This window comes from Pinus tabuliformis, chromosome 4_2 (genome assembly GCF_031772625.1).
Source record: "Pinus tabuliformis cultivar Carrire ecotype Pingquan chromosome 4_2, CPIR1, whole genome shotgun sequence".
NCBI lineage: Eukaryota > Viridiplantae > Streptophyta > Pinopsida > Pinales > Pinaceae > Pinus > Pinus tabuliformis.
In genome coordinates, this window is record NC_142304.1 from 346661940 (window position 1) to 346806118 (window position 144179).

The 144179-nt window shown below is 40.0% G+C and overlaps 2 protein-coding genes across 4 annotated transcripts; both read left to right on the forward strand.

Moving 5' to 3' along the window:
- Nucleotides 1-10633: 10633 nt before the first annotated feature.
- Nucleotides 10634-109103, forward strand: LOC149169338 (Ribosomal protein L9/RNase H1). 3 transcript variants are annotated; one of them, XM_089428661.1, is made up of 6 exons: nt 10634-11053; nt 11167-11301; nt 33234-33344; nt 47710-47784; nt 58510-58666; nt 58768-58898. In XM_089428661.1, the coding sequence occupies exons 1-6, from the start codon at nt 10898-10900 to the stop codon at nt 58878-58880; spliced, it is 747 nt and encodes a 248-aa protein (XP_089284787.1). In that variant the 5' UTR covers nt 10634-10897; the 3' UTR covers nt 58881-58898. The 3 variants fall into 3 exon arrangements, with proteins under 3 accessions (XP_089284787.1, XP_089284788.1, XP_089284790.1); XM_089428662.1 differs by having other exon boundaries at nt 10635-11053; nt 58763-58836; XM_089428664.1 differs by lacking the exons at nt 58510-58666; nt 58768-58898 and adding an exon at nt 108652-109103 and having other exon boundaries at nt 10640-11053.
- Nucleotides 33811-34261, forward strand: LOC149169339 (protein STICHEL-like 1). The gene is made up of 2 exons (XM_089428665.1): nt 33811-33859; nt 33967-34261. Exons 1-2 carry the CDS (start codon nt 33821-33823, stop codon nt 34195-34197), a joined length of 270 nt encoding a protein of 89 aa, XP_089284791.1. The 5' UTR covers nt 33811-33820; the 3' UTR covers nt 34198-34261.
- Nucleotides 109104-144179: the final 35076 nt, after the last annotated feature.

Sequence of the window (144179 nt, forward strand, 5' to 3'; positions counted from 1 at the left end):
GGTTACTCTAACAATGTATGTAGTTGTAACTTACGCATGTATGTATGGATTATTCCGTATATGTTTTTATGAATCTTATTGAAGCATGTTGTTGGTTTAACTCATCACTTTGGATTGTGGACTATTCTGTTTTCCATCTTGTGATGTCTTCCAGCTCGTGTGTTCCCTTTCAAGCGACATACTATTACAGGCTTCTAAGTGGCGCACTCCTCTTCCCTTCTGTGCGTTAGAGCATTTCCATGCATCTTCCCTGACTTGCTCCAAGGTCACACCCTTGCTTCCAACAAAGACATATTGCTTACCTCTGTGCAAGATTGCAGTCAAGGCGATACCGTACTACCCACTACTGGGACTCCTACTCCAAACGATCTGAGGTCTAGTTGGGACTTCTTATCGGGGAGATCCCCTGACATGTTGGCGGGTCCAAGACCATCAACATTTCTGGCGCTAGAAGGAGGGCCAGATGACAAGTTGAGTCCTCACAATTTGTTTTAAATCTTCACACATCTATCATGGAGTTCGTTGCAATTCACCCTCCAAAATGTTTGTCCAACGAATATATCTTTGAAATCGAGAGGGAGTCCTAGGATGACTTGTCACAACTCATGTATGATGGTGAAGGTGAAACAACGTGGCCTCAACACTTAGATGCCCTTCATGCACTCGTGGAGAGTTTGGAGGATCCTAATGAAAATATGGCCTGTACGTTGCTCACACACACACTTCATGACTACCATTGCTATGGTGTAGCTCACTACCTCATGGTTCTGTGCACTCATTCAAACAGTTCAGTGAAAAAATAGAATTTGTTTTTCACCATTTTGATCATGAAGCACTTGATAAGAAAATATTACAATAATAGAAGGCCCTACATGAATCTATAATGGAATTTTGGGATCACTTCCGTCCTCTTTTGTTTGAAGCTCCGAAAAGTAAGATGAAGTTCCAATATCTTATTAAAAGATTTGAGTATGTCTATATCAAATCAGTCAATCCAAAAGCGAAAAAAAAGCTCAAACCTCTCTCAGCATACTTCGGTGATGGAGTTGCGCAATCTCAAGTGGACACAGTCGCTGTCACAAGTGATTGGCCGCCATCCTCTCATCAAATAGTTCCACCTCCATAGTGTGATGTGGGAGAGCGTGTACACAAGTCTGCTGAATTGTCACCTCCCCCCATCCCCACTGCTCTCAACTTCTGCTCGGATTTGGTTGGGAAACCCATGGGTTATCATATGCACTTGTTACCTCAACCTCCGTCCTTGTGTTCTGTTGATCCTCTGGATTGTACTGTCTTTTGATCTTCCGTTCCGGACTCCACACTTGTTGTGAACGAGGATCAAGCTATCGACGGAGTTGATGTTTCACAACCAACATGCATTGTCATTTACGATGAGTATGACTGGGAATCTGAACATGAACCCGCAGTGAAGGATGACCTCCTTTTGTCTGTGCTTCCTCCGCTGTTCCTTGACATCTTTGGTGATTCTGCTATCTTTGATTTTCTTTGTGAAAATTCATCCTCGGATGCATCTACTTCCGATCATTCATAGAACACACCCGATGTTAGTCCATCATTTGACAATGGAGAGGACAAATATTTCATTGAGAATCCACTCAATTTTGCATCTACTTTTTTCGGAAACGTAGAGGGTGAACATTCTTGCTTCTCATCTACCCCTCTGTATGATTCATTAGATCATGAGGATGCCGATGAACTCATTGATTTTTCTGATCGTAGCTGTTGTGATCTCTTTGCTCTTATATTCAATCACAACGTCAATTCAATTGTTATTGATCTTTCCAAACCACCCGTTTATGATGATCTATCTGTTGATGAAGTTGAAACCCCGCAAGCTGTCAAGGCACTTCAGCCTGAGCTGATGGTTATGTCAGGCCCTCGTTGTCTTAAGGTTAGTTTCACTTTCATTCAGAAAATTGTTGAAACACCCAAGGCTTCTCATCACTCATGTGTATGCATTGAAGATCAATCCAATACACAGATTTCACTTCCTCCACCTGAATCACATGATCCCATCGATCATGCATTGGAGGAATCATACATAGTGAGCACACTTGCAAAGCGTAATTTGTCTCTCTTTCTCATGTTTGCTTGTCTATCATAGTCAAAAGAGTGCACATGCTTATCATCTGCATATAGTGCGTCACAACACCGTGTTAAGTTTGCAGAATGCTTGTCTTGTGCTTTTATTCTTTTTTTTTCTTTGGACACGTTTAAACTCGGAGTGTGTTTGTCTTCATTGTTATATTTTTCATGTTTTCTGGTTCACATGACTATCCATTTCGCAGACCATTCCTTCACCAACATGGATCAACCAATGCGTCGATGGCTGCATTGGAAATATCACTTCACGTGATCAGGCCCATGCATCGTTAGCTTAGGAGTAGGAGTAGTGTTTGCTTTGTGTCTTGTTTGCTTGCATGCATGTTTGCCTTCTTACTTTGTTTGTTTGTTTGCTTGCTTGCTTGCTTTGCTTACTTTCTTTGCTTTCACATTTGCTTCTGCTCTTTGCTTTATTGTTTTGTTTGCTTGTTTACGTCCATAGGTTAGTTCGCATGAAACCATGTGCGACTCTTAAGGCACGCAGGGTAAAGTACAAGAGGATTTGTACAACTATCAACACTTGGTTATATGTTGCCCTCTCTCTTTATGCAGAACTTGCTATCTCCAGTCAATGATACACAAATGGAAAATACGTTTTGTTCAAGTGAATCTTGGTGAAAACATAACACTTGTGCTCTAACTAGTACCACCTACTCTAGTCGGTTGTTTTTGGGTTAACCATTGTCAGCTCAGTCAAGTACAGTAAGGTGAGGGGGGAACATTAACAAGTATATCAGAGGTATATATAACATACTTCTCTAAAGGAACAACCTCTTTTTCTCTTGATAATTTGGGATTCCTCTTCCGCCTTTGAAATAAATAAGTGCCTATGCATAGTTCTTTGAAAATGAAAAAATAAAAAAATGAAAAATGAAAAATGTATAAGGTGAAGGAAGAGAAAGGCTTCTTGCGCAGAGAGGTGATGCAAGTAACTCCGCTAGGGTACTGACCAGGCTCGCTAGCAGCGGAGCGATACTTGTGTCTCTGTGTGACTTCGCCATGGTACTGTCCAGGTCTACTAGCAGGGAGCAACACCAGAGATGAAACTTAAACTCTGACAACTATATTACTTGTACACCAATATGCCCCTCATCCCCATTCGAAACAACTAAGTTGACTTAGCTTGGAATGTGTGTTGACCGATCAAGAGAATGGAAGGTGCTACATCTTTCACTCAAGCTAGTGTAGAAACCATAATGATCAAAGAATCAAACAATACATCCGGAGGAGTTAGACTTGCTTTTCATGAAACAAGGTCCATTCAGAGAGCTAGAGTTCTACCAGTGTGTCGCCAATGTTGTAGCGAGTACAACCACCCTCCAATTTTTTTCCTTAGCTTTGTTTTGGAGCCTCCCTACCAACCATCCTTAGTAGCATGTCTTGCAATGCCCAGGCACTTATGCTTTCAGTTGAGTTTCTTTGGCTTAATAGCTTGTGTTCGCTAACTTGTTTGTCTTTCGCCTGCACGCTGACCTCCCCATGAATTGGTCTCAAACCGGTTCTTGTGCTGACTTGGAAAACTGCGTAGCACTAGAGGGCAACCAGCCTTGCTCTTCGGAATTGCGTAGTGCATCCTGGTAGCTAGCACTGCTCTCCAGAATTGCATACAGAAGGCCGACTGTCTTCCCCAAGAAAAATGTGCAAAGCAGTCCATCACCGGGCTTGGTCTCAGAATTTGCCCAGTTTTGGCTGGCAGCCTTGGCTTTAGTTTAGAAACTGCACAGAGCTTGAGGGGCAGCCAGAGCCACTCGACCCAGAAACTACGTAGAAGTCATCCCATGGATTGCTGACCATTGCATGTGCTCATAGGTTGACCAGTTCCTTCCAGGACTGTGCAATCTTGCCTTGCATGCATGGGATGTTTTTCCCGAAAAAGAAAAAAAGCATCCCTATATTTTAGGGATCTATTTTTAGCAGCTGGGGGTTACATGCAAAATCTGTTTTAGAAACCTCCAACCAAGTGTCATTTTTTCCTAGATTTGTGGCATGTGCGTCATAAACCTCGATCTTGTCAAAACTATTTATTCGACACCTCAGATCTCATTCTTCACTTTCAATCTTGGAGCTCTGGCATTCCCAACGCATCTAGGAACCTTTGGCACACTCATCACAACTTTTTTCGGGTAAGTCCACTTTTCATGTCTTTTGCTGCTTTTCTGTCACTTTTTACATTTTGGTTTGTGTGAATGTTGTTTTCTTGGTTTTATTGAATGCTTGTTGTCGTTTCAATGCATGTTAGCTTGTAAAAGAATTGTTTTGAGTTTTGCATTACATTTCCTTGTTGTCGCATGCATGACATTGTTTCTGCACTAACGGTCACCGTTGCGGCGACTCGCTTCACACACTTCATTGTTTTCCCTTTTTACTGAATCCTGCACTGACTGTAATCACATGCATGTTCATTCACTCATGTCTGCACCATATTTGCACATGATTTCAGTCCTTGCTGGTTTCTAGTCGCCCGTCGGCAGGTCTGAGCTACCTTATCCCGGACCTTGCCTTGCCTAGCTTGTACTACACATTTCTGGGATGGAAGGCCTTACCTTGCTCCCATAAATTATACAAATCCTGCCTCACACTAGCCTCCCAGGCTGTACTCTGCGCAATTTTGAGAGACAGTTCCTCAGTTGGCCCCCAAGATTGCGTAGTGCAATTTCCTGGGTAACAGTCATGCTAACTAAAACTGCGCATTGCGCAGTTCCAGTCCTTCGCAGGCCAAGTTGGATTGTGCTTTGCGCATTTTCAGCAGTCATCCAGCTCACCGGTAGCCTAGATTGTGCTCTGCGTAGTTCCAATAGTCAGTCTCCCAGCCTCTCCCAGAGAAAACTACACAATTTTCCCAAGCAGTTACCCAGGTGTGTTGCATGTCAGTCCTGGAGTTACTTTTGGTTTTCAATTGACATTTTTCTTTCCATGAGCATTGCTCTGTCTTCAGGTATCACAGGTGTTCATCAGTATCTCAGCAATATAGGTACAATGGCTTCCAAGAGAGTAGGGTTAAAGGACACCATTGAGAGCACAACTGGATGAAGATACTAAGTTGTTCATAGACAAGGAGATCAAGATCACATGGCAAGACATCAATGATATCTTTTCAAGCACCTTTGAGGAGAATCTGGAGGACCACAAAGTCTATGATACACAAGTCTAGTTTGTACCGGGTTGCATGCAGGTATCTCGCATTTCCATGCATGGACATGATCCACTAGATTGTCTCACATACTGATACAGAGGCAATGGTACTGAGCAGTGTCAGTGGAACAAAACTTGTCACCTTAAGGGCAGAAAACTTTCAGGAGATGTATCACTTACCGCAGTTGGTGAACAAAATGGATGCACTCCTCACCAATCCCAGCAGCAGTGCGAACTTAAGAGACATCTTGAAGAGTTGGGTAAGAGATCCATCTAAGTTCAGGATGACACCCAACCAGGTATACAAGACAAAGACACTGTGGAAGGCTTATCAATTCTTGGTCATCTTTGCATGCCGCTTGTATGGCCAAGAGAGTATAGAAACCTTCCCGTAGAGTTAGGTGATTCTGTTGGATCAGTTGACAAATGAAGGAAGACATTTTAATTGGTCTGACATGTTGCCTCTCCAGCTGAAGGGGCAAGTAACAAATGCACGACATCCGCCCAAGTATTAGCAAGAAAAACTCTTCATGTCCTCCTACATTCTTGATGCAATCTGTGCTTGTCAATAGTTCCCTGGCTTGGGTTGGGCATGGACACCTTCAGAAACCTCTACGCACATCTATTGCATGTTGTTCTTTGAGTGCAACTTTTGTGGAGTTATACTACAGGTATCAGACCAGTTCACCACCCTGGTGTACAAGACGGTCTTTGAGCAAGATCCTCCTTGCATGTCATAGGCAACGATGGAGGCATTAGTTAACATAACATATTGGTATGCCTCACCCCTTGGCACCTTCATCCGGATGTACAACGTAGAGAAGGCTTCGCATGTGTTACCGAAGTTTTCCATGGACAAGCTAGTCATGCAAGAGGTTGCATACCACATCTTGACAGGGTTGTCAGCGAGATTGCACAGGAAGAAGAAGGCACCTTGGCCCGCTCTTCCTTTGTGGATTGGGTTGTATGAGATCCAGAGTCTCAAACATGTTGAGGCTGAGACGGAGAAATTCAAGAGAGTCACCTTTGGCACAAGAAGTTTCAATCCATATGACCCACATTGCTTAGTGAAGGAACACTGTGCGAGAGCGTATCATCCTTGGATCCACGGGGTATGTAATTGGCCTAAGGAAGACCCATGGAGATACTGCTATAACTACTCAAGGCTCAATGAACTAGTTAGAGTGGCTGTAGAATGGTTAGCAGTGCACAAGGCAACAACGCTTGACAGAGCAATAACAACAACAACATACCTGCGCCAAACAAAGACAAAAGAAAGATTGTTGACAGCGCAAAGGTGGAGCAAAGCTACAAGTTCAAGGAAGATCCACTTGTAGAAAAAGCAGCTTTGGAGATTGAAGCAAAGAAGCGACATCGCAATAGAAGGATTGCGCAAAGACAGAGGGAGAAGCAGAGACTAGAGGAGGCAGAGAAGAAGTTGTAGGAGGTGAAGCAACAACTAAGGGAAGAACAAGAGTTGCGTAGAAGGGAGAAGGAAGCGCAGTAGGAACATGAATAGCAGGAAGCGCAGTGTGGACACATTGAGGAGACTATGCAAATACAGGTTAATGAATCAGAACAACTAGCAAATAGCAAACAAGGTGAGCAGTAGCAGGAGCAGGACTTTGCCCAGGAGCTTGAATAGATACTGGAACAAATGGACACGGATGTGGTTCAACCAAATCAGGATCAAGACATAGACCTCATGCCCAAGGATCTAGAGGTCACTCCACAGGCTTGACCAGATCTGGGAGCAGAGCAAGTACCAAGTGATCAAGGAGACATTGAAATCCTTGAGGACAATTTGGAAGCAGATGCACACAACATATCCTTTGAAGGGTCACAGCACAGGGTTGTGCAATCGCATAGAGTGTCCACTCCGGATGTCCATGCGTCTCCTATGTATTTTCAGGAACGATGCTACAAAGGCATATACCAAAGCCACCAACTTAAGTGTGAGGTTCTTGATAACTGAGAATGAGCGCATGGCTAAGGAATTGCAAGCGGCCAAGCAAAGAGAAGAGAAAGCTACAACATCCGCTACAGTAGAGTGGAGGAAAGCGTTACTTGATGAAGTATCGTCTCTCGAAACAATCATGTAGAAGTTGTACATCAGGTTCGTCATCGTGCATAAGTCAGTTGTCCATTTTAATGGTTGGCAGAAACGCCGTGCTAGGAGAGCACGCATCTTGACAGACATACACACTGCTATCGATCACATGTAGATATGGACAATGAGGTACAAGGGAGCCCTGTTGTACTTGCCAAAGATGATGAAGCCAAAGGCAGTGGAGTTGAAAGCACACATTCAGATTCAGATCCGGAACTATGAGGAACTCCCACAACTCATCAGCAAATTACATGCTTCACATGCACGAGTGTTCAGGAGCATGGATGTCATTGTGCGCATGCATGCGATCTCGTCCATTGGCACACTCACTGAGGCGAATGTAAAGAACCAAGTCCGACTGGAGCTAGACATGTACTTCGAGTAGTTGATGCACATAGCCACCAACACAGATTTGTAGATGGGCGCATACACTATGCATAAGTATGTCGTTGGTCTAGCTACACTCAAGACCATGATGTGCATGCTACACGACGAGTTGGACAGAGGTGCTAGATCAGTGCACCCGGATGCTACGAAGGCAAGAGTTCGCTTTCGGAAGGATGTCGCCACGGAGCACGCAGACACAATAACAGACTACTAAGCTTGGCATCAGTTGGCCACCAATGATCACCAAGAGGATGTCGACGAGTTAGTCTTCCCACGACTGTCTGAGTCTTAGTGATGTGTTGTATGGCTTACTCAAGCCCATTTTTGTCTCACACGGGTACATGTGTAGAATGTATTGTAAACATGTTGTAAAGTGAAAGACCAAGTGTCAATAGTGGAATGTAAACAGTCATGTGTAAGTTTAAGAGTCGTGAGGGTAGTTGAAGAGTGACAAAGGGGAATGCCAAGGGTCACCCCACCCTTTGGTATATATAGAACCTCATAAATCATTGTACAATATTTTGGGAGCCAAGCTTCTGATATGTATAACTTACATAAATCTTGGAGTGTATTGTAATGAGCCTTGGCTTTCCCACAGTGCAGAGCGAGTACATCTCTTTGGAGGAGTAGGTGACAGTCACTGTAACGTTCCACTATTAGGGCTCGTGGCTGTCATGGTTATATGCATGATTGGATCTTTTACTCTTTTAATATAACAAAGCCAACATGTTTCATGCATGTATTGTTATTGTAGTTCGACTATTCTGGTTACTCTAATAATTTATGTAGTTGTAACTTATGCATGTATGTATGGACTATTTTGTATATGTTTGTATGAATCTTATCGAAGTGTGTTGTTGGTTTAACTCATCACTTTGGATTTTCGACTATTCTGCTTTCCATCTTGTGATGTCTTCCAACTTGTGTGTTCCCTTTCAAGCTGCATACTATTACAGGCTTCTAAGGGGCGCACTCCTCTCCCCTTCCATGTGTTAGAGCCTTTCCATGCATCTTCCCTAACTTGCTGCAAGGTCACACCCTTGCTTCCAACAAAGACATCTTGCTTACCTCTGCGCGTGATCATAGTCAAGGCGATACCGTACTACCCACTGCTGGGACTCCTACTCCAAATGGTCTGAGGTCTAGTTGGGACTTCTTACTGGGGAGATCCCTGACATGTTGGTGGGTCCAACACCGTCGACAGTCTCATATTGTTTAATTGTTATGTTCACTATAAAAATAACAATAATAACCAAAATGGCCACAATAGAAACACATTGTTATATAGTGGGAAACCTAATTACTCAGAGCAAAAGAATCCTCTCTCAAACAATATGTCATCATTGTCCCTGATTATGGTATAATAGGGCACATCCCTTCCTAATGTCCCAGTGATGTCCTTAATGGAACCAAAGTGTCACATACTAGTGATAACAATCACCAACTTGCATGTCCATCTAATGTCTGCATATATAATTGGACAAACTTTAACTGCTAGCTATTCTTATCCAAAGTCCATCAATGAGCCAACTTTATAATAAATGTCCATTTACATTAAGATTAAGTCAACAATTGATCATTGGGCTAAAAATCCACACAATATGCATTGTGGCTTGCACTTATATCTTATCATGTAACTCACTCGCCACAATGCAATCATGTATAATTTATTCATGTAATCAAGATGCACCCTAGGGAACATAATCGCGGCATAGTAAATCGATGATACATCTAGCACAAAAAGTTACAACTCATAATACATTACTTGATTCAATTGACATACCAAGTGATCATCCTATATGATTTAATTATTGGTATTACTATTATGATATAATTCTTGTGATATTAGCAAGGAAATGAAGAAACCAAAATGTGAAGTGAATTATTTCCCTTTCCATTCACCATTGATGTTATTTATTCTATTATACATTGGTGAAAACATTGAATTTGAAATTAATCTCCTTGTATTGTACATAAACCTTACTAATAAAACTCTAACTATTTGCTACCCCAAGTTGAATCATACTCTAATGTGCTAGATGTATAACTTAAACCAGACTTGTTAAATAAGCTTTATTGTTAAATTTCAATGTGTATTGTTAATTTTAGTTTTGGAAATTTAGTCTTTAAATTTATATTCCATGCATACTTTTAAAAAATCATTTTCACATATCATTTTTTTCTTCTTCAATAAACTTATAAAACATTATAGATATTCCCATCTTTTCTTATAAATTTCTCATTATGACCTTTTGACATTACCTCTCAATCCAAATGTACCCTAATAAAAAATGTATAATTAGGTTATCATTATTATCCTAATAATAAGTTATAATTAGGTTATCATTATAAGTCTAATAACTCTATATTCAAGATTATTAATAATAAGATCAATATCACATAAAACACTAAATTGATATAAAATTAAAACAGAAGAAAGAAGAAAGAAAAAAATTGGGGTCATCTACTAAGGCGGAGGAATTGCCCGGACAGCTAAAAGTAGTCGGAATCTAGCCAAAAAATCTCAAAAAATCTTGTAGAGGCAGTGTTTGAATCGTGTTTTTGATGGTGTAAATGGATTCAACACCATCAAAAACATAAAGGACACCTAAAATTTTGCAGTTTAACAACTATAACTTGGATTTACAAAAACTCTTGTCGGATTTCTCTAAATATAACCAAAATTTCCATAACTTTCCAAGCAATTCCTCTGACTAGTTAGACTACGGCAAAAAAATTATTTTTAAGTCCAAAAGGGCTAAAAATAATTTATTGTAAAAAAACCTTATTATTAATCCTTTATGATTTAATAGAAACAATCAGAAAATACACATACTCTTATTATTAAGCGTGAAACAATCATTAATTGGATGAAAATATTTTGTGTATATGGTAGAGAAGTGAATGAAATGCTCATCCAGGCCCTAGGTGGGTAAAAACCTTTTTCGGCAGAGCGGGTATAAACATTAAGAGACTAAAGGCAGAGAAGGCACAGACAACGGTCGAACCTGTAACAATTACAATATTGAACACAATAAAACAGAGGAAGAGAGGAGCAGCATACCTTGCAAATTTTTTTTGGACGATGAATGAAATATTCAGGTTGGATTGACCTAGTCAGTACTCGGGAGACACTGGTGGAAAATGGGGCGTTTGCAGTTTGGGCGAACAGTGTTGCAGCAACTCACAAAGTTGTCCAGCAGCGCCGCAAGAGTAGGCTCAGGGCACACAGAGCTTCCATGGACCTCCATAGTGAGGGGCATCAGATTTCGGAAACAGCTCGAATGCATTCTTACAACGGTAACTGATAATGAAATGCCGATTGGTTTTAATGTTCTTCCCAATTGAGCTCTGCAAGATCAAATGGACTGTTTCTTGCTGCTCTTCTCATAAATACCCCCTGCTATCTGCAGGATATTAATAAGCTGGGGAAAGCAGGGGAGACTGTGAAAGTCACTCCTGGTTATTTCCGGAATCATTTGATGCCCAAACTGCTGGCTGTGCCGAATCGTGACCAGTATGCGTATCTCATCAGAGAACAACAGAAGGTATATTCTATATCCTTTACTCTCTCTCCTCCTCTGTGGTTGATTTCGTTCGAAGAATAATATCAGTGTAGTCATGGCTTCTTTTTCCCAAACACGAAATTTCTTAAAGTGCTAATGTTCTGCTGCACTTCATTGGCTGGTATGTTGCGATATTCTAATTCATTTCTTAAATTCAATTTTGCGTTCACAAGTCATATTCTTTTCCATTCAATGGTTTGTTGGCATATTTAGTTTTGCTTCGCATTGTGGGTCTGAAGCTGATTTCATGGATGGCATTACCGAACTGACCTTTCGTATTCATTTCAATATCAACACAACATTAGCACAACGAATCATAGAGTTTGTTCCAACCTAGGTAGATCGACGCTTTACAATGGCAACACAGAAAATTTATTTAAATGATCAACGAACCATATCAGTTTTTACCTACTACCAACATAGAATTGGGATGGTGAAAAACAACCAAACTTGTATTCTCCCTCAAAGTCCTCTCATGTAACTTTTATGTTTTAAAGATCTATCATATCATGTGGCATGGTTAATGGTGTTTGGTTAATTGCTATAATAGCCAAATCGATTTCTTTGATTTCTTTGATACCAGTTTTTAATAACTTGAATCAACTCTTCTAATATCACTTTTAATAACCTTATCTTCTACTTTGTAATAATGTGAATTTTTGTTGTGATATCACTTATAACCTCGATATGGCATACCCGGGCACCTCCCAGAGACAATGGGGCACTAAATCCTTCGATCAGTCAACCGAGCTCATGTGTTTGCATACAAAATAAACATTGATTTTAACTACAGAAGCCTTAGATCAGAAATACTTATATGTAATTAAACCTAAAATGTTGCCAAGGGTGTAAAAATTTCTGTTTTCCCACCCCGGTTTTCAGTTTCTCCTTATTTCTCCCATGTAGTTAAATGCCCATTCCCATAACCATACATTTAACAGACTGGAAAAAATAAATATTGCTGAAAACACAAATTCTGGAAATTTTTTAGAATGCTGGAAATTGCAGAATTAAAAATCAGCAATCAAAAACAGCCATTAAAACACATTAAAACACTGATATTTTTGGTCAACTTGACCCTGGAAAAACCCCCTACAACTCTTGGGGAAAACCAGTTTGAGAGCTCTTCTTTATTTCTGAAAATTGCCTTTTTACAGTGAGAATTATTCAGCAAAAAATCAGCAAGCAAATTTACAACTTATCTCCTTTCCCGTGCCTCACAGCAATCTGGAAATTACAGCAAACAGGACAGCAATAAATGCTGTACGACCTCCGTTTTGTGTGCAGAAAAATCAGCAAACCGCTCCTCGATGTTTGTGCAAAAATCTGCCTTTCACTATGTGCTGAATCAGCTGTACAAATCTGCTCAACTGCTGCCTTGGAATGTGTGTCAAGCTGCTGTCTCCTTCTCCTTCTTGCTCAGAAATCTCTCTTGCTCTCCTTCTCCCAATCTGCTCATGAAAGAATGAATGACCTTTTCCTCCTTTTCCTCCTTTAATATAACTCCAAGTGACTTTTGGGTGATCCAAGTGACTTTTGGGTGATCTCTAAATCCAATGGCTGAAATAGATTTAGATCAATGGTTGAGATTAAATGCTCATTTAAATCTCACTTTCTATTTTTTAATTCACCCCACTTTAATAAAGACCCACTTAGTCATTTATTTCCAAAGTCACTTTTCCTTTCTAATTTTTCATTGACTTTATAAAAGTCACTTTAAAATTAGACTTAATAACTTTATCACTTAAAGTCACTTTTAAATTAGATTTAACTTTATAAAATTATAAAGTCACTTTAGGAGAAAAATTAAATTCTTTTGGACACTTTTCCCTAGGCCAAAGATCAAAGCCTAAGGTAACCACCTGTCCTCCGGTACCAAATTTCAACACTCCCTCTTACCGAGGAAGGTGTTCCTCACCACACCCATCTTGTCTCTGAAGTAGACATGCTTGCCCCGTGGTAAGGCTTTGGTAAGGATATCTGCAACCTGCTCATCAGTGGAAATATACTCAAGCTTCACAGCTCCCTTCTGAACATAGTCTCTGATGAAATGATATCTGATCCCGATATGCTTTGACCTGTCATGAAATACTGGATTCTCCGTGAGTTTAATGCAACTCTGATTATCACAGTAAATCACTGAAGGTCTCAACGGCTGACCAAATAAGCCAAACAACATCTTGCGAAGCCAGATAGCCTCACAACTAGCTAGACTGGCTGCCATATACTCTGCTTCCGCTGAACTCAGTGCTACTGACTGCTGCTTCCGGCTGAACCATGACACTACTGCTGAACCCAACCCAAAACAACACCCTGAAGTGCTCTTCCTATCAGAAGCACAACCTGCCCAATCAGAATCAGTGTATCCTGCCAATCTCACTCCATCTCCCTGCCTGTAGTCCAGACCATAATCCACTGTCCCCTGCAAGTACCGCAAAATGTGTTTTGCAGCCACCCAGTGAACCTTCCTAGGCTCACACATAAACTGACTCATCGTGTTGACTGCAAAACAGATATCTGGTCTAGTGTTGACCAAATACATCAAGGAACCAATCAGCTGCCTGTACAATGTGGGATCCACCAACTCGGAATCCGAAGCATGAAGCTTCTTCCAGTTGGTGATCATCGGTGTCGACATGGGTCTACAATCCTCCATGTGGAATCTGCTAAGGATGTCCACAATATACTTCCCCTGCCCCAGGAAGAAATGCCCCTCCTCCTGCCACACCTCCAAACCCAAAAAGTAATGCATCAAGCCGATGTCCTTCATCTCAAACTCCGCCGCAAGATCTCTCTTGCAGTGCTCTATGAGTCTCTCTGCACCTGTAATGATCAAGTCATCCACATACAGCACCAGAATGAGAGGCTCCTCACCAATCACAATAAAGTAAAGGTTCGGATCTGCCTCACTCTTTGTGAAACCCATCCCCTGCAAGTATGCATCTATCCTGGAGTACCAAGCTCTGGGAGCTTGCTTCAGGCCATAAAGGGCCTTCTTCAATCTGCACACATGGGACTCCTTCCCATGCACCTCAAAGCCCTGTGGCTGCTCAATGTACACCTCCTCCTGTATGAAGCCATTGAGAAATGCGGTCTTCACATCCATCTGGTGGATCTTCCAACCCATCTCTGCTGCTATCGATATAATGGAGCGGATCGAAGTATATCGAGTCACGGGAGCGAAGGTCTCCTCATAATCAACTCCCTCTACCTGGGAGAACCCTCTAGCCACAAACCTCGCTTTGAATTTCTCAATGCTGCCATTTGCAGCATGCTTTACCTTGTAAAGCCATCTGGAAGTAACCACGGATTTGCCCTCAGGCCTCGGCACCACCTCCCAAACATCATTCTTCATGATAGAAGAATACTCCTCCTGCATGGCCTCTCTCCAGACCTGCTGGCTAGCTGCCTCCTCATAGCTAGAAGGCTCAGAGTCAAGGATGCTGGTAACCATCGCCATATAGCTACAGAACCTCTCAGGTGGTCTACTCTCTCTGACCGGCCTCTTCGGCTCAGCAACAGATGTGGCATCTCTCAAGGTGTCCTGAAGCCACTTGGGCTTCCTCTTCCCTGAGCATGCTTCTCCCATAGGAGAATGAAACTCCTCCTCCTCATCACCATCAGTAGCCTGAACTCCTGACTGTCTGTCTGCTGTCCTCCTGCCTGCACCTGAACCTGTAGAAGCTGAGGTACCGTGTGAACTGTCCATCAGTGGACTCCCTAGTGAACTGCTCTGTGAACTGCTCTGCATGCTGCCCGAAGCACCACCCCTCTGGCTCGATGAGCCACTGCTCACTGACGGACCTGACATCCTCATAGATGTACCTCCGGATCCTCCTGATCCCTGCCCACTGGATCCCTGCGACTGACTCAACTGCTGCTGAGGGTCTGGCTGATCCAGATACTCTTCACTCCCGTGACCTCCTAAAGGCCCTGTCCTCCTCGAACTTCACATCCCGTCTGACAACAACTCTCCTCTGTGCAGGAATGTAAATCCGAAAAGCCTTTGAGGTCTCACTGTAGCCCACAAAGATACCCTTCTCTGCGGTGGGCTCTAGTTTGGTCCTCTTCTCCTTGGGTATATAGGAGTATGTAATGCATCCAAAGATATGAAGATGACCAAGATCAGGCTTCTTCCCAGAGAAAGCCTCCTCCGGAGTCATGTGCCGCAAGGCACGATGCGGACTCCTGTTCTGCAAGTAAACAACTGTGTTGCAGGCCTCTGCCCACAAGAACAATGGCAACCCCTGATCATGTATCATGGCTTTGGCAGCCTCTATGATGGATCTGTTCTTCCTCTCCGCAACCCCGTTCTGCTGGGGGTTGTAAGGAACAGTGAACTCCCTCCTAATGCCTGCCTCCGCACAATAGTCAACAAACTCTCCAAGGGTGTACTCTCCTCCATTGTCCGACCTCAAGGACTTGATCTTTCGACCTGTCTGAGTCTCCACAAGAGCTCTGAACTCCTGAAACCGCTTGAAGACCTCACTCTTGGTCTTCAAAAAATAAATCCAGGTCCTCCTGGAGTGATCATCAATGAATAAAACATAGTACTCATATCCACTCAAGGAAACATGAGACATCCGACCGCTCACATCGGAATGAATCAAATCAAGTATCCCCGTCGCTCTGCTGTCACTGCTGGGAAAAGGGGATTTGGCAAACTTGCCCATCGCACAACCTCTGCAAGTATCAAAGTGATCAGTACTGAAATCTGTCACACCTGTAGTGATCTCCCGCAATGTCCTCAAGGCTCCATGATACATATGTCCCATCCTGCGGTGCCAAATCTCACACAGCTCAGAACTGCTAACTCTGCTGTCGGTACTACTGCTCAATGCCAAAAGGGGTTGGAATGCAAACTTGTACACCTTTGCATGGCGTACACCTATCACTCTAGCTGAATCAGCTGGAGTGTCCCTGGGATACATCAACACCTGTCCTCCCCTGAACAGTACCTCATATCCTCTGTCCTCCAAAGCTGAGACGGATATGAGGTTCTTCCTCATCCCTGGCACATAAAGAACCTCTGACACCTTCAAGGGAGGTTTGGACTCCCTCTGAAATGTCACTGTCCCCACCCCGACTGCTCTAACAACTCTGTCATCACCGAGTACTACCTCAATATCAGTGCCACTTTCTGAAAGCTCTGAGAAGTACTCACGGACTCCTGTCATGTGACGTGAAGCCCCACTGTCCACATACCAAATACCTGTAGATGCTCCGCTAATCGAGGGAAAAGCATGCTCCCTCTGAACCTGTGTGGCAGGTGATCCTGCACTAGAGGACTCACACATAGTGAACGCAAACTCCCGGTCAAAACGACCTACAAAGTCCTCAATCTCTGCTGAAGCTGCCACGTCCTGGTTCTTCCCCTTCTTCTTCTTCTTCTCCGGACACACAACTGCATAGTGTCCCATCTTTTGACAATTCCAACGCTTCACCTTGGAATAGTCCTTCTGTGAGTTACCCTGTTTACCTTTACCTTTGCCTTTACCCCCACCACTGCTTGTGGAAGCCTGCTTCTTCCCTTTGCCTTTCTTGCCTCCTGCCACCAGTGCTACGTCCTCATCCTGCTCAACTGGCTTGGCTGCCCCAAGCTGTCCTTTCTTGATCTCTGTCTGAATATAATCATCCCAAAACCTCTCCCATGTGGGAAGGGTTTCACGTGCACAAACCCCATCAGCAAAGTTCAACCATGAACGGGGGAGGCCATTCACTGCAATACGCACCAACTCAGTGGATGGAATGGCCTCTCCAATCGCTGCCAACTCATCTCTCACATTGGTAATCTTTGTGAGATATCCAGCTGCACTATCATTCCCCATCTTAATGTTCTTCAGCTTCTCCTTCAGGACCATCTTCCGGTTCTCATTGGTACTCTGGTAGAGATTGGACAATGCTGTCCACATCTCATGGGCATTGCTCTTTCCTCTCACATGAGGAATGCAATGGTCTTTGATTCCGTCTAGAATCAACCTCTTACCCTTATTGTTCTTCTTTTTATACTCAGCCAACTGAGTAACATCAGTGGACACAACAACAGGGTTCTGTGCGGTATGCACCATGATATCCCAGACTTCTGCCTCCTCAAAGATACTCTGCATTCTCTCCTTCCAAACGCTGTAATTTATATGCCCATCCAGCCTATCCTCCACCCTCAATCCCAATGACATCCTGCTGTCCTAAAACTGAAAAATAGCACTGCTGTAGTAAAGATAAAACTGCTGTTTATGAAAAAATCAGCTTGCTGGAATTTTCTGAGTGAAAAATCAGCAACTGTAATTTTTCCTTTTGCTGTCCCAAACTGCCCTTCAGCACTCAAGCTCTGATACCATGTAAAAATTTCTGTTTTCCCACCCCGGTTTTCAGTTTCTCCTTATTTCTCCCATGTAGTTAAATGCCCATTCCCATAACCATACATTTAACAGACTGGAAAAAATAAATATTGCTGAAAACACAAATTCTGGAAATTTTTCAGAATGCTGGAAATTGCAGAATTAAAAATTAGCAATCAAAAACAGCCATTAAAACACATTAAAACACTGATATTTTTGGTCAACTTGACCCTGGAAAAACCCCCTACAACTCTTGGGGAAAACCAGTTTGAGAGCTCTTCTTTATTTCTGAAAATTGCCTTTTTACAGTGAGAATTATTCAGCAAAAAATCAGCAAGCAAATTTACAACTTATCTCCTTTCCCGTGCCTCACAGCAATCTGGAAATTACAGCAAACAGGACAACAATAAATGCTGTACGACCTCCGTTTTATGTGCAGAAAAATCAGCAAACTGCTCCTCGATGTTTGTGCAAAAATCTGCCTTTCACTATGTGCTGAATCAGCTGTACAAATCTGCTCAACTGCTGCCTTGGAATGTGTGCCAAGCTGCTGTCTCCTTCTCCTTCCTGCTCAGAAATCTCTCTTGCTCTCCTTCTCCCAATCTGCTCATGAAAGAATGAATGACCTTTTCCTCCTTTAATATAACTCCAAGTGACTTTTGGGTGATCCAAGTGACTTTTGGGTGATCTCTAAATCCAATGGCTGAAATAGATTTAGATCAATGGTTGAGATTAAATGCTCATTTAAATCTCACTTTCTATTTTTTAATTCACCCCACTTTAATAAAGACCCACTTAGTCATTTATTTCCAAAGTCACTTTTCCTTTCTAATTTTTCATTGACTTTATAAAAGTCACTTTAAAATTAGACTTAATAACTTTATCACTTAAAGTCACTTTTAAATTAGATTTAACTTTATAAAATTATAAAGTCACTTTAGGAGAAAAATTAAATTCTTTTGGACACTTTTCCCTAGGCCAAAGATCAAAGCCTAAGGTAACCACCTGTCCTCCGGTACCAAATTTCAACAAAGGGATGATTTTCCACCCATCCATAGGCATTTTCTATGAATTTGACCTCCAAGCTTAGGCTATGAACTGAGAAGGACAAGGGCACCTCTCTATCAGGCTCATTCTCAGAGGTATCTCTCCATAGATGTACACAGCAACCCACTACTAAACACCGAAGAACTAAAGCAGCCCATGCATCCACAGATAGCAACATTGCAACAATTAGTTGGGTAGCTTTGCTAGCCTATACGGTAGCTCAAAGCATCCCTTGTCAGCCTTCACTCTGGAGAAGGGCCCATATCCCTGCCGACCTACCAGCCAGGGCGAGGATACCATTAAACTACTAATGCAACCAGCTTCTGTCTAAGGCCATCAATGCTAGTCCTTTCATGGAAGCAGGAAAATAAGCTGAACAAATAATTACAGGTTTATCTCAAAAGCTGTGTGTCATAGACAGGACCTTGTACACATTGGTCATGGGTGTTCATCCTTTAGCCATTACACAGAGGTCAGCAACAAAATACAAACCCTATTTCAATGGTGCTAGCAGCTCAAGCGTGAAGGGACAACAAAAAAACAAGAATAAAACGAATGCCTAGAGAGATGCATATCTAGATTGAGGACGTAGGTGTGCATGTATATCAGGTGTTGATTTTATTCTCAAAGCTCATATGGTCAAGCCACCTATCAAATCATGAAGGAAGAATTAGGTGAATGCCACTTGTTTTCTCTCTATCCCCTTTTCACCTTTGCCACTTGTCAAGTCATAGGCATCCATATGTGCACTCTATATTAATTCACTTTTGAGTGATTACATCTTGCAGCCTTGCTCACCTAATCGCGTTTTGGTTCAACTTAGGAAAAACAAAGAAATCCTAGATAGCTATATATTCACCAGTGGTAGTAGATAGTGGAATATTGAGTGCGCGAGAAGGAAAAGATGAAGGAAAACCCCAAGATCACGTGCCTAATCGCACCTTGGGCGAATTGAGTGAAGGGAGCATAGATCAAAGAAGGAAAGTGCATGAAAATGTAAGGCCATAGCTTGTTGATTTTTATAGCAAAAAATTACATGGGAAGGTTAAAGGTGCCATACTTAAGCATTTTATGAATGTGAGAATATTGTAATCTATTAAAATTTTAGTTTATTAGATGGTAGGCTAACATAGCAACAATAGCAATGAGAGGGGTTTAAAGCTCACATCACTCTATCCAAAGGCAACATAATTCATTCCAAAGCATCCATAACATGCGACAAGGGTTTCCTAATGCGAAAATAGGCATGTGGAAATAAGTGCACAAAGAAAGCATCACATAAAAATGATATTATATGTCTAATCCTCCATCCAAGGTCCAAGCATATGATGTACAAATAGTCCAAGGAGAGAGCTCTTCAATCCCCAAAGTCTTAACAACCATTATAATGAAGAGAGAGCTCCTCTTTGTACTGAATCTCTTCTATTAGACAATAAAATATTACTTTCCTTCTAACTAACTCCATGATAAGTCAAACAAATAGTAACATATTGGAGTAGTTAGGTCTCTCTTCAATCCATGGCTGACAAATCAAGGCATGTGGACACAAAATCTCCAAACTACTCGTCCTCATCCAAAAATAGTAGTAAAAGAACAAGATGATGCTCATGAGGGGTTTGGGGGTGTACCACTAAAAATAGGCACTATACTAAGTGCCCACATGGAATGTGCCCTTCAAGACAATCACCAAAAATAGCAAGAAGAAACTTTCACTGTTCAAAAATAGAAATGAGACAAAGCAAAGGCATGCAAAAGCCACATGCATGCCCTCCATGTATGCCATATGCCTCTCAATAAATGCCCTCCATAACCACCTTAAATTAAATAGTATATGTGCCAAGACGAAAGGTAAGGGCAGGTGACGACACTCTCCAAGTAGGTCAAAAGATGCCAAGTGTAGTTGAAATATCCATGAATAAAGATTGGATAGCGCCTAGGAGAGGTGCACCCTAGAAAAGTGTGTCATCATGTCATGCAACTACCTCAACCACCCAACAAATAATATCTCCATCTGAAGTGCGCCCTAGGAAAATGTGCCAAGAGTGATTAGACCTCATCAATAAACCAATAAAAAAACTCCTCCAAATGCCATGTCATAAATATGTCTAACCAACCCAAGAGAGTGTGCCCTAGAGAAGTGTGCCAACCTCTACAAGAAACAATAAAATAATCCATGCCTTGAAAACTATACCCAAGAAGGTGGCGCTCCACAAGAAAGCCTCAACAAACTCCAAGTAACCATAATGAGTGTGAAAAGCAAGCCATTTGAGTAGGGTGCCCAAGCAATTAACCTTAATCTAACAAAGTACACTAACTTAACCATTGAACAATTTAATTAACCTCAACATGTGTGCACAAATATTAATGCTAAAATATAACCATAGTCCCTCTCTAATAGTTGTTAATATATTAACTCACCATGAACATCTGTGCCAATGAGGTGTGCATGTTATGCCATGTAAATAAAAGACATTCTCCCTAGCAAAACCCCACCATGATAACAACAAAACATAAAGCCCAACCTAAGGTGCATCATCGCCAAGGGATTATTATTTCAAAAATCAACATCCAACCTTAGGAAAAGGTTGATCACCGACAAATCATATGTAGTACCCACCCCCCACCTCCCAACCTTTTAACTAAAAATTAGGAAATAACACATCAGTGAAGGTACTAACATCATCAAACACATTCCCCTAGATAATTTGTAGCAAATGTTTCATCATTAAGTTATGTCAATTAGGAAAACCCCACAAAGGCAACATGCATCGTCCCACCATGAACAAGATGAAGTACCTCTAGGATAAACAAGTAAACCACAACCACATCATAATGATATAGCGTGCTCTAGGACACTGACTGTTGAAAATGTAGCGAGCAAGGTCTTCTAGCTTGTGCCTTAGCTAGTGAAGACATCAGTTTGTCCTTCTCTCAGTATGAGTGCGAGCTCATGAGTTAGACCTCAGTTAGGATGAGTTATTTCCAGTTTACTGGAATAATCATCAAGTTAACATGCGTAGAGTTGGAGCTTCAGTTAAGTGAAGTCTTCATCAGTTTGACTACAGAACGAAGTGGCAGTTACAAGTTCAGTTAGAGTGAGATAATCTCCAGTGTTGATTGGAGAGAGAACGAGTTAAGAACTCCAGTGTTGATTGGAGAAAGGACGAGAAAAACTCTCAGTAATCTCTCAATCAGAACTCGACTTCTAAAATAGAATTGGGCCTCCTTGCATGCTCAAATTGGGTCTATAAAGAGGAGGACGAAGGCATAGGAAATTATAAGTTTTTGTGCACAAGGTTTGTGAGGCAAGACAATTCTCGAGTTTGTGAGAGTATCTTTGATTGTGGAGAGCGCAGATCTTGTGTCCTATGAAATACGAGATCACAAGTGCGCTAGAATTTAGAATATTGATTGTGCGCAGTTTTGAGGAGATGGTGTCCTAAGAAATAGGAGGCAGGAAGTGTGCAAGGAAATAGGAGGACTTGCGCTAAGTAATAGGAGCCAAACTTGCGTTAGGAAATAGAGGATTTGCGCAATGAAATAGGGCTACCAAGTGCGCCAAGGAAGGAGGAGCAGGATGAAGCAAGAGGCAGGGCAAGTCAAGGAGGTAGTAGGGGAACAATTGCGTGCTAGAGGGCTGAGATCAAGTAGAGATCAAGGCAAGTTGAGATCAATTGTACCAACTAAGATTCGTGAGAAGCAAAACGCTTTCTCAGAGAGACAGATTGCTTTGTAATAGATCCAATTGCTCGAGAACAATCAATAAAATACAACATCAAGGAAGCAGGTTTTCCCTGTTGTGCATGTGTTTTTATCTTTCGTGTTTTATTCCGCTGCTTCTAATTTGTTAAGAGACTTTGTATCTTGGTGAAAGTAAACTAGATTTCAGTTTTCAGATATTCATTTAAGTAGTTGCAGAGTTTCATGGAATTTTAACATGGTATTAGAGCAAAGATCAATATAAAGACCAACACCAAATTAATCAGTCAGTGAGGAGCACAGATTAAGAAGGAGGCTTGCGCTAGAATTTGAAGAGAAAATCTTTGGATAACAGTATGGTGTTCCAAGGACTAAGGTCAGATCATAGTTTAGAGGGAGCCTCGAACTTCCGCTGATGGAAGGAACGAGTCTTAGTGGTGTTGGAAGATAATGGGGTGCTAGAATTTGTAAAGAGCTAGATAACTTCACCTCAAGATGCCTAATAGTTGATCCAACATTACAAGAATGACACCAAGGCGAGGAGGATTGTTCTTGAGGGGGTTAGAGATCATATTATTCCTCATCTCCATGAGAAGAAGACAACACATGAGATGTTTAAAGCCATCTTAGATTTGTATCGAGGTTCCAGTGATGCTAGGAAGTTGCTCTTAAGGACAAGCTAAGAAGTATATGAATGAGCAAAGGAGAGCCTATCATCACATATCTTTCAAAGTTCACATAGGTTTGAGATGAGCTAGCTGGAGTGGGCATGGCTGTAACAGATAGTTTCTATGATGTAGTAAGTGGTAGAGAGAATATTCCCAGTAGGGAAAGGTTATGGAGTGATTGCGTTGAAGAAGAAATCCGAAGAGGAACAAGAGCTTGTAGAGAAGCTCTAGCAGAGGATGAGGAGAACTTTGTCCTGTCAGGCAAAGGTAGCAGAGCCAAGGACAAGAAGGGACAAGGAGAGGCTGAGTCCAGTCAGAAGGGCGAGAAGAATAAGAAGGATCTATGCCACTAAGTGCCCTAATTGGAAGAAGGAGTCCAGTAAGGATCATGTGGCTGCATCAACGGAGGTATATGCGTTCTCTGCCCAATTCAAGAAAGATTTGTCATTGATAGCTTGCATGGCAAGCTCAACAGACAACAATGTATGGTATATTGATTTAGGAGCATCCTTCCACATGACTGGGAACATGAAGTATTTCAGCTACCTGAAGGCAAAGGACATGCAGTTTGATATTGAGCTAGGAGATGATGGCAAGTACTCAACTAGGCGAGTTGCTACTGTCAGTTTTGAAAGGGAGTCAGGTAGCTTTCTCCATCTAAGAGATGTCCTCTATGTTCCAGGCTTGAAGCAAAACCTTGTTCCAGTAGCTACCCTTGAGGACAAGGGTTATGATTGTTGAGAAATCTATAGGGTTGCAATTAGGATGATTTCTCTTATACTTGATAACTGCTTGTGATGTATTTTTACTTTTCTTACTTATTAGCTTCTTCTCTTATTATTATGTTGTTCTTATCATCAAACAACTACCAAAAACATGAAGATCAATAGTACACAAGAACACAAGATGTAGGCTACAAGCCAGGGCCAAAACCTCTCCACTTGAGAGGAAAACCCACAAATCTCTTCTCTTCTTATAGATTATTCAAATGACGAATTCCAAGACCTCTAGACCAAGACCAATACCCTTCCAAGGCCAAGCCAAACCTTCTTGATGATGTGCTTCTTCTATCCAAGTCAAATCCAGTCAAATATCTTCCAGCGACACAACTTCGACCCCCAACTACAAAATTTTGGCCTCCACTATAGGTTTGAAATTTCCAGCCCCTGCAATAGTAGTTGCTTCCACACGTGTGAGCGAAATTAGGGTTTCCAAGGCTTCCTTTGTCCTTTGCTTGGGTTGCTTCTCCTTTTAGGGCTTGAAGGTGACCTAAAATCCTTTCTCCGACCTTCTTTCTGCAACTTTCACAATTTCAACCTTATAGCTACAAAATCCTAGCCTTCTCTTCACACATGAGAGAGAGAGAGAGAGAACCCAAAAATTTCATCTTCCTTCCTTCTATCCTTCTTCGCTTTCCTTTCTTTACCTTTTCTTTGCTTAGATGATGAGAAGTGAGTGAGTGTCCATAGGAGGTCGAGTTCCCTCCTATATATAGGTTTCCAAGGAGGACGACATGCCCTAATGAGACCGACTTCTTAGCTGCCAGGCTGACTTGGTCTTGCAGGGGTATTTTGACACTTTAAATACAAAAATAATTCTTTTGACATGTTACAGTATGCCCAATGGGGTCTTCTTCATACGACGATGACTCTATTGACTTCTTGACACTAGGACAAACCCTAGAAGCATTCAATGGGTGCTTGACCTCTAAATAAAATGACCTTGAGCATGAAACCCATGCTTCAAAAAATAACAATAATAATTTTTCTTCCTTTTTATAATATACAAGAATCAAGAGTACATTTCATATTTATGAAGACCGAACCTAGTTACACATTTCAACACTCCCTCTTCACTAGGAAGGTATTCATAATGGTACATGGACATTCTCAAAATGAAGAGATCACTTAAGAAGAGTCGGATTGGTAAGCCATCTTATAAGCTATCATTTCAGCTTATCTCTTTGCATCTCATCATACCAACCAGCATTGTCTCGACTAACAACTCTATCTCTCCACAAGATGAGAGCACAATGCTGGTGAGACCAATGATTGATAAACACCATCATCATTGTCTCGCAAGACACATACCCCACATGGGTGTTCAAAGGGTATGTCCTTTTAGGACAATTCCTGTCTTGGAATAACACATCCTCAAGGAATTTCCTCTTCGACTACTCTTACATATTGGATGCCCTACCTCATCCTCGAAGAGTATCAGAAACCATATACTTACCCAATCCTCCATTCTTTCTTCACAAAATGGAGACAGGAACAATGTGTCTATCTCTCCCTCTCGACTAGGGAGGATTTATCAACCAATCCAAGCTTGTCTCTCAAATACAAAAGCTTCTTATTAGGAAGAGATTTTGTCAAAATGTCAGCTACCTGCTCATCAGTGGAGATATACTGTAGCTGCAACACTCCATCTTGCACCAAGTTTCATATGTAATGATACTTGTTATTTATGTGCTTTGTCTTTCCATGGAACACTGGGTCTTCAGACAACCTTATGCAACTGGTGTTATCACAAACTATAACTGTAGGGTCTATCAATCCTTCAAACAGGCCGGACAACAACTTCCTCAGCCAGACAACTTCTCTGCTTACTTAACATGCTACAATGTATTCAACTTCAGCACTACTCAAAGCAATTGACTCTTGCTTTCTACTCATCCATGATATCACTGAGGATCCTAAACTAAAACATTCTCTAGTAGTGCTTCTTCCATCTATCTCATTGCCTCCCCAATCAGAATCTGTATATCCAATCAATTGGACATCATTCTTTCTATCATACTTCAGGCAATAATGGATTGTTCCTTGCAGATATCTCAGTATATGCTTGGCTGCTATCCAATGGTCATGCTTGGGCTCTATCTAGAACTGACTGAGAATATTCACTGCAAAACAAATGTCTAGTCGAGTATTCACCAAATACATCAGAGAGCCAACCAATTGCCTATACCTTGTCGGATCCACAGGGCTTGAATCAGAACTTAGCGCCTTCAAATTTGTGATCATGGGGGTTGTCATAGGTTTGCAATCCATCATGTCAAACCTTTGCAGCATCTTAATCACATATTTTCCTTAACCTAGATATATCTCATCTGGTCCTTGCCAAACTTCCAACCCCAAGTAATAGTGCATCAACCTTAGATCCTTCATATCGAATTCTGTTGCCAATTGCTTCTTGCACTCTTGAATATGACCTTCCACATCTGTTATGAGAAGATCATCCACATACAGATGAATGATTATGCGTTCATCCTTAACTACCTTGATATGGAAATTCAGATCAACAGAACTCTTCGAGAAGCCCAATCTTTGTAGATATGTGTCCATCCTTGCATACCAAGCCCTTGGAACATGCTTAAGGCCATAAAGTGTCTTCTTCAGCTTGCAGACGTGAGTCTCTCTACCATTCGCTTCAAATACCAAGGGTTGTTCTATATAAACTTCTTCATCAATAATGCCATTCAGGAAAGCTATCTTGACTCGTGACATCCATTTAATGGATGTTCCATCCCATCAATGCTACCAAAGAGACCAACGATCATATAGTTGTGTACCTAGCTACAGGTGTAATTGTCTCTTCATAATCGATGCCTTCTTGTTGGGAGAAACCACTAGCCACAACTTTTGCTTTATATTTATCAATACTTCCATCTGCTGCATGTTTAATTTTGTAGAGCCATTTGGAAGTTACAACAGATTTGTCTTCAGGCCTAGGAACGATTTCCCAAACTCCATCTTCATTATTGATTGATATTCTTCATTCGTAACATCTTTCCATTCTTGATGATTGACAACATCTTCAAAGGTGGATGGTTCTGCTTCAATCAACTTTGTCATATAGGTTGCATACCCTGAATACCTTTTAGGCTTCTTACTTTCCCTAAATGTACCCTTGGCTGCTCCATGTCCTTTCGCATCTTGAAGAGTAGACTTCAATCAATTTGTTCTCTTTCTATTTTCAGGAATGATGACTTGCTGCACTAGTTCACTGAGACCTTCTTCTTCATGATTTGAATCCTCTTCCTCCCTAGGACATTCCTCAAATATCAGAAGTTCTTCATCATCAGAGTCAATTGGGAGATCTTTTGATTTCTTATATGCAACACTTTCATCAAAGATCACATCTAGACTTACTTCAATTCTGTGCCCTTCCTTAATGTAGATCCTATATGCCTTCGAAGTGTTACTATAGCCAACAAATATACCTTTCATGCTTGTAGGATCTAACTTCTTTCTTTTGTCTTTTGGAATGTGAATGTAGATAGGACAACCAAATATTCAGAGATGGTCTACACATGGTTTCTTCCTAGTGAATGCTTCTTCAGGAGTCATGTTGTTTAGTGATTTGTGAGGACTTACGGTTTTGAATGTAGACAACAGTTTTAGATGCTTCACCCCACAAAAATTTAGGCAAGTCTTGATCATGTAACATTGTTCTAACACTTTCTTCAATCGAGCGATTCTTTTGTTCTGCTACTCCATTTTGCTCTGGATTATATGGAACTATCAACTCCCTCTTAATTCCAACCTCCTTACAGAAAGCTATGATCTCTTTTGATGTGTATTCTCCTCCATTGTCAGATCTCAATACCTTTATCCTTCTTTTTGTAAGATTTTCTACTTCTGCTTTGAATCCTTGAAATTTTTCGAACACTTCATCCTTGGACTTTAGCAAATAGATCGAAGTTTTCCTTGAGTGGTCATCAATGGAGGTTACATAATATAGACGACCTCCAAGAGACTTTGTAAACATAGGACCACAAACATCAGAGTGAATGAGATCCAAGATTTCTTTTGATCTTGAAGCACTACTTCCAAATGGTTTCTTAACAATTTTACCTATTGCACACTCCTTCATGATCTGCCTTAAGTTCAGGGATGCCATTCACCATTGAGTTTAGATTTGGTAAGATTTTGTAGTGAAGGTGTCCAAACCTTCTATGCCAAAGCTCACATGGATTGGCTTCAATGTGAACCAAAGCTTGAGAGAGAGGTGTCAGCAACCTGTAGAGTCTTCCTTCACAAATCCCAATGACTTTTGCGTTGTTGATGCTAGAGACTTTATTCCATACCATAACATTTCCATCTATAAAAGTGACTCTATCTCCTTTATCTTCTAGACATGAAATAGAAAGTAAATTCTTTTGCAAACCTGGTATGAATAGAATGTTGTTGAGATGTATGTTTCCTCCATTCTCCAGCTCCAGCGAAGTTGATCCAATTCCTCTTATAGGATAGCTCTTCTTATCTCCAAGTTCAACAAAGTAGGAAGATTTTCCTCTAGATAGGGTCTTTAGTTGTTTGTGCTCACCTGTCATATGTCTGGATGCTCCACTGTCAATTACCCATATATTTTCATCTTCAAACATACCTGTTAGTGCTGAGAATAACCCTTTGTCTTTTGTAGGAGAAATCTTGGTCATATGATTCTTCATAGATAATAGGAGATTCAAAAATGCTTTGATGCCTTGCTTGAGGTGACTTGCCATCATAGAAAACTGCTTCAATGACTTCTTCAATGATGTAGTGATCTTCATCATGCCCTTTGTCAACCTTAGCTTTGATACCATGTTGAGAAATCTATAACGCTGTAATTAGGATGATTTCTCTTATACTTGATAACTGCTTGTGATGTATTTTTACTTTTTTCTTACTTATTAGCTTCTTCTCTTATTATTATGTTGTTCTTATCATCAAACAACTACCAAAAACATGAAGATCAATAGTACACAAGAACACAGGATGTAGGTTGCAGACTAGGGCCAAAGCCTCTCCACTTGAGAGGAAAACCCACAAATCTCTTCTCTTCTTATAGATTCTTCAAATGACGAATTCCAAGACCTCTAGACCAAGACTAATACCCTCCCAAGACCAAGCCATACCTTTTTGATGATGTGATTCTTCTATCCAAGTCAAACCTGGTCAAATCTCTTCCAGTTGCACAACTTCGACCCCCAACTACAGAATTTCAGCCTCCACTGTAGGTCTGAATTTTTCGGCCCCTGCAACAATAGCTGCTTCCACACGTGTGAGTGAAATTAGGGCTTCCGAGGCTTCCTTTGTCCTTCGCTTGGGTTGCTTCTCCTTCTAGGGCTTGAAGGTGACCTAAAAGTCCTTTCTTCATCCTTCTTTCTGCAACTTTCACAACTTTGACGTTGTACCTGCAAAACCCTAGCCTTCTCTTCGCGAGAGAGAGAGAGAGAGAGAAATAACCCATAAACTTCGTCCTCCTTCCTTCTATCCTTCTTTGCTTGCTTTTCTTCTGCCTCTTCTTCATTTAGATGATGAGAAGTGAGTGAGTGTCCATAGGAGGTCGAGTTCCCTCCTATATATAGGCTTCCACGGAGGACAACATGGCCTAATGAGGCCGACTTCTTAGCTTCCAGGCCGACATGGTCTTGGAGGGGTATTTTGACACTTTAAATACAAAAAATATTCTTTTGACATGTTACAATATGCCCAATGGGGTCTTTTGCATATGACAATGATCTATTGACTTCTTGACACTAGGACAAACCCTAGGAGCACTCAATGGGTGCATGATCTCTAAATAAAATGACCTTGAGCATGAAACCCATGCTACAAAAAATAACAATAATAATTTTTCTTCCTTTTTACAATATACAAGAATCAAGAGTACATTTCATATTTATGAAGACTGAACCTAGTTACACATTTCAACAATGATGCCATCTTCAACAAAGGTAAGGATTACCTCAAGCACTTAGGTTTTGGATGTAAGAAGCAGATAAGTGTGAGGATGGAGAATTTGTACTTGCTACAGGTTGAGATAGGCACAACGTTGAGAAACAAGGTAGGAAGTGTGCAGAGCAAAGCTCTGAGGGAGTCCTTAGAGCGAGAGCAGATTAAAGCTCCCAAGAAGGAACCTTAGCTAGTATCACAGGTTAAGTCTTGGCTAGTTGGCAAGTGGGCCGACCAACAAGATGATGAGGAGAGGAAACTAGGGCGAGTGGAGACAACCACTCAGTCAAACACTCCCAGTACAGGGAGAGTTCGAACCAAGTGGGTAGATGAGGTATTTAGGGAGGATCAAAAGAGAGTTGGACCTCCCAATACCACCTTCAGGAAGAGTAAGCAACCACCAAGATACACAGGGTACATGGTACTGACTGAGGTGATAGATTCGCAAAGCATGGTTGGAGTCTTCTAGTTCAAAGGGGGCAGCTGTACCAACAGATAACGTGGTAGTGTTGGAGATAGATCTAGGTGGAAGAGGTTCTTCGAGAAGTACCTTCCTCGCTAAGAGGGAGTGTTGAAAATGTAGCGAGCAAGGTCTTCTGGCTTGTGCTTTAGCCAATGAAGACCTCGATTTGTCCTTCTCTCAGTATGAGTGCAAGCTCTTGAGTTATATTTTAGTTAGGATGAGTTATTTCCAGTTTACTGGAATAATCGTCAAGTTAGCATGTGTAGAGTTGGAGCTTTAGTTAAGTGGAATCTTCATCAGTTTGACTACAGAACGAGATGGCAATTGCAAGTTAATCTCTAGTGTTGATTGGAGAGAAAACGAGTTAAGAACTCCAGTGTTGATTGGAGAGAGAATAAGTTAAGAACTCCAGTGTTGATTGGAGAAACGACAAGAAGAACTCTTAGTCAACTCTTAATCAGAACTCGACTTCTAAAATAGAATTGGGCCTCCTTGCATGCTTGAATTGGGCTTATAAAGAGGAGGACAAAGGCACATGAAATCATAAGTTTTTGTGCACAAGGTTTGTGAGACAAGACAGTTTATGAGTTTGTGAGAGTATCTTTGATTATGGAGAGCGCAGACCTTGCGTCCTAAGAAATAGGAGATCACAAGTGTGCTAGAATTTACGTGATAGAATGTGCGCAGTTTTGAGGAGCTGGTGTCCTAAGAAATAGGAGGCAGAAATTGCGTAAGGAAATAGGAGGACTTGCACTAAGAAATAGGAGCCAGACTTGCGCTAGGAAATAGGGCTGCCAAGTGTGCAAGGAAGGAGGAGCTGGATCAAGCAAGTGACAGGGCACGTCAAGGAGGCAGCACGGGAACAGTTGCATGCTAGAGGGCCGAGATCAATTGTATCAGCTGAGATTTGTGAGAAGAAGTAGAAAGCTTTCTTAGAGAGACAATTTGCTTTGTAATAGATCCAATTGCTCAAGAACAATCAATAAAATACCACATCAAGGAAGCAGGTTTTCCGTATTGGGTTTCTTGAGAAAAAAAGTGTGTCAATTTGTGTGCATGTGTTTTTATCTTTGGTGTTTTATTCTGCTGCTTCTAAATTGTTAGAATACTCTGTATCTTGGTGAAAGTAAACTAGATTTCAGTTTTCAGACATCTATTTAAGTAGTTGCAGAGTTTCATGGAAATTTAACACTGACAAATACAACCAAGGGGTTGAACAAAGCAATCATATGTGAGAAGAGCACCAAGCAGCAAACAGTCATCCAACCAAGGACAAATGAACTCCCCCAACGAAAGTCCTGCATCAAATGATCCAATGCAATGAAGAGAAGGGGCTCCATGAAAATGAATCCCCCCAAGTCAGTCCAAAAACTCCAAGGAACCGGCAGCAGATCTCCATCATTGTGATGCAAATCACAATGTCGAATCCCATACAACATGAGGTGTAATAGATGCCATGTTAGTGGCCCTCTGGTGGCTGGTGGCTAACATGTTGCCCCATTGGGTTATGTTAACACCTCTTTAGTGTTAGACTAGGGCTTCCTTCTATTTAGATTAGTGTTTATGGCAGAGCTGACGTAGGGTTATTTCAGAAGCTTAACACCTGTATATGTGGAGTGTCTCAACACAATTTTTATCATCATGCTATTTTATCTCTTGTACACTTCGTGAGATCATATGCAATAATAGATAATGGAGTACAATGGTTCTTTTGTATATTGTATGTTCCTGGTTTACTCTTGATTATTATTTGTGGAGCCTACATCTTCTTCCGAATCTTAACATATGAGCTTGTGACAACTTGTTTGACCATGCACAATGGCCTTATTGAACTGTTACATTGACTTATCCTGCAATTCCACCACAGCTGTTTTAACATAATTTGACTGATGGTGCCAATATGGGCCTCCAGCTTCAGTTTCCCATGCGAATCGTTGCCTCATGCTTCAATTCCTCTGCCTTGTTTTGGTGCTGTTTCCCATCTGCTACAATTCTTGGCCATGTTCGCATTATTGTATGCCCACAAAGTTTCCATCCCAATTGTGACTTCTCAACTGCCCTGGTGGTGGGTTCTTATGCTTCCAAATGCCACTTAACTTGGCTGTGCTTCCATATAAACTATAAAGTTTGCATATGCACATACGCAGAAATGTTGTAGAAGAGGAGTATTAAATTATTGATATGGAACAAAACCCCAACATAGGGATATCCCACTGTAATAAGATAGTTTGGAACATCACATAGAAAGCAAAAGGTAGAGAAGAGAAACTTGATATATTAATCAATGTGTAGGTTTGAATACATCTTGTGATGTCTTATGAAGGAGACATAAGTTGGTGGCAACCACCATATGTAACCAAAACAACATGTGACTTCAATAAAATTACTGAAGTCAGTTTTACTTAATTAAAAATTCCTATTTCAAAAGTACACTGTCACCTGTGTGTGCATGATACCTGACGGTTATTAAAACATATATTTTATCAGGTTATTGGTTTGTTGTTCATGTCATGTTAAGTGCGAATGTCATCTAAGATGGTTGACCTTGAAAGTATCGTAAGAATGGAAGTAGTGATATATAGTTCTTAACCCAATCTGGTTGATCCACTTCCTTTTCCAGTGAATTGATTGAATATTATGCTTTTGGACATGGGTTCTTGATTGGTGGCAGTATGTTCTCTTTTCCAAGTATAATGTTACTTTGATTTTTCTGTGAAAATTTTGTTACTCGATTACATTTCTGTTGTTTTGAACTTTTGTGTAATTAGTCAGGCCCATTTTCTCTGTTTCATGAATTATTTTTTGTTTCTTACAGCTAATGATGTTAGCGGCGTGGCTTTGTTTTTCAACATTTTTAAATGGGTGGGTGGGATGGATGGAAACTTTTTACCTTAAGGGCATTCTCGTGGATTCATTGTGTGAGCTCTCATTAATGGCATATGGTGCACTGACAATTTTGTGAATTTGTTCATCTTCTCAGCTCTATCAGCGTCATGAAGAAGAGGAAAAAACTGTGGTAGTTCAGAAAACAGGGGAAGAACAGATGGAAGAGTATAAATCTGCAGCAAGGCGTTTGGATCGTGGACTCGTGGTATGTTTTATGTGCTTTTATAACCTTAAGAAATAATGCTACGGTAAAACATGAAATCAATTTTCTTCAGTAGATAAATGTTAATCTTCCTTGATGATCAATGCCCTTCTCATGGATGTGATCTACTGTTTTATGTGCATGTCACCAGGTGAAATTCTTTGATGCAGAATTTGTTTGCATCATTTTGCATGTCAAAGTTAGTTTTTTCAAATAAATTCTGAGACTAGGGGCGTCATTTATATAAATATATTCTGATTTGTAAACTGCTGTTGATAATCCACTGCAATAGTTTATCACAACAGTTCTTACAATATTCTGAAATCTCTTATTATTCGGTGTATTACGTCAGATTTCAGATTTAACATTATTAGATTAGCGCACAAAATACTGAAATAAACTGAAACTGAAATGAAAGAAGCAAGCAAATGACACAGCATGCACACAATGTTAATATGATGCAGAAGGATGAGGTCTATATGATGGAGAACCCAATTCAGGAAAAACCCATTTTGAAGGTGAGGTATATGCCTTACTCTTTTCTTTTCAGTTATGAAATGCAATTACAAAGAAAGAGGCACTCACTACAGAGCTGTCATGGACACCATTACTACCATTATAACAGGAGATTGGAGTTGTTTCTGAAGACGAATTGTTAGATCTGCTGGAACTGAGCTTATCAGCCGACACAGCCAGAATGGTAAAAAGTACTAGGGAGTTGATGGATTCTGGTATTGAACCAGTGACATTGATGTCTCAGTTAGCAACTCTCATTATGGATATTCTTGCTGGTAGGTACAAGCTTGTAGATGCTAAGCACATGGGAACCTTCTTCCGCAGGCATTCTTTAACATAAAAAGAATTAGAGAGACTGCAGTGAGCCTTGAAAATTCTTTCAGAAGCAGAAAAACAGCTAGGGATTTTGAATGATCGGACATCGTTGATAGCAGCTCTTTTGCAGTTTGGTTGTGGAAGGTCTCCTCTGCTGCTCACTTCTGCTGGTATTATTGTCACGCTAAGTACTGTAGCTGTGAAAGAGAGGAATCAAAATAGACTCTTCTATTCTGATTCATCTTCCAGCCAAGTTTTGGATAAACAACAGTTTGGAGCTTGGCCTGAGCAGCTGGATTCCATTATGGTCCTAATGTCCAGTGCAGGGATTAAAAATAGCAGTTTGAAGAAAGCACAAACCATGTACTCAAATAAGGAAATAAAGGGGTACTAGTCTCTAATACTGAAGCACAGATTCGTGCAGCAGGTTACTCACCTGCGTTGGATGTGGGGGAAAGTTTCTAAGAAGCATTAATAATAACTATAGAAGAATGTTGTTTAAATACTTTGAGGCAGTTGTTACACATGCAAACAAAATTGGTGTCAGTTTTTATAGGGGAAAATTTTGCAACTTTTCAAATAGAATTCTGGCATCCTGAACTGAAAGACAGCTGAAGAGTATTGCAAATTCAATTCCTGCAGCGTGGAAGTTAGGATCAGTCTTGTTTCCTTCCCAGCTGAAGTAGAGAATATTAGGTCTAGAAAAAGCTCAACTGAGTTGCCAAACTCTTCAGCCGTTAAAACAGGAATCCTTTGATTATCACAGAAACAGGCAACAAGGTGATGAGCAAAGATTTCATCATGATGCATGTCACCATTTCACATTAAGGATGGGGGGTAGTAGATGTTGTTGATGCAATATTGACTACAGTTGCTAGGAATCATATTGCAACAAAGGGTAACCAAAAACCCATCTATATTGCAACAAAGGGTAACCAAAAACCCATCTCCAGTCTCTCTAAAAAAGTACATGCATTTCGATATTCATTTTGAAAATATCTGTCTCTAGGATAAGCCTTCTCAACTCCATAATCGATAGACAGTCAAGAGCAATCAAGCCATATGAGCTAGAGAGTGCCAATCCTTCTAGGCATGTGAAGTAACATCCCACAGATCCCCCCAAAAGAAAATGCCCGATTTGCTAAACCTGTGTGCCTGAAAGTTAGGCATCTCCGTAACATCCGAACCCCACAGCCTCTAGCTCCAAATTCATGGCATGCTAAATCCTATCCCAAACTGATGGCCTCCCAATTCCAATAGCTTACAATTTTTCTATGTTACATGGGGACCCGCCCCTACCAAAATTCATGGCGTTTCCTTCGTCCCGACAATCCAGGTATGTTGTTGGAACTCATTGGAAACGTCCCCAATTGGCCAGGGACGCCATTTGGGACGTGGGGAGTTCCAAGCTGTCCCTGGACCATCCCTAATAAAACTGGGACTTTTACTTGATGTCCCAAACATCCCTCGATAAATCAGGGACATTAGGATGTCTCCTGATATCATGCGTTTAAACTTTAAAAAAATGAAATTTAAAAAATAAAAACTAAAAGTAAAAAAATAAAAAATAAAACTAAAACTATGTTTCTAAACCCTAAATCTATCCTATCCACACACTACCACTCACCATACACTCTCACTCACAGGTGGTGGCTCACTCCACTCACATGACTCACGAGTTACAAAGGGTGAAGGTAAGAGAGTCGAGACCATCAGTATCGACAGGCGAAGGTGAGAGTCGAGACTATCAACAACAAAGGAAATGGTGTAGCAGCAATGACGAAGGGAGGAAGCGCATGTAGCAGTGGCGTGAGGAAGGGAAAGGCTGCCGCTTTAGTGAAGAGTTTGAGTCACGATTTGTTACAGGCTGCAGCGAAGGAAGGAAAGGGATTGTTAGCAACCGGTTACAGCGAAGGAAAGGAAAACAACCTGAAACAGGTAGCAAATTCAACAAATTGAGGATGCTTAGAAACATATTTTTCAGTCTAGCATGTTGATATTAAAATATTGTCTCAATTTTTTTTATTTTTTCTTAAAATTTTTAAATGCCATTTTCTTTTAGCATGTTGATATTAAAATATTGTCTCATTTTTATTTTTATTTTTATTTTTTCTTAAAATTTTTAAATGCCAGTTTTTTTTTAATTTCAGATCTCAACTCCAAAAACAAATCAAATGGACAACAATACATCAACAATTGCTCAACCTGAGGGTGAAACATTAGCAGGGGCAACAGAAATTTCTGTTTTAATCAACACAAAGAAAACCTTGCTTGAGTTTGTCAAAAAAATCACCAAGAATAAGAAGAAAAATAGTGGTGGTTTAGAGGATTGGGTATGCAACCTTTGTGGTCATAATTTTAAGGGTGTCATGTCCCTTCTCAAACACATTTGTAACAAGGTGCTGCGACACAATTTTGCACAATTTTGGCTAAGGAAGAGAACCCATAATTTTTGACTTAGGGACTTAGGAGGCAATTCGACTTAATTTGGTTGCTAGTGGAATGTGGGGGCCACCCACATGGGAATTCAAATTGGCCCATTTAAATAGCTTGGAGGGAAAGTCGAATATTTGGATGGAGGGGCCCACATGAGGCAAGGGAGGCCCAAGGAGTTATAAGGAGGGAGCAGCTCTCATTTTGGGATTCATTCTTACATTTTGCAAACAAAATCACTTGACTGTTCACTGTGCTGTTTAGCTGAGTCAACCGGCTGTTTAGCCATGAATCTCTCAAGCGGGAGATTCAACCTCTACTTCGGGGGACCATCCATGCTCGCCCTAGAGAGGAAGTTCTACAAGGATTTTAGGAGTTTTGGGGCAGTGACATAGCACCACCCACCAACGCAGAGCGAGGAGTGCCTATTTCTGGGCAGCCAGGAAACATGCAGAGGGAGATTGAGGCAAGCAGAGATCTGATTGCTTGTCTGGGAATTGGGGAGTTGAGGTAGCAGCATTAGACCAATGTTCTTGCTGGATTTTACAGCCAATTGAGCCAACATTCCAGTAATTCGAACTGTTGCGCTGGAGGACAGTGTAGGCCACACAACAGATTTTCATGGTACTTGGGCGCAACGGAGTTGGGCCAAGAGATCATTCGGGGAGTCAAGGATTGGATAGCACAGTTGAACTCAGTATTTTGGAGAAGTTTTCAGGTAGATTTACAGGCAGTTTCAAGCAAGTCGAAATTGGCAGCTAGAGCTGAGGTGAGGCTCCAAGGGGGTCGAAAATCAGAAATCTAAACCAACTAAAATCCTTTCTGGGTTTTGACAAGGATCCCAAATATAAAGTTTCATAATTTTCCGAGCATCGGAGATGGGGTTTTAAGCCATATCTTTGCAGCATACAGTGTAGAATTGTTGGGGATTGAATGCTAGCATGGCCTCCTATGAGGCAGTCTGGTTGCGAAAGCTCTTCAGGGAGCTGTTTGGATTTACATTGGATACCACCGTGATTCTATGTGACAACCAAAGCGGGATCCGTTTATCAGAAAATCCCGTATTTCATGATCGCTCCAAGCATATCGATATCAGGTACCACTATATTTGAGATATGGTGCAGCGGGGAGCTATAAGGCTCCAACATATCGGTATAGATGAATAGGTCGCCAACATTCTGACAAAGCCCCTAGGAAAGGTCAAATTTTTGACTTTTCGAGAACGACACCAAGTCGTTCAGAAAGCCTCTGATGAGGGTCCGGTATGATGTATGGAGCTCTTGGAGCTCCGGGGGGGCGCGGGGTACTTCTTGGAGCAACATATGACCACAGGGTGACTCACCATCCCCTGGTGATGTACGTGTATAGGGTGAAAGAATTAAAACTTTCCCTGTGACACCCCGTGGCGACTATGTAGCAAGATGATTAGTTCTCCTGTGAGGTCTGGATGATGTGTTCTTCATGACGATTGTGTAGCAGGATGATTAGTTCTCCTGTGAGGTCTGGATGATGTGTTCTCCATGACGATTATGTAGCAGGATGATTAGTTCTCCTGTGAGGTCTGGATGTTGTGTTCTCCATGACAATTGTGTAGCAGGATGATTAGTTCTCCTGTGAGGTCTGGATGATGTGTTCTCCATGACGATTGTGTTGCAGGATGATTAGTTCTCCTATGAGGTCTGGATGATGTGTTCTCCATGACGATTATGTAGCAGGATGATTAGTTCTCCTGTGAGGCCTGGATGATGTGTTCTCCATGGCGATTGTGGACAGGATGATTTGCTCTCCTGTGGACAGGATGATTCGCTCTCTTGTGGACAAGATGATTCACTCTCTTGTGGGACAAGATGATTCGCTCTCTTGTGGGATAGGATGATTCGCTCTCTTGTGGACAGGATTGATTAGTTCTCCTATCGAGGCATCCTACCCATGCAGTCTGGGACTCATGGGAAGTACCTCTCATCTGAACAATAAGCAGGGAAATGAGGATAGGGACCATAGTAGTACCGATGGACGCATCGCTGTATCTACCATACTCCCTATGTTAGGATGACCTTCATTGATCTGGGATCAATGATACTGGGCTGGGACCAGTGGTAGGAGTTGTACCCACTATGACACTGACTTCGGGTTGGTTGAAGACTGTTTTGGGACCAGTGGTACATACTTTGAGATTGACTTCGGGTCAGTGGAGGATTGGTTTGGGACCAGTAGTAGGAGTGGTACCTACTATGATGCTGACTTCGGGTTGGTTGACACTGGTCTGGGACCAGTGGTACGCACTCTAAGACTGACTTTGAGTCAGTGGAGGATGATACTAGTCTGGGACTAGTTGTAGTAGTTGTACCCACTATGACGCTGACTTCGGGTCGGTTGAGACTGGTCTGGGACCAGTGGTACACACTCTTTGACTGACTTTGAGTCAGTATGATACATCCTTGATCATTTCTTCTTCTTCATAATTCGGACAAAGCAGAGCAGAGCAGAACAGAGCAGATCAGAACAGGGTAGAACAAAACTGAGCAAAGCAGGCAGGATAAAGCGGAATAGAGCAGGGGTCAAGCTGTACAGGGCAGTGCATTGGATGGATGAATAGTAGCGACCGACATACATATTGCAGATGAAGTTCTCCCTAGCTGAGAGCGAGTGTTAAAATTGGCAACTAGGGCCAAACTCTATGTGGGTCATCTTATTCATGGCTGATAATATTTTTATTAGATTCCTCTTGTCGAGAGGTGTAGGATTGATTTAAAGATCATCCGATTCCGATAAGTATTTATGGAGATATGAATTTATTTTGATTATGGAATAATTATCAAGCCGACCAGCAACTCATGTAGGCTCAGAAGCCCAACAGTCGCATCTATTCAATCATCAACAATTGTGTATAAATACAGGAGGTCTTTTCCTCATTTGGACACACACATCTCATCACATCTCTCTCTCTCTCCTGCGCAGAAAAGAGGCTCTTCTCCTACTGCGTAGAAAGGGACTCTTCTCTCACACGTGTGGAAGGAAGGATGCCGGTGATGCCGATGATGCTGATGCCGGTGATGCTGATGCCGGTGATGCAGCTGATGCCGGTGATGCTGATGCCGGTGATGCAGCTGATGCCGGTGATGCAGATGATGCCGGTGATGCCGATGATGCCGGTGATGCCGATAATGTTGATGACGGTGATGCTGATGATGCTGATGCCGTTGATCTAGATGATCTGACAGATATTGACTGATGCCGTTGATGCCGCTGATCTAGATGATCTGACAGATATTGACTAATGCCGCTGATGCCGCTGATGCTGCTGATCTAGGGTTTGCTGCTGTTGATGTAAATCAGATTTATGTACTATTTCTCTCTGCTGAATTATTGAAGATAAAGGAAGATTTGATCAAAGGTTTCCCCATATTGGGGTTTGTCCCTGGCTAGCTGCCACATCTTGTGTCTCTTGTCTTGGCTTGTTTTTTGTCGATCGTTTAATGTTCTATCTGCACTTTACTTACTGTACAAGTGATTGCTAATCTGTGGATAATAATAATAAAAAGAAGTAAACTGCTCTAAGCATAGAACATATCATAACATAACAATAATTGAATCCATATTGTTGATGTTTATATGCTCATAAACATTTTTACTTGCTAAATTAATCTCCAATTTCGTTTCAAGTTATATTGTATGGTGATAGCCTTACTAACCATCTCCTACAACTTGTTATCTCTAACAAGTTTTCCTTTAGATATCTTCTTAGGGATCCCCCTCTTAGCTTAGCTAGGAGAGAGCTTAAATAGAGAGAGTTTGGAATAGGTGACAATCCCTTCTTTGAGCGTTTCGCCTTAAGGCCACACCTAGTGGGATTAGGGACTTTTCCTACATTAATCTAGTTGTGCATCCTAGGCGACAACGAGAACTAAGCACCCTCATGAATGGTGCTCTGGGAGAAATGAGATATGAGAGAAAATTCCTTGTCAAACCTCTTGGCAAAATCATCCTCGTCCACTGTAGCTGGAGCAACCATCACCATCTCAGGCTTCTTCTGTTTCCCTCCTTTCTTTTTATGCGGTCAATTGTTTGCATATTGACCATACTCTTCACTTGCAAAGCATTTCACTTTGCTTAAGTCCTTCTTCTTAGTGATGAACTTCTCTTTGCCCTCCTTTAGCTTACCAGTGAGGGCAACTTTCTCTGCATTAGTCTTTTTTTGAAGCTCTTCATCTCGAAGTTCCTCATAGATGAAATCATCCCATAACCTGTTCCAATTTGGGAGTTTCTTTCGTGAAACTACTCCTTTGATGAATGGCTTCGACTGCTTCGAGAAGCCCTTTATGGCAGTCCTCACGAACTCTGGTTCTTCCAGATTGTCTCCTATAGCTCCGAGCTCATCACGAACTCATTGAATCCTTGGGAGATACGAAGTCATGTTCTTTGAACTTCCCATCTCGACGTCCCTGAGCTTCTCCCTTAATGCCATCTTCCGATTTTTGTTCTTGTTTTGAAAAAACACTTTAAGAGCTTCCCACATGTGCCATGCAATATTCTTTTCACTGAGGTGAGGTATCAAGTGATCCTTGACTCCATCAAGAATGATCAACTTGGCATTTGCATTAGCTAGGTTATACAATGACAAAGCTTTTGCAACAATTGCTGCCTTGATCTGGGTATTGGCATAGTCCCACAAATCATTCACCAACAACACTACCTTGATTCTTTCCTTACACGAATTGTAGTTGGAAATCCCTTCCAATTAGTCCTCAAGCCTCAAACCTCAAGCCTCAAGCCAAAAACCATTTTGACCAACTGCCTTTCCGCTAACAACAAGATAACTTAGATCGCTCTTAGAGCTGCCACTAATGCACAATTTTGACCCAACTGCTCTTCAAAGTAGCTCTAAAACCATGTTAGAATTACACGCATGCCAGGTTTGGTCTATGATCTATCTAGAAAACATAAACACATTGAAAATGCCTAACTTCAAACTTTTGCACAACGAAATATACCAACAATTAGATCAATGTATAATACATAGCATATATGCCGAAAACTTGCTTCTTATTTGTCCATTAATAAGAAAAACCTTAGGGCTCTCGTACTAGGGATAATGGCCCTTTATATCCTAGTACAATGCCAAAATATCGGGTCAATCCTTCGACCAAAACTCTTAGGGTTGAGGCTTTGCCCTCTAGGCCTCTCCTGCCCAAATATATATGTCTACAACACCCAAATTACACAGTTGTAACAAATACTAATCTACTTACCTGGTAGGCTGTTTTCACCTTGCTGTAGCCCTCAGCTAGCCTCTTTGTAGCCTTGGCCTGCTCCCTTATGCCCTTGGCTTACTTCTTTAGCCTTTTGCTAGTCCTTAGTACACCCATTGTTCTTTTTTTCAACCTCGGTTTGATGTTCTTTCCTTTGCACTTGCGGCTTCCTTCCTTCCTTAGGTCTGTGGCCAAGTCACTTTTACTCCACCACATAAGAATTATCCTTTATGCTTCTTGTCTCAAGCCTCTCCATTGGCTCCATATTTATATTTGTCCTTAGGTCCTGTTGTCGCGCTGATTGACACGACAACCCTCAGACCGGGGGCTGTCACCCTGATCCCCGATCCCTCCGTTTAAGCCTGTCTCCCACGGCTAAGGGGGGTAGTCCCTGAGAGATGATGAGACCAACTGTCGACCAGTTGGTTGGGAGACACGAGACACGATATGAAAAGCACTAGATGGATTTGATTAATTAAGCAGACCAGTGCCTTAAGAGATTGTTTTAAAAACGATTACTTGTTAAATGATATAGAAACATGAACCATGAACAACAATCATCTATCATCAGCTAAATCACAATGCTCAAAACGATATCCGGCAACTGAAAGTTTCGAAAAGATAAATGCTTTAAGTCACCACGAGTCATAAACCATTTAACCAGATATCAATTTCGCATCTTGACTTGAGAATTCAGCATGAAAAGATATAACATGAAAAACCACTGAATCTGGCAAAATAATTTTCCACGAAAATTTTATATTTTTTCGAATTTTTAATTTTTTTTTTTTTTTTTTAAATAAAATCTAAAAAATAATCTAAAACTAAACTATAAATAAAAAATTAAACTAAACCAAAAATCTAAAAATCTAATTCAACTCTAAAAAAATGAATAAATTAAAATCTAAGAAATATTATACGTAACTAAAATGAAACCCTAGACTAAACAAAAAGAAATTCAAACCCAATTAATATCTACGTATTAAACTATGCAAATACAAAATTCAAAAAATTTAAATCCTAAATATATACATATAACCAAAGAAACAAATCGCATTTTAATTTTTATAAAGCTAACACAAAGAAAATTAAAAGCCTACGCTATGAACTAAAACAAATTGAACCTATGCTATAAGCCGAATAATCCAAAGAAAATCGAAATTTATTTTGATCGCACATATAACCCAAAACTGAAAATGTAACCACGCATTGCATATGTGATAATGAAAAGCCGAATCGAAAATTACCGAACGCGTGGAGAAAAATTTCGACAGGGATAGAATGCGGCGGACAGAGAAGGATTTAAATCAATCTGTAACTTACCTGAGCCGCAGAGAAATTTCCGAAAATTGCAGAAAGGAGCGACTTCGTTTTGAGGTCAGATCTTCTTACCCTCTGCGTATGCATCTGAGTCGAGGCCGAAACCATTCGAATGCCAATCACAACCGGAAGCCTCAAGCCGTCAAAGAGTTACGCTGTGATGAATTATGATTTGGGGCTGCAGCGTTTACGTTTATTATTCCTTGTCTCAGTCGACAGTGAGTGCAGTGTTTTGCAATCGCGTTAAACGCATACGATGCCCAGATGCCAGATGGCCTTGCCTTGATCGCAGTTGAATAGGGCGTGTAAGAATTGTAACTCTGTCTACAGGTTGAAATGGCAGCACGTCGATAAGCTGGACGGCGGAGGCAGTAACCCACGCAGACGATGGCACGATGACGCTATAGAAGTGCATAAACGACAGAGAAATCTCCCAAAAAAGAGACAGTCGATGGCGCAGATTGTTTATGAGATTATACAGGATGAATTCGATTTTAAGATCTGAGCTTCTCACTGTGACTGTTGGCGGCCAGAAAACTATTTGAAATCGATCCTTCTTTGAATCCCCTTCTGATCTGATATCTCTGTACAGCTTGGACTCCTCACATGCACGCAGACATTTTGCAGATTTAATGAGTGTTAAAAAAAAACCCAAATCGTGGTGCAGGTGAAATGGCTGGAACGGTGTCAATTGAAATCGAATCTGAGCCAGTTCTGGGCACGGCAGCATCGATAAAGTGGTAGCTACTGACAGGGCATGGGAGCCACGGGTGAAATCTGATTTACCTGCCAAAAATGATTTCGAAATTTTTCATGTGATAAAATGAAACCTAAAAACCCTAAACCCTGATAAAAACTGCATAAAGCAAAAAAAAAAAAAAAACCCTAGAACAGCTAATTAATGTACAGATATGGCCCTTTAACAGCCAGATTCAACAATGAGCACATGCATATTTTAAAGAAATAAAGATTTAAGGTTTTCACTGTGAAGAACTTCAGAAAATCTCTCATGCAACTTAGAAAAATAAACCGAATGATAGACCCAGGATCAAATCCAACTGGGCTCAACAAAAAATGCTTGCGGGAGTTGGCTGGTTCAGCGGAGAACTTCCCCGAACGCCCACAAAATTCCTTCAGAAAATGTTTTCTGCACAGCTCAAAACAACCGTCAATAAAGAGGGCAAAAATGCTACTAGATCTCAGGAAGTAATGGAGATACCTGCCATTACTTCAGAAACCCTAACAGCACCCAAACCCTAGCAAGTGAACAAGATACCTGTGCTCATAATACTCTACAAAAAGCTATTATTAATGGCTGAAAATAACATATGCAGAAAATTAAACAATCTCATAGCATTTCAAGAGAGTAACACCAGCAAGATATGGACCCCAAAGTCTTCTTTTATTAACCAGAAACAGATTTACAAGAGAGCTTCTTCAGTATCTGACTCACAGATCGAATTGATCTGAAATGACCACCTAAGACCCTATATAAAGGAAATGATCCCAACGGCTAGTTCGAATGATCCATGTAGAAATGATCTCGACCGTTGATGAGGATCAAGACATGTCTTGATCTCATCCGTCGATTTATTCACTTAAATTTTTTAATTTTTTATTATTTATTATTTTATTTTATTTCTTAAATTTTTAAATTTCTTAATTTTTTATTTATTTTATTATTTTATTTCATTTTTAAATGGATCATCGAACTAAGCCTTTGGAAACATCACCTAGGACCTAGGACTTAGGACTCACGAGGGGATTTAAAACATTTTCAACCCTCAAGACACATTTCATGATGACTTTTTACAATTTACATCTCAAGGGGACAAACCCACTTAATACAGACCCTCACAAAACACCCAGTTCTGCGACACAACTATAATCTAGCAGATCAACACACTAGGATTCTCCTAAAGTTCTAAGTGACAAAATCCATCCCGGCTTTGGGGTCAGGTTTGAAGGAAAACTCTGCCGATCCATGGATCGGTGAGACGAAAAAACCTTCCGGGACGTAGATTACCATTAGAAAGTTAGGTCCACCTAGGCAATTTTACATACATGACTCATATCTGCTAAGATTATTTACAATTCATACATGCAGACTGGGTTTACAATCAAAAAATGATCAAGTTGCTGATGATGGCAGGATGGCACGGACATGCTGATCAGGTGCTGCCCCTTTTAGCCAAAAAAAAGGGGGTGTACTGCATGGGTAGTTGACCGGTAGTGGTCAACAGGTCCCTTAGGAAGCCCTTGTGTCCTTCAAGGACCCTCCAGCACAACCTTAACACTAAATTAGATTATTAAATGCCTTTCCTTGATTTCCAAGCCTGCTTACTTTGGGTCCAAAACCCTGAACTTTGGGTGAAAAGCCCACACACTCACTTTGTGGGTGTTTCTCTCTCACAAGCCTAGCACCAAGGATATGTGAAAGTACCTCAATACCACACAAGAAGAATTGTCTTTTATGCTTCTTGTCTCGGACCTCTCCATTGGCTCCATATTTATATTTGTCCTTAGGTCCCTTAGGAAGCCCTTGGGTTCCAAGTCCACTCACTTTGGGTCCAAAACCCCGAACTTTGGATGCAAAGCCCACACACTCACTTTGTGGGTGTTTTTCTATCACAAGCCTAGCACCAAGGACATGTCAGAGTACCCTTGGTGCTACCCAATTTTAACACATGCAAGGCACATACAACAAGTGTTGTGTAACTAAATAGATCGCAAAATATAAGATAGACATTAACTTGAGAATGATGTAACAGATCTACACAATAAACATCAGAAGAATGAACACAAGACTGTAGAGAAATCCCTTGAGGTAGGGTTATGCCATTAAGTACTCCTTAAGGAGTGATTCACTCCATAAGCATTGCTTGCTACAATTACAATATACTTCACAACACACCTCATTACATTGCTTCTAATTCTTTAATTCTGTGTATATGGCCTTAGGAACTTTCTAGTGAAAGAACCTTCTAGTAAGCCTTCTTACAATTATTGCTTTCACATTATGTGTCCACCTATCTATTATCATCCCCCTTGGGTGCCTCCCTAGGTACCCCATATTATCCTCCCTAGGTGGAACCTTCTAGTAAGCCTTCTTACAATTTCCTTTCACACACTGTGTTTACCTATCTATTATTACCCCCCCTTTTGAGTACCTCCCTGGGTATCTCATCTTATCCACCCTAGGTACACGACAACAAGGGAGTGCTTGATGGATCTCCCAAATTTTTTTTGTATACAAGCTATATTTAATTGTAAACAAGCAAGTTCACCCAAATTGCAGATCTCCTTTCATTCACAAACTTGGTACATAAATCAGGTTGCTGCCATGCTTAAGGCTGTCCCACTTAATCTCCCACCAGAAATAGTCTCTCAGTTGTTTGATAATTGTCTTCTACAAATCACACATGCTTATACTAGGATCATGTCAGTTTTAACTTACTTCCCATAGCTACTAGGTGATTATGTTTTCTAATATATTAGATCAATGCTTATATTATCGTAAGATATGCTTATGCTATGCATCATTGGATGGAACACGAGTTCAATAGTTGTCCACCAAAGTATAAGCAAGTTATCCACCAGAATGTAGCTGGTTGTCTGCCAAAAGCTTTGATGATTGATCCTTTGAGCTGCAAAACATTGTATGCTGAGATTATCTTGCTTTTGGGGGCATCTCTCTGGTCTGCAGGTGGGGGGAAACATGTATAATTTAGATGGTTTGTGGTCATTCACAAGAAATCAGGAGCTCAATGGGCACTGCTTTCCACTGCTGGTGTCAAAAGGCCTGGATAATAGAGCAAGGTCAATAATCCCCAGTCTTGAAAATTGACTTAATGAATATCTGAAATTAGACATACTTATACGAAGATCATGGCAGTGATAGCTTACTAGCCTTAGCTACTCGGTGATTATGTTTTCTAATATATTAGATCAATGCTTACATGATCATTAAATATGCTCGTGGCATACACAGTTGGATGGAACACTTGAGTTCACTAGTTGTCTGTCAAAGTATTGGCAAGCTTTCCATCAGAGAGTAGCAGTTGTCCACCAAAATCTTTTATTCTTTGAGCTGCAAAACATTGTATGCTGATATTTTCTTTTTTTTTTGGGTGGGGATCTTCGGTCTGCAAGGGAGGGTGGGGAGAAACATGTATAATTGAGATGATCTGTGGTCATTCGCAAGAAATTCCAGGAGCTCAATGGGCATTGCTGCCCACTGCTGGTGTCAAAAAACTGGAATGATAAAGTGAGGTCAATAATCCTCAGTTTTGAAAATTGACTTAATGAATAATGTTTTTCTATTTCCCATAAACATCCTTTCCTCCTTCCTTTTGTAAATTATCTCTTGCTATGTCATGTTAGTTAAGAATTCATCTCTCTGGAATTAGTTCATATTACTAGTTTTGGACCTTGGTAGAATAGAATACAATGCCTTGAATGGACAGGTTACATCATTAATTATTTCTTAGATTTGTTTAAGCATAACAGTTGCTCATGAGTTTTTATTTTTTCAGGGTCTACGGAGGCTTGTTCTAAATTATGGAAAAGAATTACGGTATCCTGTTACGAAGGAAGAGCTTTTGGCAGAGGTAAAATGAAAATTCACTCTCTTTGATTGATTATACTTTTAAAATATCTACGCATTTTGCTTTTCCTTTTATGCCTGGAATTCTTTTCTTGATTCCAAAAATTGATTAAGGAAAATGTTTTAAGCAATTTCAGTGTCTATTTCTCAGAAAACATTTACCCTAGTGAGAGCAAATTGTTGTGACAATAACTGAGTTCTTCATGCTTTTAACATACAGATGAGGAAATTATTGAAGAATACATTGTACAATACCATTTGATTTCTTGTTTCTTTACATTTTTAGTTTCGTTCTAGGCTGTTATCCAAGCACTGTGCTTTCCAAGGGACTTTTCTGCCTGTAGGCTTTATGCTTGCTCATTTTAATCTGTTTCAACTTTCTACATCCTCCATAGCATTTTATAAGAGTGTTGGATTGGCTGTACATTTCAGAATCATGATTATTCTGTATCTTATAGTGGGTAACCTGATATGTTTTTAGATTTTCTATGGACTCGACTTTTTCAGTTTTATCCTTACTTTAATGGTCTCTGTTGCAAGCTGTAAAATGCCATTTTAATAGGGGCTGTTTCCTATAGGGTTTAGCAACCTTGTTCTTGATTTGCAACGATATTAACATTTAAGAACCTCATCTATGTTACTTGTACTGACTATACTCGTGAGTTCAATTGGCCTTTCTTTGGTCATGAGTGGACATTAATAAAATTCTGTTCTTTTTGTCTTTTATTCTCTATTGCCTTCCATGAAATGACTTTTACAACTGGACTTGTTTCCTATGGGGAAGTCTTGACCAATCTCCTTGAATTTAGAACACAACGAAAATAAGTGTTACTATTTGCATTGCATTACAATGCATCTATGTTACCATTAACTTAGCTTTGACTTGGCTAGCCTTTATTTCTTTAGGAAATCTTGCAGGAGGGGAAATTGAGAAAACATGTGGTTTTGTGTAGAAGTGATTCGACAAATGACTTTGCAACCAAGGTTACCAGATCTGGCACTAGAGTCCAGTGCACCTGGGTCTGATTTATTCTGGGTTTGAAGAGTTCCAAATTCAGAAAGGATTCTTGTGGGGAGAATCCTAGGTATTTGTAAAATTGAGAAACATCACTCCAATTGGGAAATGCTTTCTAGGCATGCAGGCAAAAAAAAAGTAGAAAAAAGAAAAAAGAAAAATGAAAAGGAGGGTGGTGTGGCACTACGAATCCTATTGGTACTCTGTGATTGTTCCCTGTTATAGCACCAAGATTCTATCAATAATGTGTTATATCCAAATTATCAGGACAAACATGCGTTTCTAATTTCTGATTGAATTCTCTGAAATTGCTTGAGTGATAATAAGCCACAATGGTCATATGTTATATTGCTCGAGAATGTGCAACATTGCTGTCAAGCACTTTCATGGTTGGGGACTGTTACCATCAATGTTAGCGGTCTCTGTCAAGGTCGTCACAAGACTCTAAGATGGAACACAGAACAAGTGCCCACTATTGCCTTGGCATGAGTCCCTACTCTTTAAGCCAAACTCCTATTAAAGGGCTATGGGAGATTTCCCTACACACAAGATGCTTCACCCAAGAGATTAGTAGACTAGTGCCTAATAATGGAGTCTAGGATGAAGATAGTAGTTAATATAAATTATGGCAATCTTGAAATGATATTCGAAAATAATGGAGACCAACAACTAAAATCACTCACAGCTCAAGATATTTTAATTATTATGAACCCAAATGAGCGATTAACGAATGTTCTTGCCTAGTATATTCTTGAATTGTACCTTTGATAAGGGTCTGTACTGTGTAAATCTGCTTGCTGTCCTGTAGCTTCAGATATGAAAAGTGGAGAAAAAAGCGTAGAAACAACAAGAGAAATCCCCTTTTGAGGCCACCCAAAAGTATATATACACTCTAGATTTATGATCTAGGGGTGGGATAAGTTAGGACATCAAGAATATAGCAATATCTAAGTTGCATGGTATGGGGAAACTGAAACATGTATTTGAAATGGGAACGTGCTATAAACATGGTCCCTTAAAAATTGTGTGTGTGTGTGTGTATATATATATATATATATATATAGAATACTCAAACTTTGAAATAAAGTATTTAAGTTTTAACATTATAATTTAGAATATAGATACAATTTCATGAATAAATGAGCGTGCCAAGGCCCAAGGCCCAAGAAAGTCATGTCTATATTGGGATCCTCATCATGAATATTATACTCTAAGCATTAAAATAAGATAGAAAATGCTTGACATGTCAAATCAAAATTTTGTTTGAGTGTTGGGTACACTTTTACTAGGGTCATGATAGAGGAGTTCAACAATCAATGCCACTAACATCAAGGTGCATAGAGGACTTGGTGTTCTTCATTAAATGCTAGTTCGATACCCTCATACATGACATAATCCAATGGAAATGTTGCAATGCCCCCAATCTTGAAATCCTAAAGTTTGTTAAGCTTGTAAGCTTGCTAGATTTTGAGTGAGATCTAAAATTCTACTTTTTCCACATGAAATCCAAGGAGGTTGGAACCACTCTCAAACATTCTTTTACTTTATCTTTCATTTTCATCCTTTTACATCATATTCATAACATTACCATTAATTGCATAGCATAGTAGGGCCCTAGAGTGTTAGAAAATCAGAAAGGCAAAAAGATTTTCTTATGTTGACAATTACTTGTGATATTCTTATGTTCTTATTAGCTTTCTTTATGTTCTTTATTTTCTTCTCATCAAGCAATCATCAAATCAAAAGCATGAAGATCAATAACACCAGAAGTAGGCACTCAACGAAGGCCAAAATCACTATATAGGGGAAAACCTGGTCAATCTCTTCCACTAGTAGATTCAAATCAAACTTGAGATAATTAAAGACCTTAGACCAAACCAAAAAACCTTCCTCCTCCACCAAGTCAACCTTTCAAAATGATGAACCAAATACTAGAAGTCAACTTTTGTCACACTGCTTTAACCCAACTTCAAGTCAGAATTTTGGATTCCTAGCTTCAAAATTTTGCCCCCCAACTTCAGAATTTCGGCCATACTGCAGCCCTGCAAGTTAGGCCCTCCTGCGGCTTCAATTTCTTCACACATGTAAGATAGAGACAAGATAAAATGGTCTTCTTCCTTCGCTAGGGTTTCTCCTTCTTCACTTTAGGTTTTCTTCTTCTCTTCTTGCCTTTTCACACCTTTTTCTCTTCTTCAAATTGTAGATCGAACTTGAGTGAGTGAGTGTCCAAATGAGGTCGAGTAGCTGCCTATTTATAGTTTTTTCTGGCTCCTGTTTGAGGCCAACTTGGTGGAGGACGCCTAAATGACTCAATTTATCAAAATATATTTCTTTCTTGATAAACAAATCCCAATAAGGGTCTTTTACATGATGACATGGACAAGGACTCTTGACATAAACCTTAGAAGCCCACAATGGAGGCTTTAACCTATTAATAGTTGACCCAAGCATGAAACCCATGCTTTAATAAGTCAATTTCTTCTATAATAATAAAATTTGTTTTTCTTTCTTTTGACAAATACATTAGATTATGACTCAAATTTAATTATGAAGACCAACACTAGTTCCATTCTTCAACATAAGGTTGTATATTACGCTGCCCCACTCATAAACCATTGTTTTCTTAAAACGTTTTGTGTTTGCCCCAGATATGCCACACAAGCATGTTGTACCACCCCACACGTTCCATACAGATGTTGAAATGTGGGGTATGGTGCCTGAAACATGTTTCAATAAAGTGAAACATGTTTAAGCTTGGGTTTCTGTACCGATACGGGGTTAGTGCTCACAGGGAAAGGGGGGGCATGTTTCCTGCAACATAGATAATTCCTTTAATTAAAGTAATTGCTAAGGTTAAATGTCCTTTGTGTTGAGTTTTAAGGAGTCTTCTTAACTGATAATTATCTTTGATGATTATGATCTTTTTACATTCTTATTCATTAGTTCCATCATCCAATAATTACACAGAAGACATCAACCATATAAAGAGACAACCACACAAGGAGCACAAAGTTTTACCTTGTGAAAATCCACTATGGGGAAAAACCCTGCCAACTTTTTCCTCATAGAATCAATGCAACAAGAGATACATCAAAGTCAACAAGATGACGAACCTCCAAATACCAAGTCAACCCTCCACAATTCGGTCCACAGAAGTTTTGCGAAAACGTCCTTCAAGTTTGCCTCAAACTCGCACTATGCCACAGAGATATAGGAACTCCATGAGAAGCCGAAACACATCCTCTTTCTCTGCTTTAGAATGCGCACTATATCCCATATATATGACATAAAGATGATGCCTTAGTTTTGTACTAAACCTCAGACCCTTCACACTTGTATCACAAAGATATACCTCAAAGATTCACACTAAAACACAGGAGATACAAGCCTCAAATCCACACTAAAACACAGGAAATACAAGCCTCAGATCCACACTAATCAGCAGGAGCTATAGGCCTTAGACTTGCATAGGACCGAAGGAGATATAGGCCTTCATAATGACATGATATTTGTAAATGATGTAATAAAATATTTTTGTATATCTTGCTTCATAGGTTTCATGAGCAAGAAGTGTAATTAGGTCAAAGACTTCTTCTTGATGTCTTTAGGATTTGATTTATTTGTCAAAGGGTCATGTCATGTAATGAAAGCTCTTCATGAGCCTATGTAAATGTATACAAGTCCTCAAAGTTGTGTAACAACCCTCCAAGACCAAGATCAATACCTCAAAAGCAAGCCCACCGAAGACTGCAAGCAAAACAACAAAGAAATCTTAATGTTGGCTCCAAAAATGAATTAAATGCATAAATGGAAGTCATGTCGGCTCAAGGAAATGACATGTGGGTTCATGGGATCATGTCGGCTCAAAGATGTGGCACAAACCACTATAAATACCCATTGAGGGTCAGCGCAGAAAGAACAAGAAGAAACTCGCATTGTTTCTCTCTGAATTTTTGGGTGATTAAAGGAGCAGAGATCTGCACAAATGGAGAGATAAATCTAGGGTTCAACTGCTACCTCAGTTGGGTATAAGGTGCAGAAGAACCCGGGCTAATCTACTCTCGGCATACCTGTGATTTGAAGGTGAAGTTCTCAGATGGATAGAGTAGAGAAGAATGCGGATATAGACACAATATTGACATGTGATCTGGGCTAGATATATTTCTGTGATGACAATTTCAGCATCTCTGTCTTGGCACATGTAATCTTGGTATACGGATCTGTCTGGATGTATCACAACAGCATAGCTAATGATCTTGGCATACCCTAAGCAGATCCCAGCGCAGTGATATACTTGGCTACAGTATTGGTGAAATTAAAGACGAAGTCACAGTAATCTCGGTGCACAGTATCCATCACAGTCTCGATATCCATGTGAATGAGTCTGTCCTCGCTGTCTCAATAAGATCACTTTGAGTGTTTTCTCAGTCTCCTATATATATTACAGTCTTGACATAACACTGATTATGAAATAGGTTTTCGGTGATGATTAAGAGATTCTCGGCATACCTGGATAAAGGAGACATACAGTCTCAATAGCTATGACAGTACTCAGATCTAGTATGATGCAGTCTTGATATGCTACAAGGAGCAGTAATAACCATAGTCTCGGCACAATGATGATAACGAGGATCATGATCTCATAATGTTATACATCATCTCAATCTACAATGAGGTGCAGACACAAGTTATGATCTTGTATTTGAAGATCGTGTTCTCGATGAAAGTATAGAGATTGCATCGGTGGTAATCTCTGGAGCAGTCATGGTGCAGTAATAATGCAGAAGAAGTAAGAGTCTCCATAATGCAGCAGTAAAGCAATGATGAAGATCTCAGCAGTGATGAAGATGAGGATTGATGTCTTGGTCTTGGAGAGGCAGATTGTGTCAAGGGTCATGGTCTTGGCATTCATCAATGGAGTCTCTATAAGAAGAATTTTGCGTGGGTTTTCCTCTCCAAGAGGGAGAGGTTTTGGCCCAGGCAGAAAGCCAAACGTTTGTGTTCTTGTCTTTTTTGTTTTTGATAGCAGTTTGATGAAGTAAAAACACACACTAATAATGAATGAAACGTCAAGCTAAGATAAATTGTAAAAATTCTTCACAAATTGTTATCATGTATCGAAGAATCATTCTAATTTTTGAATGCCCTAGATTCTTCAACATAGACTTGCGCAAAAAAAAAACAGAGAAGTAGCCTCAAATTTGTGCATGGTTCCATAGGTAAGTAGCCTCAGACTTGCGCATTGTTGCATGGATAGTATGCCTCAGAAATGCGAGTTGTTCTATAGAAGGTATGCCTTAGAAATCCGAGTTATCTTGCCTCAGATCAATGAGTTATCTTGCCTCAGATCAGATACGAATTGTGTCTTTGGAGGAGCAAATAGGCTCTATTTATAGTGATTCGTCCATGTGAAGGGGCACGTCTCTTGGGCAGGCCGACTTGATCCTTGGAGGGCCGACTTGGTCTTGTGGAGGCAAAATACAAATTTAAATTTTCATTTTCCCACTCTTAAAGAGCATACAAATAAATATTTTCTTTTTCTTACAAGCATGAAGAACATGCTTCATAAAATTTTTCTCTTGCAAATTAATTCATATTTCAATATTACAAGTACAAAAGAATATTATGAAGACTGACCATAGCTACAAAATTCAACACTCCCTCTTAGCTAGGGAGGTATTCATAATGACTATCCAAATGTTCTCTGTATACATGATCTCTCTAAGGAAAGGTATAATTCATTCATGATCTAGGTCAAAGCCCTTGACCTACATCAACATCATATTATCATCAACATCATCGTCTACCATTAACATTTCTGCTAGTGGCCATATATAGGGCGGTACCAAACCCATGGCAATGTCATCATCATATCAGGACTCACTCTTCCAAAGTGATCGGTCCCCTTGGCCTCTCCGAGGGCAAAATGCAGGGATCTCAACTAGCTAGCACTCACTCACCCTTTTTGATGAGCACTCTGGGCCAAGACCTCACTCAACCCCTCCTGGTTGGTGATCGGTTTAGATGCTGGAAGGACCTCACTACACCCTTTCGGTGTGTGATTAGGTCCAGGACCTCACATAACCCTTCCCTAGTTGGTGATCGTGTCCAGATGCTGAAGGACCTCACTACACCCTTCCCGTTGTGTGATCGAGTCTAGAAACCTCACTACACCCTTTCTTGGTGTGTGATTAGATCTCCTCCAAGAGGCATTCACTTAACTCTACCTGTTGATAACTTTGAGCCTGTCGGACCCATTCTCCGTACTGGGAGAATGTCCATCCATTCTGGTATCAAATCAACACTCCCTCTTAATGAGAGGGGTAATCTCCACAAGCCCCAACTTGTCTTTGAAGTACACAAACTTCTCCCTGGGCAACGACTTGGTCAAAATACTAGCGATTTGCTCATCGCTGGACATATGTTTGAGTGTTATCGATCTTATCTGTACCATGTCACGGATGTAGAGATACTAGATCTCAAGGTGCCTTGACTCATCATCATGCTGTTACCTGCACCTGATCAACTAGTCCTGCAAGCTATAATCATACTGCTTCATAGTTCACCTTTCAAACTGCAACATACTTGGCCTTTGAGTGCAACAAATGACTTGCTTCCTACTCATCCACGAGATCAGAGCCCAATCAAAAGCAATATACAAACTTCCTTTGTTTTCTACACTCCTTGCCCTGCAACTGAATTGACTGTGCCATGACCTGTAACATCTTGGTACTTCAACACATGTTAAGCTACATCCCTTGGCTCAATGATAAGCTGATTTATATCCTTTTCTTGATCCATCATCCTATTTCGGTATTCCCCTTGAAATAGATCCTGCCATAGCAATCTCGATTTGCTTCCCTTTGTCATAGGTGCTATCAGCAATCTAGTCAAGATCTTTCATCTAGAATTCCGAGGTTCATCACTATTTGAAGTTGAGCCAGGGTTCTTTGAGAGACCATGACTTCTTTGACTAGAGCAAATCTTTTTGTCAATGCAACTCCCTTTGACATATGAGCTTTTCTGCTTCCATCAACAAATCATGTAGGATCTAAGTTGCACGAAACGTCGAAACATTTCGGTGTTTCCGAAACGGGTACGTTTCGAAATGTCGCCTCCCAAAAATGGAAACATCATCCGAAACGCTGACTGAAACATCATATATATATATATATATATATATATATATATATAAGGTTATAAATAAGTGAATAACACCTTATCTTGCAAGTACAAAGGGAATAAGACCCATAGATGACAATTTAGAAGGAAAACCAAGTCTATATTAAGTCTCATAGATGATTACATGATGGTCGAGTTTCAGTCGAGTTTGGGAGTTTTAGGTATGGGTATGGCCCAAAACGCTAGGTTCTTAGAAGTTTCGTGCAACACGTAGGATCAACCTTGATCCACCAATCCAAGTGCATCAACTCTGAGGAGCCTGTACAAAGCCTTCTTTCTACTTACAAGTGTAGGACTTCTTCATGTACCTCATTATCTTGAGGTAGTTCACTTCTTTCATTGAGAAATACGATCTTTACAGAAGTGTACTTGACAAGATGTCCCTCCATAGCCTTCTTTCCTCTTGCTGAGATAATCTTTCGCTTTGAATTTATGCCATCCAATCATAAGGCATTCTGCTCCCTCTGGATCCAGATCTTGTCCATTACAATATCTCTCAACACAAAGAGTCTCTTTGTCACCACTTTGCTCTGTTCTTCCATCTGCTGTGAAGGCTTTGGCAACCTTCATTATGTACCTGCAATCCTCATTAGGAAGCCAAGGAAGAATAATCACAACCAATCAAAGAATTCAAGAACAAGAGACTAACTACTAGTAAAATGAACAACAGTAGTCATAATAAAATAAGAGAGATACAAAATGCTTATCTTTGAGAAGAATATCAACTCCCTTTTGATCTTTAAACTTGTTGCATCCATCTTGCACCTTATTCACACGATCATCTTGATGCCAATTCCTCCTTGCAAAGGCTAGGGTTTCTACTTTCAGCAAAATGTTCGATCCTAAGTTTTTATTCATGAACCCTAGGGTTTTTCAAAACTCCTTAGTATACCAGGGTTTACTGTTGAAATTTGGTGGCTTAGGGAGAAATTCCTTCCTTTGGGAAGCTTTCCTTATCCTTTGGAGACCCTACTAGCCCTTGGAATAATTTAATTTGCACAAGGAAAAATTTGTTTTTAATGTGAAACCCACATCTTCGCTTGGGCAAGGAAAATCCACCTCCTCAACCACATATAAATAGACCACATGTCACATCATTTGGAGACATCACTTCACACACATTTCTTCTCTTGATTGGTTCATACTACATCTGAAATTGCAGGTCTGATCTCATACATGTGAAGGGACGGAAAGCTTTCTGTTTGGTTCATTGACTTTCTGTTGGGACAACGTTGACGAGTGTTGACTTCATTTGACTTGGGTTCACTTTGACTTGGAAACTTTGAAATTATCTCTGTTTTGGAAGGCCGCATTGTTTGGGAGGAAGACCAAACTTTTTTGAGCTAGTTGACCAAGGTTTTCTGCAGGTTTGACTGTAGATCTGAATAGTGATTTTCTCTCTTTTGACCGAGAATTTGAAGGCTGATTTGACCAGGTTTGCCTGAACAGAGGCAGCTGCTTATTTTGACTTGTTGATCGAACCTTTTGGAGGCTGATATGACCATTGACCAGGACTGGTTAGGGCTGCTGATACTGGTGTTGACTTTGACCAGAATTTGCAAATTTGAGTTTTGACCAGAGTTGACTTTTTGGGTTCATCTTTGATTGGATATTCGATGATCAGTTTGGATAGTCAAGGCTTTGACCTTTGACTCATTGTTGATGTACTTGGATATTGTATCTCTCTGTTGAACATTTGATGACAATCCAATAGAAGAAGAATTGGGATAGTGTTTCCCCCCTAGTGGGCTTCTTTCCCTGGTCTTTGACCAAATCCTGTGTCTCTATTGTTCTTGGCTGTCTTCTATTGTGCATTTGATTTACTGTTCTATCTACAATTGCTTTCTGTTGCTGGAAGATTGAATTATATTGGAAATTGATTGCTAATCAAAGAAGATTTGGAATAAGTGATTATGTTAAGCATACAACACTGAAAAATTGACATTTACAAACCCTAAATTTGACATGTCATAGATCAATCATCTTCAGTCAAATGGCTTGACTTCTTCAAATCATTGTAGTAGCAATAATCGACTTGCAATGTGCAAGGAGTAAATTTCACCATGCCAATATTCAAATACCCGTCATACTTGAGTATTGCTTCAACATTACTGGATTTGAGCCTCTCAACTTAAACACATAAGTTCTGCCAATTACACGTCTCTCTTGAGAGATCCTTTTAGTGCTTAACTCTTCTTCATGCCAGTGCAAAACTACTTTGTGATAATTTATAAGGACAATATTCCAAAAATTTGATACTTGTCGCTTCAGATCTTCAACAATTCAATTCTTGCATACAAGCTTTCAAGTTTCTTCAAATCTTAACAAGCTTATCTTTTTGAGAATGCCTTTTGCCTTCAAAACTTGAAGGAGGACTTGACCCTTTTTAAATAATTTCATATGATGCTTCTGTACATGCTTTACAATATCATCATACAGGTCTCAAATTTTACTTGTGAGACTACAACAATAATGTCATTTTACCTTGCAAGATGAACTTTTTCATGTCTGACTCAAGGAGTCCTACATCAGATATGTCAAGACAGAGCTTTCAAAAGAATTATGACAATACATATACCTGATATGTCCAACTTCAGATTTGCAATTTTGAATTTCTGGCCTAACAAACTCATGGGGATTATAAAGATATGTACCAATATCAGCCAGGTCGTCTTCCCAAATCAATCAGGTTGGCTCCTTGCATTTTGTCCTTCTCTTATGAATAGAGTAGACATCCTTTGACTGTGACATTACATTGATTTCTGAATTGATTCGGCTCCATCAGTCCAGGTAACAAATTCTGTACTTTTGGAAAGGAACTTGGCCTCATGTCTGCCCAATTAGGACCATCAGGGTATGCTTTGGAGCAATTTATAACATATCAAGATGGCTTCTCTTCATAAGATCGTATATAATTTTCTAAGGTATTGTATCTTTCGACCATTGCAAACTTTTTCAAATAATGCTTCAATGCTAATGCTCTTTTAAACATATTCGCTCTCACCACCAATCTTCAGAGAATCATCTGAAACCCTTTCGGTCTAGCACAGAGAATTGACTTTGCATAGAGCATAATTCAATCATAGACATCTTTTAGCTTCACAATCAGAACGTAGGCTGACCTTATTCCTTAAATACAATCTCAAATCTTTTAAGGGTCTTGAGGTATGGTTCTTGTGAAAATTCGATTACTTGAATCACCACTGCAACAACTGATTAAGTTCCTTTTATTTGTTAATTACTGAACAAATTATTTACTGTTTCCTATAGTAAACAGCAAAACTAATACACTGCAGTCTTCACCAATTAAATTATAAGCGAAAGCAAGAAACTGAGCAAGAAAGAAATACACAACACATTACACCGTTGTTTTTGGACAAAAGTCCCCGGAAAAACCCAATGTGGGAAAATTGGTGCAACAGTTGAGGGTTTTATTATTAAGCAATGGTTTCTGAATACAATCTCTGGATGCCTTGCTGGCCATCTAGTGTAGAGAATATCATTGACAAAAAAATAGTGAGAAGTACCTCACACTATCACAGACGATCCCGATTGATCCAGCCACAAAATGGCTTGCCCCTTGCTGTCTCTGCGTTGCCTCTGCGTTAGCCAAGCATCATAGAGTTTAGGGACAGCGTCACTCCCTTTGCTGATTGATTTGCCTCCCAGGAACTTCGATTTCCACCTCTCGGTCTCACACCCCGGCTTCCAGCTTCAGAAATCGATTCCTCTGGCAAAAATAAGGACCTCCTCAAGGCATTGTGTTGCCTTTGCGTCAACCTATGCTAGCCAACTTAGTCTTTGCGCTGCCTCTCTCGGATCTCTCTCTGCCTTCTCTGCTGAGTATTCTAGGATCAGGGGAAATCTCTAACTCGAACTATCCCTACCCCTCACTGCAAAAAATCACTTTGAATTCTCTTCCCGACAACCGCTGTGCTTCAGAAATTCGATCTTTTGATCTCCACTCGATGTGTTTTTCAAATGCCCATCAAGCCTCCTCTTATAATCCTTCTGTTGAGAATCAACGACCCAGATTAGATCCTAATCAATAACTCAGATCATTTTGGCTTGATCCTCGTCTTCTTCTAGAAGTTTTACCCACAGTTAGATTAATACCCTTTAATTATTTTAATTTCCCAAGTTTAGACTTAGGCACCCATTAAAAATAAGTAATTATTTTAATAAAACTGATTCTAGGTGGAATTTGCGAAAACGATTTTTGGGTATTGTGGAATACATGTGTCCAAGCTTCCATGCAAATTTTGTGGCTTAGATCACACCCGATGCTACCAGAAATCAACAGTTCTGAGGTTCTTCGTAACACCTTCCAGATTTACTGAGTCTTATACAATAGAGACTTCTGCCTATCTGTAATATGCTTGAAGGTCTGGGACATAAGACTTTTTCAACCTTTTTCAAACATTTGACTATACCAGCAGATTGTAATTTTATTTAATCAAGGAACCTCAGTGTTTCGTCTTATAGGATTGGTCTTTAGGGTGTCTAGGCTGGCTAGTCCTCACCCATCCCTCTTTAGGGTTTCTAGGCTGGCTACTACTCAGTCTCACCCATCCCTCTGATACCAAGTTGAGTTTTAAGGAGTCTTCATAATTGATGACTATCTTTGATGATTATGATCCTTTTACATTCTTATTCATTAGCTCCATCATTCAATATTTACACAAAAGACATCAACCATATAGTAAAGAAACAAGCACACAAGGAGCACAAAGTTTTACCTTGGGAAAACCCACTAAGGGGAAAAACTCAACCAACCTTTTCCTTACAAAATCAATGCAACAAGAGATACATCAAAGTCAACAAGATGACGAACCTCCAAAGACCAAGTCAGCCCTCCGTAATTCAGTCCATAGAAGTTTTGCGAAAACGTCCTTCAAGTTTGCCTCAAACTCGCACTATACCACAGAGATATAGGAACTCCAAGAGAGGCTGAAACACATCCTATTTCTCTGCTTCAGAATGCGCACTATATCCCATATATATGACATAAAGATGATGCCTTAGTTCTGTGCTAAACCTCAGACCCTTCGCACTTGTATCACAAAGATATATCTCAGAGATCCACACTAAAACATAGGAGATACAACCCTCAAATCCACACTGAAACACAGGAGATACAAGCCTTAGATCCGTAGGAGCTATAGTTCTCAGACTCGCATAGGACTGCAGGAGATATAGGCCTCAGGCACTCACACAAAAGCACAGAGAAGTAGCCTCAGACTTGCGCATGGTTCCATAGGTAATTAGGCTCAGACTTGCGCACTATTCCATGGATAGTATGCCTCAGAAATGCGAGCTATTCCACAAAAGGTATGCCTTAGAAACACAAGTTATCTTGCCTTAGATCAACGAGCTATCTTGCCTCAGATCAGATCCAAATTATGTCTTTGGAGGAGAGCGAATAGATTCTATTTATAGTGATTTGTCCATGCAAAGTGGCACGTCTCTTGGGTAGGCCGACTTGATCCTTGGAGGGCCAACTTGGTTAGTGTGGAGGCGAAATACAAATTTAAATTTTCATTTTACTGCTCTTAAAGAGCATACAAATAAATAATTTTTTTTCTTGCAAGCATGAAGAACATGCTTCATATAAATTTTCTTTTGCAAATATAATTCATATTTCAATATTCTAATTACAAAAGAATATTACGAAGACCGACCATAGCTACAAAATTCAACACTTTGGATGACTTCCACACGTCTATACGCTTAGACCTGTGTGGAAGTACCTACCTGATGTTACTATCATGAACATTTTGGCATGCTTCTTGCCAATTTGGAAGCACGATGCTCATAAGGATGCTCGCAGAGCCAAGAAGAGCACTCCCAAGGTGCTCCCTAATGGTAATGTTAAATTTTTAAAGTAAAGATTGACATTTTTTTTATCTTTCCTTTTTATCCTTTTACTTAGATTTTTAACATTACCATGAATTGTTCCAGGATGTTTGAGAGTAGTTTCAACCTCATTGGATTTCATATGGAGAAAATCGAATTTCATATCTCATTCAAAATTAGTAGACTTTACGGTTTTCAGGATTTTAGAATTGATGGGACTGTAGTATTTCCATTGGATTCTATCATGTATGAGGGTATGTGATTAGAATTTAATCAATAACATTGTTACCCATCAAAATGCGTAACCCCATAGGACAAAACTTTTCTCCTATTTTGGACAGCCAACCAATCATCAACCCTACACATTAGCTTGATGATTGTTGACACCTAATCTTCATGATTGGGGAATTTGTAAAATAAATAAATCAGGAATGTGAACAGTCATCAAAAGATGAACTGAACAATCACTCCTAATGTATAAAACAATAACATACCTATGGAATAAACACACCAATCAGTTTTTTCTGCCCTTGGAGAGTTACTGCCTGGCCTGACATGGTATCAGAGCCAGTTCTAAAATAGTTGTAACTCCCTTCATTTTTGCTACTATGGGCTGTACGCAGGCCTGAGCTCTGTCCTCAAACGCCTCTGTCGTTCTGTCCACTGTTCTGCTCTGCCTCTGTCGTTCTGTCCACTGACATGCTGCGACTGTTCGACCTGCCGGATTCTGGTGAGCTGGTTCCGTTGAAAACTCACCTCTGACCATAACGCGCTGCCTTTTCCAGCGCTGCCTCTGCCGCAAGCTCATCTGCTATCCATTTCCTGTTGAATGCTCATTGGAATATTCGTGGTGAAAGAGTCCGTTGGCTTTGCAGCTAACACAGACATCGCGGAGGGCGCTCTGGAGAGAAGTCAAGGGCGTAGAATGTTTTCCATAGAATTTTATCAAGGAAAAACTTGATATCTCTGTCTATTATCCCTCCGCCTTCCCAATACAAGGATCTGGTGTGCCGATGGTGATACTCCCGAGCAGGCACATACTCAACAAACTTGCCTCTCTTCAACGCAGTGGCAACATGAGTGTGGAACCAAGCCTTATACCACCATCCAATCTCATTAATCACATTCCCTTTGCGCGTTGCCTCTTCTCTTGAAGCATACCTGCCTGTTGTGATCACAGCGTTTGTGTCGTTGAAGATCATAGTTTCAACAAAATCAGGCACCTTTTCTTCGTAATCGTTTTGAGGGAGCTGAATACCCAAAGGCGCCTATTGTCTAAGCACCAGAGTATGCCCTTGCGTTTTACAACGTTCATCGTTGTAAACTCCTCGGCTTCTAAACTTGATCGCAATTGAGTCCTGTGTAAACCTAAGGTCCTCTGGCTTTACCGTGAGCTGCGCCATTCTTGTGTGGTATTTAAAGCCCAGCTCTTTCATTTTTTTTAAAAGAGGATCTCAATAGAGGAAGTATGCGGTGAGTGAAATTGAATATGATATCGACTGATTTGCTTGCGCCGTGGGTACCAGTGCATTCATGGCTCAGGGTGGATATTGTGGTTTGCTCTCACACTAGTTATTCTATGTATTATTGGAAACGACAGTCTTTCCATCGCTAGTTCTCATAAGTCTTTACCGTTTCTACCTTAGAGTCCGGCAGTGGATTGTTATCTACAATTTGTTTGGTTGCAGAATTGTGGCTCTCAGCCTTACCCAGTGGGAAGGCGCTTCTTCAACGTGGGTCTTCATCCACATCCGGGTAAGATCATACTCCAGTTGGGTGTTCTTTGGCTGAAAGTGGAAGAATTAGAGCGTAGGTTTGGCCTCAGCCTTCTGCTATTATTATGGTATCATTGTAATAAGTATAAGGTGAAACCGAGTTTGCATCATTGCAATAAGTATTCAGATAATCTTGTAAGTATTGAAGTTATGTATGGATGAACAGCTGGTATTATTCTGGATGCTTTTATTAGAGGGATTTGAAGAAAATATAATGCATAAAGTTGTAGCGTAAGGAAGAGATTTGAAATCCTTTGAGAATGCCTTTTTGAATGCAATTTCACTGTATATCAGCAGAGGTTTTTTTTTTTTATTAGCAGAAGTATTTTTTTTTTTACAGAATGCATTCAATCATCTCTATGGTAGGAATAGTTCTCACTGGCAAGGAGAACTATCCTGAATGGTCCCGGATGATAAAACACACCCTCATCTTCAATGAGTTGTGGAAGGGAGTGTGTGTCGGAGAAGGAGACAATGACCCAGTACAGCCTACATCAGAGAAAGAGCTCGTCATTTGGGATAACAAGAACAACAAAGCATATGCATTAATCGCAGCATCTGTAAATGAAGAAGTAAGTCGCCATATTTCATCATATTCAACTGCCTTTGAAGCTTTACAAAAGCTCAAAGAACTCTATGACTCACATTCTGCACTTGAAGTTGTTCAGCTCATGATTAAACTCTTCACTCTTGAACTGAAAAATAATGATCCTCTTGCTCTTGCATCTGAAGTAAAATCCATAATGCATGATATCAAATCCACTAAGGTTGAGCTGGATATCCCTCTTATTGCTTTTCTCAAGGCACTCTATCCTACTTACTCCAATTATCTTGAGTCTTTACAAGCAAATGGAAATCTTAAAGATATAACCTTTGACTCTCTTGTGAAAAAGTTTGCTGAAAGAGAGAAAGCCTTTGGAAAGAAGACAGTCCCTGAATCTTCTGAAGAGACTGTTTGCCTTGCTCATAAAGAAAAGCATCCTGCTCAAGATTCTACAAGAGGAAGAGGTGGACGAAGAGGAAGAGGAAGATACTTCAGAGGCAGGGGGGGCAGACATTCTCAAGGAGAAAAAGTAGATCTGCATTGCATTCGCTGCAAACGAAATGGATCACATGATGCTTCTACATGCAAGCTACCATGGGACAAAATTGAGCAGAAAAGAAACCAGCAGAAAGGTAAAACTGATGATACAGACAAAGGTAAAGCACCTGAATCCGCTCACTATATTGAGGCACAATGTAACATTGGAGTAAATGAAGATTTGTTTAATGCTTCACTTGCTTCTTCGAAAAATGATTGGTTGCTTGATTCAGGAGCAACCTGTCATATGACTCATAGAAAAGATTTTTTTGAAGATTTCACTGACAATGTTGATGGAACAGTATACTTTGCAGATCAGTCAAAAATCAAGCCATCAAGGCTTGGCACAATCAGGCTTAAACTGCCTGGTCTTCCAGACTTTCTTCTGGATCATGTTCTATATCTCCCACAGCTCAAGAGAAACTTGCTGTCCTTGGTCCACATCCGCCAGCAAGGTCACTCCATTCATATGTTTGATGGCAAGCTTGAGGTAAGAAAAGCATCTGACCACTCACTTGTCATGAGGGGAATAGAAGAAGAAAGGCTTCTCAAACTGCAAGGAACCTCTGCTCATGCACAACATTTCTCATATATTTCTCATCATGAAGAAGGTACACTTCCATCAAGTTTATTATGGCATGCTAGATTTGGACATTTAAACTATGACAGTCTCCGCTTATTGAAGAAAAATGGTGTTGCTGGTTTGCCTACAATTCCTAGGAAACATAAGCAATGTGATGCTTGCATTCTAGGAAAGCATAGCAAACAGTCTTTTCATGATTCACATTCAAGAGCACATAGGAAGCTTGAACTCATTCATTCAGATTTATGTGGTCCAATGCCTGTTCCTTCTGCAAATGGAGATAAATATATCATGACATTTATTGATGATTACACCAGAATGTGTTGGGTTTATTTATTGAAGAACAAATCTGATGCTTTTCAAACATTCAAGAATTTTCATAAATGGATTGAAAATGATGCACAATCTCATATTGGGTCTATTCGGACTGATAATGGAAAAGAATATACATCAAATGAATTTGAAAACTATCTTCGCCAACATGGGATCAAACATCAAACAATTGTACCTTATAATCCCCAACAGAATGGTGTAGCAGAAAGAATGAATAGAACAATTTTGAATATGGTACGATCCATGCTTTTCTTCAAAAATGTAAAGATAATGTTTTGGGCTGATGCTGTTTTATGTGCTGCATATATAAAGAATAGATGTCCATCTAATGCTATAAGAAACAAGACTCCTTATGAATTGTGGTATGGACATGTTCCTTCGGTAAAACATCTCAGGATCTTTGGTTCCACCTGTTATGCTTTGATACCAAAGGTACATAGAAACAAACTTGGTGCTAGAAGTCGTAAGTGTATCTTCCTGGGGTATTCAAACACCTCTAAAGCATACCGCCTCTATGATGTAAATAAAAAGGCTGTTGTATCTAGAGATGTCATTTTTCTTGAATCATCCAAATCTGACAATGTTGTTGAGCGGCAACTTGATCACTTGGATAGATTTGCAAAAACGAAATCATTTCAAGAATTTGATAATCAGATTCCACATCTTGAAGGGGAGATTCCTATACTAGATCAACATGTGGAATCTTCTTCTGAAGAACAATCTCCCTTGCATGAAACTCCAACAACGGATGATGCTTTAAGTGATGTAATTGATAGAATTGGGAGACTCAATCTTGATTCAGTCCCAACTCAATCAACAGAGCAGCCTGGACCATCTCAGAAAGGTCCCCCAAAGTGGCTGACAAAGACACTTGAAAGTGTTCATCCTGATGAAATTGGAAAAACAGGAACCAGAAATTCAAACCGACAAAATGGAGGTGATGTAGATGACTCTAATTCACCTGTTGATATGGATGTTACTTATGATTGTGAATTGAACTTGTCTACAGATTTTGAACCAACTTCCTTCAAAGAAGCTGCTTCTCATGATGAATGGAAAGAAGCAATGCAAAAGGAGTATGATGCTCTCATAAAGAATGGCACTTGGAAGCTGGTTGATCCTCCATTTGGAATCAAACCAATTGGCTGCAAGTGGGTCTACAAGAACAAGTACAAAGCTGATGGCTCACTTGACAAGCACAAAGCTAGGCTTGTGGCAAAAGGCTTTGCATAGAAGGAAGGGGTCGATTATGAGGAAACTTTTTCCCCCACAGCAAAATGGGCCACCATCCGGACACTCTTTGCACTAGCTGCTCAGAACGGTTGGAAAGTCCATCAAATGGATGTAAAAACTGCATTCTTGAATGGAGATCTAAAAGAGAATGTTTTTATGTCTCAGCCTGAAGGATTTTCTGTGAAAGGACATGAACATAAAGTATGCAAACTTGTGAAGTCCTTGTATGGCCTCAAACAAGCACCGCGAGCCTGGTATGAAAAACTAACTGAGCATCTTCTGAAACTCAATTTCAATCATTTTGATCTTGATGATGCAACTTTATTTGTCAAGAAAGTTGGCAAAACAGTTGTGTATCTTGTGGTATATGTAGATGATCTTTTAATGACAGGGAACAATGAAAGCTACATTGCATCCATAAAGAAGGAATTAGGGAAAAGTTTTGAAATGACTGATTTGGGCTATGTTCATTACTATCTTGGCATTGAAGTAACCCAACATCCAAAATCCATATTTCTTTCTCAAAAGAAATACATTGGAGATTTGTTAAACAGATTTGGCATGACAGAGTGCAATCCTCTTTCTACTCCAATGGAACAAAACTTAAAGCTCACATCTATTGAAGGAAAGGAATTTGAGGATGCAACAAAGTATAGACAACTTGTAGGAAGTCTCATCTACCTCACTACTACCAGACCAGACATTTCATTTACTGTTGGAATCCTCTCCAGGTTCATGCAAAAGCCTTGTGAGGGACATTGGTCTGCTGCAAAAAGAGTTCTAAGGTACTTGAAGGGAACTCAAGACCTTGGAATCAAGTATACACAGGTGGACGACTTTAGCTTGATTGGATATTCTGATTTAGACTTCGATGGAGACAAAGAAACTGGGGTATCTACTTCAGGATATGCTATGAGTCTTGGATCAGGAGCTGTCTCCTGGAGATCACGCAAACAATCAGTTCCAGCAGATTCCACAACTGAAGCAGAATACGTGGCAGCAGCTGAAGCAACGAAAGAAATTGTGTGGCTCAGGAAAATTCTTGAAGATTTGCAGGTAAAACAAGTACAATCAACTCCACTCATGATTGATAACACCTCTGCATTAAAGTTGGCCAAGAATCCAAAGTTCCATGATCGAACAAAGCATATCAATACTAAATATCATCTGATTCGACATCATGTTGAGGCCAAAACAATCCATCTCCGTCATTGTTCCATAAATGAGCAAATTGCAGACATCTTCACTAAAGCACTTGGAAAGGAAAAGCTAGAACGATTCAGAATGATGCTTGGACTCACCAACATCCCTTCAGATTAAGGGGGGGAATGTTGACACCTAATCTTCATGATTGGGGAATTTGTAAAATAAATAAATCAGGAATGTGAACAGTCATCGAAAGATGAACTGAACAATCACTCCTAATGTATAAAACAATAACATACCTATGGAATAAACACACCAATCAGTTTTTTCTGCCCTTGGAGAGTTACTGCTTGGCCTGACAATGATGATGATATGCCAGCTCCTCCACCTTCTGCACTAGTCACTACACCTCTCACCATCCAGCATTCCTCTTGAATGAAGGTGGGCTACCACTCAATAGGGACTTTGATCATTTTGCAATTAGGTGTTTTTACTTAATGTTTTGGGCATTTAGTATGGATAAAGGGGTGATTTGGATGATTGACCGATCTTGACTATAAATTTGTTCTCACCTTACTAGGGCGTTAATTTTTAGCCCTAGTTCAATGGGACTTCCCCTAACGTCTTAGGGTTATAGGAGGGGCACTACCTGGAAGACCTGGATTAAAATAGCGTGTTTATTCTCCCTTTACCATACTTAACACTATCCACATCACATTATAGGCCCTTGATACCATCTCCATTCTTTGGGTTCAACTGTCATTGGTTCATATGGATTTGGCACTCTCTTATCCACATCCTTGAGTAGGGCCAAAAAACATTGCCTTGGAGGTTGATGCAGCTAAAAGAATGGAAAAGCATAATATGGCCACAATGAAAGAAAAGGAAAATCAAAATACAAAAGATGGTTGGGACATAAGTTAGTGCGTGGGAAAAAGTCTAACATGAGCTCTACCTTCCTCATTAGCTATCACCTGGTTCCTAAGCATTGGATGCTCCATTTCATTAAAAGGAACCCTTGCATGTCCCAACCTTGATGAGCGATAAACTGTCTCATCTGAAAGGGTAAATTCAATGCTATATCATAAAGAGCAAGGTTTGATCCTTGAGCTATGCACCAAAATACAAAGCATTATTAAAAATAAGTAAAAGGAACACTAGATGGGTGGAAAAATCAAGCTGAGTAGGGTAAGTCATGCATTCACGATTGCTCCCTCCATTACATCTATACACTTAGGCTGTGGATTCCCATTAGCTGGTCCCCTGACCATGGCACTTGGCTGTGAAGTCTTTCCTCTCCATTGCCACTTACTTACACCAACACCTATTGCTTGAAGGGTTAACCTTGGAAATGCCACCTTCGCTTAGGGGTTGGAAGCACCTAATTGGGTTAACTACTTGGCCACCCCTACGAAGGTAGGGAACACCTTTATGGGACTTGGTCTTGTTAGATATTTGAAGGTGATCCTAGTTTGAAGTATAAATATTTCCCTAACACTTAAGTATGGTCCACTTAGATGTGTTTATGATAATGAATGGTTGCTTTCACTTGTTTGAGTTGGTTGTGTCGGGCAGTCCAAAGTAGTGGAGGCCTTAACGACACCTCATTTCGCATGATGCCCAAGCCATATACTACATTCCAGAGAGCATGATGGCTTGGTAGATGTAGCGTTGCCCACTGTTGGCAAAGCATTGGGCATTTTGGCGACTTGAAAAATTGATACACATCCCAAAGCACCCAGAGCACCCCCAAGAGCTAGAACGTTGGGCTTATCTTGCCTAGCATGGGGGATTCTTGATGATGTACTAGTGGACCCAATATGCCCCTAAGCCAGCCTTGACACTACTTGATGGGCATGCCATGATCTAGGGCCTAGATGAGGATGGTCATCCTTAGGATGATTTAGGAGGGCTTATTGCACTTGATGCAACCCTAACGTTGGAGAGAGGAGGCACCACATTGTTCATGTGACAACCATGGAGATGACGTGTGGTACCTGTTATCGCTCAAACTAGCAGGGGACCTAAGGGGGATCCCTAAAGTGCAAATGCTAGGCCAAGGGAAACAAATGGAGACTTATCCCACTATCACCTCAGGTAAGGCTCCCTTCTATTTCCAGATTTTTATTGATGGGAGGAGACCCCGTATGTATGGAGTCACCAATGAAGGATAATTCAATGGATATGAGTGACCCAACTAAACCCTTTCCTAGAAGGGTTTGAAGGATAGAACTTGCTTGCTTAAGCAAGGTACTATGTATTCTAGGGAAAGGACGAGAGAATTTGAGGGTTAGGTTTATGGGATAAGACTTGTGAAGGAGTTCCCTAATCCTTTAAATCCTTGTTAGAATTGGTATTCCAGATGGTTCTTGAAGAATGATCTTTTCAAAGGAGCGAGACCACACGGGGCTAAGTGGACCCGATCTAGGGTATGAAGAGAGTATGTAGCAACCAATGATATTCTTACCCTAGACAAGGTGGGGGAAAGGATCAAAAAAAGAATTTCACTTGAAGATGTTTTGACACTATGAGGTACTAGCCTTGGGGATGGCAAGGGAAATTTTGATCCTGGAGCTAGGGCTTGGCTTTTCTCCCAACTCCACAATTGAAATGGCTTCAAAATTGGAGGAGAGCTTGATGAAGGGCCAACACATGAGACCCTAGGAGATCGAATTTTTTTGATGGCTAGCTTGTCGGGAAATTGATGTCCTTGGTACCTCAACTTGGCTAGACCTGAAAGGAGGTGAAAGAATATGAGTTTTAGTGACCACCCTTGGTAGATTAGTGCCTTAATCTTTGGGATAATGGAGTCTATGATGAATATGAGTAGGATTTCTTGGTTCCCAGTCAAGGAGGCCTCAAGATCACTTCGCTTGCCTTCTAGGTCAAGAAGAAGCAACCTTGCAACTTTTATACTTCGATGTGCAAAAGGAATGGCTTGTCAAGGTCAAATTCTTTGATAGAATTACCCCTAGGAGATTTTGCTCATATTACATGGCCCATACATTGAGAGATGCTATAATAGAGACAAATTCCACAATTTTAAGTAGTAAATGCATGCAACAATTAGCCCTAGAACAACGAAAATCCCAGTCCAACATATATGACAAAAGTAAACAAGAATAACATAAAAAAACATGCACTTACATGTAACAGATTATATCCAACCATTCACAATTGAGAAGAGAGAAGCTCCAAGAGAAGAGGCACCAATATCCACATATCAAAACTCATCCATATGTTAGGATATTCCGACACATAGGATATAGTTAAGATCAACTTGGTCTAGCATAGAGTTAGGTTAGAGTTAGGTAAAGTGTGTTTCTTTACCGTTGTACATATTGTAACTTACAATCCGACGGTCACGATATGTAGTGATCCGACGGTTCACTCTCACCTCGGTATTATTGACACTTGATCCGTGGCTTGACACCCGATTGGTCCATGAGTTCTATTTAAAGCGCATGGAGGGTCATTGTTCGGGTAATCCGTGCATGAGAGAAGCTTATGTAAATTTTCATTCTTTGATTAATAAATTGTCTGTACCCACGTTGGGACAGGCCGTGGACTGTTTCCCTCCTTGCACTCTGAGGGTTTTAACCACGTCAAAAATACTGGTGTATTGATTTGAGATCTGGTTGTGAGCGGTGTCCTTTTGGTATTCTTTCTGAGGAACTTACCCTGTAAATTCCTACATGGTATCAGAGCTATTTGAGGGCCGCGTCCGTTGGTGATCCAAATCTGAAGCCGGTAGAACTGTATGCGGCTGTCGTTTCCTAGATCTGCTGTTTCTGACTGCTTTCGGGCCGAGAGGACTGCTCTGTTGCGTTCAGAGCATCTGTTTCAGTGAGGAACCCCTTTCGTTTCACGCGAAAAGGTTTCCGGTAGCCCTAGCTGCGTCATTTTTCAGATCGGGAGGTATACAGTGTTTTTTTTTGCAGTTTACTGTCATTTTCTCTCTGCTTATTTCGGTTTCGGTTTATTTAGCCTTTTTTTTCCCGGATCTATACCTTTCATTTCTGCGTATGCTCTTTGCCCTGCGACTCTGTGCGATCTGGGCAAATCAGAAACAGAAAGAAAGGATTTTTCTCATGCATATGCTCTTTTCCCTGCACCTTAGTGTGATCTTGGAAAATCAGAAACATTGAGAAAAATATTTAGTTTTTCGGTTAAAAGCTAACTTTGAGATTTTTTTTTAAATTCTAGTTTTTTGGCTAAAGCTAACTTTGAGCCGTAAGGTTCGTTTTTCTTTGCATATTCGTGTTGGGTTTTGTGTTTTGTGTTTTGTAGGGGAAAAGAGCCTTCCCAAGGCAAGCACGCAAATCGAGGCCCCCCCCCCCCTCTCTCTCTCTCTCTCTCTCTCTCTCTCTCTCTCAAATATTTTGTATAGATCAATTGGTTCAAAGACTTTTTAAGAGAGTAGAGGTCTTGGGTTCAAGTCTCCATTTTGTGGGGGCGGATTTTTTCATTCCCGCACATTCGCGCACTTTGCCGGCAACGTCAACAATTTTTTTTTCAAAAAGCCATAACTTCTTCATCCGGAAGCCTTTTTCAGAGCCGTTTTTTTTAAAACCGCCTATTTTTTCGAGATCTATCCATTGGACCACTTACTTTCAGCATCTTCAGCTTCAGTTTTTTTTCAAAAAATGGAAAGTCCATGCCAAGTCATTCTTGACAGCACTAACTACTTCCAATGGGTAGCCTACATGGGAGATTTACTTAGAAGTAAAGGTCTCTTCAGAATAGCCACAGACCAAGAGAAGAAACCCAAAGATGAAGACAAGGCCGAAAAATGGGAAAATAGACAAGATCAAGCACGTGGTTTGATAGGAATGTCTGTTTCTCCTGATCTTAGATTCCACATTGCAGAAATTGAAACTCCTCATGAAGCATTAGAAAAACTTGCTAAAGTTTTTGGGATTAAAAATGAAATTAGAGCCCATCAACTTGAGAATGAGTTGCTTACTTTGGATCCTAATAATTTTTCTTGCATTGAAGATTTCTTGTCCAAATTCAAGACCCTTAGATATCTCTTGGAAGGTGTTAAAGTTAAGAAAGAAGATGGTAACCTTATTTATTCCATCCTTACTAAGTTGGGACCAGCCTACTCTGTATTTGTTTCCACTTTCCATTCTACAAGGGAAGCTTTCATTTGTCAAGGCAAAGACTACAAACCCCCTTCCTTTGACTCCTTTTGTGATTCCTTAATAAGAGAACAAGAAAAACTCTTACACCTTGGTCTTCTTAATCTTGGAAACTCTTCCTCGAAAGCGTTAGCCGCCCAGCAGCAACCAAATTCAAAGAATCCTAAGAAGTCTTATCCTCAAAGGAATGGTCCTAAACCAACTCAGCCTCAAGATGAAAGATCATTTCAGCAAAATGACAAGACCAATAAAAACAAATGGAAGAAGACTGACAGACATTGTAACTTTTGTAATCGAGATGGCCACTTAGAATCTAAATGCTTTAAGAAGATGGAAGCCTTGGAAGCCGCAATGAAGAAACATAACATCCATCTGGAGCCTACTTCAACTTCAACTTCCGGAACGGCACTTTCTGCATGTCATCGTCAATCATCTCAGTCTGGTTATGCATTAAATGTATCTTCTTCTTCTTCTCATTCTCATGAGTGGCTCATTGATTCTGGAGCCTCTTGTCACATGGCCAAAAACCAAGCCATGTTTTCTTCTTTAAATGATTGTAACACCAAAAATATATATGTTGGTGATGATAGATCTCTTAATGTTGTAGGGACTGGAACTGTTCATCTAGACAATGGTCAGTTCAATGATGTATTATGTGTTCCAAACTTATCCTGCAACCTTCTATCTGTCTATCAGATAACTCATTCAGGTGAAGGTAAAATTGTTGAATTTTCACCTCATGATGTTGTAATCAAGGATCTAAAAGATCCTAAACAGATTCTAGCTACTGGTCTTGCTGATGATTCCAAAAGGTTGTATAAGTTTCACAACTTTGGGTCATCCCATCTTCCCTCAGTGTTTGTTGCTCATAATGATGAAGTGAGCAAACTTTGGCATGAGCGGTTTGGTCACTTAAACTATCGCTCCCTTCAGCATCTATGTAAAGAAAATATGGTGACAGGTCTTCCTATGGTATCTTGCAAAGATGGTGTTTGTTCCGGATGTGTACTCGGAAAACATCATCGGGACAGTTTTGACAAACGTGCCTCTTGGCACGCCTCAGCCCCTTTACAGCTTGTGCACAGTGATTTATGTGGTCCTCTTCCTGTTGCTTCATTCTCTGGCTGCAAGTACTTCTTAACTTTCATTGATGATTTCTCTAGACGCACTTGGGTATACTTCTTAAAACTCAAGAGCGAAGTATTTAGCACTTTTTTGGCCTTCAAAGCATTTGTTGAAAAACAATCTGGACATCAAATTCTTAAGCTAAGAACTGATAATGGTGGAGAATATGTTAAAAACGCATTCATCAACTTTTGCACCGAAAATGGAATTCAAATGCAACATACTGTTCCATACACTCCACAACAAAATGGTGTAGCTGAAAGGAAAAATCGCACCTTAAAGGAAATGGCTAATTGTATGCTGCAATCTAAAGGACTCAGTCTTAGTTTTTGGGCCGAAGCAATTAATTGTGCAAATTATATAATCAATCGCACTCCTACTAAGGTTCTAGAGAATATCACTCCAGAAGAAGCTTGGAGTTCCATTAAACCAGATGTAAGTCACTTTCGTGTGTTTGGAAGTGAAGCATGGGCCCATATTCCAGATGAAAAGCATAAAGCTTTAGAACCTAAGAGTGAGAAATGTACTTTTGTTGGATATTCTGAAGATGTAAAAGGTTATAGACTTATTCCATTTAAGTCCAAAAATGTTATCATTAGAAGAGATGTAAAATTTGATGAAAATAAATCGGCCTGCGAGCCTAGTCCGGCGGATGTGCCACCTCTTCCTATCTCTTCTATCTTTGAAAACATTTCTTCTTCTGATGATGAAAGCGAGGATGATAATCCTCCCCCACCTTCTCAGGATCCTCAACTTCCAAGATGGGTCCGTGCTACTCGGGATGCAGCAGGTGATCTTGCCGGTGATCCTACAGATCAGCGACGTACACGTTCTCAGTTTGAAAGAGCCTCTTCTTTACTGGCTCAAGCTCCAGTAAATCATGATCCTGACACTTTTGCAGAAGCTTCAGGCCATCCACATTGGGAAGCAGCTATGAATGAAGAATATCATTCATTGATGACAAATGATACATGGGATCTTGTTCCTCTACCAAAGGGACGCAAACTTGTTAGATGCAAATGGGTTTACAGAACCAAGTATGGACCAGATGGGAAAGTTGATAAACATAAGGCTCGTCTAGTTGCTAAGGGCTTTTCACAGGTTGAAGGCATTGACTACACTGAAACCTTCTCTCCAGTTGCCAAAATGAACTCTATCCGCCTTGTTCTTTCCCTTGCTGCCTCTTTAAAATGGGAAGTCCATCAAATGGATGTTAAATCTGCCTTCTTGCATGGGGACTTGCAGGAAGAAATCTATATGGAACAACCCATTGGCTTCATACAAACAGACTCCAGCCTCGTTTGTCGACTTAAGAAATCCCTTTATGGCCTCAAACAAGCTCCTCGGGCTTGGTATGCCAAAATGGATAGCTTTCTTTTAGAATCTGGCTTTTCTAGGTGTCATTCTGACAATACTGTCTACACCAAGAAAGTGGGCAACTCTCTTATCATCCTTGTTCTTTATGTTGATGATCTTATTCTTACTGGTAGTGATCCCAACCTTATAAACCATGTGAAGTCCAGCCTTAAAAAGAAATTTGAAATGACAGACTTAGGACACTTACACTATTTTCTCGGTCTTCAAGTCTTGCAATCCCAAGAAGGTATTTTCCTTTCCCAGTCCAAGTATGCTTGTGATATTCTTCGTCATTTTCACATGGAAGACTGTAAGCCAGCCCCTTCTCCCTTCCAGTCTGGAGTCAAACTTTCAGTCTCTTGTACTTCTCCTGAAGTTGATGCTACCTTATACCGTCAACTTGTCGGAAAACTCTTGTATTTAACCCATACTCGTCCTGATCTTTCCTTTGCTGTTGGCCTTGTTGCTCGTTTTATGCAAAACCCCCGTGAAAGTCATTGGAAAGCAGCTAAAAGAATACTTCGTTATGTTCGAGGTACAGTACAGTTTGGGATTCATTACAGTGCCAAAGCAGCTCCTCTGTTAGTTGGTTTCACTGATTCTGATTGGGCTGGTGACCTTGATGATCGGAAGTCTACTGCCGGTTATGTCTTCACTCTTGGTTCAGGACCTATTACATGGGCTTGTAAGAAACAGGCTGCCATTTCTCTTTCGTCAGCAGAAGCAGAGTATCGTGGTGCCGTGGAAGCTAGTAAGGAAGCCTTGTGGCTTCGTCAGATCCTATCCGAATTTGGCTTTGAGCAGCAGCATCCAACCACACTTTGGTGTGATAATCAAAGTGCCATTCAGCTATGCAAAGATCCAGTCCAGCATCAGCGCAGTAAACACATTGAACTACACATGCACTTCATCAGAAAGCTCATTCATGACCATGTTCTTGAAGTGCAATATTGTCCAACGGATGATCAGGTTGCAGACATCTTCACAAAGGCTCTCACAGAGGCGAAGTTCACTAAACTTCGATATATGCTTGGAGTTCAGGAAGTTGTCACTAAGGGGGGATAGGCTCTAGTGCCTCCTTCCTTCTCCTATTGTGTCATATTTGTAAATCCTTCAATCCTATCCCAAGTTGTTCTTAAGGGGGGATGTTAGGATATTCCGACACATAGGATATAGTTAAGATCAACTTGGTCTAGCATAGAGTTAGGTTAGAGTTAGGTAAAGTGTGTTTCTTTACCGTTGTACATATTGTAACTTACAATCCGACGGTCACGATATGTAGTGATCCGACGGTTCACTCTCACCTCGGTATTATCGACACTTGATCCGTGGCTTGACACCCGATTGGTCCATGAGTTCTATTTAAAGCGCATGGAGGGTCATTGTTCGGGTAATCCGTGCATGAGAGAAGCTTATGTAAATTTTCATTCTTTGATTAATAAATTGTCTGTACCCACGTTGGGACAGGCCGTGGACTGTTTCCCTCCTTGCACTCTGAGGGTTTTAACCACGTCAAAAATACTGGTGTATTGATTTGAGATCTGGTTGTGAGCGGTGTCCTTTTGGTATTCTTTCTGAGGAACTTACCCTGTAAATTCCTACACCATAAAGCTCCAATTCATCCTCCAGAAAAAGTGCAAAAATCTCAAGAGAGATAAGAGATCCAAACCAAAGTGATGATGAGCAAATGAGCTCATCTCACTTGTATTTATACACAACTTAGGAGTTCGAATTAGCCTCTTTGGCCTACACAAGCCCCAAAAATAAAATAATGTTCTAACAATTCAACTTTTGGTGACAAGCCCACCAAACTAGCTCATAAATGGAAAAGTAAGCCCCTTAAGAGGTCAAATAATAATCTATGCATGTCGTAGGGCCCTCTAAGAGGCCTAATGAGGTCCATGGGTGCCACAATGAAGAATATGACCCTCAAAAGCAGTGGACAAGGGGTTGGCCCCTTGTAATAGTTTTTGGTGCTCCAAATGACATGTGGGGGCACACAAGTGTCCTCATGGGTCTCCAAACAAATTGAAGATGCCTGTAGGTCACCTGCAAAGTGTAGGTGATGCCACATCATCGTGTAAGTCCTGGATCATCTGCCAAGTGTATGGTGTAGAACTGGGGCCAACTGGGCATGATGGATCAGGTGCATCCTCCTTGTCCAATAAGTGGACCACGATCAATCTCTGAATGGCTGTGGGGATCCATCGAGTACAATTTGCTGCTGTGGAGGCCCATGGCTCTCAACGCTCACCCTACATGTGCCAATGTAGCCCTCTGGAGGATTAGGACCCTGTATAGGGAGACCAAATTCAAGATGGAAACCATCTGCAATCCTGCATAAAATCCAATGCATCCCCTAGCCTTCCAGTACAACAAGTCATTAGAGAAATCGAGTAAATGAGCTTACCTAATCATGGACCACAGGTGGGGACTTCATAATGGCATAGCCTTCCATAATGGGCTTCGGGATGTGCCAATGTCTCCTAAACTCCAAATGAGGTTAACCAATAATCCTATTAGGTGGTATCTACTTCTAAAGGGGATAATATAGTCAAGGTACATCTTTCAAAACGTGGTGGCATGTGATCAATAGGTGAATGAAGTAGGGAATGAGAAGGGGTAGCCCTGGGTCACACGCTGGAGTACAAGGGTAGCTAATAAGAGGGAAGCCCACACTTGGGTTTAGAATGTGTAGGAGGGAGCAATCGTGGTACATGAGGTCCCTCGAACTTGATTTTTCCACCCTTCTTTTTATGCCTTTTGCCTTTTTATGATTTTCTTTGATTAACTGCTCGGGGCTCAAGGGGTTAGAGCATGATGTATAAGATATAGCAGTGAATTCCCCCTTTTAAGGTGGGGCGGTTCATCGCCCACCAAGGGTTGGGACAATCATGGGTTCCTATATGATGAAGAAGGCTCATAGAACCTGAAGGAACCAGGGTGATGGCCATGATGATGGGGTAGAGCTCATGTATTGGCTTTTTCCCACGTGCTAAATGTATTTGTCCCGACCATCTTTTGCATTTTGTGGTACATTTTCCTGTTGAATGTGACCATATATGCTTTTATCTTTCTTTTTAGCTGCATCAACCTCCGGGCTTCCTTCCAGACCATGACCCAAGGTGTGAGCAAGGGGAAGGGGCAAGCTATCCCTATGTGGACCCAACTTGAGAAATGATGAATGGGGTGATAATGAATGGAAAGAGGGTAATATAAGTGGATAAGGGAGTGAGACCACGCAACCAAAATTGGGGTTTCCCGTGAAAAACCATCCCTGGAACCAAATGGCCAGTGAAAAAGATCCCACGGGACTAGAATCTAAGGTCAATTCCCAAAAGGGGTCTAGGGGACAAAAGCACAAACCTAGTCCATTCTTCCAGCCGAATCCCCCCATTAATCCATGCCCAGAACTGTCCATGATAAGCAAACTACAATACTCAATTTCCAAATGACAAGGCATACCTTTAAATTCGGGAGGCCCACCTTCAAACATACGATCATGGCAAATGGGCAAGTGATCACATGGCTCACTCAAGTGGCAGAGAAATGGCACAATGAGCTAGATGGTGGCTGCAAGGGGCTGCCGGCTGAGGAACATCTTGGAGAATTTTTTTCCGGGGGATATTACCTTTAAAATGGTGGGTAACAACACCCACAACTGGATTTTGGACCCTTGGAGCTTCTTTGATGCATGTTTTGGGGATTTTCCTCAAATGGACGATGATCATGATGCTTAGAGATATTCTCAACCTGGGCTTTCCCTTGATGTGTTGGAAACACAGGGGGGGGTGAATCAATATTTCTTTTACAATTGTTTTCTTATGCTATTTAAGATTTCTTAGTAAAATCAGAACACAAGATGTATAAAAAAGGAATGATTTTATTAATCAGAATGATGAGGACTTTGATCCTCTTATACAACAAATCAAGTACAATAACACTTCAGGGCTCCAGCCCTAGACGAAGACTCCAATCTTCAATTGCAAACCAGGCTCCAACATGTACTATACCAAGCTCCAACTTGGTCTACTTGAGGACTCCAATCCTTTCAACAATTCAGGCTCCAACCTAGTATACCACAAGGCTCCAACCTTGTGTGAGGATTCCAATCCTCTAGGGCTCCAACCCTCTGCTTCAATTCTTCAAAATGATATGAGTACTGCTTCAGGACTTCCATTATCTTCTTCAACAAGTCCTAGTATGTGTCTCCAAGACTCTTCATGTCTACACAAACATTCTTCTTCAAAGTTACTCGTGGGCTTCAACAATGTTGCTTCTTCATGACTGCTTCAACAAGGCTGCTTCAATTAGTGTTTCTTAAGTCTGCTTCAACAACTGCACAAAAACAACTTTTCAACGATGACTTCAGGATCTTTAATAAGGCTGTTTCAATAGACCTAGTCCTGTCCAAGTGAAAGCCGAAACTCTGCTCTCAACTATCAACTCAATAGATGCTCCAAGTTTGCAAGACTTCAAGTCTGCCAAACAACTGCTACAAGGATCAGTTCTACAGTCAGAGTTCCAAAATGTCTTCAAACACAACTGCTTCAAGAATATCACAAATCTGCTCCACAGGATTTATCTTTATATCCAAGGAACACTGCTTCTTCCAAATGAAGATCTGCTCTAGTAATCCCCAGAGATTTGCCAGGATTTGCTTCACTGCTTCAAGTACTATTTAAGAATATCTGTGCTCTATTTAGGCCTGTTAGGACCAAGCCACAGAGGGCCGGAGTTCTGGTCAAATCCAACAAGAAAAAGGCTTCACAGCTTCAAGTACTGTTTAAGAATATTTGTGCTCTATTTAGGCCTGTTCAGGACCAAGGCACAGAGGGCCGAAGTTCTGGTCAAATCCAACAAGAAAAAGGGTTCAGACAACCACCTGTAATGGCCAAATTTTGTCTCTCCACGAATCAGAAACCAAAAAAGAATTCTCTGTTAGTAAGTCCTTCACCGAATTCAAGCTTTTTCAGATCTTTTCTTGAGACTTCAGATGTAAGTACAGGGCTAAATACAAAGACTATACAGACCTTAGGACAAACCTATAAAAGGACTATTTAGACCTTAGAGGGCCGAATATAGAGACTGTACAGGCCTCAAGACAGAGCTATAATAGAGGCCAAATGTAATGGACTGTTTATACCTCAGAGGGCCGAATACATAGAGGAGAAAAGTCTGGTATAATGGAACTGTTCCTGCCTCAGAATTACCAAAAGTTATGACCAGAAAAACTCAATGAATTCACCTCAGAAGTAGCTAGGAATCCCACTAAAATATCTAAGAAAATCACCCACGAAATCACCTCAGAACAAATTCAAATATTCTTGCTTCAATTTGGTGCACAAATGAAGTGGTCTAGCCCCAGTATAGACTTGTTCGACCATTGTGAAGAGACACATCATTTGGGTTAACGGGCAGACATGACATTTGGAAGACGACTTGTACATATTAAAGCTGACCTGATTTGAACCTTCCTCATATAATATATAATCAAACCCGTGAAGTTTTTACTATATTTTTTTTTGGAGTTGGTCAATTGATAATCACTTGAATCTTCTGAGGAAGCCTTCTTATGCTTGGTACCCCGACACCATCTTCACTTCTTGTTGTGAAACTCAGTTTTCAATTTGGAGATTGACAAAGGATATATATATCCCATTCATAGCTTTGTTTGTTTGTGGCCCTGACATAAATTCCTGCCCATTTCTTCTCTTGGCTTCTTCTTGTCTGCAGTGGCTTGATCCTCTTCATTTTCTTGTTGTTTAAGCGCTCCGCCGTGAACTTGCTTTCTGTAACAATATCACAAGAAATTTTGTAAATAACAACTGTCCAACAATGCAACAACTGTAGACTTCACAGTGAGCCCTGGTTCAGATAATGTAATTCCCACACATTCCACTGATAGAACCTGGGTAGAAAGTTGTATGATTTCTTTATAGTAGACAAGTCATTGGTTATTTTCCAACTAGAAACACTCAAGGGAGAATAGTATTCTTTTTCACAATAACCTATGGGAATCTCCTTGAATACTAGCATCCACTTCCAGCATTTGTTCTCCTTGAAATCTAGACAGGCACTGCCTTTTGTTTGAGCCATCAATGGCAAAAAAGATGACATCTCAACATGATGGAGCATTTGGAGCCCTAAAAGGTCATGACGTCATGATCATTTTAGGCCTACGACTCACGCGTGTCGGCTTATATTGGCATATTATGTTGTAAAGCTAGTGGGTTGGGTTGTAACCCAATTTTACTTTTTGTCTACTCAAAAAACAAACTTGTGTACATACTTTTAGTTAGAGATTAGAAGTGGTAGACCTCGTATAAATAGAGAGTCACCTCTTTCATTTTGTTCATCATCACTTGTGGAGAACTTGGCCTCTCTTAGAGATTTCGGCTGAGCCTTTTGTACATTGCTACTTTGTGGAGATGTGATCTTTTGTGGATGTTTGGCTATTGGAAACTAGTGCTTGTTGTGGAGACACCATTTTGGGATAAAGATGACTTGTTTCTTGGATATCTTGTGAGTACATTTTTATGAATATCTTATATAAGTTTTGCATGTAATGAATGTTGCTAAGTTTTCTATGTTCCATGTCTATTCTTATGTTTATATGAAATACTTGGTGAAATTTTGCATGCTTTAATTTATATCCTTGAACTTCCCTAGAGAATCTCCTAGAGCGATTTTCTCTAGTAAATTTCTCCCCACATAAAGTGATAGCTAGGGTTAACAAGTGAAAACCTAGGGTTTTCCCCCTTACTCCCTTCAAGGATTTGATATTTTTATGGTTAAATTCCCTTAAGACTCCATCACCCAAGTAGAGGCATCCACATTGATGGTCAAAAATCACAAATTTTTTACTTTTTCCCTCTCTCCTAAAATTTTGGCCTTGCAAGCCAAGTCACTAGGGTTAGGTTTTGAAGTCGAATTCAACTAGGGCATGAGCATTGAGCTGATTAGAGGTCATTCTACCTTGTTGAACATTAAAACATCAAGATGCAACAATTTGCATGGTTGGAAATCTCTCCCTAAGGTTGACATCATCAACCCTAGGCAATTCTAGGGCTTGAAAAACCCTAATTATGCATTAAGGCTTCAACTTAGGGTCATTTTGATGTTTTGCCTCTCCTGTTGTTGATCATATTATTAAGCAAACCTTTTCTCTCTCTTGTATGCCTAGTTGGGTTGATAGTGATGTATACATTGAAAACCGTAGGCTACAAGTCCATCTTTTTACGCTGCTTCATAGGTATGCTATTCATTATCCAATAGAATTGAGCCTTGTTATTAGCTTGAGTACCTTGGGTAAGTTTATTGAAGTGTCACCTTTGAACCCTAGATTTAGAATATCCTTTAGGTGACCTAAACTGGGAAGCCTCCCATGTGATGGAATTCCACTAAAGAGCAGGAGGTGGATTGCTGAGGGGACAATGGCATCCACCTCATTGTTGTGTCTTAATTTGGCTTTTACCTTGTGAGGCATCTTGCAAGACCTACTAGATTGAAGCAACAAGCACCAACCCTATATGTACCCAATGTTGGTGGTGATGATTGTCCAACTCCTTTGTCATGGCCTTAACAAATATGTACCTTTCACTCAAACAAAAATCATTGATCATGCATGTTAAGCTTCTTCTACGATATTTTAAGGCTTGGATTAGGCGGTTTCATCAAAACTGGGCGGAGCTGATTGATGTCCTTGTCGTTACAAATTCTGGCATGCCTTGGAGAGGGGTACCCTATATGGCTAACATTAAACCAAATGACAACAATGGGGTAGTGGCCCATTGTCACCATAGCCAAAACCCCTTCTATTTACGGGTTTTCACTGATGGGAGTGGTCTTCGTATGTGAGGTCATTTGATGGATATTCTAGGGTTAGAGAACAAGGTGACACAATAATGCTTTCTACAAGAAATGCACAATTTAGGTTCAAGGCTCTAATAGGAGGCAATTTGCTTTCTTGATAAATGCCTATAAGATGAGGCACAAGACCTTGGGCTTGATTGGTAAGTTGAGTGTTGGGAAGGCCAAAGGTCAAGGCAAGGAGAAAGGGTCTCAAACAATGAATATTAGCTAGATCAAGGCTCATGAAACCCTCAAACAAGCCTGTAAGTTGAAGCAACACTAGACTAGGGTTTTACCTTAGGGAAAACAACTAGGGAAAATAAATTTATGGATAAGAATTGAAGTGGATGCCCACCAAAAGAATAGATTTTGTGGTAAATACCTTCCTCTTGATGTTTAAGCTCTCAAATCCCACAAATGTACCCTGCTTAGGGATTTACACCAAGCCCTAGTTAGCAAGCTTAGCCTTAAAGGGTTTGAATTAGGGCAAAGGAAAGGAAGATAAATTATTGGATTAAAAGTTAAATTGATAATCCACAAGAAAGGCCAGTGCCTAGTTCTTTGGGAGGATGGAGTCCGGTGTAATAGATTAGCCAACAAGCTTTAAAGGACGCCGAGATTTTGATGCCCTAGCAACAAAATCTCAAACAATTATCTATGCAAGGGATAATGGAGATTTTGTGGGAGAGCTAGTAAAAGATCACCACTAGGACATTCATTCACATGTTATGTATGAGTAATGCGTGCAATAGATCATCTAGATAACAATCCAATAAATCTTCAATAAATTAGGGCACAATTTGCAAGCCTAGATTCACATTATTCCATACATAAGACATAGAGAAAGATTTAATCAAAAAAAGGTTCACTTATAAGATAACATGCAAAAGATTCCATCCATTGATCCAAACAATAGCTCCAAAGATAAAGAAATCAACTCCAAATATCAAAATGCATTCATAGATCCTTGTTCTTGCACAAGAAAAGAAGTCGAAATCTCTAAAGAGGCCGGAATTCCAAGTGTGTGGTGATGAATGATACAAATGACTCCTCTATTTATATGAGGAGTTCGAGTTCTTATTTTAGCCAATTAGCCCCTAAAACAATAAAATAATGTGCAAGAAACAAGCTAGGCCACAAGTGGACCTAGTAGTCAATGAGAAAACATAGAATTTCTCCCACATATGTGAGACGTAAGGGAAGAACTATTGACATCATGCATGCGTAGGCTTGCTTAGGGCAAGCGTTGAGGGCTCAGGGTGCCATGATGTGAGCAGAGGCCCTCTAAAATTGTCTCTTAGGGGTTGGCCTCTAGATCTGTGCAAATCTCCCTTCGTGGACCCCAATTTTCACTGTGGGGCACAAAAGTGGTCTCATGGGTTTCCAGGTGGTCAAATTCGTCTCTGCTCCAACGATGAGGGCTCTCAAGGTAGTGTTAGCCACCCATGTCTCAAGGTGTGAGACCATCCTCCTTTGGGCCCTGGATTCAACTACCAATCCCTCACGAAGTGCTAAGCCAGCTGGGGGCATGCCTAGTCCAAGTGTATCATCCCATAAAAGTCATCAATGTAGGGCAAAGTGTTGGAACGATGTGGGCGTTGGAGGTGCCCATGGCGATGTGTGATGCTTTACTATAGCTCAGAAACCCATGGCTCTCAGTGCCTCACCTGCAGGTGTCAATATGCTCCTCTGAAGGACTTGAGCCCCAATCAAGTTGCCGAAGCCATGGATGTGGAACCACCTTCCAACATGTGCTCTTGCCAAATGCATGAGGAAACATGTGAGTCTATGACTGATGCAGGTGGCTGAGATATGAATGGCACATCTACTAGTGGCTGTCAGGGGCTAGCTCGCTGGTTGGAAGTGATGATAGGAGAAAAAATTCTCCCATGGGGTCACCCACTTTTGGTGGGTAACATTTGGCTCCAACTATTACATGAGCTCACCCTAAAGCAGATGATCCATGTACTCGAACAGGGAGTTCATGTGAACTCCAACAATCTCTTGGGACCGCAGACCTAGAACCTGCACATTACAATAAACTTGTTTGGGAGCATGTGCGCTGGGCGTAGTGTATTGCCCATGTTTTATATGAAAGTAATAAATTTGTACAGAAAGTAAAGTCTAATCTAAATGCATTCTAATCTACAAGAGTACATGATATGAGTGATATTAGCATGCAAAAGGAATTTGCAATGCACCTACACTACCATGCAATGCTAGCATACAATGCATGAGCTAAGTGTAGTCATACACCTAGTAAAACCAACATATTATTAAATCATATACTTGCTCTTATGAGTCATTATAAGATAGGGCAACCAAATATCGCTTCCTCCTTCACAAGATTTGCATGTTGAATCATATGGGTGGGAGGTGGGAAAATAAGATGACCACATATCAACAAAAAGAGTCATGGATGAGGAGGGAAAAGAGGAATCCCACTTATGCCATTGGATCCTCTCTTGAAACCAAAGAATGGAGAATTCAACAATCAAGTTCATGAACTTTCGCTGAAGAGCAACCTCAGGCAAACAATCCTTCAGGCCATCTCCAAGATCACTCTCAAAGTGCTCTTCTAGATGATTAGGGGAGAACTCTTGCTCAAGGTATTCTTTCTCATCACTAGAATAATTTGTAGAAATTTTGTGTCATGTAGCCAAAGTCACTGGGTTTGGCGAATAAAATCCTTCGGATTTGAAATTCACCGAACCCCAATGCAATTCAAACAAATTTGTTTGTGTTTGCCGAATTTCAAGCTGAACTTGAACCTATGTCATACATGAACCCAAACCCATATACGAACCCGAACAAAATCGAAAAAAATTGCCAAAAATCGATGAAATTCATGTTAGGGTTTTTGTGGTTTGACATTTTCTCAATGTTTATAATTAAAAATAATAAAAATCATAACCCTACTGAGGCTAAAACTCCTGCGTGTCATATGAACACCAGAATATTGGACTTGGAACTGTTGTGTCTGACATTTGAATCTTGCAGGTCTATAGCCCGTCTCTCTGGGTGTACATGATTATGAGATTTTGGCGATTTAGATTCATGGTATATAGTATATACAATCAATAAAATCTATTGTTTAGTTGTTTTTAGTGTGTCATCTTTTATTAAAATATTTCTATGTTGCAGGTTCTTAACATGACTTTTCATTTGATTTTTTTTTGTAAATTTAATGTGCTTTTAATAAAAGGTCATTTATTATTGGCAGTCTTTGAGTCCTTGGGACTTTAATGCAATTAAATTTCCAATGTTTGAGTCAATGATTCTAAAAGATGGTATGAATACTCCAATTATTATTGTTATCTGTTAAAAATGTTCACTTCTGAATTTCATGAGTGAAATTTCCCAGTTTAGCAAATAGCCAAGTTCAGTTCATGGAGGTATATGCTTTGTGCAGGGTTTGTGTTTGGGCAGTACATAATGAAAATTGCAAACTATATGAACAACACACGGGGAATAAATATGTATGCTGCATTTTCCTTTTGATATGAATGTATAAAGCTGTTCTGCTTTCACTCATTGCTACCTTTGGTACATACCAGAATATTATTTTCACTCCTGGATGCAGAAACTGAAGTTCTGCCACAATTCCTACATAACTATCTAGCGAACGAACAATTTTACAGAGAACTTCCAAAATATATCAAACCAACCAAAAATTCAACTCAAAACATCAACATAAGTTTTTAAATGAATTCCAAATATTAAGGTTGGCATATGAATAATTATAACTACAGTTAATTACAAGTTATATATTTTATTATTTTATATAAGCAAAAGCTGTAACTGTGTTTAATGAATGTGTTTTTCAGCCTGCTTGATATATATATATATATATATATATATATATTTTTTTTTTTTTTTCTTTTTCAAATTTCAAAGTCGCCAAACTCGAACATGAACATGAACACGGTGACTTAGCATGTAGCCCCACCCAGTTTCAATTTGTTTTGCAAATCATGTTTAATGCCCACATCCCATTGTTAATTGCTGATTTAAACATGAGTATAAATTCAATTAAAACACTTGAGACTACCACTACTTTTTCACTTTCACTTTCAGCTGATAAGAAATTTACAAGCATGCACATAAATTTTGGACACTTATTTTTGATCAACACAACCTTGGAGAAACCCCGAAGAGAAAACCAGTTTGGAAGAGGATTTTATTTGCTTATCTCAGAGAAATTTTTACAGCATAAAATACATCATAGGGGAACTTATCTCTCCCCTGAACTTTGGGTCAGTGCTCTAGAAGTTTGTGCTGCTTTCCTTGAAACCCATGCCACTGTCCAGACCTCCTCTACCTCAGAAAATGTGCCACTGTGCAGACCTCCTCTGCCTCAGAAATTGTGCATCTGTCAAGACCTCTGCCTTGAATTTCGTGCTCAGAGCCTCAGACAGCCTCTAGAAAACCATGCTTAGCTCCCTTGGAAAATGCACCCAAACTGCCTCGAGATTTGCATGCTGCCAGCCTCGAAATTTGCTCAGATTTCTCGATTTTCATGTCAGACTTCTTTGCAATAAATGGCTGATACCTGCCTTGAATTCTGTGCCTCAGACCCTAATTTTTCTCCTTGAAATTTGGGCCTGTTCTTGCCTCAATTTCTGCACAGGAGCTGCCTTGATTTCAGCGCTCTATCTCCTCAAAAACTGCACTGGAAAGAGCTGCTGTACCTTCTCAGTCTGTGTGCCTCTCTTCTAGCCTTGGGATGCGTGCTATCTGATGTTTGTCCTTGCTACTGTTGCTTCTCTCCTTCAGCAAATAGCTCTATCTCAGCCTCCTCCTCTTCTCCAACACTTTCAAAGAATGAATGATCTCTTTTTCTTTTCCCCCTTTTAGTCTCCATAATGATGAGAAGCCCTATCCCTAAGATCAAGGGCTGAGATTAGATCTCAACTTCTCTTGATCAAGGGTGGAGATCTAATCTCCCATTGAACCCCTCTTATGTCTCCCTCTTCATTAATGAGCTGCTCTAGTCACTTTATTAACTTTTTGTACCACGTACCTTTTTTTCAAAGTCACTTTAAAAACATAAAGTCACTTTACTATAATAAAGTACAGTGTACTTTTAGACCCCATAAAGTGACTAAAAAGTCACATGACTTCAATAATCACATAAAGTCACACTAAAAAGGTGGGTTCACATGTTTTCCTAGGCCAATGCAAAAAACACTATGAAACACCTCCTTGGTATCCTTTTTCAACATTCCCTCTCATCAAGGAAGGTGTTTCTCACCACTTCCATCTTGTCCTTAAAGTAGACATGCTTGCCCCTTGGCAAGGACATGGTGAGAATGTCTGCAACCTGCACATAAGTGGATATGTAATTTAGCTTCACTGCCCCTCTCTGAACACAATCCTGGATGAAGTAGCACTTGATCTCAATACACTTTGCCCTGTCATGAAATATTGGATTCTCTGTGAATTTAATACAACTATGATTATCATAGTAAGCCACACATCATCTTGCGAAGCCAAAAAGCCTCAGAACTAGCTTGACTCGCTGCAATGTACTCAGCCTTCGCGGAACTCAGTGCCACTGATCTTTGTTTCTTGCTGAACCACGACACCATTGCCGAACCCAACATGAAACAACATCTAGATGTACTCTTCATGTCACTAGCACTGCCTGCCCAATATGTGTTTGTACAACTTGTCAACCTGACTCCATCCCCCCGGATATAGTCCAGTCCATAATCCATTGTGCCCTGTAGGTACCATAACACATGTTTCGTAGCCACCAAGTTCATCTTCCTAGGCTTCATCATAAATTAACTCAACGAGTTGACTGCGAAATAGATATTTGTTCTAGTGTTGACTAGATACATTAGTGACCCAATCAATTGACGATATAAAGTGCGGTCTACCAACTAGGAGTCAGAGGCATGTAGCTTCTTCCAGTTGGTAATCATCGGAGTGGCCATAGGCCTATAGTCCTCCATGCGAAATCTCCTCAGTATGTCCCTTGCATACCTGCCCTGGCCTAAGAAGATGTGCCTATCCTACTGCCAAACCTCCAACCCTAGAAAATAGTGCATCAGTCCTACATCGGTCATCTCAAACTATGAAGCAAGATCTCTCTTGTAGTGCTCTATGAGTCTCTCCTCTCCTGTAATAAATAAATCATCCACATATAGGACTTGAATGAGTGGATCCTTGCCAACCACAATGTAATATAGGTTTGGACGTGCATCAATATTCTGGAAACCCATATGTTGCAAGTATGAATCAATCCTCTCGTACCATGCTCTTGGCACCCGCTTTAGACCATATAGGGATTTCTTAAGCCTGCATAGATGAGACTTTCTCCCGTGCACCTCAAAGCCTTGTGGCTTCTCAATGTAAACCTCCTCGTGTATGATCCCATTGAGAAATGCGGTCTTCACATCCATCTGGTGAATCTTCCAACCCATCTTCACCGCAATGGAGATCATTGCTCTAATCAAGGTGTATCGAGCCATTGGTGTGAAGGTCTTCTCATAATCAACTCCCTCTACTTGTGAGAAACCCTGTGCCACAAATCGAGCTTTGAACTTCTCCACACTGCCATCCACAACATGTTTGATCTTGTAAAGCCACCTAGAAGTCACCAATGACTTCCCGTCAAGTCTCGACATTATCTCCGACACATCATTCTTCATGATGGAAACAAACTCTTCCACCATGGAATACCTCCAGATTTACTGACACATAGCCTCCTCGTAGCTGGCTGGCTCAGTCTCTACAACACTTGCCACATAGCCATCGAACCTCTCTAATGGTTTTCTCTCCCTAATTGACCACTTGGGTCTTCCCACTGACTCTTGTGCTTCCTTCAAGGTCTCATAAAGCCATCTTGGCTTCCTCTTCCCTGAAGTAGCCTCTTGAACTAGTGTGGGAATATCCTCCCTTGGAGCTCCTAATGATGAAGCCCTTGTATCTTGCTGTGAACTAATTCTCTAGGAATCTGTGCCCAGTGATACTGAACTCTGTGAACTTGTCATCCTAGAAATCGGTGATCCTCCTGACCCCTTTGAACCTGAAGATTCTGAAAGCTGTGTTGTACTCCCCTGCCAAGGAGCTTGCTACTCTACACGATCATCCTCCCATGACCTCCTTAAGGCCCTCTCCTCCTCAAACATCACATCTTGCCTCAAGACAACTTTCCTCTCTGTGGTGAGTTCTAGCTTTGTCCTCTTCTCCTCAGTGACATGTGAATAAGTAAGGCACCCAAAATCCTGAAGTGCCCAATCTCAGGCTTCTTCGCAGAAAATGCCTCTTTAGGAGTCTTACTACCCAACACTGTGTGTACTCTTGTTCTGTGGATACACTGCAGTGTTACAAGCCTCAATCCATACAAAGAAAGGTAGCTTCTGGTCATGTAACATGGCTCTCACTGCCCCTACTATGGCCCTGTTCTTCCTCTCTGCCACCCCATTTTGATGGGGGTTATATGGCATTGTGAACTCTCTCCTGATGCCATCTCTCATACAAAAAACCTGCATCTCATTGGAGGTATACTCGTTTCCATTGTCTGCCCTCAAGACCTTGATCTTCTTCCCTGTTTGGTTCTCCATAAGAGCCTTAAATTCTTGGAGCCTATTGAAGACTTGATCCTTGGTATTCATAAAGAAAATCCACGTCTTCTTGTAGTCATCGATATAATTGACATAATAAGAAAATCCACTCAATGATATGGAAGACATAGGACCACATACTTCAGAGTGAATCAGATCAAGGATACCTACTACCCTACTGTCACTGCTTGGGAAAGGAGTCTTGGTGTACTTTCCCAAAGCACACTCCCTACATACATCATGGTGCTCAGTATTGAAATATGGTAAGGCTGTGACTATCTCCCTCAGTACCTTGAATGCTCCATGGTGCAAGTGGGCCATCCTCCTGTGCCATAACTCACACAAATCACTGTTGCTAGTCGTCAACACTAAGCCTCTGGTCGGCTAAAACATGAACCTATTGAGTCTCCATGATGGACTCCAATCACTCTAGCAGAAATGATACTGGATCCCTTGGGATACATGAGCATTTGTCCATCTCAGAACACCACCACATACCCCCTGTCCTCAATACTGGAAACTGAAATCAAATTCTTCTTCAACCCCAGAACATATAAGACCTCCGTTACTTTCAAGGGAGGTTGTGGCTCCATCTGAAAGAATATAGTCCCTACACCTGCTACTATGACCTTGGAGTTATCTCCAAGCACCATCTCCAAATCCATATTAATCTTTGTAAGGTATGTAAAGTGTTGACTCCGGTCAAATGGGAAGAAGCTCCAGTGTCTACAAACCAGACACTGAGGATGTAAAACTAGTGGCAAGACTCACCACTAAAGAAAACTCTTTGTCAAATCTGGTGGAAAACTCGTCCACCTCAAATGATGCTGCAATGCCCTTCTTCTTCCCCTTCTTATTGAGATATTGAAACTTGAAAGGCATAATGACCCATCTTCTGACAAGCAAAGCATCTCACTTTGCTCATGTCCTTCTCCTTCTCCTTCTGTTTACCGTTTTGCTTGGCCCCACTATGAGACCCCTTCTTGGCCTTCTTCTTTCCCTTAGCTGCTAGGGAAACATTCTCATCCTCATCAACCCCACCACGTTGACTACAACTTTTGGCACTCCTCCTGGTCTCCTCTTGGATGAAGTCATCCCACATCCTCCTCCAATCTAGAAAATGCTCCCTAGCAACAATGTCATCTATGAATCCATCCCACTTCTTGCGAAAACCACTTAGTGTTGTCCTGACCAACTGGTCATCTGGGATAGCCTCTTGTTAAATTTGGACAACTAGGTCCAAACTCCATGTTCTAATGCTCAGATTAAGAGGCTAATATTTTTGTTGGATTCCTCTTTCTGAGAGGTGTAAAATCCATATAAAAATAGTCTTAATCCGATGAGCGGAACTTATATTTTGAATTTATTATTCTTAATAAATTATTTGTGCTAGGTCAGCCAGTTTTGTAATGTAGGCTCACATGCCCAACAGATGTGTCACACACCCTCATTGATGGATATATATACAGGTAAAGTTGGAGAGAATTTGATGATAACACAACTCACATGCTAGGGTTTTTGCTGCTAGGGTTTCGCAGAAGTTTGACCAGCATTGAGGGTTGTTGTGACACATGCTGGTTAGAGGGTTGTTGTGACACATGCTGGGCTGGCTGACCAAAGGAGACTTTGCTGGTTGAAGCATCCTGCTGACCGCCGAAACGAACACATACATTTTTCTTGTTTCTGATTTGTCTTCTATAAGATCTGCTTATATGTTCTATTTGCATTTTGCTTATCTACTTGTATGATTGCTGTGAGAAAAGTGAAATTGCTCTTAGCATAGAACATCTACAAAACTTTACATGGTATCAGAGCTTAGGTGAAGACAAACTCTATCTATAGCAATCATCATCGAAGGAAATGGATTCCTCTAAGCTTAAGAGGAGGAGATTCTGTGCGCAGGTTGAGCACGCTCCTACCTTGAAGAAGTCAGCGTATGCTTTGTAAAAGACTGCGCATATTTCAGTTCGACCTGGGTGTTATATGTTCTCGGTTGTGAGCTGCTTATGGACTCGGTTGAGGACGGTTGCGGACAGTGTATAGTCTCGTTTGTGGACTGATATTTGCCACGGTCGGAGACTATCGAGGACTGTTCCATAAGCCTCGGTTGAGGGCTGTTTTAAGGCCACGATTGGGACAGTTTATGAACACGGTTGACAGAGATTATAAACGCAGGTTGAATATACATCTGCTGGGACGTCGAAGCGGGAAGCAACGCGTGGACAGATATGTATGGACGCGGGCTTGAATATATATAGACCGGTGCGTTAAAGGAGTGACGCAGGACGTATACGTGGACAGTAAGCTATAATTGGCATATCGGATGACTGTGAGACTGTCACGTGGACGACAGTAAATAAAACAATACAGGTTTATGTATGAAACAACGCGCGGACAAGGGTCGGTGATATTCGCGGATTGTTGACAGGCAGACGCGTGGACAGAAATATATACATACAGGTATATATATATACCGAAGCGTTGAAGAAATAGCGCAGGTATACGTGGGCAATAAAATACGCAGGCTTATATAGGCGGCACGTGGTCAGTCACGGGGTTACGTATATGTAAGCTGGTGCGTAAAGGTTAGCAGCAAAGAAAGTGCAGGTCTGTTAGAAGACTGACACTTGGATAGTTGCGAAGAATCATTGCGCAGGTGTTATGAGGACGTGGAATGTCTGAAGTAACGGAGCGAGGTTTATACAGATTGTTGTGGAACGGCCACGCGGACAGAGGTCTGTAATACAGTGCAGAAGACTGTCATGTGGACGGAGGTTACAATACAGCGCGGGTCTACCAAGAATGCACGTAGACGGGGATTTATATGGTGAAGTTCGCATAAGTGCTGGGCACTTAGATCAGTAACATATAAAAGCGAACGACGTGGCAGATCTGTTGAAGGATCCGACAGTAGTAAGCATACGGTAGGGCAGCGTGCAAAGCTCTGGAGGTGTGACAACTGTTGGGTTCAATGTAACAGTTCAGCGGTGGACGCGTGGACCAGAATAACTACAGAACCAGCGATAGACACGTGGGCAGTGATATATATATATGCTGGGTTATATATATATGTGACAAGACGTTTGGAGCAAACAGCGAAGGAGATAACGCGGGTTTGCTGAGATAACACGTGGACAGGTTATAGCCTTGGTTGTAGACTGGTTTATGACAGTCTTATACACAGTTTGGTGCAGGTTTATGTAAGCGTCTCGGTGGGTACCCGCTTACATAGAAAGCTGCAGTTTTGATGTATTATTATTAAGGCCTCTCGTGCCTTGTTGTATTGGTTATGAGTATGGCCGTGTGTTAGCCGGCATACTCATGTACATGTATTATTGAAAAGAAGTTTGAAGGCTGTATAGTAGGGCTGTCGTAGCAGCCACAGAAAGCCCTAACCAGGGCCGAAATTTCAGGGTCCTGTGCATTGGTCGAAATGTATTTGTGGACAGAAATATGACGTCTATCACAGGTATGTGCTTGTCTTTTATAATGATGAATTTTCCAGATATTATGGTCCAGATTAGACAGTTTGCAATTCTGGTATAATGGGCTGTAAGAAGATGCTTGGTAAAGCTCCAAGTATAGTCCCTTGAGAAGGACAACAAGGGCTGTTAGAAGGCAGATGCTTTGGAGTCTTAAAAATGGATATATGGAAGAGCTTAAGGGTAGTCAAGTGGGCTTATTATCAGACCCTATCTTCTATAGTGAAATATGACAATATGACATAGTTTTCTGACAGTGATCTTCTGCACTTATTGTAGTGTCACTTACTCTTATGACAATTATGCATAGCAGTGATATTGTTCTCTTGACAAGTGAAGAATGGAGATGATATATGGAAGAGATATTTGTTCCTATGACAATAATGTTTGGGCAGCGACTTTAGTGATATTTGGACAATGTTTCTTGATGTAAGGAAGTGATTCTTGTATGACAGTGATTTATATGGCTGTGACATGACAATGATATATAGGGCAGCATGATGATAATCACAACTATTGCAGCATGGCGTCATATGCAGTGATGCAGCAAGTGGACCTAGATGTAGTACTATGATAGGTGAAGCCGTCACTTTGGAGAATCAGTTGAAGCAGAATGTCTTCAACTGATCTCATCGTTATAGAAGATCATCTATGCTCAGATCTAGACAAGTCAAAGTGTTGACTTATGTTGTAAATGTACTCTCTCTCTCTTTCTCTGCTGAACCTTGAAGATAAAAGAAGAATTGATCAAGGGTTTCCCCACACATGAAACAAGGATGAAGGAATTTGATAATGAAAGAAATACTGCTGTGTACATTCAAAACCGATGCCCTCATTCCGCTTTGGACTCCAAAACTCCCGAAGAGGTTTTCTCTGGTAAGAAACCTGATGTCTCACATTTTAGAATTTTTGGATGTCCTGTCTATTTTCATGTGCCGAAAGAAAAGAGAAGTAAGCTGGATGCTACTGGGAAGAAAGGAATGTTTGTGGGCTACAGTGAGACTTCTAAGGCATATAGAGTCTATGTACCTGGTCAAAGGGAAGTAGAGATAAGCCATGATGTCACTTTTGACGAAGATGCTTCCCTGAAGAAAGTAGTAGATCTTCCTAGATCTGATGAAAACCATGAAGAAAGACCTGGAAGTCTGGAAGGATGCTATGCATGAAGAATATGAGGCTATTATGAAGAATGATGTCTGGGATGTGGTCCCGAGACCGAAGGACAAATCTGTTGTCACCGCTAAATGGCTCTACAAGATTAAACATGGATCTGATGGGAGTGCCGAAAAGTTTAAGGCAAGATTTGTTGCCCGTAGCTTCTCTCAAAAGGAAGGAATTGACTATGACGATATATTTGCACCTGTGGCTCGATATACCACCATCCGATCCATCATAGCCCTTGCTGCTACGCAAGGATGGAGTCTTCATCAGATGGATGTCAAGACCGCTTTTCTGCATGGTGCAATAAAGGAAGAGGTGTATGTAGAACAACCTCTGGGATTTGAAGTTCAAGATCGAGACACTTATGTCTGCAGATTGAAGAAAGCCCTCTATGGGTTAAAGCAAGCACCCAGAGCTTGGTATGAGAGGATGGATAGTTACTTGATGAAGCTGGGCTTCACTCGAAGCAATGCTGATCCAAACCTTTACTTTAAGGTTGTGGAAGGAAAGCCTCTCATTCTAGTACTGTATGTGGACGACCTCTTCCTGACAGGTGATGACCCTCTCATTCATCAATGAAAGAGGGAGCTTGCTGCTGAGTTCGAGATGAAAGACCTAGGACTGATGCTCTATTTCCTAGGCCTGGAGGTCTGGCAAAGACCTGGAGAAATTTTCCTTTCTCAAGGAAAGTATATTGTGAAGCTTCTGGAAAGATTTGGGATGGTGGACTGTAAGTCCGTGTCGACACCAATGGAACTCAACTTTAAGAAGTTGAGTGGCAGCGCTGCAGGGCCTATCTTGGCCAATCCTACTGAGTATCGTCAACTCATAGGAGCTTTGATGTTCTTAGTGAACACCCGTCCGGACATATGTTTTGCAGTGAATACTTTGAGTCAACAGATGGTTGAGCCTCATCATTTTCACTGGGTTGGTGCCAAGAATCTTTTGAGATATCTTCGGGGCACGATAAACCATGGGCTGAGATACACTGCCTGGAGTGTGATACTCCGGGGATATACTGATGCCGATTGGGCTGGCAGTGTGGTGGATCGTAAGAGCACATCTGGATGCTGTTTCAATCTTGGTTCTGCTTCGATCTCATGGATGAGCAGGAAGCAGAAGTCGGTGGCTTTGAGCACCGCGGAGGCCGAATACATTGCTGCTAGTATGGCCTGTTGTGAAGCAGTTTGGTTGAGGAAGCTCTTTAGTGAGCTGTTCCAACATGTGCTAGATACCACTGTAATACTCTGTGATAATCAGAGTGGGATTCGTATGACTGAGAATCCTGTGTTCCACGACCGATCCAAGCATATTGATATCAGGTACCACTTTATCCGGGATATGGTACAGCGAGGCGCCGTAAGGCTCGATCATATAGGAACTGATGAGCAGGTCGCGGATATTCTCACTAAGCCCCTGGGGAAGGTCAAGTTCCTAACCTTCCGTGAGAGTCTTGGTGTCGTGGAAAGACCCTATGATGTGGGTCCTGTTGGACGATGAGCTCTGGGAAGCTCTGGGGGGCTTTGGGGATAGCTTCTCGGAGCTATTAGCACTCATAATGCTTCTGCCCCACCCTTGTGATTATTGAGCTGGTTCGCCACTCATTTAATCTGTGCCCCGTATGCATCCTACCCATTGAGTTCAGGGCTCATGGGAAGTACCTCTCATTTGGCCAATGAGGTGTGGAAAAGCTAGAGACTATTAGCAAAGACTGATGGACGCATCAGAGATTGTCGTACTCTCTATCTAGGATGGCATGGTCCAACCACTTGATCTGGGATCAAGATTTGTGAGTTCTGGGACCTCTAGACTGATTATGTCAGTCGGGGAATGATGTCTTTGTGACTGACCCACTTCTGTTCTGAAATAAAGAAGCCAACAAAGCAAGTGTCGGCGGGATGACTCACGATGTTAATTGCACTAATAGATGGAGTTCTCCCTAGTTGAGAGGGAGTGTTAAATTTGGACAACTAGGTCCAAACTCCATGTTCTAATGCTCAGATTAAGAGGCTAATATTTTTGTTGGATTCCTCTTTCTGAGAGGTGTAAAATCCATATAAAAATAGTCTTAATCCGATGAGCGGAACTTATATTTTGAATTTATTATTCTTAATAAATTATTTGTGCTAGGTCAGCCAGTTTTGTAATGTAGGCTCACATGCCCAACAGATGTGTCACACACCCTCATTGATGGATATATATACAGGTAAAGTTGGAGAGAATTTGATGATAACACAACTCACATGCTAGGGTTTCTGCTGCTAGGGTTTCGCAGAAGTTTGACCAGCATTGAGGGTTGTTGTGACACATGCTGGTTAGAGGGTTGTTGTGACACATGCTGGGCTGGTTGACCAAAGGAGACTTTGCTGGTTGAAGCATCCTGCTGACCGCCGAAACGAACACATACATTTTTCTTGTTTCTGATTTGTCTTCTATAAGATCTGCTTATGTGTTCTATCTGCATTTTGCTTATCTACTTGTATGATTGCTGTGAGAAAAGTGAAATTGCTCTTAGCATAGAACATCTACAAAACTTTACACCTCTCCCATTTTGTTAATTTTTATGGTATGTTCTATGCTTGCAACAATTACTTCAATGTCTTATTATCATTGATAGTAATTGTAGATAGAACATCAATAATACGTACAAGAAGATATGAGGTCGTTTGATTACAACTGAGGGTCCCAATTATATACCTAGGTAGGTACCCATTCACAAATGGTAATGTCCTTGGAGACATGACTCTTCAACACTAATTATTAGTTAATTATTCATTATTTATGATTGTTATTATTTTTATATATATTTTATTCATAACAAGCTTCTAGGAAGGGGAATTAGCCCCTAGTTGCACTCTTTAACACTCCCTCTCAACTAGGGAGGAATTCCACCTGTCAACATCCATCCACTACTATGCCATCATGTCCATCATGTGCCATCTCTGCAACTTGTCTCGTCTCTGCTGAAGATTGAAATCATAGTCCACTAAGAAAGGATTGAAAGAGGGTGGGTCACAAGACCTTGCCATCCTTGCCAAAATGATAGAGGCAAGTCCTCATGTCTAGGGATAGAACCCCTACTAGGCTTGATCCTTTAGTGATGAACCTGTTGAACATCATGCATCCTAGTCATACAAAATACAGTAGTACCTCCCTAGTCGGTTGTACTAATTAACCCTAACCACTTTTCTCAACTTTGAAATATTTTCAACATCCACTTGTAGTGCTTCTTCCATCGGTCTCACAGCCACCCTAATTAGAATCTGTGAAGCCAATCAACTTGACTTCCTTGCTATCGTACTTTAGGCAGTGATGTATAGTGCCACGAAGATATCTCAATATATGCTTGGCAGCTATCCAGTGATCATGATGAGGCTCCAACTGAAACTGACTAAGAATGTTCACAACAAAACATATATCTGGCCTAGTATTTACCAAATACATCAAAGAACCCACCAACTTACAATAGGAGGTAGGATCTATGAGACTTGAGTCAGAGCTCCTCAACTTCTTGAGATTGGTGATCATAGGAGTAGTCATGGGTTTGGAATCCATCATTCCAAATTTCTGCAATAGATTGATGATATGCTTTCCTTGCCCCAGATATATCTCCCCAGGATTTTGCCATACTTCTAGACCTAGGTAATAGTGCATCAATCCCAAATCCTTCATCTCAAATTCAGCTGCTAGCATCTTCTTGCATTCTTGTATCCTTCGCTCCACACTTGTAATGAATAGATCATCCACATATAGTAGAATAATGACTGGCTCATTATCCACAACCTTGATGTAGAGATTTGGATCAACAATACTTTTCACGAACCCAATTCTTAGAAGGTATGCATCCATTCTTGCATACCATGCCCTAGGAGCTTGCTTCAAACCATATAGGGCCTTCTTGAGTCTACAGACATGAGTGTCTTTGCTATTTACTTCAAAGCCTTCGGGTTGTTCAATGTATACTTCCTCATCGATGGTCCCATTCAGAAATGTTGTCTTTACATCCATTTGATGGATATTCCATCCCATTGTAGCAACCAATGAAACCAAAGATCTAATGGTAGTATACCTGGCGGTGGGTGCAAAGGTTTCTTCATAATCTATGCCTTCCTTTTGAGAGAAACCCCTTGCAACAAATCTAGCTTTATATTTGTCTATACTTCCATCAACAACGTGCTTGATCTTGTAGATCCATTTGGACATGACAACCAATAGGAACGATTTCCCAAACCCCATTCTTCATGATGGATTGATATTCTTCCTGCATTGCCTTCTTCCATCCTTCTTGATGAGTAGCTTCTTTAAATGTAGATAGTTCAACTTCAATCAGTTTTGTCATATATGCAACATATCCAGAATATCTTTTCAGTTTTTTGCTTTCTCTAAAGGTTCCTTTCGCAAGTCCATGTCCTTCAGCATTTTCAAGAGTAGCTTTCAACCAATTTGGCCTCTTCCTAGTGTTCGGTATGATAACAGGTTAAATAGGATCACTTGGTCCTTCTTCTTCTTGAATTGTAGAGGGATTGTCGTGGTGTACTTCTTCTTCTTCGAATATTGGTATATCTTCTTCATCAGAATCAATAGGGATATCTTTGGATCTTTTGTAGGCATGATTTTCATCAAATATAACGTCCCTGCTTACTTCAATATGTCTTCCTTCCTTGATGTAGATTCTATATGCTTTTGAGGAGAGACTATAGCCAACGAAGATCCCTTTGATGCTTGTAGAATCTAACTTCTTTCATTTGTCCTTTGGAACGTGGATATAGGCAGGACTCCCAAAGATTCGGAGATGGTCCACACTTGGCTTCTTCCCTGTGAATGCTTCCTCAGGTGTCATATTCTCAAGAATTCTATGAGGACTTCTATTTTGAATATATACTGCTGTCATTGTTGCTTCTCCCCATAGAAATTTTGGTAAGTCTTGATCAAGGAGCATTGTTCGTATACCTTCTTCAATTGTCCTATTCTTTCTTTCGGCCACTCCATTTTGTTCGGGATTGTAGGGAACAATGAGCTCTCTCTTAATTCCTGCTCCTTTACAATATGCAGTCAATTCATTAGAAGTGTATTCCCCACCATTGTTGGATCTCAAAGTCTTTATTTTTCTTTCGATTAGGGATTCCACTTCGCATCTAAACTCTTTGAATTTCTCAAATACTTCATCCTTTCTTGAGAAGTAGAGCCATGTCTTTCTAGAGTGATCATCAATAAATGTTACATAGTAAAGATGACCTCCAAGTGATTTGTTAGACATGGGCCCACACACATTAGAATGTATGAGGTCTAATATTTCTTTAGACCTTGTTTCACTATTTGAAAATGGTTTTCTTGTATGTGTTCCCAAAGAGCATCCCTTGCAAACTCTATCCCGATATTCTTTGATATCGGGGATGCCATGAACTAGATGTTTAAGAGTGGGAATGACCTTATAGTGAAGATGACCATATCTTCTATGCCATAGCTCAATAGGAGAGATTTCCATATGAACTAGGGCTTGAGGAGGTGGTGTAATGACTCTATACAAACTTCCTTCACGAACTCCAATAACCCTAGCTTTATCAATACTTGAATCTTTTCCTCAAACCAAGACCTAAGCATCATCAAAAGCAACTCTATCCCCTTTATCCTCTAAGCAAGAAATTGAAAGAAAATTCCTTTTCAAACCTGGAACATATAGTATGTTGTTGAGATGTAGTTTTGCTCCATTCTCCAACTTCAAAGATGTTGATCCCAGGCCTCTAATAGCATAGCTTTTGTTGTCTCCCAATTCCACTGCATGGGAAGATGGTTCCTTTGATAGAGTTTGTAGTTGTTTACTTTCTCCTGTCATATGCCTTGATGCTCCACTGTCAATGATCCATGCATTATCATCATTAAGTGATCCTGTAAGTGCAGCTAAGAACCCTTGACTTTTGACGTTGTTGAATAAGTAGTAGACAATCTTCTTGATCCATCTTCTTGTAGTATTGAATCCCATTCTTATCATAGAGGGAGTAATCGTTTGCTTCAAGCCAATGAAGTGATTTTCAATCTTCTTCGACCTTAACTCTAATACCATGTGGAGAAATCAATGCTAGTAGAATTAGGGTTAAATTACTCTTTCTTGATAATTATTTTTGAATTATGTTGGCTTCTTTTACTTATTTGTTATATTATCTTTCATCAAGCAATTACCAAATTATGTGTGCATGAAGATGACAAAAAACACAAGACACAAGATGTAGGCACTTTGCTAGGGCAAAACCAGTAAAAATCTCTTCCTTCAATAGTTTTCCTTGAGATTCTTCAACCTAGATTTAGACCTCCTCCACACCAAACCAACCTCTCCTTCTTCGATCCAACCTTCGACCTAGTAGCTGCAACACTTCGACCCTAGGAACTTCAACCTGGCAGCTTTCGGCATCAACAACAACTTCGATGACAAGGAGACTTCGATCTCCTAAAATAGCCCACACGAGAGAGATAGAGAGATACCAAAACTTCGATTGTGTCCTTCCCTTTCTTCTTGACCAAACTCACACTTCTTTTAGCCTCCTCCTTCACCTTCACACTTTTCCCCAGCTTCCAGCTTCAGATATCGAACTATGTGTGAGAGGGTGAGATCCTCAAATGAATTCCAACTGCCTTGTATATATAGCCTTCCAATGAGGTCAAATTGCCTCTACTTTCTATTTAATAAAAGAGAAATTTCATAAAGAACTTGACAAAGATGGATCTTCCTTCAATAGTAAAGATCCTTGGGATCTTCTCCTTTCGGATTCTTCTCATGTTCTCCCTTTTCTTTGGCTATGTGAGCTTCACTTTTTTCCTTTCTTTTGTTGTTTTGCTTGTTTGGACAATCCCTCTTAAAGTGACCATACTCATTGCATCCAAAGCATTGAACCTTGGACATATATGTCTTTTTCTTGGACTTTCCAAACTTCCCTTTCTTCAACTTCTTGGACCTTGCAATAAAGGCTTGAGACCTTTCATTTGATTTGATGTCATCCTTTGCCTTGATCCTGGATTCTTCCAAGATACATTGAGCCCATAATTCATCAAACAATGTAGTATCCTTCTTAGAGTAGATACTAGTTGTAAAACTGCTCCAATTAGGTGGCAAAGCATTTAATACACAAATGGTCATTTCAGAGTCAGAAACAGTTTCCCCAAGCCCTTGTAATTGATCCCTTATTTGTGATATCTTCATGAGATAAGTGGCCATGTCTTCATCCTTTGACTTCCTTATTCTATATAGTTGATTCCTCAAGGAAATCTTTTGACCTGATGTACTTATAGAGTACAACTTTACCAACTTATCATACATAGCCTTGGATGTCTTCAAATCAGCAACAAAGGGAACAAGATGATCTTTTATAGATTCAACAATGATTCTTTGTGCCCTTACTTCTCCCTTCTTGTATTTTGCTAACTCTTGAGTCTTCTCTTTGTCTAGTACAACTACTTCACCAAGGACATATTCCATGACTTCATTTTTTGTGAGTGCCAAGTCAATCCTCTTCTTCCATGCAAGGAAGTTTGCTGATTCAACGAGCTTGTTGCTTCCCTTACAAGATTTAGCCATATGATCTGCAGATTGAGACATAGAAAACAATATGATACTTGCAACCAAAAGTCCTTTTTCTTGATGATGTCTCCAACTATCTTGATGCTTTCAAGACCTTCAAAGAGACTTCAAAGATGCCCTAGAATGATGACTTCTAGGATGCCTTCAACAATGGTGTCTTCGAATAGCTTCAAAGAGTGAATGATGATCCCAAGATTCCTTGATGCTTCCTTTTCTTCAAGATGATGAAGTGCACTAGAGAGCCTTCAACATGAGCTTTATTCTTCCTTTCTTCAATGAGAGCTTGATCGTTCTTTGATGAAAACTTGATGTAGTAACCCTCCTTCTAGATCAATAGGTCTTCTTCTTTGCATCCTTTTGCAAATGATTCCCTTTGACAAGTAATCCCTTCTTATGTCAACAAGATGATCTTCCAATTGCCTTCTCTAGTTCACCTTAGCTTTGATACCATGTTGGAGAATGTGGTAGGGAAACTAGTAATTCAATTTCTCCTTAATCTTAATAATTGCTTGTGAAATTTATTTATCTTCTTGTGTTTCTTTATTCAATCTTTTCATCAAACAATTATGAAGAGAAAAAACAATAAAGACAATGGACACAAGATATAGGCTCCAAGCCAGGGCAAAACGCCTCCACGGGGAAAACCCAAAAAATCTCTTCTCTTCTTATAGAATCTGCTTCAAATGAGAAAACCAAGACCCAAAGCCCTAGATGGAGTCCTCCTCTAAGCACCAAGTCAGCCCTCCAAGAAGCTCTTCCAATTAGGTAAAAAATGAACCAAGTCAAAAGGGGTCAATCTTGCTTTAACTAGCTTCTAGCTTCAACTTTGGCTCCTAACTTCATCCTGCAACTTCGACCTTTACCTTCTTCTTGACTTCTCCTTGCTTCCTTGACCTTTGCTCTACTTCTTCGATGTTTCTAGCTTCAGATCGAACTTCTTGATTGATGAGATCGAATTTTTGTTAAATGAGGTCGAGTTTGCTTCTATTTATAGGCTTTCCATGAGGTCAAATACCCTTCTTTAGGACGACTTCTTGTTGTTAGGGATGACTTGTGCTAGGATGGTCAAAAAGACTTTCTAGACCCAAAATAAATTCTTTTACAAGTGACATCTTCCCCAAATGGGTCACACATACATCACATTGACTCTTTTGATTCACGACAATAAATCTTATGACATGACAAACCCTAGAAACATGAAGAACATGTTTTACCTAGAAGACCAATCAAATAAAGCATGAAACCCATGCTTGAAAATAATAAATTTTCTTTCTTCTTTTGCTTGATACATAAGATATACATATTGACATGAGTACAATAACAATTATGACTACCGAAACTAGTTACATTTTCCAACACTGAGTTCCTTTAGGATAGTTCATCTTCAAATGCCAACATTGTGATCAGGTTGGCCATGTGAAAATTCAGTGTTTTGATCTTCATGCTTGTGAGCATTGCGAAAAACATACTCATCGTTCAGAGAGATATCCTAGACATAGGACTTTTGCAAGAACAAAGATTCACCTTTGATGGATCACTTCTTGGCATTGGTCTTCAATAACCAAGAAGATATATCGATCATACCTCAGAATTCATTCTCGACTATTGACACGTCTTGCAGTGGAGATATCTTCATCTTCTCACATTGTATCTGACAGGGCGGAATTGATGGTTAACTACTAGATTCGAAGATATATCAAGTGAGCCCGAGCCACACCTTGAACCAGAGCCAACTACCAGAGCCTAGAGTCAAAGTTAGCCAATGCCAAAGTCATAGCTATAGCCAAAGATAAACTCATGCTCCATGAGCATGATTTGGTTGGTGACCAAAGAAGACTTTGGCTTTTGCTACCCTCTTCATCAGTTTGTGGTTATCTTTAAACCATCATCAGAGAGCACTTCCACTTCGCAGAAGACTTCGGCTTCTAACCAAATTCAGAATTGTTCCAGGATCTGCTTCGAGCCAAGTTCCAGAGTTGGTGGTCAACCTTAAACCACCACTTGTAGAAAACTTCATGTTCTACTACCTCACTTGGTTTGTAGTCTTCCTTAAACCACCATTTCAGAGAGCACATCCAACCATTGGCTGCCATACACTTTTGTATTTCAGCTCTCTTCATGGACTCATATACACCCAATGTTTTAAAACTCGGACTCAGACTCGAAACTAGCCGAGGTTCAATTCTGACTCGGTATCGACTCAGACTAGTTGATTCCAATGACACGGTCTTTATAAAAAGTACATTAAATATTTAATTTTTAATGAAAAATCATATTTTTAAAGATTTCCATTCATGTTTCCAAACTCAAAGCATTAGAATAATAGGGAGAAGACAACACCTGATCAAAGTATGCTGATGAATATATATATTATATCAAAATGGCACCTAGTGTACTGTCCAATACATGTAATATATTGAGATAAAAAAAACACATAACAAATGTTGCTGCAAAAACCAACTCAATGGCAAATGCTGCTCCAAAAACCAACTCCTCAATGCTTCTCCAAAGATCGCCCAAGAAGCTCCTCAATGCTACTCCAAAAACCAACTCCTCAATGCTTGTCCAAAGATCGCCCAAGAAGCTCCTCAATGCTGCTCCAAAAACCAACTCCAATTGCTCACAAATTCCTCACAAATGCCCACACAAATGCAATGAGATGGTTGTGAGGAAATATGAGGGGGTTGGGTCACTTTTATAGGTGTGGGAGAGGGGCAGAGGGGCTAGGAAATAGTTTAAACAAAAAAAATCGATTTCAAGTCTGCCTAGCCTACCTTTATTCCTGCCGCCGAGACTGGCCGGTTTAAGTCGGGCTCGGCTGATCTGTTACCGAACCGGTCGAGTCAGTGACCAACTCGGTCGGTTTGGTAACGGATCGACCGCCGAACCGGATAATTGACATAGTTGGTCCGAGCAGGGGTATGGCTCTGTCAACCAGGCCGAGTCCGAGTCAAACCGACCTAGTTTTAAAACTATGTATACACCCCACCCCTTTGGATTAAGTGGGGGAATGTTGGAACCATAATCCTCTTGGGTTATGAAAAATTGGCTCATTCACTTGAATGGAAGCCTAGCCTATTCTATATCTTCACAAATTACAAAGTGGTCTACATATTCCTTTAATGAAGCATTCCTGCCTGGTCTAATAACTTGGGTTCTTACGGAAGAAACACATAAATGTTTAAAATTATCGCTTTAGCTAGGATCTTTTAAGATGCATGATTAGGTAATTGGCCTACTGTTACATAATCTTAAGGTTCCAGGTTTAGGGATAAGCCTCATATTCCCTTAAATTGACTACGTAAGACACCAATTTGTCGAGAATTCTATCCAAAGAAATAGTTGTAAAGCTCCGAGACTCTTGGGTTATGCAAAATTGGCTCATTCACTTGAATGGAAGCCTAGACTATTCTATATCTTCACAAATTACAAAGTGGTCTACATATTCCTTTAATGAAGCATTCCTGCCCTGGTCTAATAACTTGGGTTCTTAGGGAAGAAACACATAAATGTTTAAAATTATGGCTTTAGCTAGGATCTTTTAAGATGCATGATTAGGTAATTGGCCTACTGTTACATAATCTTAAAGTTCCAGGTTTAGGGATAAGCCTCATATTCCCTTAAATGGACTACATAAGACACCAATTTGTCGAGAATTCTATCCAAGGAAATAGTTGTAAAGCTCCGAGACTCTGTATAAAATTCACATGAAAAATGACAAGACTCGCTAATTTTTCACTCAATCATCACTGTTAACGCTTTTGTGAGCTTATAGAGAGTCAAGATCAATAGGTTTATAAGAAGACGTGATGTGGTATTTCTGTGTCTTTCTTGGCAACTTTGATGTGGTTTGTATGGCGTAATGGTAACGTTCCTCTTCATTGTCAAGGCTATAGGATGACATAACTTTTTGAAAAACCCAGTCAAAGGAATCATTATAGTCTGCTCTGTCTAGGCTGTAGTTATTTGATCCACTGCTTGCTTCTCTGCCCTCTGTTGCTTTTACGATTGACCTGGTTCTCTATAGAAGTAATTTATTTTATTTTAGCCATCTTCTTTTCAAGCCATTGTGATCCAAACCCCTTGGGTAGACGAGGGGTCATTTACATTCTTTGGAATATGACATTCAGGTCAATTTCATGGATACACTCAATTTTTGTATCAGGTACTGTATCATTGAAGTAGGCAGCAAGAATCTTCAGATATGCTGACTTTTGCTTCCTTGTAGTGTCACTTATTTTGACCTCAAATTGTTCCTTGAGGTCTTGGGAGAGGTTGAATTGGATGCAAACCTGCTTATTTGGTTTCAGGTAAGCATACTGATTGCAATCAAAGTGACCTATGGTTTGACAAGTAATTTCTAAAGTATACTAGAAGTGCACGCAGGATGTGTGTGGGGGCAAAGGGAAACTATAACTAAACTAGGCAAAATGCAACAAAGCTGATTTTTCCATAGAAAACTCATCATCCTGTTGGCAAGGGAGTGCTTACTTTCGAGGAATTTTAAGCTACCACTTGTTTCTTGTTTTCATTGTTCTCAAAGCGAAACTCAAGAAGTCGTCAGTGCGATTTCTAATGGAGTAGACCTACCACTGCTATGATACCTGTTGTCTTCCTCGTCTTAGCTTTTGGTGAAGATTCTGCAGTGGGGTGGGATTTATTGATGAAATAGCCAGCAAGAGTCGAGATTGTCTGATACAAACATTAACATAAGCTATTGGATCAATAATGACATTATAAGGTAAAGTTTTTTATTGCTAGTTTATGTGAGTCATGAGATGACTGGCATGCCTAACCTGCGGTTTGAGTAGTCATGACCCAAGGGCATTTAAGTAGTCAAAAATCTCCTGGGGATCGCACCCGGCTTGGGCCACACAAACCCTTAGCATGGCTGGATATTTACCCATGGAGTTTCAAATTAGAATGCAAATTAGCACTGGAACTACAGAAGTTGGACATAAGGTATAGATCTCACTTGGAGAAGGGGTTTTTAATTTGATTAGACCAGAAGTAAATGAGGCAACCGCTACAATTTGGGATAGTCATGACCATTAGTTACAAGATACAACTAGTTCTCTAAAGGAAGACTTTAAATTCCATAATTTTCGTGGACACTGTATTCGTCCAAAAATTGAAAAACAGTTCGTAGTTGTTCAAACTTTTACTAGTCACATAATTTCACACCTTTTTTTGGTGGTATTCAATTTTAAAGTAAATATCCTAATATCCTGTTCAATTTTTATATAAAATATCCTAATTTTGTTTCTGGTTTTTACCTCATTATTTTATATACGTGCTATGGCAGTTTGGTTCTTTTGTCTTACATTTAATTTTGGTGTATATGTATGTTGTGGCTATGGCTATGTCACTAACGTGGTCGGTTTCTTCTGAATGGCATCAGGTACAAAGACAGCTAGGAGTAATTTTACAAGAAGAAAATTTAGTCATGCCGTCCAATATAACAATGTGTGGAAAACACGAAATACCGCTGCGGTTACCAAAATCACTCCCGTTACCTGGTGGAAAGCCACAAATATCTTTAAAAATTAAAGTTCAAAGGAAGTAAGACTATGTGCACTATATCTTGGATGAGGTATTGGCCTCCTGGTGTATATTTGACACCAGGGTCATTTTGGTGCCCATGTTTTCCATCATTGAATATTTGGTCACCAGAATGATATCTTTTAATCTGGATCTGGATTCTCTACATTGATCTCGCATAATCTATTTCTACTGCTTCACTTAAATGGCACACTTTCTTCACACAAGGAATAGAAAGCATTGATTCCCTATGAAGCCTACTGCATCAATGATTCAATTATAACTATTTAATCATTAATATTTTTTCTCAAACTGTAGTAAGAGTCACTTGATAGGAAATATTGATCTGAATCTTGTTTCACATTCACTAGAAGTCACTCGTGTTTAACCGCATTTGTTTTCCTTGGAACTATAATTTCTACATACAATCTATGTATGTTGATATGTAGTTCATTAATATACTTTCATCATAAGTTACTACATTCATGGACATGATGGAAATTGCTGGTATCTAACCTAGAGACATTCTCAATTTAGGATCGGCCTATTGATTAAATGGTTAGTTTTTAGTTTATACTTTTCTTTTTATCCTCCCTAGTTCTTCAGATGGTAGGGTTTTGGTTGAATGGAATATGTTTCCTGGTTTACGCTGTCACCTGGAATGTCAAAGATTGTAAAAGCTCTATATGCATACAATATTTTTCCTTCTACAACTCAGTTTTGTTTTAGGTTGCATGTATCACTATCAACAACTAGTTACAGTTTTATGTATTACTATCAACTAGTTGCAATTTTCTGAAGATTGCTGTCCATGACAAGTATAGAATATTTGCATTTTAAGCACAGCATAGGATTTTGTTTTATCTCACTTTCGAAGCTTTTCTGGTATATATGTTTAACCACAGGCTAAAATACCATGAAATGTGAGAGAAAATTATGGATCGTACAAGGGGATTTATGTTTAACCACAATAGCTGAAATACCATGAAATCTGAGAGATAACTACGGTTCCTACTAAAAGGTGCCAATTAATAAATATATTGGAATGGTGAGGGGAAGACCAAACAAAAGAGAAGTCAATAACCTAATATGATAGACATGTTAAACTATATATCAGATATATCTCATTTTTTTATATAATTAAAATTCGTTAAACAATATATTAGATATATCTCATTTATTTTATATAATTAAAATCCAATTTAGTTAAAACAACAACAACAGAAACAACCATATATGATCTCTCATTTGAATTCTCATGTAAATTTAACTAATTTTTAAATTGTTATTACATGTTAATTATAGAGAAAATTAAGAAAAGAGAAAGAGCTCACACACATCAAAGATCAAGATCTGGAGTTTTACATGGTAAAACCTTCAAAGAGTGGAACATCCATAGAGCAATATAAATGTGGTATTATAGCTGAAGAAGGAAAAAATAGATTGAGTACAATACTCTTTGTCATGCTACATACATCGATGTTTGGTCATTAATTTGTAAACAATCTATGACCATTTCGATTCACTAATATATATCCTTATTGCTTTCTTATTATATTATCTCGGTGCAAACTCGGTGCAAACTTAATCACACTGTAAGAAAGCATGTGCAATACAATATTCAACTAGAAATGAAAAAACAGTATGTACATTGTCTAACACAATAACACAAGTGTTTTTTGTTTTTTTGGTAGGTTTAATTGTATTACCTCATAAAGTCAAGTGGTAGCATGTACATCGATCAAGTAGTAGCATGTACATCCATTAAGCATCATTAGTTTAATATGATTTTGGTAGGTGGCCTCAATCTGCCCAATTGGGAAACGAGATAATTTTGACCACCTATCTATAGAGTATTTTTTCCAAAATTCAAGTTTCAACATCACGAGCATAACAAAGCTATCTAAGAGAACACTATAGAAACAAGAACTGAAAATAAACATGAAGACTTAAGTATTAGAGTAGGTTGGAGCAACATCTTTGACATTTGAACTTGAAGGAGCATGAAACTTTGGTTTCTCTCTCATTGGTGGCTTCTCCCTCTCCCTCATTTTTGTCTTGTTCTAGTATCATCTGGAGCTACTCTTGCTATTCTTTCCAAGTGTCCGGAGGCCAACCTGTATCAAAGTTGATGCTTCTTTGATTACATCCTAGATTACCCAAGAAATTAGCTTCCTTATTTCTAGTTGTCATGATGTGCGAGGTAATAATATAATTGAAGGATAGCAACAAAGTTTTAACTTGCGCAATCTTATTAATTAGCCACTAGCTCTTTGATAGTTTTGCCAATAGGAGTACCTTGGAGAAGTTTATAAGTTGTCCTGATGATCAATTGGGAGTCACCATGAATTTGAAGTTTAGTCACGCCAACTAAGGCAACTATCTGAAGACCTCTTGTCGGAGCCAAAAACAACGCTTCGTTGTCGCTGGATGTGCCACAATATGATCTAGGTGGATGTTGGTGGCCGCCCGCCTATTCCACTTGGACTGCCACCATCGTCTTTTTGTTTTTTGGTTTTTTTTGTTATGTTTCCTTAGTTGTAGCACATTTTACTATTTTTGGCAATTTATTGGGTCTTGAACTTTCAAAGCCGTTTTGATGCTCTAAACGACATTTTTTTAGAAAACAAGGGCAAATGTAGGTCATAGACCAATGTTTGCCACTCAGAAGTTGTAGTCCTCGGGTAGGTCCTTCTAACAAGGTATTGTGCACGTCAAACGAAGATCATATGCCAAAGATACAGCCCCGGGAAATTGATGTACCAATTTACCAAAATGGGGCCCATAGTTTTGGCGCTTCATCTCTTAGAGTTAGGTTTTTGGATGTTTAGGGTTTTCCATTGTTTCTAAATAATAAATAGGCCTTCGAGCCTCATTGTAACACAATTCGGAGGCATGTAGGCGCCACATCTCTTCTTAGAGATAACTTACCATCGCCCGAGCTAGTCTTCTTTCCACTATGTTTGTAAGCATATTTTAGTATTTGATATTAATGAAATGAAGTGTTATTTTTGCTGCATCTTTGTATTTATGGATATATCTGTAATTTGTTGCGTCTATATTTAAGTTCAGATTAGTGATATAAGAGCAGTCTACTCTTTCTTCGTTTTTCTTTGCATGTCGCCAATGAGGTTAGGATATAAGGAGTTAGGGCTCGAACTGGTCGAACCTTTACGAGATCAGCTTTGCAAATCCCGACAACCTCCCATGGCGGAAGAGAAGAAAGACGAGGGGGCAGGAGATCCTTTCAAAATCTTGCTTGAAGAAGCCTTTAGCGACAGAAGAATGCGATGATGGACAACTTTGCCCAGATCCTTCAGCGGCTACCCTAAGGCGACACATTATCTTCCAGCAACTACTCTGGAAACCCCACACCCTTTAAGGTACAAGTTAACTTTGACATCCCCCATATTTGAAGGTCAGATCGATGCAGATATTGTAGATAAATGGTTAAATCTAATAGACGGATATTTTCCTGTTCATGATTTTTCTAGCTGGGAAAAGATTACTTTTGCACTTCTCAAAGTTGCCCCCTAGGTCAAGCACTGGTGGGAAACCTACTGTGAGAAGAAGGACAAAAGCTCACCCTCATTGTTTTCAGCTGCACCCACTTGGAATTCGTTGCAGAATGCCATCAAGGAGCAGTATTACCTTGTCGAGACCTATGAGGATAAATACATAAAGTGGACCACGCTGCGGCAAGGAAGGGACCAAGACGTGCCAGAATTTACCATTGTTTTTCGTACGCTTTGCACGAAGTTGGGTATCAAGGGTTCTGTGCGGCATTTGGTACTCAACTACCATGACTGTCTACACAAGTACATTCATGACGAGATGGAGTTCCTGGACATCTCCACACTCGACATGATGTACCAGTATGTTGTCAAGATTGAGCACAAATTTAAATAGAAAAAACGAGACCTTGGATTTGCGAATCTGAAGCAAGGGAAAGACACCCCCAAACCACAGAGCAAAGGATAGAGCTAAGGCAGGGTGACCTAGGATAACCTGTTGAAGCTGCAAGCAAAGAACACCACGATGAAGACAAAGAAGGACACAAGAAAGTGGTGTGAGTTCCATAAGAGTTCCACTCATAACACAAGTGAGTGTCAAGCCAAGCAGTCATTGGTGGTCGAGTTGAAGGCTTCCGAATTACATGCAGGTTTCGACTCCAAGTCAGAACCTGACAAGGGAAATGACAAAGGGAAGCAAATCATTGACATGAAGCCCAATGCGACCCTGGCCACCACCAAGATTCAGAAGATTGAGCCTGAATACCCCGAGGAGGGGGAATTCCTATTCCACTCATAGATGTGGGTGAAAGGTTCTCCGCTGCAGTTCATTGTCGACAGTGGGAGCCGAAAGAACCTCATTTTAGTAGAGGTCATGAAATGATTGGGCCTAGTGACTACAACACATCCGCAACTGTACACCATCGGGTGGGTTCACTAAGGGCGAGATCTCTGAGTTAGCCAGAAGTGCCGCCTTCCCTACAACATCAAGCCATTCACGATTGAAGTACTTTGTGATGTTGCTCCCCATGAAGTTTGTGATGTATTATTAAGACAACCATACTTGTGTAAGCGACATGTTGTATATGAGTCTAGACTTCGCTCTGTTATTATTTCTTTGGGTAATACGTTATACAAGATACCAGAGGTAGCCCCGTCTACCACCATCTCTTTGATCTTTGCTAAGCAAAGTAGTGAGATAAACTCCTAGACCGAAAAATTTGTTTTCTTTGGGATTCACTTTCAAAGTAAGGGAAGGTCGTAGCCACATCCATGGCCCCTGGGAAGGTTTCCTCCACGCAGTAGAAGTAGGTGGTTACGGTCGTGGAAGAATACAGGGACATCTCCTCACCCACAGGGATACCCTTGCATTTCCAGGTCAAGCATCCACGAACTTGGGATGAGAGTCTTCCCTATGTGCATCACAATTATAATAGAGCTCTCCATAGCTCAAATGGTCGTAGTCCCTTTCAAGTGGGTCAAGGATTTCAACCATTGTGTCCGATTGATGTTGCCATGCCTCATGCGACTACACAGACATAATCCACACATGTATTGTCTGAGGCTGACAAAGCAACCAAATTTATTGAACGCATCCAACACATCTGCCAGCAGGTTCATGACATCTTTGAGAAGTCAAATGGCAAGTACAAGCAGCGACATGATCAACATCGGGTGCCACACAAGTTTCTAGTGGGCGACAAAGTTTGGTTGCATTTGCAGAAAGAATGCCTTACCAGAGCCCATTGGAAGCTTAAACCACTTTGATATGGTCCTTACACCATTACCAAGGCTATGGGAGACAATGCTTTTGAGCTCAACATTCCCTCATTTCTTGGACCGCACCCAATGTTCAATGTAGACCGCCTTCGACCATACTTCCCACCATTACTGGACACATCAGACATTGCATAATAATTCACACCAACAGAGTTAAACTTAGACTGCATGGAACATGCTACAACTGATTTGGTTTATTGACATAGATCAATAACACTCACAAGCAGAAGATCCAACTATATCGGGTAGTCAAAGGTGGCCAACTCTTGCACCAAGTCAAGTTGCTCACCAAGAACCAAGTTCAGCAGAAGTTTTTCCATCTCATGGAAGCACTCAACACAATGGTGACCATTGCTTCCCAACGGGGGAGGACTGATCCAGGTGGATGTTGGTGGCTACCCACTTATTCCCCCTGGACCCCCACCACCGTCTCTTTCAGTTTTTCTTTTAATCAGTTTCTTTAGTTGTAGCACAATTTGCTATTTTTGGCAATTTTTCGGATCATGAAGTTCTAGAGCCGTTTTGAGGCCCTAAATGACATTTTTTGGGAAAAATAGGGCAAACATCAATCATTGACCGATGTTTTCCACTCAAAAGTTGTAGTCTTTGAATAGATATTTCTAACGAGTTAACCGAAGATCGTATGCCAAAGTTACAACCCCGGGAAGTTGATGTACCAATTTACCCAAACGGGGCCCATAGTTTTGGCGCTTGATCTCCTAGGGTTAGGGTTTTGGATGTTTATGGTTTTCCATTGTTTCTGAATAATAAATAGGTCTCTGAGCCTCATTATAACACAATTAAGAGGCATGTAGCCGCCACATCTCTTCTGAGAGATAAGCTACCATCGCTTGAGCTAGTCTTATTTCCATTATGTTTGTAAGCATATTTCAGTATTTGATATTAATGAAATGAAATGTTATTTCTACTGCATCTCTGTTATTATGGATATATCTATAATTTGTTGCGTCCCTGTTCAAGGTCGGATCAATGGTATCAAAACGGTTTGCTGTTTCTCTGTTTTTCTTTGCATGTGCCCAACGAGGTCGAGATATAAGGAGTAAGGTCTCGAACTGGTCGAACCTTTGTAAGACTAGCCTCGCAAATCCTGATGACATCCCATGGCGGAAGAGAAGAAAGACGAAGAGGCAGAGGATTGTTTCAAAATATTGCTCGAAAAAGCCCTCGAGCGATAGATGAACACGATGATGGAAAACTTTGCCGAGATCTTTCAGTGGCTACTCAAAGGCAACACATTTCCTTCTAGCAGCTACTCTGGAAGCGCCACACCCTTTAAGGTACAAGATAACTTTGACATCCCCATATTTGAAGGTTAGATAGATGTAGATGCCATAAATAAATGGTTAAATTTGCTAGAAGGATATTTTTCTGTTCATGATTTTTCCAACCGGAAAAAGATTACTTTTTCACTTCTCAAAGTTGTCCCCCACGTCAAGGATTAGTGGGAAACCTACTGTGAGAAGAAGGGCGAAAGTACACCCTCACTATTTTCAGCCGCACCCACTTGGAGTTCGTTTCGGGACTCCATTAAGGAGCAATACTACCCTGTCAGGAGTTATGAGGTTAAATACATAAAGTGAACCACGTTACGGCATGGAAGGGACCAAGACGTGCCAGAATTTACCAATGTTTTTCATACCCTTCGCACGAAGTTGGGCATCAAGGATTTTGAGCGCAATTTGGTACTCAAGTACTAGTGGGAAACCTAATGTGAGAAGGACGAAAGTACACCCTCACTATTTTTAGCTGCACCCACTTGCAATTCGTTTCGGGACGCCATCAAGGAGAATTACTACCTTGTCGGGAGTTATGAGGATAAATACATAAAGTGAACCACGCTGCGGTAGGGAAGGGACCAAGATGTGCCAAAATTTACCAATGTTTTTCATACCCTTCGCACGAAGTTGGGTATTAAGGATTCTGAGCGGAATTTGGTACTCAAGTATCACGATTGTCTACACAGGGACATCCAAGACGAGATGGAGTTCCTAGACATCTCCTCGCTCTGCATGGCGGACCGGTACGCTATTAAGATTGAGCAAAAGTTTAAACAGAAAAAATGAGACTTTGGATCTGCGAATCCGAAGCAAGTGAAAGGCGTCCCAAAACCACAAAGCAAAGGACAGAGCCAAGGCAGGGTGACCCAGGATAACCCGTTGAAGCCACAAGAAAAGAACAACACCATGAAGACAAAGAAGGACACAAGAAAGTGATGTGAGTTCCATAAGAGCTCCACTCACATCACGAGTGAGTGTCGGGCCAAGCAGTCACTGGTGGCTAAGTTGAAGGCTTCTGAATCAGACACATGTTTCGACTCTGAGTCAGAACTCGACAAGGGGAATGAAAAAGGGAAGCAGAACATTGTCATGGAGCCCAGTGCCACCGTGGCCACCACCAAGATCCAAAAGATTGAGCTTGAAGATCCAGAGGAGGGGGAACACTAATTCCACTCACAAACGTGGGTGAAGGGTTCTCCGCTGCAGTTCATTGTCGACAACGGGAGCCAAAATAACCTCATTTCAACAGAGGTTGTGAAGCGGTTGGGCCTACCGAATACAACACATCCGTAGCCATACACCATCGGGTGGCTTCACCAAGGACGAGATCTCCGAGTCAGCGAACAATACCGCCTTCCCTACAACATCAAGCCCTTCACGGATGAGGTACTGTGTGATGTTGCTTCTCTTGAAGTTTGTGATGTATTATTAGGACAACCCCACTTGTGGAAGCGACATATTGTATATGAGTCTAGACCTCGCTCTATTATTATTCCTTTGGGTAATACGTTATACAAGATACCAGAGGTAGCCCCGTTTACCACCATCTCTTTGATCTCTGCTACGCAAAGCAGTAAGATCATCTCCTAGACTGGGAAATTTGTTTTCTTTCTGATTTGCTCTCAAGGTAAGGGGAAGGTTGTAGCCACATCCATGTCCCTCGGGAAGGGTTCCTCCATGCAACAGAAGCATGTGGATACAGTCGTGGAAGAATATAGGGACAACTTCTCACCCACAGGGGTACCCTTGCACTGTCATGTCAAGCATCCACGAACTTGGGATAAGAGTCTTCCCTATGTGCATCACAATTATAATAGAACTCTCCATAACTCGACTAGTCGTAGTACCTTTCAAATGGGTCAAGGATTTCAACCATTATGTTCAATTGATGTTGCCATTCCTCATGCGACTACACAAACAAAATCTACACATGTATTGTTCAAGGCTGATAAAGTGACCAGATTTATTGAATGCATCCAACACATCCGCCAACAGGTTCATGACATCTTGGAGAAGTCAAATGCCAAGTACAAGCAGCGATATGATCAACATTGGGTGCCACACAAGTTTTTGGTGGGTGACAAAGTTTGGTTGCATTTGCAGAAAGAACGCCTTACCAGAGCCCATCGGAAGCTTAAGCCAATCCGATATGGTCCTTACACCATTACCAATGGGAGACAATGCTTTTGAGCTTAACATTCCCCCATTCCTTGGCGTGCACCCAGTGTTCAATGTGGACCTTCTTCGACCATACTTCCCACCATTACTAGACATATCAGACATTGTAGAACAACTCACACCAATAGAGTTAAACCCAGACTGCATGGAACATGCCAAAACTGCTCGGATTATGGACACAGTGCAAGACAACTCGCAAGAAGAATATCCAACTATATCGGGTTTTCAAAGATGGCCAACTCCTGCACCAAGGCAAGTAGCTCACCAGGGACCAAGTTCAGCAGAAGTTTCACCATCTCATGGAGACACTCAATGCAATGGGGACCATTGCTTCTTAGGGGGGAGGACTGATCCAAGTGGATGTTGGTGGTCATCCATCTATTCCACTTGGACCCCCACCACTATCTCTTTTAGTTTTATTTTATTTATTTATTTCTTTCAGTTTCCTTAGTTGTAGCACAGTTTACTATTTTTGGTAGTTTTTCGGGGGTTGAACTTTTGGAGCCGTTTTTAGGCCCTAAAGGATGTTTTTTTAGGAAAACCAGAGCAAACATGGATTGTAGACCAATGTTTGCCACTCGGAAGTTGTAGTCCTCAGATAGATATTTCTAACAAGGTATTGTGTGTGTCAAACATAGATCACATGCCAAATTTACAACCTCGGGAAGTTGATGTACCAATTTACCCAAATGAGGCTCATATTTTTGGCGCTTCATCTTCTAGGGTTAGGTTTCTGGGTGTTTAGGGTTTTCGATTGTTTCTCAATAATAAATAGACGTCCGAGTCTCATTGTAACATAGTTCAGAGGCATGTAGCCACCACATCTCTTCTTAGAGATAAGCTACGATCGCCCAAGCTAGTCTTATTTCCATTCTGTTTGTAAGCATATTTCAATATTTGATATTAATGAAATGAAGTGTTATTTCTGCTGCATCTCTGTATTTATGGATATATATGTAATTTGTTGCTTCTTGTTTAAGTTTAGATCACAATCAATTGTGTAGATCCGAAGCATCGAGTGGTCTCAACCTCTCATAATCCCTCTAAAACTTGTTATCCCAAGGTTGCCTTTTGAAGCTTCGTCAAAACTTAGTTTCACGAAGCCCTCAGGGGGGTAAGTATATATTGAAGGAAAGAGACACTGAGATTTTTAAGAGTTTTGATAGAGACTGATGATAGCATGGATGGGGAGATGTTTAGTTGTTCCATGATAAGTATTTTTGAAAGAGGTGCTTTCCAGTCCTCTAGATACCAAGACTTAGCTAGGATGGTTTCTCATATGTTTAGCTTTATAATTTGCCAAATGTTTGTTGCATACATTGGTTCGTTTATGAAAGTCCTTTTGTTTGGTTCTTTACAAATAGCCAACATTGTGAACCCCACATAAAGTTTCCAAGCACAATTAATAATTGGACTCGAAAACAAATTTCTTCGCCATTTTTCCAAGGTCTCAACGGTTTTGTTCGACAATTGATCGAAATGCCGAAAGAGATCCATTAACTAACTCCAAATAGATACTGAATATGGGCAAGTATTTAGAAGATGCTTGACTATCTCTTCTCGCTGGGCACAGAGAGAGCAGAAGGATGGTTCTTGAAATCCTTTCTTTAAGATCTGATCGCATGTCAAGAGCTTATAATGTCTCATAATAAGAGAAATAACACAATTTTGGGTCACAGTTTTTGCGTCCATTTCCTCAAAAGCGGCTCCCAAGGGAGGGTGTTATGGTCAACCAATAGAGTGTAATCCTCTTTTAAGTTGAAAATTCCCCTTGATTGATATCCCCATCGTAGCATATTAGGAGTATCATCTAGATGAATCCTTTGATTTTGCACTTCCTGTGCCAAAGTAGGCCACTGAGCGAGCTGGGGGGCATTTGGCCAATCCATTTGATCTTTCCAAATACTCCACTAATCCTCTCCTACTTGTAGTTTCCAGAATTGAGCTGCCTTGTAACATTGTTGCATCCATGTGTATGCTTTCAGTTCCCTTAGCTCTTCTTGGTAGCCCAAGTTTGGCAATTGTTGCCAAGAATCTTGCCAAAATTAGTCTATGGATCTGTCTCTAATCTGTCAGAAAGCGTGCATTTAAATCAATTCTCTATTTGATTGGGTCAGATTCCAAATTGATGAGCCCGAAGGGAAACTTGTTTCTCTTAATTTATCTACATGTGAGAGGTTAGGACTGTATTTTCTGTTCCAAATTTGTTTCCACTAGTCAGTTCCACCTTGGAGCCATCACCACCATAACTTTTCCCCCAAAACTTTAGCACCTAATCCTCCAATAAGTTTTGGGGTACAAAGTTCCTTCCATGCTACTAAAGTCCACTTGAATTCTTTGCTCCTCTCCATAAAAAAATCTTGAATACAGAAATAAGTGCATTGATAAGAGATTTAGACGTTAACACTAAAAGCTAGTATTGAGGTATGGCTTGGAGTATTGACTTGATCAACACCAGACGACCTCCTAAATTGAGAGATTTGAAATCCCATCCCTCTAGTTTCTTAGAGATTCTTTGAAGCAATCCTTGCCAACAAGTATTTTTTAGGGAATTTATCGCCAAAGGGACACCCAGGTAATTTGTTGGTAGAGTATTGATCGTAAATTCAAGAGTACGTGCAAGGTGGGCATGAACCATTGGATTAGTACTAAAGAAAAAAAAGAATAGATTTGTCCTCATTAATCAAGGTTCTAGAGGCTTGCATAAAATAAAAAAGAATGGGTTTCAATGTGCGCACCTCTCTTAGAGAGGCTTGACAAAAGAGCAAAATATCATCAACAAAATGCTGGTGGGTAATAGGGACATCCTCACCAAAGAGTCTAATTCCTTTTATGATATTCCATTTTCCAATAGCCTTGAGGTATCTACCATGACCGTCCGTTGTTAGAATGAAGAGAAAGGGGGAGATTGGATCTTGTTGACGAGGCCCATGAGACAGATTGAAGGGTGTGGACAATGAACCATTCAACATGATGGAATAAAATTAGGTGGTGATCAAAGATTTGACCCAAGAAAATCCATTCTTGGGAAAATCCAAAGGCAGATAAAATCCCTAAAATATATTCCCAGCTCCATCTATCATAGGCTTTAAAGAGGTCCAACTTTACTAACATCTCTGATTTTTTGGATTGTCTTAAAGAATGAATGACCTCATGGGATGTAACAACACCATCCAAGATTTTCTTCCCTTCAACAAGCCCAATTTTTGCTGGGATATGATACTGTTAAGCAAGGGTTTTAATTCGCTGACAATAATAGAGGACATAATCTTATAAATGACATTGTGTAACACAATTGGGTGAAATCCATTAGGGTCTTCCGATCTACCAACCTTGGGGATTAGAGTGATAAGAGTAACATTAAGTCCAGTCCATAACATTTTGGTTTGTCGAGTTTCCTCCACTAAAGCATGAATTTCAGGGTCTAAGAGCCTCCAACAGGCCTAAAAAAGGTCTTGCCCGATTTTTTGGACTTTCTTAAAGAATGAATGACCTCATGGGTTGTAACAGTACTGTCCAAGATTTGTCACCCTTCAACAAACCCAATTTGTTTTGGGGATAAAATACTGTTAAGAAAGGGTTTTAATCAACTAAAAATAATAGAGGAGATCATCTTATAAATGGCATTACATAATGCAATTGGGAGGATTCCATTAACGTCTTCCGATCTACTAGCCTTGGGGATTAGAGTGATGAGAGTAGAATTAAGTCCAGTCCATACCTTTTGGGTATGTCGAGATTCCTCCACTAAAGCATGAATTTTAAGGCCTAAGAACCTCCAATAGGCCTGAAAAAGTTTGTTGTGAATCCATCTGGTTCCGGTGCCTTGTTTCACGACATTAACATCACTATCTCTTCTACTTCTGAGAAATATATTTCTCTCATTAAACCCTCATTTTGGCCCTGATTGACCAATCAAGGGATATGAGAGATAATCCTCTGAATATCTTCCTTCTTGTTGATGATTGGCTAAGTGAGTATATTTTTGAAATGTGAAACCAATTCCTCCTCTATTTCTTTATGTTGCAATCGCAGTTGGTCGTCTCTAAATTTTATAGAGAAAATTTTGTTATGTTGTCTATGTTTCATGGCCTTGTGGAAAAATTTAGTATTGCGCTCTCCTTCTCTTAGCCATTGCACATGAGACTTTTGTTTCCAGAGAGTCTCCTTTTTTTTTCGTCTATGTTCTAACTTGCTTACCAACCGCCCTTCTTCCAAGATCAGAGCCTCTAAGCACCCCTAAAAGATTATTTGTTGTTGTAATTGTTGCATGCAAGTTTCTAGCTCTTGTATGTATTTCAAAATGTGCCCAAATTCCTTGTGGTCCCAATGTTTTATATTATTCTTTAACTCTTTTAGCTTGAGTTGGAATGAGTGCATGTAGTTATTGCCTTCTACGTGGATCTCTTCCCACCATCTTTGTGAATTGGAAATGAATTTTGGATCTTGTAGCAAAAAAATCTCAAATTAAACGACCAATTTCTAGGGGAAATTTTTAGGCCTATTTCTAGCCTAATCAACCAATTATCCGAGTCTAGACAGGGAAATATTTATGCTTCCACAAAAATATCTTGATTTAGCAAAGATTCTGTGACTAGAAATCTATCTAGGTGGCTTGTGATTTGGTGTTTACCTCCACGCCGATTGTTCCATGTGTAGACTCCATTAATAGTTTCCTGATCTACCATCCTTAAGTCTTGGATAATATTAATAAATTGGGTGACTTTCCTGATCTAATCATCTCACACATCCTTTCTTCTATTCCAGTGGCTTGATAAGATTGAAATCACATCCTGTGATCCAAATCTTATTTGAGTGCTCCTTTCTAATGGCTTTGAGATTTTCTAAAAAAGGTGACTTCTCTGCAGGGATGTGAGGTCCATAAACTATTGTTAATATCACTATGTCTTTAGTTCCTATATATCAAAATTTCCCTGATAGGATCCTAGGGTAGGCAATCTAGTCTAGGAATGCAACCACAAGAGGATTCCATAGGATGCCAATTCCTCTTGCACTCCTAATTGCATTGAGAGCCATTGATTCACTCCCTTTCCAACAATGGTTTGCAATGATTTTCACTTTTTCACCAGAGATATTTGTCTCTTGAAGTATCACAATTTCAGGATGCTCCTTATTGATTCCATCTCTAAGATACCTCTATTTTCCTCTGCTATTGAGGCCTCTAATATTCCATGTGATGATCTTCATTGGAAGTATTTTTTCAAGGAGGGATACATCTTCAAAATCACTATACCTGCTCCGTATTGATAAGGTGATCCCCAACTATCTGGACTGATTCCTTTGCAATTTTCTCCCTCTTCCTTAGTAATCAATCCAACTTTTCCCAGAGCTACCCTGTGTTGGGGTTTCTGCGTGTGTGTGGTTCTCCCTACTCCTCTTGAAATTCTCAACCTTGACTCTGTAATTTTTGGGATATTTCTTGAAATAAGTGTTTTTGATCCTTAGGGATAAATTTGGAGTCTAAGTGATACCATTATATTAGCATGCATGCAAAAATATTTTCCTCATTGCTTAGGGTTTCACCCGCCTCTTTTGTTTCCATTTTCTCAACTTCTTCTGTCAATGCTTCCTCCCTCATTGCAGTTTCTGGTAGCTCATCGTGCGCTTTCCTTTTAGGTTTTGTTTTCTCTTAGTGTGGTTTATCCGCCACATCAACCACCATCGTGTCATCTAGGTGTTTTGGATCCTCTTCCTGAACTTGCATTGCCTCGAATCTACGATTTGCCTTATTTGCTTGATCCACCATTTGGATTGGAGGTCTTGTAGCTGTTCTCTTTTTGTTTGTTACCTTTTAAAAGCCATCCACATCCTCTCTAACCGGTGGTGTTTATACCTCATGTTTTTTGAGTGGGAATTCTCTAAAAAGATGCCCATATTCATGGCACCTTTGACACTTGAATGTGCCATATTTATAGTCTAATGGTTTTTTCCAAATCTTGCCTTGATACTTTAGATCTATGGATTCAGGTAGCAGCTGTGCGATGTTCATATACACACATATCCTTGAAAATGAGGTATATCGTCCTCTCTTAGTGGTATCAAATATTTTCACAAATGTTCCAATGGAGTTGCCAATCTACTCCAAGATTTATGGATCCCAAAAATCAACTGGTAATGAGAAGCGTCAAACCCATACTGGTGCTACCATGAATTTCTCTTATTTTGGGTTATAGCACTCTCCCTAGTGTTGCATTAATAACCCTTGGTGCTAAATAAATATGGGTCATTCTCGAAAATTTAGGTTTTGTCCTCTAGATTGGAGAAAATCATCGCAAAAAAGCCTCTCGCTCCCAGTTTTATCTCCACATGGACCTTTGGCTACCACTTGAGCTAAATCCACTTTACCGGGTTCTTTTCCAAGGGCCAAGCCCCAATGAATTGACAAATGAGGGCATGGTCCTTCATGTACTTCCTATAGCCGTCCAACTTGTTATTTGGGATCACGTATTTCAAGTTTGTCGGGTCTTTTGGCAGGAATCTTCCTTTCAGATGAGATTGCCACTACACCCCAAGGACTAGCCACTCATATTCTGTGCCTTTTCCTTTGTTCGTGCCTTCCCCATTGGGATTGACTTGACTAACTTCTGTTACTGCTATTCTGTAGGAGTGGATCTCTCCCCTACCCCCTTATGCATTCATTGGTGTATTGAGTATATGCCATGTTATAATTTACCCAACCAGATTCTAAAAAATGATTTCACTACAGATTTAAAAAACTCTCAAACCCTAACCCTAGCAGAGCTCCTCTCCTTCAATGATATTGTTATAACACAAAGAATTTTACCCTTCAACTATAAATGAAAAAACAATACACATATTCTTTATTACAATAACACAAAATTTACCATGGAGAAACCCAACTTGGGAAAACTCCACAATAAATTGGCTCTATCTTAGTTAAAACACAAGCACAAGCACGTAGAAAATTTCTTGCCAAAATTCAATCAACTTTTTACCATGAACTGTTGATGTTGGAATTGGTCTAGCAAATCTTGTTAAATTTTCCTTGAACCCAACAAACTGGAATTGATTAATATAGAAAAGTATCTTAGATCTAATGAATAAAAGCACAACTAGGATCTTAACTAAAACTAAACGTTCAACGTAAGACAATTATATTTAACCAATCTCACACATGCACAAAATTTCAACCCTATCAATAGTTCTTCATTAAAATAATATTAGAACCTACTCGGTCTCCCTTCCTGGGAAAATGGACCTATGAGGAATTTACAAATATAACATGCCCTTGGATTTGTTCCAATTGATCAAGCCCTAGATCTATCCTTTGACCTATTTAGCTAGTCTAGATCTCATTTGCTGCACCCCTGCACCTTCCTTGGACTCAACACACATGGATGAAAATCCTTTTCCACCCAATGACTAAGATATCCTCTCAAGTTTTGTGCTTCCTCACTGTTGTGTGCCTTGTCCTCTCCTTAACATTGCTTCTATAGTTTTTCATTGAGCTAATATCCTAACCTTGATCTCCAAAGTGATGCATGTCTAGGATTAAATCATAACCCACTTGAGATCAACGATTGAGAATAAAACACATTCAGTAAAGTAAATAATTTTACTTTTCCTTAGTGTCTTTAGCTCAATAGCCAACACAATTAATTATGTGTTTTTCCTAAGCTAGACTCAGGTTGAATTACAAAAGCAACTTACTCAATAATTGAGCAAGTATCCCAAAGAGACTTTTGATGAATTCTACATGCCTAGGAACTTAGGTTTGTGTAGAAGTCCCTATCTGAGCTATAAACATCAACACTCCCTCTTAGCGAGGGAGGTACTCCCTAAAGAGTTACTTTGAATTACCTTCCCCTCTGGTCCTAACACAATATCCCATGCATCGTCCTCTACCATTTCTATCCTCCAGATATCTTAGTTCGCTACCTCTTCAAGGATGTTTCTTGTTAATGCTATGTAGTTTTGGAACTTCTTCATAAGTATACTTTTCCTGAATGTGCTCCAAGGAGCCTCCACATGCTCTCCAACATCCCTCATTGTGTGCTCAAACCACTTAGGTCTCTTGATAGAATTGGAAGGAGCTACTATCCCCTCCCCACCTAAAGGTTGAGTCCATGGCTTGGAACGCTTTGCATGTTACCTTACCTTCAAAGCCTCTTGCTCCTCGTCCTTTGGAATTGTTGGTGGCATCTAGAGACTTCCTAGATGCCAAACTATCCTTGAGCCTTACATATCTTCTCACTATGTTCTTCCTCTTCCCTGGAATGAAAACCTTGTATGCCTTTGAAGTCTTACTATACCTCACAAAAATTCCCTTCACCCCTGAGGGCTTCGATTTTTTCATCTTTTCCATTGGTACATGAACCTATACTTGATAACCGAAAATGTGAAACTGGTATTTGGATTCACTCCAAAGAAATCCTCCTCTAGAGTATTGTCCCCAAGACCTTATGAGGACTCCTGTTTTGCACATACACTATTGTATTACATGAATCAACTCAAAGGAACATGGGAAAAATCTTGATCATGAATCATTGTCTTTGAAACTCCAAACATGGCCTTGGTCTTCCTCTCAGCAACCCCACTTTTTCGTGGGTTGTAAGGTACTATTAGCTCCCTCTTGATCCCTTACTCATAGAAATATTTGAAGTCATTGGAGGTATACTCACCTCTGTTATCCGACCTCAAGACTCCAATCTTCCTTTTTGTTTGATTCTCCATGAGAGCCTTAAATTTTTGGAACTGACAGAAGACCTCATCCTTGGCCTGCATGAAGTAAATCCACATCCTTTTAGAGAAATCATTGATGAAGGTATTATAGTAACTAGAACCATTCATCAATGCTAATGATATTTAATCACGCACACATGTATGTATTAGATCCAAGATCCCATTGGACCTACTCTTGTTGCTCGTAAAAGAAACCTTCGTGTTCTTGCTAAGGGCACATCCATTGCGCACTCCTTGCTGAAATTCAGAAGATCATTAACAATCTCCCTCAGTATGGGAAATTCTTTGTGATGCAAATATCCCATCCTCTTATGCTAGGCCTCACATAGGTTGTCCTTGTCATGAAATAGGGCTCGTATAGGATGAACCTTGATCATAAATAAACTACCTTCTTTGCCTTCAATCACTCGTTTGAAGTCAAGGATGGAATCTCTCGACTAAATAAGAACTTGTCCATCCTGAAAATAGATGACATAACCCTTGCCTTCCATGGCTAAGATTGAGAATAAATTCTTTTCTAGCCCCAGAACACACAAAACATCCTTCACCTCTAGAGAACCTCTGACACTAGTTGAAAAAAAATGGTTCCAAATCTCATACATTATACTTGACATTGTCGTGAAGTTCCACAAGAAGATATAAGTCCCTTGTATAAAACTAGCGAATACATCCCGTGATCTTGTCATGTAAGGAGAAGCACCACTGTCGAAAAACTAGGCGCCTTTGGTAATTGTGCCATAAATATAGGATACCAATGAGAACTCCTCGAAATTTGTAACAAAATCACTTGAGTATCTATATATGATGCTAGTTGTTGAGACTTTCTCTTACCCTTCTTCTGTTTAGGACATTGTGAGGCATAGTTCCCACTCTTGTGGTATGCAAAACACTTTATGTTGGTTAGATTCTTCTTCTTTCCATCTTGTGAAGTAGGCTACAAAGAAACATAGGGGATTGGTGTCTCTTGTAGGTTGGTGCCTACAAAGCAACAAAGGAAACTAGTGTCTCTTGTGGGTTGGTGCCTACAAAGTAGTAGAGAAGACTAGTGTCTCATGTAGGTTGGTGCCTATAAAGAAACATAGGGGATATGTGTCTTCTGGAGTCTGTAGGTTGGTGCCTACAAATTGATGTAATAATAGTTTGGTGCCTAGAAGATATTTCATATAAATAAGTTGTGGCTTTCTCTTGTAAGGGTTTCCACATATATCTTGTGTTACTTGTTCAATTTATGATATTGATGTTTTATGATGTTCAAATTTTAAATAAGTAAAAATTTTCATCATAATGATTCACCCACCCCCCCCTTAGTATAATTGTGATCCTATATTTAATAATGTTAGAATGAAAAAGACAAAGAGATGATCCAAAAAGGAAAATAGGAATTGATAAACTAGATGAATTAAAAAACCTCAATGCCAAATCTCTCATTGATAAATATCAAGTCAATTTTGAAACAACATTATTGGTAGGAGTGTTTTAGGAGTTAAGAAACATAACTTATTCCACATTTTTTGCAAATACAAAGGATTTTTCTCCATGGGAATGTGTCTAGCATAGGTAATTTTTTCTATGGATCATAATTTTCTTGAATTCATCAATTTATGCATTATATCCTTTGGTTATGTTAACAAAATTATAAAGCTTAAGAATGGAATCCATGCTATCATCCTTGTGCCAGAAAATGCAAAGTTAGAGTTATTGATTTTTCCAGGCAACCAGAAAAAATAATTGAGGATGAATAGGAAATTATTTTTCCACTCATTAGCCAAAGAAGAAAGGGACAAATTCCTATCAAAATTATTATCAATTGGAAAAATATCATTTGAGTTTAAGTGCCCTTTGATTTCTTCCTTTTTCAAAGAAATTAATTAGAAAAGTCATATCAATGATTTGTGTAATCCATATTATGATCATGATGAGATTATAAATGATATTATTCTAGGGTTTATTCTTAGAATAGCATGTTCATAAATATTCAACTATGTTGGTCATTTATTTGAGCTACTAATGAATAGCTAACAAACTTTGGGAATTGGAAACACTCTAGATATCAATCTTATATAGGTTATGTTCTTATATATCATCAGTTAGGTTATTTTCCACATTTTGTACTAGGAAATATTGATCAATGGTGAAGAATTCCTTTGGTATTTGTAAATGCTCATGCTTTGAAAAGTAATCTAACAACATAATGGTTTTAAAGCTTTTGTGAATTATTTTATGACCATTGTATATAATTTGATTCATAATGAACCTCCCCATACAATTTTCCATAGATGCAAGAATATTTTACAAATGAATCCAACTAAACAAAAGTTGAATATTAGAGACTAGTATATTTAACATTATTATACACTATTAAGAGTTTATGGCTCCGAGTTGAAACCTTTAAAACTCCTTATTTTTTTGAATCCTAGAATTTAGCAGACAATGGTTAAATGTTGATCATATACATTTTCTATCAAGGAATAAAAAGTATCATTTTTATTGCCAATTAAAGTTCTACACTTCATTATTAGGCATAGAAATGCATTTTATTTCTAATATTCTAATGATCTCCGTAATTGGAGTCCATATGAGGAAGTTATACCTTCCTCAATTTCTCAGTTGAATTTCTATCAATCTTTCCATTTCTCTCAACATAGCTAGCTATTATAACGCTCCCTTCCACCCCCTTAAAGATTTTAGGGTTGTGGGAGGTGTTACTTTATAATTAACTTGACCTCCATGGTCTATTACTAAGAAGGGGTTACAGAAATACACTTTCTTTGAAACTTGTGGAATTAACTTATGATATTACCACCGTATCCAACTTGTCGATAAATTTCCTGCGATATAAATTTTATGTAAATTCGACTTCTGGATCAAAAGTTATGCCCATTCGAAGTTTGATCAACCACATCGTGCCTCGTCAATAAGAACCACCACATAGGACCAACGTGGCATCCACTTATATGTGTATTATCCTATCGACACCTTCCATTCATACATAAGGTCGTGGGATCCTCCAACTTGCATCGATCACGTTTTGTGACTAATTGACGTTATGGCCAATCCACCTATCCATGTCATCCTGGTCATGAGTCTTTCTATCAACTTGCAGGAAATGGTGCCCTGTGGACTCCATCGATGCATATGTCAACTTGGTGGGGTTCCACTCAGGCATACATCATCTTGTCCATGAGTATTTTCAACTATGTCCCATTTCAATTGGAATTAGATAGCTTGGGTCCACACACACGTCATCCCTGTTGTAAGGACTTGCGGTTCCTTAGCACGCCCACCCGATGTACGATGAACATATGTGAAATGCGCACAAGGGAGGACGGCGAGGCTTGTTTATATAGCGTGGGAGCATGCTTGGCTAGCCCACGGGCCGACCTACGACCGAAGCAAAAGCCGACATACATTTGGAAGGATTTGCGATGGAGTAGGGGGCGCTCATTACATGGAGGACGAGTCGGCTTGGGTAGCTTGACTCGCCCTTCCATCCGTATAAAAAGAACGATGCGTGGAGTGATTTCATCATCGATATTTCAGTCATCAACTCGAGCAAGAAGGAAGTGCATAGATAAGAGGTGAAGCCGCAACAATAAGGGAAGGCGCAGCAAGGTAATGCACCCGCTCTTGGGCAAGGCCGCACGGGATAAACACACGGGTCTTAGTCTTGGGTGAGAACGCGGGTAGGAGCGCCCGTCGTTCGGACGAAGGAGCGCGGGTGAGACTTGGTGAAGTCGCCTGGTGCGTGCAAACATAAACTGGTGGAAGCTTTGGTGGTGAAGCCATGTGAAGGAGACGGGGGTGTCTTGGTGACTTGGTGGAGTCACCCGTCCATCGTGCACGAAACAAGGCGGTTGAGAAGTGCGGTTGGCAGCTCGTGTGAGGGCATGCCCGCCCAGCTTGGGCAAGGAACTTTGGTTGACACATGAAGGTGTGGCATGTTGTAAAATTGGCTAAGTATGAAACTTGGTGTTTCCCAAGTATACTTGTAAACATTGTAAAGTTGAATAATATATATTTGGGCAGACTCATTGTTCAGGGAGTTGCCCCTCCCTTTATACTGTGCAATTGTGTTCTTCATTTATAATTGTTGATGATAATGAATGTGTATGGGTGTTCATTGGTATAAGGGAAACATAATAATTACTTGGTTGAGAAACACAAACTAAGTAGGACAAGTGGTTAGGCGTAGTCCATGAACATAAGTATTGGTGAAAAGAAAGTGTTCGGTGGTGCCACACCTCGCCAAGAGCAGTTGAAAGACTACCGCCGGCCTGGGGGCGTGACACCTGTGATGTCCCATCTATAAATATGTCATCCCGTTCACGGGTACTTTCAACTATTCCCCATTTTAATTCTACTTGGAGAGCTCAGGGCTGTAAACACATCATCTTGGCAGGGTCCCACCTACGCATACATCATCCTGTCTACACTTACTTTCAACTTCACGTCCAACACATCATCTTAGGGGGGTCCCACCTGTTGAGAATGCAACAAGATGATGGAGCTTAGTGGAAAGAAGTCGCCTTCACTAAGTGGGCCCGCAGGCAAATTATGGCGCAAAGTCTATTTTTAGACTATGTCAATTTTTAGACATATGGATCATGGTCTATGAGTTGCAGGATGCTGTTTATGGATGATTGGTCATGTTGGGAAAAATAGATGGACTTCTATTTTTGGTTCACAGCGGTGTGATCAGAGTCTATTTTTAGACTGCCAGGCTAAAAATAGAAAAGTCAAATATTATTGTCTCATAATAATATTTAGACTATAAACATTATCTTATCCTCTTGGAGCACTTCAGTTTGAGCTACAGATGTGGCACATGCAGCTGTCAGAAGGAAATATGCTTTCTTTGTGGGTCAGTTGAGCTATTGCATGCAGGACTTCAGTTAGAACTCAAGCAGTTGAGTTTGGTGGAGTTGGATGTGGAGTTGATGGAGTTGTGTTCAATTTGACTTGGTTAAACTAGTTGTAATTAGTCTAACTGCAAATAGACTAGTGATGAGTTGTGTGAATTAATTATTAACTCATAAAGCAACTAAATAATACATCAGTTAACTCAGTTGCATGTCAGTGCATGTACAGTTCAGTGGAGACAGGTGTTAGAGGTTGAGATTGCTATCATTTATGACTATAGTTGTGCATGATATATTGCACAATCAAATGGATTGAGTATGCCCATGAGGATTGCGCAGTATATGCCCAGTGAAATAGCCTGTGCTCACGTGATTTTCAGGGTGGGTGATTTTCACTTGGTAGTGTGCAATAGAGGCAGGCAAAGCAGCGGAGGAGATTTGAACCTGTGACTTGTTCGGATCTGAGCTAGTTTTGTGTGTAACAGGTGGAGATAGTGCTGGATACTTATGAGGAGTATTGTACTATGTATTGTTACATGTTCTCAATCATTAATATATAGATAGTGTGGGGTTTTCAGTTGTAAGCTTTCCCCGAGTTACATACTGTGTTAATGTGTGCATGCGATTGATGTTTCATTGTTTTTGATGCTACTAAATTGATGATCAACGTAGAGGAGATTATGTATTGTGCATGTATTCCGCAATAGTGTATAATCGGGATAATCTCTATTGAATAAGTGTTTATTATTCAAAATTTCTACACCACCCATGCATACATCATTCTATTCGCGGGTACTTTCAACTTCACATCCAACACGTCATCTTAGGGGGGTCACACCCATGCATACATCATTCTGTTTGTGGGTACTTTCAACTTCACCTCGTTTCAATTTTAATTGGAGAGCTCAGGGTCATGCACACGTCATACTACTTGTGGGTCCTTCTAACAATGCCCATTTTCAAATTTACTTTGACAGCCCAGGGTCGCAGACCCATAGAATATATCAAGCCGCATTTTTACCATAAAATGGACAAAGGGACGACCACTCTGAGCTCTTGTTCTTTGAGCTCAAGGTGCAAGGTCTTGAGTTTAAGAGGCTGTTGATGGCAAGTGATTATCATTAACGACGGAAAACACCCCAAGACACTAGAAAACAATCATTTCTAAGATAGAAAAAGGAAAAATCCCCAACACCAATTCACATAACACTCACAACTTAGCAAGGAAATACACCATTTACTCAGACCGTCCTGGTCTACTAGTACATTCACTCAGAGAATACTAATCACCAATTGACTAATATCACACAGAATTACAAATCATTTGTAACATAATGCTAAACAAAAAAATTCATATCACAGAGCTTCATAACCCAATCATGAACAAAAGAAGTGAATAACGTAGTGTAGACATACATATCATCCATAGACATAAAAAAACATCATGCCAACCATGAATATAGATTTGAATAACAATGATATCTACTTAATTGTGGCAGGGATTTCAACTCTCCTTCCAACCATAGACCAACTACACTGAATTCTTTCTTGCAGCCGACCACCCTCGAGCTAGATTCAGAGTCTAAGGAGTTAATCGCTCAAGGGAATTTCACACCGATATCAAGTCAACCAGACAAGAGGGGGAGTGCACTATCCAGGTGGTTTATCAATTGCCTGATGTTTTAAGAACCACAATAAATGTTCTTCCTCTTTGAATTAGACCACAAGGATTCATACAAGGCTTAGTGAAGTTCTGCTCAATTCCAGGAGAATGATCTCACTCTAAGGGTGGTTTATCAGCTAGATTTTCAACGTAATAACTGCAAGAGTCCAGATCCCACTATCTAGGTAGTTTATTAGCTTACTTGACCAAAACTTAAGTGGTTTATAAGCCTCCAAGGTAAGCACTTCGTGGCTTATCAACCCATTTTACAAAGCAACTAAGTGTCTTAGTTTTCCAAGTGGTTTATCAACCTTCCAACAAGCACCCCCAATGGTTTATCAACCCATTCAACAAGATCTAAGTGGTTTTTCAACTCTCTAGCAAGCAATTAGAGGTTTATCAACTTACATAACAAGCACTAAGTGATTCAATGTCTTCAACGAGTCTTCATTGGCTAATCCAACACCCATACAACCACTGGCCACACTAAATTTACAGGGAACAGCGTCCCAGTATAAAGTGTTGGATGATAGAGTTCTTCTTTTTTCTCCTCTTCTCTTCTCTAATGCATTGCACTTTCTTGTTCCTCTTATACTCACACCTTCCACATCCTTGGTATTTCTCTTGCACATTCTCATTTTCTTATTTATTATTCTTCCTTCATCCCTACAACTCTTCTCTTGCATGTTGATTTTTTTTGGCTGCATGGTGTTGGCATTGATGCCAACCTAGGATGTCTACTAAAGGAGTCAACCATGAAGTCAAACGTGTTGGCATTGATTTCAACAAGCTTGGAGGATTTGTCATGATTATTAGAGGCTTGATGATATGTTACTGAGGTGTTCTTCATGTTTGCAAAGGTTCTACAGGTTTTGGAGAAGGACTGAAGACAAATGGAAAAGTTTGGGAAGAGAGGAGGTAATTTTCCCTAAGTTAGGGCAACTTCCCTAGGATGATAACTAGCAACCCCATTATGTGCCCCCCCTGAAAAATGAGAAATACTAGCAACATTTTTTCATGTATTTCTCATTTTTCGTGTAGTAGGGTCCATCGAAAGTATGCAACATGGGTACTCCTTGGATGAGGAATTAAATTTCACATCCAACAAGTGCTCCCGCTCGAAATTTGAGTAAAGCTGTAAAGAGACGAGTTTAAAATATGAGTTGAAAAAGTAGTTTTTTTTTTTTTTTATAATCTTTTTACCCTTTTACTCTAAAAATGATATATAATCCCCCATGGTTGACATCATCATCTTGAATCCTATTAGTTCTTTTAAAGTTGGTTTTTGTTGTACATTTTTGTTTTGAGGCCCATTTTAGACTTGAAGATTTCACTAATTTGTATGCAAGGTAGATATCTGGAACATTTAGCAAAGGGTTTGATCTCCTTGATTCATATCTTTGTCATGTGACATGATATGCGTGTCACAACCTTGGTCACATGGCTAGATATTGTATGATGTTCAGATCCTCAAGGCTATCCTGACATAATGAATAGATGATTCAGAGTAGACCTAGAAGAAAGATGGAGGAGAATTTCCAAGCAAAGAAGCAACCTAGGAATGTGTGGAAGAAGAAGGAGCAACAACTCGTGAAGTAGAAATATCAACCTCCTCTGCAGTCCATGGTTACTTGGTGTATATTCATAAAAGACTGCAGAAGTTTGTGAGAGGCTGCATGGTCTCAGGGAGGCGCATGACATCCTGATGAAGATACTTGTACAAGTTGTAGCATCAATAACAACACTATGTGATCATGAGCCTTATTTCATATTCAAGTCTGTAGGATCAACCTACCCATTGGAGGTATGATCAAATCACTGGGATCTATGCATGGTACTAGGGTTTCATGGATTGATTTTCATTTTAGCACGTTTTCACTCATCCCTTTGTAGTCATGCATGGGAGAGAGTGAGTATAAGTCTTGACATGCATAGTAGTGGATTATACATTTCTACCATGTAAGCACATGTGCGTGCAATATGTAGACCTGTACCTTGTTGCATTTCATCATTCGGTCTAGTGGTTGGTGATAAGCCTTGCATTGAAGAGTGTCTTCATGAGAGTTTTCTTAAGCCATATATGCTTGTTTTGTATTGTGGTTGAGTAGCCTATAGTTGGGCCATGAGTGAGAGTCATGCTTTGACCATGCAGTCATCTTGGTGTCTAGATTGCGTTGAGGAGAGTCTTGAGAGATGGTTCAATTATGTGTTGTCTCTTTGGTAGCAACATTGTATCTCATGACATAACCATGTATTCACTCTATTAATCCTTGTACTATCATTGAATGTAATTTGGTCTTGGTTGAATGGAGTCATGGTATGATTGATGAAATCTTGCATGTGTGAAGGAGGTAGTTGCATCAACGAATGTCATTGTACAACAACATGGCGAAGATGGTTGCAACCCCATTACATGTTCAGGGGGACATGTTTAGTGTTGGGTCCCTATAATACTAGTGATTACCCCATTACTATTGTAGTTATACCCCTTATTTATATTGTTGTGCCCCTATTACCCCCATATTGTTATTTCTGTGCCCCATAGAATCCCTCTATTGTTATTTTTGTGGCTTTATATTATTATTGTTACGTCCGCTGGATTATATTGAGACTCCTTAGACTCCTATATATAGAAAGGTGGTTTTGTCATTTGTATCATCCAAGAATTGTTCATTTATGTAATGTAAAGGAGGTTGCCCCCTCGAAGAGGCTGAATTCTAAGGCGTTGATCTATCTTTTCTATCTTTTCTTGAGCTGGTTTCATAACATTTGGTATCAGAGCTTTGAATTCTAGGGTTTCGCTGCTCCAAACAGGTCATTGTGGAATTTTTGCTATAACTTTTTCTCTGTGACGTTTCAGAAGTTGCAAAAAAAACCATTTGAGAAGAAATCGCGCTGAACCTTGGATCCAAATTTCAGAGCTTTTTGCGCGATATTTGCGGAGATATGATCTGAGGAAGTTGGTCTTTTTGCAGACTCCTGAATTACATTCAAAACAGGTGACCTGGGGAAAATCGTCATAACTTTCTCTCTGGGGATCGGATTGAAATTTTGTAAAAAGGTACAGAAAGAGGACGGACTGTAGTTTCTTGTGTACATGTTTCAAATCCAAAGGTCAAAACAGTGACTCGTGGCATGTCGTACAAGTTAGCTCTACTGAACTAGTCTATAAGCAAGTCACCGTGGGAGATTTCACATAACTCTTCCTTGGAGAATCCAATTTGGGTCATATTGTATCTCATGAAGGAGTTAAGGTAGACCCTAGCAAAATTAAAGCCATTAAGGAATGGAAAATCCCCACATCCATAAAGTATCTGCGAGGATTTCTTGGGTTGACAGGGTATTATCGCAAGTTTGTTAAGAATTATGGGAGAATAGCAACACCTCTAACAACATTATTGAAGAAAGATTCATTTTCATGGACTCCGGAAGCAACAAAGGCCTTTGAACATCTTAAAGAGGCAATGTGCCAAGCACCGGTCTTAGCTACACCGGACTTCACAAAAACCTTTATTGTGGAATGTGATGCTTCAGGAAATGGAATCGGTGCTGTTCTAATGCAAGATGAAAGACCCATTGCTTTTGAAAGTCGTCCAATCAAGGGAAAGTTTTTAAGCAAAGCTATTTATGAGAAGGAAATGTTGGCAATACTCCATGCACTTAAGAAATGGCAACCCTACCTAATGGGAAGACACTTCAAGGTAAAAACGGATCATGATAGCCTTAAATACTTTTTAGAACAAAGATTATCCTCTGAAGAGCAACAAAAGTGGGTCACAAAGATGTTGGGTTATGACTTTGAAATCATCTACAAAAAAGGGAAGCAAAATGTGGTGGCAGATGCACTCTCAAGAAAGGATGAGGATGTGGAAGCATTGTTGTGTGCCATTTATATTATCCAACCAGATTGTATAAACGAAGCGAGGGAGGAATGGAAGAATGGCGAAGAAGTATGGGCACTTATTCGAAATCTACAACAAGATTCCAGTACTTCTGATACATTTAGCTGGAAAAATGATTCGTTATGGTACAAAGATCGCTTATACCTCTGTAAGAATTCCTAGCTAAAACAAAAGATTCTTATGGAATTGCACACTTCTCCCTTAGGAGGGCACTCAGGATTTTTAAAAACTTACCACAGGGTTAAGAAGGAATTTTTTGGGATGGCCTTAAATCAGATATTCAAAAGCTTGTGTCGGAATGTTTGGTTTGCCAACAAAATAAAGTTGAAACAATTAAGACATCGGGTCTATTACAACCTTTATCCATTCCAAGCCAACTTTGGGAGGAGGTTTCAATGGATTTTATCACAGGTTTACCCAACTCTGAGGGAAAGAGTGTCATCATGGTGGTAGTTGACAGACTTACCAAGTATGCACACTTTTGTGCATTATCACATCCATTTAAAGCCAGTACAGTTTCTACTGCATTTATGGAAACAATTCAAAAGCTACATGGAAACCCAAAGATTATTGTAAGTGACAGAGATCCCATTTTCACTGGAAATTTTTGGACAGAATTATTTTCTTGTCTTGGTACTCAGTTAGCTCATAGCTCATCTTATCATCCTCAATCTGATGGGCAAACTGAGATAGTAAACAAATGTTTGGAAGGATATCTTCGTTGCTTTGTATATGATAAACAGACACAATGGGTCAAATGGTTGCCTCTGGCTGAATGGTGGTATAACACTTCCTTCCATACAACAACAAAAATGACCCCATTTATGGCACTTTATGGGTATCAACCACCATCCATCACATCATATTTAAGAGAAAATTCTAAGGTTCAGGCAGTGGAACATCACATCGAACATCAACAACAAGTCCTCCAACTCTTAAAGGATAACCTCGTGTTGGCACAAAATAGAATGAAACAACAGGCAGATCAACATCGCGGTGAAAGAAGTTTTGATGTAGGTGATTGGGTATTCCTACGGCTACAACCATATAAGCAAATGTCCCTAAAGCAAGCTAAGAAGGATAATAAATTATCACCAAAGTATTATGGTCCGTACAAGGTGTTGCAAAAGATTGGTACTATGGCATACAAATTGGAGCTTCCTGCAGCTTCTCGATTGCACCCAGTTTTCCATGTTTCATGTTTAAAGAAGGTTATAGGCGACAAGCTCCCAATTCAAACAATATTGCCAGAACTTGACGAAGAAGGAAAAATTATATTGGAACTGGAAGCAGTCACAGAAACAAGAACTCGACAGCTATGAAATCGATAAATTTCAAAGTATCTTATCAAGTGGAAGAATTTATCCGCTGAAGATTCCACATGGGAGGATGAGAATTTTATGCAGAAGTATCCAGAACTACTCAAGCGTTGAGGACAACACTTTTTTGAAGGAGAGGGGCATGTTGGGTCCCTATAATACTAGTGATTACCCCATTACTATTGTAGTTATACCCCTTATTTATATTGTTGTGCCCCTATTACCCCCATATTGTTATTTCTGTGCCCCATAGAATCCCTCTATTGTTATTTTTGTGGCTTTATATTATTATTGTTAGGTCGGCTGGATTATATTGTGACTCCTTAGACTCCTATATATAGAAAGGAGGTTTTGTCATTTGTATCATCCAAGAATTGTTCATTTATGTAATGTAAAGGAGGTTGCCCCCTCGAAGAGGCTGAATTCTAAGGCGTTGATCTATCTTTTCTATCTTTTCTTGAGTTGGTTTCATAACATTTAGCTTGGAGAAGGCATGGTGTTGGCATAGAAGAATGTGGATTGAAGAAGGCAAAAATTTCCTTGTTTTTTCATGATTATTTGCAAGTGCTTGTAGTTGATCATATTTCATCAACATATCACTTGGTATCAACAATGTTTAGATGGTGTTTTATCGAGACTTATCCACCCTTTGTCATTGATGTCAAAGGGGGAGAGTGACACAACCATAAGAGGAGAATGAGGTCAACCAGTTTGAGGAGTTTATGGAGATCAAATTGGTTTTGTGGTTGTAGGTTGACATCAATGCCAAAGGGGGAGAATGTTGGCTGCATGGTGTTGGTCTTGATGTCAATCGAGGATGTCTACCAAAGGAGTCAACCATGGAGTCAATAGTGTTGGCATTGATGTCAACAAGCTTGGAGGATTTTTCATGGTGATTAGAGGATTGATAATATGTTGCTAAAGTGTGCGTGATGTTTGCATAGGTTCTACATGTGTTGGAGAAGGATTGGTTACAAATGAAAAAGTTTTGGGCAGAGAAGAGGTGATTTTACCTAAGTTAGAACAACTCCTTGATATGATAACTAGCACACAACGAGGATCTCAACAGCCTAGTTGAGAGCACACACTTTCCCTGCGATGATCATCATTGGAAGACAATTCAATCCTAGCGATGATGCCTATAGGTGAAAATTTCTGATTTATGTGTAGACATATTTTAACATGAACATTTTTTGGGGTATTTTCCCAATGTTTTTGATGGTATAGAGTCAAATTGAGTTGGTCCACATTCCAGAAGTTGATCAAGTCAAATATAATCAGGATTAGTGCTTTGTATTAATTGCAGCTTTCATCATTGATAAAAATACCAGAGTGTGCAATATACGGGGTTAGATAGTGTGAGAGAGTAACTACAATAATGCAGATATAGAGTGAAGATTAGATATCAAATTTGGAGCATTCATCAGAGGATGATGGAGCTGTTGTGCATATATATGTCTAAGATGCTTGTGTTGTAGGTTGTATTTCTACAAATTATTATTGATGTTTATGACAAAGTGTGCTGCTGGTTTGTTTATCCTTGTAGGGGTTCCATTGAAAAGTATGTTGTTGTAGCATCATTGCATGTATTTTATATTGCTGCTAGAGTATGGTAGTGATGGATGAGTATGGTTTTGAGATTGCTATTGTATGTTGCTGTTGGGTTATTGAGTTTGATGAGAATATTAATTGTCTGAGATGATTGTATTGCAGAGATTGATTATGTAGAGTTTTGTATGTAGATTGAGCAAAAGAGATGTTGTGAGTCTAATATGAAAATGGACGAAATGTGGCTAAAAAATGTTTGATTGCAGAGAATAGTGGATTCAATATGAAAAATTATGAAATGAGGTCCCTGAGATGAGCTTGAAGGTTGGGGCCTTTAGTGGGAAAGTGGTGGCTTGCAAATTCAGGGTGTAGCAATATCCTTTAGGTAGAGGTTTAAGAACTCGAGAGTGGTGGATTTCATGCAATGGTGGCTTGAAAGAATTGGGTGTTGGGGCATCCAAAAGGTGGTGCCCTACAAAGTTGTGGGAGCGGTGAATTCTAGTAGGTGGTGGCCTACAAAGTTCAAGAAGTGGTGGCTTCCGACAAGTTGTAGCTTGAGGCAAGGGTTGCTCTCTTGATTTACAAGTTGTGGCTTACACACTAGTGGTGGGCAGTGATATATGATGATGCGAAAGTAATTTTAATAATAACAAGAAGAGACAAAGACAACAATAGTGATGGTTTTTCCCAGTTGGGTTTTCCACCTAATATTCGATGTCCTTGTGTGACGATGTTTATGTGTTGATTCTCACGGTTATTTATATGTGTGATGCTCCATGTATTGATATTGTTATTGTTTATGTCTTCTGATAGATATACATTGTGATGTTCTGCAAATAAGTGAATGAATCAAGGTTTGTAAAAAAGGGTAAAAATTGGTATAAGGACACAATGCTGATTCACTCCCTGTCTTAGTATTTTTCACACTTATAAAAACTTTCCCAACATGTCCTACGAGAAGGAAACTTGCATGGGCCTTGTCCTTCACTTTAGACTTCCCATACACAACTTCAATGCTTTCTAAGCAGACAATTAATTCGTTAGGGGAACAAACGGGGAAAATTAAATGAAGTGGCTTGGGATTTTGGCTTAAACACATCACAAGCAACTCGTCCTGAGAATTCTAAATCTATATCCACTCCTCCAGCTTAGTCATATTTTCATTTTTACATATATTTACTTAAAAGATATACATGGTGACATTTAAATGCAGGGATAACAAAAAGGGTTGTTACAGACCCCACGTCCTTAAAGGAACACCATCCTTGGTGTTCTATAAATAAAACAAAAAAATACATTTGTGAGATTTATATATACAACTCTTAATATTCATTTACACAATTAAAAAAATGGGTACGATACTCTCATATGATCAACCATTTCCCAAGTGTTTCATCCAATCCAAAGTGCTCCCACTGCACCTTGACTTCCTCTATCATGCAATTTAAGAGTGTGATCTGCCTTCGGTATACAATGCACTATGGTTCTGGTTAGAATTTTCCCTCAAATTCCACTTGTATAACAGACCAATCAAAAATATAATTAGCATCATGTACATATATTTTAAGCAAAGAAATGTGGAAAAAATCATGTGCTTTCACTGTGGGTGGAAATGCCAATCTATAATCCACTGGTCTCACTCTTCCCAAAATTTGAAATGGTCCATAAAATCTTGGTTCCAACTTAGAAAATATCCTATTTTCAGTGAACTTTTTCTGAGTCTGATACAAAGATACACATGATCTCCCACTTGGAATTCCTTGTGCATTCTCTGCTGATCTACGTAACTCTTTTTCCTTTCTTGGATTGCTTTCATTTTTTTCCTGATAGTAATTACTTCCTACTCCATTTCCTTCAACATATTAGGTCCAAGAATCACCCCATTCGCTAGATCACCCCAAATGATGGGTGTGATACATTTACTATCATATAAAGCCTTAAAAAGACTCATCTTAAGTGGTTCCTAATACCCATTGTTGTAGGCGAACTAAACTAAAGGTAGGAAATATTCCCACCTCTTTGCTTGATGCATAACTTGCATTGTTAACATGTCTTCCAGAACTCTATTTACTCTTTCAGCTTGTCTATCTGTTGGAGGATGGTATATTGTGCTAAATGCTAGCCTTGTTCCAAGAACACAAACAATGTTTTCCAAAGCTTTGAAGTACAATTGGCATCCCGATCCAGAATGATCTTATGCCATGCAATATAAATACTTCTTTCATGAAGTTCTAACAAATACCAATTGCCTTGTGGGTGGAATTGACAACTATAAAATGAGTTGCCTTGCTCAACTTGTCCTCTACCATCATTATAGAATCATGTTGTCTAGATTTATTTGGAAACCATATGTTGAAGTCCATCGGATATGACTTCCTATTTCCACTTAGGATTTGGGATCAAATATAATAATACTGTTGGATGAATACACTCCACTTTTAACTCTTTGACATTCCAAACACCTGACAATGTACTCAACAAATTCCCTTTTCATGCCCAACCAACATTACATTTTCTTCATAGCTGTTATCATTTTTTGATAACTAGGATGACCTAAATAAGGTCTTTTGTTAAACACATCCATGATGAGCTTCTTCAAGTTTCCCATGCAAGGCATATACAATCTATCCTTGAAATTCAACATACCATCATTAGTGGGTGAGTAATTCTTACTCAATAATCCTTCTAGCTCTTGTTGCAAGTGTTCCTTCACATGATGATAATTCTCATCCTGAAGTAATGCCTCTTTGATCCTCTCTTTGATATCAACTTCACAAGTGCTTATGGTTGCCACATGAGCCACTTGCATACTTCTACTAGGTGCATCTACTGCATTTTTATTTTTCCTTTAATTTAATTTATTTCAAAATAAAATTTATTGATCAATGATAACCAACTATCTTGTGTTACATTCAACCTGGGCTAATCAAATAAATATCCCAACCCTCCATGATCTGAAATTAAAATAAACTTCCTTCCAAGGTAATGCCTCCACATTTACAATGCATGCACTATTTTTGCAAGCTCAAAGTCATGAATGACATAATTCCTCTCGTGCTCATTTAATTTTCTCGACTCATAACAAACCACGTGTCCTTCTTCCATTATAGCTCCATTAATCCTATCCTTGCAAGCATATGTGCAAACCACAAGTTATTTTTCTAGATAAGTTATTCTCAATATTGGCACATGTGTGAGAAAGTGTTTTAATTGTTCAAAATTGGCTACGCACTTAGATTCCCATTGAAATATAACTCCTTTCCTCTTTAAGGCTGTGATCAATTGAAAATATTTGATTTTTTTAAATGAAAATATAGTTATATTCGATCAACCCCACAAAGGGTATAACTTATGCAACATTCCAAGAAGTAGGCCACTTCATGGTGGCCTTGATCTCCTCAAGATCTACTTCCACTCCTTCCTTGGAAGCAATATGTTTCAAGTACTGAACTTGTGACTGGAAGAAATCACATTTACTGAGCTTGGCATAGAGATTGTGCTCTCTCAACAATTGCAACACTTATCTCAAATGTTCTTCATACTCCTACTTGGTTTTAGAGTAAACCAAGATGTCATCTACGAAGAACAACACAAACTTATCCAAATATGAGCTACGTAAATTGTTCATTAGGCACATAAATGTTCTTGGAGTGTTTCTGAGCCCAAATGGAGCCATCACAAATTTATAATGTCCATACCTGGTTCGTAAAGTTGTCTTGTGGATATCCTCATCCTTGATCTAAATTTGATGGTATCCAAACCTCAAGTTTATTTTCAAGGACACTATAGCCTCTTGTAGATTTTTCTGTAGATTCAACAACTCATGTGATATACTAAAACATAAGACAAGAATTTACTCTACTCTTTACAACAGAAACCAATAATGATTGATAAAAATAATAATATGAAAGAGGAAGAATATCAATCACACATACAACAATATTTCTCTGGGGAAAGCCACTACTCAAAACCTTGACTATCTATATTACATTAACCAGAAGATCTGAGAAGAAAATACAATGCTTGTTCCTCCTGAACAATTATTGCACAAGTATAATCTAACTCTCTACTCACAAGCTAGCTCAAGCCATCATTTAGCCTATTCTGTGTTAATCAAGGTTGTTATTGATGTCAATATTGCATTGTTGAAGATGGAAACCTTAGGCTTGACCTATGGAGAAACCCTTGTCCTAGTTAATGCAAATTCTAGGAGCCCTTACCTTGACTAGTCCTAGGTCTATGTTAGATAGCCCCTTTCTCTATTGAAACCCTAGGCATTGCCCTAAAGATATAAGTGTGATGAAACCCTATACCCTATATCTATACCTTAGCATAATGCTCATATTGACCTAAAAGCATAAACAAATGCATATTAATATCATGTCCTACCCTTTTCCCTAATGTCACATCCAAATACTATTTCATAAATCCCTAATTATAAAAATAAATAAATAATGAACAATAATTTTCCTAACTCCCAAATTCCATAATTCTAAAATCTCATTCTTATCCCTCCAATTAAATCACTCTAAAAAGTTATTCATAAATTTTTATTATTATTTAAGGACAAAAAACCTAGAACACTTATTTAGCTACCCATCCCTTA

Coding starts and splice junctions, on each gene's coding strand:
- LOC149169338 (XM_089428661.1), top strand. CDS start 10,898: ATGGGGCGTTTGCAGTTTGGGCGAACAGTGTTGCAGCAACTCACAAAG. Junction 11,054..11,166: donor TCGAATGCATTCTTACAACG/GTAACTGATAAT, acceptor TGCTATCTGCAG/GATATTAATAAGCTGGGGAA. Junction 11,302..33,233: donor TCATCAGAGAACAACAGAAG/GTATATTCTATA, acceptor TCATCTTCTCAG/CTCTATCAGCGTCATGAAGA.
- LOC149169339 (XM_089428665.1), top strand. CDS start 33,821: ATGATGGAGAACCCAATTCAGGAAAAACCCATTTTGAAG. Junction 33,860..33,966: donor AGGAAAAACCCATTTTGAAG/GTGAGGTATATG, acceptor CCATTATAACAG/GAGATTGGAGTTGTTTCTGA.